Below are 134,969 nucleotides of genomic sequence, written 5' to 3'. Positions count from 1 at the left end.
TCTCATGAAAATATTTATCACGCATCCATAAAATTATAGAATCAGGGGTTCAAGGTTTGGTGACGCTATTTAAAACATCCAGTCTCATTTTTACCTCTATATATCTGGGGTCTCATGTTATCTTTGCTATTGAAGTGTGTGTTGTCATCAAGTATTCCACTTTTATCTGTAGTGACTGCTGCAAAGAGGATCAAATGTTTGTTAGTTTAAATGTAAAAAAAAAAAAAAGCCAACAATTCCCTTGGGTTGTATTTTTCACACAGTATTTGAGCTGAAAACATTAATAATACTGTAGTTACCATGTAAAGATACTGTGGCAAGCAAAGATCTTTTTAGAAATCAGCAATTGTCATAACATTATTTGATTGGTGATAGTATTTAAGGGTTTTAAAGAATCATTAACTGTAGTTCTTTATATAGAATATGTCCTTGTTTAACCCACAATTCAAAAGATCAGCCACTTTTCACTTAATTTAATAAAAAAAAAAAATAAAAAAAAACAATGGTCCTGAAGGAACATTTTACACAACATGCATTTAAACGTAGTATAACTATAACTGACAGTGTTTCCTGTATGTGAAAAATATAGCAAGTATTTCCTAAATGATTTGTAAACCTTAAATACAAGTTTATACTCTAGCAGTTACACGGCTCATAGTGCGTTCATAAGCAACTGTGAAGAGGGAACGTTCTGACCTCCGAGTGGGAGAAATCACCTGAATGATTATCAAACGGGGAACTTTCCACTAGTTAAGTTGGAGGATTTTAAGAGCTCAGAGAAGTAGGTCTGATGTCACTCGACATGACAACATTTGTGGTGAAAGGAAGATATATACTTGCTCAGCACAAAAATACGTCACTTCATGATTAATTTAGGTTACACTAGGTGGAGCATGGTGTTGTGCTGTTAAACAATACAAATTACTGTATTGACAGACAACAAGTGGTAACAGCCTTCCAACACAGCCATTACTTTGTTGCCATTAGTTTGCTTTTTTAGACGTAATCTGTTAAAAACTAAATGTAGAAATATAGTGTACAAATATTAATGACTCCATTTTGTCCGTGTCATGATGTACATCGGTGATGGGTATTCAGACAGCAGATTTCCTGTGGGCTGCCATGTTGCCTCTTTGGTGTTGTCATGTGAACGCTCTCAACTGGGAAGTTGGAGGTTACCAAATCTGAACTTTTCCGCTTCCCAGCTGCCTGAATGCACAATTTTGGTCGCGATGGCAACTTTTAATTTAAAAACTATTAATCCGGCATCTAATCAGGGGTGTGTTATCTGTGCTAACTGCTATGAGGAAAAAGTGAAGCTGTAACTGTTGTGTAAAACCTATAATACCCTGGGCACCATTTACTGTTATTGTGGATAATTAATGACACTGATGGAAACTGCACTTCAGACCTATTGATCAATGTCTGGAGGACATTATGAATTGCTGATGCACGTTAACAGAGAGCTATGAAATAAATCAGAGCAGAGAAAACAGGTATCTGTGGTGAAAATTTGTCCAGTTTGATGTTGAGCAGAAGGGTGCTTTTAGTAATTAAAGTCAATGCCAAAATATAACCAGTCAATTTGGAAGCAATTGGGATGGAAATATTCAAAATGTGTGTTATAGCAAAGCTGAAAGCGAAGCAATTTAGTGAACAGTCCAGCAGTCAGAGTTGTATTTTGTCAGCAAAAATGACTCCAACTTCCTCCACTTCTTTCCTTGAATTAACACATCAGTATGAGGCACAAAAGCCAGTAAAAACTGCCACAATCTGATAAAAGCCATACATTCGAGTCTCATATTAGTATGGCATCATACAATGGGAAAAATCATATATATATATATATATTTTTTTTTTAAGTAGTGCATAATATAAGGCAATAAGACTATTAAAATGTCTGTTATTCAGTAAAAGAGTGCTGGTCATGTCCTGTACATGATTTTTCATTGATCCAGGACCAGCCAGCCCTAAAATGCAGTCTGCTGAACTCCGTATTGCAGGAAGCCTGTGGGTTTACTGGGTTATTGATGGTCTTAAATGTCCTGCTGTGAGGCTCTTCTCTGCAAGCAGATGCTGAGGTAACCGCTAACTGGACGCTTAGATGAACATTTGTGTGAGGCAGCCTCTGAAGCACCGTGCTGATATCATAACACCACCTGTTCTCTCCAGATCCTGAAGCAGAGCGAATCTGTCTGTCACATACTCTCTCACCTCTCTGACTCACTCACACACCTACAGTCTTCCTGCAGCCCTCCAGTTCACTCTGTACTTTTAGATGTAATGTTCTTCTGTCCATCTCTGTGTGTGTGATACTCTCTTCTACACAAAAATAAGCAAATAAATGATGATTTTGGCTGGCGTGGAAGAGGGGCACAGGACATAATACCATCCATATCATTGTTTAATCTAGGTTTCTAACAAATGATTGCTGTGGTCTCTCCTCTGAAAGGGGCAAATGACAGTTTGTTGTCTGTACTGCTTCAATAATTGGTAGCTTCTGTCGTAACACTCAGAAAAAGATATGAAGGGAGAAAAATAGCAAACACAACCCTCTCTACATCCAAAACCATACACACCAAATGACAATATTGTAGGTATAACTTTTGGTGCCTTCACAAAATATTTACACAGATATTTGATAAATAATCATCAGAAATGTGTATATACAAATATATATATATATAATTACATCATTTCAAGCCGCCTTAAAAACCAGGAAAAGACAACACTTATGCTACATTGTGATGTCACTATATCAAAAATCTGAGACAATATCTACTTTCATATGACAATATTGATTTAATATCAATCTACTGCCCAGATTATATATATATATATATATTTATTTATTTATTTTTTAAGCAAAAGGAAGTTAAAATTGTTTAAATCGTACGTGTTTATCTAGCTACCCATCTGAACTATTGTTGCAACTAAACTGCTACTACAAACAAGTTAGTCGTCTGCTGGCATTTTTGGAGTGACAAAACAGCTTCAGGCGCAGTACCACCACCCTCTGGACTGAAGCAGTTCTGACCTTGATTTGCATGTAGTTTGGGAAAAGCAACACTATATTCCAATCAGATTTGCCATCTGGCCAAGGAAGGCACATTATCGTGTCCAGGAGTGAATCAAAATGCATTAAATCTCACAAGTTTCAGGACATGAACACACACGCCAATTGACCAAATATTTGCCCGAGCGGACAAAGCGATTTCCCATTTTTGCCTCATTCCCAGACAGTCACACTAAAACTATAACAGTATAACCTATAACTTTCTAGTTAAAAACTATAGCATCTGACTTTTTGCCTGCTGGTGTGTTGTCTAGCATATTATAGTAAATTAATTGTGAACCATCTGATGAAACAAAAGTGAGAATTATCAAGCAAAAAACAAATCTGGGAATTGTTTTCTTTTTGCTTGATAATTCTACCATTACAGTTATTTTAGAGGTAAATTAAGAAGGATCATCGAGATTGTACCAGCAGTTTTGTTTAAGTGGTGGCCTCATGCATGTAGTTAACACTCATGAACCATCTACGTCTTTTAGTTTTCATGTTACATGGGATGGTGTTTCAGAGCTTATTTAGATACATTAAGAGGTTCTTTGGGATGTAGCTTTTGATCACAAAATATCTTTGACCTCCCTTAAAAGTGTTTCTGTTCTTTTATTTTCAATATAGATGACAGACGATCATCATGTTAGTTCTTAGACGGCAGGCTAAACAATAGCCTCAGACGTTCTGCTGTGTAAAATAACACATTTAAGTCTAACATTGCTGATCTCTAGCCTCATGTTGAGCCCCACTCTTTGTCTTTTCTGGCTAATGTTTTTTTTTTTTTTTGTCATTTCACTTTAAAAGCTAAGTGATGGTTGTCAGATTTACACCACTTGTATCTAGTCATTATGCACAAAGGCCTCCGAACACAAAATGTGCACTTTTAGCATTTTAAGGCAAAACCGAAGTCAAAAATGACAAGAAATGGTAAAGTTTTATTGAATTATTTTAGTTTTTATTGAATTATCAATATTGTTGTGACATACAGAATAATATTACAGAGCACCACCCTTGTTCCTGCTGATATATTCAATTGCACTGCCAAACGTAGGCTTTTTTCCTTTGTTTACTCCAGTATGACACAATCTGTTACAATGTGAATTCACACAAAAGCTCTGCTATTTTGAAATGTGTGAGTTCCAAAGTATAAGTAGCATTGTATGTGCGTATTGCTCACTGCAGCATTAAAAAAACAAAAACAGGAATGGGCTGATTGCACGGCAGAACCTTTCACTACCAGATCTAATTTTTTGTAAAGAAAGTAACATACAAAATACTAATAACGTAGGGTGTTAGGTAAAGTATTGCAGGTAAACTGTAAGTGCATTTTAAACCCAACAGCCAGAGAGGGTGCAGGTGAGATGGTTTTTGTTTAAGAGTGAAAGATTATCTTCCCCTCACACATACAGTAGGTGTCTGCATATCTGTGCTTATTTGTGTCTCTGCGTGGATGCAGCAGCGACTTGTCAGCGACAGGGCGACAGATGTGTGTGTGTGTGTGTGTGTGTGTGTGTGTGTGTGTGTGTGTGTGTGTGTGTGTGTGTGTGTGTGTGTGTGTGTGTGTGTGTGTGTGTGTGTGTGTGTGTGTGTGTGTGTGTGTGTATTTGTGGTTAAAGCAGTGCAGTGAAGTGCTAGGTGACCTTTCGGGTGGTGTAGAGGTGGCATCACTGTGACAGTGTGACAGAGCGGGCCTAAGCCTTCCTGTAATGGATGAGCACTCTCAAGGTGAACACCTCTCCTTCCTCTCTTTTTCTCTTCCCCCTTCATCCCACGTGTCCTCTTTTCCACTGAAACTTGCAGCGTGTGGCCCATCTCCTCTTGGTTGTTTTTGACCCAGTGTGCATGAGAGATTTTTTTTTCCTGTTTCTTGCTATTCTGTTATGTTTTGTATTTTTACATTGTTTCTGTAGAGCGGCTGTATGTGTCATAACAATGACAATAGCAGGTATTATCTAAAACATCTGTTAACAGATCCCAGTAAAAAGTTTGATAAAATGAAGTGATTCGCCGTTTTGAAGAGAAAAGTCTTTAGTGTAATTGATAATGAATCAATCACACAAGCAGTTTAAATATCTCCTTATGTCCCACAGAGCTTAGCCTGTCAATTGAATTTCTGTAGTGTTCCAACAGTCTAGCTGACACTGCCCTTTCAAATAGGGGATATATGATAATGATGTTGAAAAGGCACACACTAATCCCTCAGAGGGTGGTGGTGAGGCTGGAGGTTTCAAGTGGGGCGGGGTGGGGGATGTACAATCTGTTCGTGTTATTGATCTAAGCTGAGGGGACACACATGGCAGGTCACCGCAACATACTTGCATGATATTGATGGGTGGGCAAGCAGCCGGCCACCCACATTTCTGAGAAATGGACCCTGCTGTTCGTCCTTTGGAACGAGCAGCCTGTGGGAGACGCTTCCAGCATGGAGACGAGAGCTGTGACAGTGGACAGTTTTAATAAAAACTCTGATGACCAACAGCAGGTCATAGATGCTAAAAAAAAAAAAAAAATCTCAGTAAACAGACAACTTCTAAGTTTCACCCTCTTGAGTGTGTCAAAGCTCATCTGAGTGAAAAATGTTTTGCTAAGATGTTTTAGTAATTCAAGTGTGTCAAATCTAGCTCAGTAAAATCTAAGTCAGTAGCAAATACGTCTAAAGCCAAATGTAATCAGTCAGTATCTGTGCTGATGTGGTGGATTAGATCAGCATAGTTTTAACATGGTATTGTTTGTGGTGTAAAAACTGTGTATGTACTCTGACATTTCTATTAAAAGTGGGGAAAAGTGGGGAAGAAACATGAATTACACTTTTTTAAATTTCATGTTCTGAATAGTGATGAAATGTGACATGATCTTTGTGTCCAACCTGGTATCAGATCAATGTTTATTAAATACCCGTAAATCGATGAGATGATACCGTGTCAGTGTCACGTTTTGCCTCGCTTTTGCGTGAAAGTAAGGTGTCTTAGATTTAAGCACCGAAAAACAATGTGAGTTAGGGTTCGGAAAAGATCAGGGTTTAGGTTAAAATGAGCTATATTAAGTAAGCTACATGTAATTTAATTAATGCACGTGACTTAAGTTAAATATGTTGCCCTATGGAAGTACTTTACTTATGTTACTCTAAATACAAATCCATGCTGCCTTTTGCTTTGAGATGGATTCAAACACCGCACTCCCAGGTAAAAGTCCAGTACTTGCTCCATCCAACCACCCCTGAACTCCTCCTTATACTGACTGTATCACTCTTTGTATTTTGTCTCAGGACCCCCTTCTTCGTTCTCAGTCAAAGAAGCATTTACTTTTTACACATAGGCATATGTCAAAACGTGACACTGACACGCTTTGACATGATACCAGGCTGCTGTGTCCTGTGTAGTAGTTGCAGTAAAGGAAATATAAACAGAGGTACATAGGATAGAAACTAAACATTCAATACAAAGTTTAAGGGAAAACAGCAATTGAGATTAAAATTGATAATTTGGTTTTGCTTAACCTCACCAAACTGACTGATCAGAATAAAGAACTACAGACCATATGAAACCTTCGTTTATTATTAACTGTATGTGAGAAATATCTGATCTTTAAGGTCATAAAAAATGTGTCTCTCCCAATCAACCATCAAGGGATTTCCTGGAGACCAGCTAAACACATTGAGCTCAGTCCACCTCTGTGATTCAGCACAAGGTGACCATCAACCAAGCTTTAGGTCACTTTCGCTCTGCAGCTACAACCCATCACTCAGAGCTAATTGAATATGCAGCAACTCTGCCTTAATTGTCTAACGTGTTACTGTAAACAAGTTTAACGAGATTAACATTTACACGCACTGATATGAGAAATTTGTTATACATATGTGCTCCGTAGTCATTCAGTTAATTGTCAGATCATTAAACGTTAATGACACGATTAGGGCAACGCTCTAGCTGGTTCAGCACAGCGCACAAGCCCTTGCCCTGAACTGGGAAACAGCAGAGCGATTCAAAGAAGATTGCATTTGTGACAAACACTATTCCCGACTCATCCATCATGCTTGCCAAACTTAGACATTCATTATAAAGTTTGCCGATGGATGCAGCCCGTTCTGCTCGGCCATTCATTTTTTAGACCCTCTCTCTCTTCAACCCTTCCTTCCTTCTCCATCTTTTTACCTCTCACTCTCTCTTTCGCATTCTCTGTGTGTGCAGAGTTTCTCTTGTTCCTTTTCTCCTCCTGTGGACTGAAAGATGCTGAGCAGCAGTGTAACAAAGGAGGCAGTGCATTAATTAAATACAGCAATTTGCTTTCCTCTCCTTTTTGTTGTGGGGACAGCGCTGCTAAGATTGATGAGGCACTGTCTGATAAAGAAGAAGCCCACTACATCTATATCTGAGTCTGATTGTGATGGAACACCCATTAAATGGCCAGTACATATTAAGACGTCAACTTTTATATTATAAACTGTGTTGGTCTGTTTTTTTTCTTTAATTATTATTATATATATTTTTTTATTCCATTTATGAATCTACTTTCCCTCTTTTGCATGCAAGCATATTTGTTTGCCAAACAGCAATTAGGCTAATACCGGCTTTGCAAGAGCCCGAGTGTTAAATGTTACTGGAGGAAAATAAAAAGGTCGGTGAACGAAGATGAGATGGAGAAACTAGAAAGCAAACTGCAACCTCAAGGACTAAAAAATTAAACCACTGCGCTGATGCCAAAAACTGCAGTTCCTTAAATGACCACTTGAGGTTGGCTCCATAGACCCCGTGTTAAAATGTCAAACTTTACAGCACAAATAAACATGAATACAGCCTGGTACCAAATAAGTTTTTGGTCTCGACAGCTTATTTCCTCAATCATGACACATGTGCAGGAGGTGTATATTACCGTACACACAGAGACAGTCCGTAATGATGGGTTAATAGCTGTAGGACTGTAACTCTGGCTGGTTGGGGATGCAGCTGTGATTCCAGTCTTCTTTATTGAATATTATTGTGAGTGAGGTTGTGCATGGATAAGTGTGTGCGGCATGTATAAGTGTGCGGTTCTACAAGAAAGCAGAAACAAAAAGAAAACACGAGCACACAGTGGTAATAATGCGATAGAAATAGTGGGCGGGGATATGGCCAACAACGGCTGATAACTTGGCATAACTTAACTTGAAGATAAACAGCAAACCATCCACTCAGAGTCATTACAGGGCAACATCATTGTTAGCTACAGATGCCTATCATTGCACAGCACTTTAGAAATAACCGTGGCCTTCCCAGACTCTGATTAACTAATGCTTAATAAGCGTTAGCATGTGGTTAGCGTTATCATTCGGCCAGTGGACTTCATGCTCATACGGCTCAATTCTTAACTAAACATACTTAACTCACAAACACACACTATTTATCAGACAGTCACAGTGAAACTCTGGAAACTGTGTCCCGCATATAAAACCTCTCTCTCACTCACCACTGCAGCAACAACCTCAACGACAACAAGCACATACATTACAGGCAGGCCAACAACAAGGGCTCAGATCGGCAGATTCTGTCAGTCCGTAAAATGACAAATAAAGTCCTTCGATACACTGTCCATGATGCTTGTTTCAGCAACCGGGCTTCCTTCAGGCGGCCCCACCTCCACGCACCACCTCTTTTCCCATTTTTGGATTAGTCGTAGTCAGACACTGCCAAGATGGTAAAAGCAACCCATACTGAACTTCAAATCCGCTCTTCAGGAAACCTACTGGTGATGTTACCAAGGCTTGGTCCTTTATTTTTTTATATTCAGTCTATGTTAAAAATTAGACAATAAAGATAGACTGTCAGAGTGCAAAGTTTCCATCTTTAAAAATGTAAACTGTCTGCCTATTTTGTTCATTGTACCTTGCAGTTTGGTACATTTTACAATGTCTGCTGCCTTGTGCAAATGTTATTCACATGTCTATCAACTTACATTTACTGTGAACATCTGCATGATGTCCATGCATTTTAGAAATCTCACAAACATACAGTAAAAAAAACATTTAATGAAGGTCTTCATCAGCCCAGTTCACATCAATTACAACATATTATCAAATGCTTCTAATGTGACATGAATTAAACAAGACATATCAAAAGATCTCATCTTTTAAATGTTCAAACCTGACCTTGTTGCAAAATGACCGAACTGTAAATCTGACTGTAATTGAAATAGACTAGTGTGAGGAAAAAGCAAGACAGAGCAGCACAACACTAAAAGAATGATGAAGAGCAGTGCAGTGTGTGATGTTTTCCCTTTGACTGTGGGCAAATCTGAAGTTCTCACATCACAGATGATAATGAAAATACATGTAATACCGGAGAAAAAATTCTATACAATTTCAGTATGGGGTCCTGGTCAGCAGTTACATTGGATTTTAGTGTAAAAAATGATATGTACTGATGGAAAAGGTTTCAGTAGTAATGCATATTAATGATATTAAGAAGTAAAATATGGTGAAAATAATTGAATAAATGAATTGGTTGCTCATGATCACAGTTGATTGATGACTTGCTGATTATTTGCATCTTTACCTCTTTTCCAGCATCTCAACAAGTCCATGATGTAACACTTTAGCTCAACCTCAGTTATCCGAGAGCTTCAGTGAATACCTACCGCTTTCTGAGCAGCACTGTGTCTTGCCCCTTTATTCCTTCATTATGTTTCTTTTCTGTCCCACTCTCACGTCTGGCCTTCACTTGAATCCACAGCCCCTTGCCCCTTCACTCTAATTGATAGGAGCAGAGTTAGTTAAGATGTCACCTGAACACATCTGCAGCCCTCTGACTTGCCAACAGCCCACCACTGACAGCCCACACCATGCCACACATGGACTTACCGATGGTTAAATTGGTGTTGCGGGGAGGTCAGGAGTGCCCTCTGGGAACATTTGACCCTTCCTGTCACACACTCGCCGGCTTGTACACAATTTCCACACTTCAGCTGGTAACGCCAAAGCTCCACAATCCATTTACTCCCACAGCAGCTCAATTAACACGTACATCCAGTAATGCAGGTACTACGAGCTTTCAAGTATGGACATAATTACACATGCACACACTATTCACTAGCAGCATGCATTGTGATTGGTAATTGCTTCCCTAGTTCTGACCCAGCTGTCACGATCAATCGGTGCAACCAGGTGATTAGACAAGACAAGCACCGAAAGCCATTGATTAGAAACATCCATTCCATCGGATATAGATTTATGAGCCCCTTCACTGCACAATGAGTCAACCCAATGGGATTTATTGTGTAAAGGTTACAAAAGGGTAGAGAATCTTCTCCTAAAGGATTTTCATTTCTAACAGGATAGAAATGACCTTTTCAAAAAACTTTGTCAGAACACTGAGGGATGCAGCAGCTGCAAAGCATGCATCTTTAAAATTCCACAGTAAGGATTCTCTTGTTTTGACTTGGATTGTCATATACATTTTGTCTTAAATGAAAATCCGGTAATTATTCCTTCTTCTAAAGACAAATGGTCTTAGAGTTGGCAGAGGATCCTTACTTATTTACCATTCAATGTGATGAACTTAGTAATGTATCATACTCTATATACGTGTTATAAGTGTTTTACTGCAATCACAATAATAATATTACATTTAAATAATAATTTTAATCAGAGTTAAGAGTAAATGTAAGATATCTTTGTAATACCCACGTACCATACATATAAATCTGACCTATAAGGAAACAATATCTTTTAAGCATTGCCAGTCCGCGAGTAATGCTTCTCAAATAATGTATAGCAGAATTAGGTGGGATCAATATCCCACATTGTTATTGCTGCATTGAGCAAATCAATGGACTGTAATAGAATTGCTTTTGTTATGTGTGTAGATGATACTGTAGCTGGAGGTTCATTTCAGTATGTGTGTGTGTGTGTGTGTGTGAGAGAGAGCTCCCATGTGTGTACAGTATGTACAGTAAATTGAACTGATTCCAAAGAAGCTGAGTGTAGAAATAATCTAATTGTATTACTTTTTCAATTGACAGAGGACAAATTCATAAAAAACAAATGCTAGTAAGATTTTTGTGTGCCTGGTCTGAAACTTGCTAGCTTCAGGATCTATCTAAAACATTTAACCAACGTTTTTTTCAGTAAGTGAGTAAATTTGCTCAGCATGTAACATTATGCAGGAAATGGAAAAAGATCAGGCAATGAGCAGTAGATTTGATCTTATAGTTCAATGTTCTCCCAATTCCTTTATAATGCAGTCCTAAATGATTTTTCCAGCAAAAACGTGTAATACACCTCCCGGCCCACTCGAGGATATCTTGTAAGTGTCATCTTTCACCTCGCCAGAAGGTCACGTGACAAAGTACAAAGAGTGACCAAAACTGTGTCTCAAATCGCTGACTTCCTTTAGTACACTCACGTGTTGTACACTTAAATGTTAGTACACCTACTTGCGCATCGCATTGATTTTTGACAGGCTACTGTTGTCCCTAATCACACATGGCTGTTGTGCACTAACTGGAAATGACGACTGCAGTATATGACTGCATCACTCAACAACATACCTTCCATTTTACTCAGAAATAAAAGCGTTTTTGTGGCCTCTGCTAAATGCAAACAATAAACATACTGAATGCGTGTTTCTGACGGCAGTATGGTGGTATTTCGTGAAAAATAAACACTTGTGGACGTGTACAACTTAGTATAGTACCATGTTCCGCAACAGCTGCGGCTTCCTTGGCAGTTAGAAAATACATGAGGTTGGTGGTCTCTCTCTGCTACGGAGCCATAATGGCAACCGTTAACATTGAAAAGTGTCCAGCTTTTCACACTCAATTTGTGGACTATTTTAAGTATACCATCCAAGTCCTCATATTGCATTGCATTTTTCTATACTTGACAGTGTGAACGCAATTATGCGCTCTAAATATAAGATGTAATTTAAGGCACAGTGCAGTTTCAGGAAGAGGAGAAGGTTGGTTGGAAGAAACAAACACTTTCACACTTTAATCCTGGAAAGTGAAGAATGAGTTTGTGAAAAAGGAAAAGTCGACATGCAGTAAATACATGGAAGTAAATTATTTACGTCACACATTAAACTTATGTAATGTACGTTAAGTAACTTACATAATGTACATAACATTACTTAAATAAAAATACTATTTCAACTCAGATCACGTGGGCTTTTGGCGCCTAAAACTAAAGGCCCTTACTTAGTTTTCACACCAAGGCGAGGCAAAATGGCGTGATATTGGATTGATTTTTCAGGCTCATTTACAGAGTTAATAATCTCAAGGTTAAAGAGGACGTGGAGCTGAGCACCTTCAACTTACACCTTACAAACAGGGCTCTTCCAAACGTGCCTCGTGTACGCTGGAGGGTGTCACTTGTGAAAAAACTTAAATGAGACATGAAGCATTAACCTTACTCCCAAGGACAATAGGGAAAATTAAGAAAATGGAGAGTAAAAAGAGTATTATATTCCATTTTATAGTTCTGAGGGAAGGGGAGGGAGTCTAATTTATCTTGAAGATACGTGTCCCAACAATATTTCTAAGAATAAAACCTGGCCAAAGGCCTGGCCTGTTGTGCCATAGTAAACAAAAAAAGCAAGACTTAGCATCTTCTCCCCTGCTGCTCACCTGGAGATCAGCAAAAGTGCATCTCTGGAAACTTGCTGTCAGGCAGAATGGATTGTACTAAATTTCCAATAAGGTGCTTAAGAGCGATCCCTAATCATGCCTTTAATTAGAATCCCTTGGTCATTAAGGGGAGATAATTCAGTGAAAAATACCTCTGCTCTCTGTGGGAGCAGCAAAGCGGCAGACGGACGAACGGTCTGTTCTGTACACAGGCCAATTCCTCTCCTTGGTGCAGAAAATGTCACACAGGTCTAACTACGCAGGTTAAAAATTAAGTTTCAGGCTTCTGCCTTTCACAAGACATTCAGCCAAAAATATAATTATATTGTCCGGTAGAATTGCTGAGCAAGGAGACTTTCACAGATTTGACCTTTAAATAAAGCTTTAACCTTCAACCTCTGGAAGTAACAGCAATTGCCCATGTGTCGAGCACGTCCGTGTGCACATACCCGATAGTAGTGTGTATAGAAGCAGTTTGTAGCCTTCTGCGTCCATCCTGGACTACAATCGAGTCTTAATGCCAACAGCAGGGTTAAACCCCGTTACGAGATTAACTGGCAATTTATTAGTGTCTGGGCAATGGTCCTTCTCGAACATAAAATGTGCACATGTGTGTGAAAGAAAATAAACTAGGTGGAAAGAAACTGACGACTGCTGGGTAGTGGGTTATTTTGGGTTCACCCCATTTTGGCATCAGCAGCTAGGTCAAGCACAGGATCCCCGAGCTTTCAGCCCAAACAGTGTTTGAAAAGATGTTCTTATTCAAGTTTTGTTGATTGTGGTTGCTCAAAAAAGGAAACAAATCTGGAGGTAGTTGGTTTAACAGTTCTCGGATAAATAAAAGAGACCAAACAGGTAAACGCTCTCTCTCAGTCCAACAGGAGCAAAGTTGACAACTTCAAGACGGTTACATATCAGCACTGAATACAGCGGTATTTCAAAATTAATTGATAAGCCCAGCCTATTATCAACCAGCCAAAAGAGAGATGGAAACTGATAATGTGAATCCTTCTTTATGAGCCTACAACATACCGCAACACCAGCCAAAAAAAAGTACTGCCAAGCATACTGAACATGCCATTTGGAAAACAGGAAAAAGTCCTTGATATGAGATGCATTTTTGTCCACACGACCCAAATACATGCTGTAAATGCTATTGGCATGGGAACAAAAGTAAAGTCAAAAATACTTCTTACGCTGCAACATATTTTAGTAACCTGTTGTGCCAACAGCTCAGGAAGTCAGGCAACTATAGGAATCAAAACGAATCCTGTAGCGGGAGTTCCTGCGTACAGCAGCACTCAAACATTTCCGACACTCTCTAAAAAAACTACTTTTAGAGCAGTGCATTTACTACTTCCAGTCTACCGGTCTAATGTTTGGAACAATTCGGTGATACTGTGTGATCCCTCTGGTATTTTTGTATCATGGATTTTCTCTATCACTCTTGTGTCACTCATTTTTTTTTCTGCTACATTGTATGTGTTCGTATTGTTTGTGAGCGTCTGAGATTCAATTTGAGCATTGTGTGTGCGTGTATGTGGATATATAGTGGCGTTTGGTTAATAATCTCCTGACCATTTCATTACAGTAATCACGGTTGGGATCGGCGGTGGTGGCAGGATGACTTAGAGCTCAAGGCCTCGCCTCATTAACTCTCTGTGACCAACGAGCGACACCCTCGCTACAAATTGGAATTGCCTGAGCACCCCGATTCTTCTCTTCTGCACTAACTCCAGTGAAAGTAAAGATTACATCCCTTCCCCTGTAATCTTCTCGCTGACAATCATACCTGACATCATGTCCCAAATAGCCTGACTCCCTTTCTGTCACTGTTATTTGTAGGATATGTGGAGGAGACACAGTACATCTCATTAACATCCACTCATCCACTTCATTAAAAGATGTCCTTTTCCAACTCTACTATGCTTGTTATAATCTGAAAAATAAATAACATGTCTATTAGACTGCATTATAAACTGACCCCTAATCCTGTTTCACACTGTTAACCCAAAATTCACTTTTATTTTCTCTCTACTTCTCCTCATTTTATTGTTTATTATTTCATCTTCTCAAATGTCAGGTGCTAATATATTCTCGTCTTTACCGTGAATGGTCTCCTTACTCCAATAACCTGGTGACAGCGAGTTACTTTGAAAAAATAAGGATGAAAACAAACGCTCAGTTTAAATCAAAAGATCCCTAAATACACTGGGTAGCTGCTGTAGGTTGGAAATGTGGCCTTCATTGGAATGTGTTTAAACTCATTAGGCATCACTAAGTCCCGCTCGCACATCTGAAGTGAAAAGCTTTTTTGAAGCTTGAATCATGTTTAATGGAAAGTCAGAGAGACGTGGAAGAGGAGGATAGGCTACAGTAAGAGCGTCTGTCTGATCAGTCACTGTAAATTAGTTTTCCTGGATATGAAGTAAGAGTGGACATGTACTCGGTGCTTGTGCACTGTGTATATTTACTTTCCATGTGGTTTCAAATGCAAACATTTGAAAATATACAAACAGGCTGCCCAAGGCCTAAATAATGACCTGCTGTCATTTCCATGCACTCCAAGTACCCCTCTTAATCAGCCCCCACCATGTACCATCATACAATTTAATTAGCTGCTCATCAATGTTATTTTTAAAATTAAATCACAGACATCCGACCAGACTCTGATCACATCCTTGTGTTAATTTTATTTTGCATAAGAGTCGATGAATGCTCCTTCACCAACATGCTGAAATAAACATATTGGTGTAAACTCACTCAGTGCTAAAATGAGAAAAGCAGAGAGGGGGGGGGGGAATCACTTTGTAAACTGCCCCTCTTTGTAAAAAGTGTATACAAAAAGGTCATATTTTATGAAAGTCACCATCACCAGGATGCATTCCTGGAAGCATACCATGGGATGTTAGCAGGGGGCCTCTTAACCACGACAGTTCAATGTTAAATCCTGGCTCTACGTCCCTCTGTTGGAGCTAAATAACCTCCGTACTTTCCTTGTGTGTTTGACACTAATGGGAACCACACTGTGCACCACTACTCAGTGCTCTGCCTGCGTGCACTCACTGATGCTCAACCCACTGATTGGGTTGGTGACTGAGGTCATCTTTTCTGTGCTGCCCACAAGTTGTGAAGCAAAACTTCAATAGCCCGCTGGGCTAATGCAATTAGTATCCAACAACCATATCACTTACACAAGGAATGAGTGGTGCCCATAGGGAGTGAGCGTAAACAATGAGGTCTTCCCGAAGAGGGGGATGAGAAAAAAAAAGGAGGAAGGGAGAGCGCGAAGGAGAGGTGAAATGTGTACTATCAACATTGGGTAGGATGTTATCTTACACGATTTTCGTCAGTTTTGATCTCACTATCGGGCTGCTCTATCTGATGGACACTCCACGGTTATGAAGTGTTCACACTGCCAGAGATTTGACACCAGTAAAAATGTGTGTTCCTGTCACACAAGCATAACAAGCAGATAAAGATCTTAGAAATCTTACCGTTTTCCTGTTTAAGGAGAAATTATATAATTTTTTGTTGCACAAATCACTGATCACTGCATGGTATCACTGGGGCTGGATTATGTATGTATGGTTGCATGGGATACCAAAAATAAAAACTGGTGCAAATTTAAAATTATCATGCAAATTATTGGTTACGTGCATGTTCCTACAGTGCTATTTTTCCAAAAAGTTCAGTGCATCTTATGTTGGTAAAGTATTTTTTTAATATGTAGATAAAGGTTATGTTTTATTACACATGGGAAGAGTGTGTTGTTTCTTTTTTATATCCAACAGTCCTTAACAGTGTGATCATTGTTGGTGCATTACACTCTTTTTAACTATTATATGACTTCTTTTTTTTTTAAATCCAAGGTTGTTTACGGGAACTGTGACCCAAAACTTTGGCAACCTCTGCTTTAACAGCAACAGTCAGGGTGTATATTGTCCCGTCTCTGTGGTTTGACCTTCACCCTGATCACAATCAGCACCTGATGTAATTAATGAGGTGATTAATTGCTGCATTGATCCCCTGATCAATCAAAAGGCTCTCGGGTGGAAATTGGAATCCTCAGCCAAGTGTAATTACTGGGAATATTAAGGGTTTAATTGGATCTTTGGGTCAATTTTGGTGAATTTTTTTTTCTAATTTGTAGTATGTGGGAAACGTTTTGGTACAAGCTTTTGGATTAAAAGTAATGGTACCAATAATTGCTTTTAGTTCAACATGACTCGACTGCACCTTCTAAGTCATGGCTTGGAAACTAAAATCCATAATTCTAATGCACAAAAAGCTCAACTCAGCTTTATTAAACCTTTCATGCTGCCAAGTAGAGCAGTCCCCGAAACATTCAGTGGGTTAAGCACTAAGTGTTGAATTTTTTTTTTTTTTTATAACAGTACTGGCACTGATATCTTGACTTTGATAGCGGTACCAGAATAAAACTCTAATATATACAACAAAATATAAATCCATTTTAAGAAAATACATATTATTGTGCAAATCTTCAGTTTTCATGCAGTTTGGAGGGGGAGAGTGTAGACCAGGTTGTCTCTGTGGCTACAATCAACAAATGTGCCCTAAATGCTTCAATAAATAGATGGTACAATTTACCCATGTTTAAGAAGCCTAAACTTACTGCAGCGCTTGCAACTCAGACTGATATGCGGCCAAAACTTTGTTTGAAAAGACTGAAATAAATGTAATGTAAAAGTCTACGTATGGTAAACGCAGTGGCTCACTGGTGCAGATGAGATTTACCCCTGTGTAAACAGTAAAAGTCGCGTGCTTTAAAACACAAACGTATTAATGTTGATGGAATGCAGGTATTGATATTTGGTACAAATGGCAAGGAATTTTGTTAACATTAGATAGGACCAAAGCATATTCGTTTGGTGTCATAAAAGTATCGAAGTTTGGTCTTCGTCAAAACAACCCTCAGTCAAATCTCAGTTTGTCCGTTCAATTACTCCACTTTTTAAAATTATTACATGCATGCGTGTGCACAAAGCACAGCAGTATAACAGCATAACCCACCAAAAATTATAAAAAGCAGAGTCTTGTCTTAAAACTGTTCAAAATCACATATAATGAAAAAAGGCATTCATGGATTATGGACTAGTTTGCACTCATTGGCGTATCTACTTTCGGTTGTATTTATGCCACCACAGCTTTGTCAAAAAAAACTTTCCAAAGAATTGAGAAATTCTTAATACTTAGATTAATGTCATTTCTATACCTAATCTTCAACTATTACATGGAAACATCGATGCCTGTCAGAATATACAAGTCAGAGTGAAGGAAACATTGTGAAGTATAAAGTGTGTGACAGTAAAACTTGGTAAACACAGGTAGTCAAAAGAAAGGGGAAGAAGGGAAAGAGAGAAAGTCTCTTGGAGAGTGCAGTGGAGGCTTGGAGCTGAAGAAGGTGACCCTGAGATACAGGCAGAGCTGTTCATTTAGGCAGGCAGGGAACAGAGCAGTGACAGCCAGCACCAGAGTAGTGCTGGACCCCTGGAGAGAGGTACTGCAGCAGATGGAATAAGAGAATTTAGATTAAACAATCCCACACCGCACAATGTCCCCATGTTGATGCTGTTCTCTGATTGGAGGTGATGTTGGATTGTGGAACCTGAAGGAAGAAAAGGATCGAAAAGAATCCTTACAATATGCATTTTTGTAATTGAATTTATGGTAATTGACAGCTGAAAACTACAATTTAAGCTTTTTGACGATTGATTAATCTCAAAATTAATGTATAATGCTCAATTATTAGTTTAGTCACAAAGAAATCTTGATAAAGGATAAGTTTTCCATTTGCTTGTCAATAAACATAAAAATCCTTTGAGCTGGCGTACTGTTGAGCCCAAACAATAATACATTTTTGGGGGCTTTACCAATATTACAAAGTACAAAAAAATTTTATATCAATATATCAAATACTTCTCATAAGGACATATAATGGCGGCAGGATATGTTACAGTTTAACAAATAACTTTATCGTCCAAAAAGACATAAGTGCATTGAAACGGGATCTACAGTAGGAATGTAATCATTAAAAATAAGTATAAATTGAAAAAAAACAAGCAGACGTAGAAAAAGTTCTAAATGAACTCATTGCATCTTTATGTGCAATACTTTGTTTCAAAAAAAAATTCATATCAGACAACATGCAAGTCGATACCAATATATCTGCGATAGGCCAATACCAGGCCATAAAACCAGCCAACCAATAAATCAGTCAGGCTCTAATAGGAAAAAAAACTGAAAGCCTCACAGAAAAAAGGAGCTGTGTCAGTAATGATAAAAACTATTATAAAATGACTAAATTACAGAATGTAAATATATTGAATAGTTATTTTGGAAAATAAATGACAATACTTTAAATCAAAGAGTATCAAAAATGGGATCTGATATCATGAAAACTCTACAGATCATAAATTTCAGGTAGAATACTCAAGATGTAAGTTATTTCAGATGTTTCGTGCATAAGTCATTCAAGTCTTACATTGGACAAAGAGAACATGTGAAATCCAGAGTAAGAAAAAAGAGTGAGATCAGAGTGTGGACAGGGTTGGCCAAACTCATCATTACTGGGTGCTGGACTTGTAATTTTTCCAACTTGGTCTCATTCTCCGTTTCAAGGACATACTGGCTGCTGAGAGTGTGATGGCTATGTGGCTACACCAGTGATGTTCCCTCCACTGGGGTTGTCCAGCCAGCTGCCTGAGGTATTATGTCTTCTGATTACCACCCAACCACACACACTGATAAGATCCCAGGTGAAACAGGACAGGGACCAAAGTGCCAGCACTCAGCGTGTGTGCCATTTGTAAACCATGATCACCATGATTGTGCAAACATGCACGTTTGTCTGGCAAATCAAACATCTGCACACATGAATGTATTAGTGAATACTGCCTAACGTCAGCACTTAACATCTGGGTGGTTGAAAAAAAGAGGGTCAATAGAAATATATCATCACTCAAAACAAAAGTCACAAATGTGCTCATAAAGTACACCCTTGTCCTACAGCAAATGAATACACAAACATGAACACTTTATTCTTGTCCAATGTATCAAAACCAATATATTTCAAATTTGCAAATTTCATATACTTTTGGAAAATCTTTATAAATGTCTATTTAGATGTATTTTATGTTTTTATGTATAAAATATGTTTTTCATATGCTTGATAAATATGATACATTAATCTACCTCCACTGTTTAAGACAAAGACACTTCAGATTGAGATTAGTGTTCTTCTTGAATCATTTTGAGAGAAATACACTTATAGCATTACTCTGGGTGTTCAAGTGTAGCTTCATTATAATTCAGTCTACAGTGAAAAACACCAACTTTATAAGAGACATAAAGACTTGTAGCTTCGCTGATGAGTTAGCTGTACATTGGAAGTGGGATGTTTCATATGTAGCCATACTGGTAGTACTGCTATTGTTGGGTTTGTTGCAACTACCCAGGCTGCTTTATTACCACCATCTTCACACCTCCTCTTCATGACAGAGCCATTTCTCAGCAAGACACTCTCTTCTAACTAATTCATTTTCCTGAAACAGAATTTATCTTTCATTACTCTGCACATACAGAAACACAATCAGACTTTTTTTTTTTCCCCAGTGAAAATCAGGAAAAGGGCTTTTGTTGCCAGAGAATGTCTTTTTTTCTCTCCCTCTGTACTTGTGAATGTAAACTGTCTGAATATATAATGCGGCACTGACGGATGCATTAATTTTCCTAGCCACTTGTCTACTTCAATATTATACTTTTATCTGAGAGTGCCCGCTCTTCTTTTCACTTGTTACAAATTTCATCTGGGAAAAAAAATGTAAATTGGCGAATGAGAATAATGATAAACAGATGTTTATCTCTCCCTTCAGCCTGATGTTGACACAAAATTTGTGTGTCTGTCATTAAAAGATATTCTGCTTTTTTCCCCAGGGGAACGTGTCCATGATAGCTGATCTGCCGCTGACGCTGTCACACATACATATACATTTGTGCACACTAACGCAGGTAGATGGATTTTAACCTCAATTGCCTGTAGCCATCTTTTATTCATCTTTCCCCCTCACCTTTCTCTCTTCTTTCCCCTCTTCTCACAACATATTTTCCTCAACCTTCCTCTCATCTCATGAACCTCCAGAGGGTTCCTCCTGATTCATTATGTCCTGTCAACATGTATCTCCTGGGGCTCCTGAAGCCCCTCAGTGTTGGAAACGTTTGCGTTCTTGACTCTATAACCAGAAGATCTACTTTAATTTTGGTGGGCATTTTCTCTATAACAGTAAGTGAGTTTCGGTTGGATAAATAATACATTTCAATTTCAAACCTTTCCCAGGTGTTAAAATCAAAGTACATCCAATTGCCTTCTCAAGGCCCTCTTACCAGCTGCTTCGTGAAAGTATATCATCAAGTTGCTACATGAATGGTGGCTGATTCAAAATTGCACCATTGCCTTTGCCAAGAATCATTTAAGCTGTGCTGAAGGTTCAAGGTAGCCAAACACTGACTGAAACCTGCAGTGCAATATCCGAATTTGATCCATTCAGTCTAATCAAATTCAGAGAGTCTAGAAGAGCTGCAAGACTGAATTATTTTACATGTGGTGCCTGGTGATGATAGGGTTAATCTGCACTGTGTGAACTCTTTTGGCAGGGCTTGAATGTAATAAATGTTGATTTACATGTGAAATTCCCTCACTAAAGGTTTAACTAAGACACTATGTTTTAAATCTGTCACACTTATGTACAGTACATACAGTGACAATTACAAATAAATACCTTACTCAGCTTTTTGTGGGGGGTTTTTTGGGTTTTTTTCTGGTCTGCTATTAGAATCTATTGATTTTGTCAAGCCAGCATCAGTCCATTGTGTCTCAATCTCTAGTTGGTATTCACACATCTTCTCTCGAGAGAAGAGAGAGAACACATCAAGTGTGATTTATCCCGTGTTGGACAGTCAGTCAGTAAACTATACATGCTGAAGAGGATCAGGAGGTTACCAAGGGGAAGGTCAGCACTGTATAAATACTGACAGGGCACTCAAAGACATGATTAGTGGGCTAACACTGGAAGATGTGATGATGGGTCTTGCAAAAAAAATAAAAACTGCGACCCACTCTGATCTGTTTTACATCTTTTTTGTAAACAGTATCTTCCCATAATTCTCTATTTCAGAAATGTAACAATAAGGCATTAATGGTTCTTTTAATCGGGCTAAATATTAACATATCATGACTGTAGAGGCTTTCTACATTGGCTGCCACATGTCACTTCATACTCAGGTGTTGTTAATGTGGTTTCCGTGACTTATGGGTTGTTGCAAAGCAATCGGGGACCAGGTTGTTAGGATCAGACTCCTATGATCTGACCTGAGACCTTCAACTGTCATGTTGGCAGTTAAGAAAAACTAATAATACAGTGGAGGTGTCAGTATTAATGTGGTCAATGCAGTTTGACAGATAATCATCACACTATATCTAACAGATAAATGTACTGTATTGTATGACTTTTGTAGGAGATACGGTACAATGACTATATGATGGGGTTAATTCAATTACCTTGAATGTGACATTTCTGTTAATCCATTCTATTATTATACTATCAGATATATCACATTTTTATCATATTTGTATTCATTCATTACATCAGTGTTCAGTAAAGGTCAGATAATTTTCCTTAAGGCTAACTAAAATGCAAAAAGTCTGGAAAGCTTGCGGGGCAGTTGTTTTGATTGGGTTTTGGGTATCAGCACTGCATATAAAGGCAGAAAAGATATAATATTGAGTAAAAAGGCAGTCGGCCACCCAGCAATGTTTTTCTAAAAGAGCTGCCAACATTTTTTTTCCAACCAAAAGTTGGGAACCCCTGCCACATAGCAGAGTTTACTCGTCTTGTTCCTCAGTTGAGAGAAAATTAACGGCTTTAAGTTGTTTCTAGCCTGGATAATTGTTTTGGGTTATTTTTTTCAAACCCCCACTCAAGTTTTTAAACTACCATTCAACATATTTATATCCTTTTTTTTTCTTTTTTTTTTTTAATAATCTTTAAAGTGGCATCTAAACTCTGATTTGTCTCCCTTTTCCCTCCCGGCCACCCACTGTGTCCTAGCAGTCCTGTGGATGTGAAGGTCAGCCTTTCTCTCCCCACTTACTACCCTGACTGATTGTGTTACCTCTGGGGAAAAAGCCCATCACAGCTGCTAGTGTGTGTGTGTGTGTGTGTGTGTGTGTGTGTGTGTGTGTGTGTGTGTGTGTGTGTGTGTGTGTGTGTGTGTGTGTGTGTGTGTGTGTGTGTGTGTGTGTGTGTGTGTGTGTGTGTGTGTGTGTGTGTGTGTGTGTGTGGATACAGTATGCATGAATGTACCTCTGTCACTTCAATACCTGTCATAATTAAACCTGGCAGTAGTTGATATGCCCGTAAAAAGATCAAACTTGAGACGGAAGGAGCTGTCTATCTGGATGTAACCATGTTCCAGGTCATATTTAGACACGCAAGCTCACAAATTTAATGTAAATTCATGAATGGGTGCTGATACACGTGTAACATATATCTTATATATAAGTTAGTAATGAATGAATGAGTGAGTAAATCAACAGGAACATTCAAAGCCAACCAAAATATTTGTTTTTGACATTAACCTTTGATGTGAATTATTTTTTATATATATATCATCCTTTTTTTAATTATTTTTTTCTGAACTGCAAAGTTTAGAGTTGAAAACTAAACATGTCAGTGCTCATCTGTCTTCTACCGGAGATGGAAGTTGTGTTAAGCATACATCCGAGTGGTCCTTGTCGTAAATGTTGCATGACCTTGCTTGGCTGAGACACACCTCTCTGTGATTCACCTTTCACTTTACCACAATCACATTCATGTAAAAAAAAAAAATCTAAATATCAAAGAGGCACAAGGTAAAAGGTAAAAGAAAGCAATTTCACAGTGTAATATAAGAAAGAAGGCTCCTGTTAATAAATTCATACACCGTGTTACATATCAGATTTAAAAAATCAGTTTCTCGCTTGTCATTGTCAGACTTGTTACGACTTTTAGCAGTTTAAATTTCACTTTGAGTAACATGCAATTATGTGTTTCCATACAGGATTTTGGTTGGATTTGGCAGACAGCATTGGGGAGGGGGGGCGGGAGATGCGGGTAACAATTATATATTTGTTTACCTAACCTTTCCAACATCCGTTTTGTAAAGCCAGGCGTAATTCTTCTCCGACATCAAAGATGAATCAAAGTCTGTTTTACTGTGCTCTGGGTTGGACTGCTAGACAAACTACTAAAATTAGCATCCTGGCTAATTTTAATAGATACATGTAGGATGCGTTTAAAAAAAAAAATGCTGATACTTTGCTCTGATTTTCAGCAGTTTGGGGTCGAGGTTTGTTCCTTGATAACCCTGCTGTTCTCCCCTGCGTGTCTGTGTGAGTGAAACACAGAGAGCTAACAGCAGAGCAGAGAAACAGGACAGAGATTAGAGCGACTTTCAGAGATAGAAAAACGCATTAGTGACTGTCACACTAAGCTGAAACCAAACGGGTGTAGTTAAGTAAATAAATAGTCGTTACTGGACGTAGCTCCGGTTTTATGAGTGCATGCGTATTTTGTTTCTTTCAGCACCAAGACAATGTTAGGGGAAACACTGCAGTGCTAATGTTGGCCTGTTATCACTAATCTTGGACTACTGAGGCTGAAGGGAAGTTAGTCATCAGCTTTCGAGCTATCCTGTATATCGCAATGGGGTCCATGAATGTTTGTACCAAAATCACTGTCACTCAAACAAACTGACCAACCCTCATTAATGTCTGCTCCTAAATCCTAACATTCATTTGTAGAATCTGAACGACAAGTAACTACTAAACTACTTCCACCAGGTTTTCTTTGACAGTTCATCTCAGAATCTGTTCATAGAGACCTGATATATTCTCTGGAGGGTATTTGTTGATCACTGGCACCATTCTGTCACTCAGATATACAAGTGATTTACCTGAAGACAAAGACTTGAAACAGTAAAGTCCGTGCCCATCAGTCTTTCAGTCTGTCACTCTTGTGTATCTTCAAAGACCCTTATCTACAACCACCACTTAAAATACTCAGATATCCAAATGAAAAAAAAAGCTTCGCGGATATGGATGCAACAATAAACAAAAATATAAACATTACAATTTTTGCTCTCGCGCTTCATGATCAGCATCTATGACAGCCATGTTTCATTTCCTGCCAATATCCAGCAACTTCACACAGCCATCGAAGAACAGTGGACCAGCATTTCACAGGCCATAATAAACAACCTGATCCACTCTATGTGAAGGATGTGTGTCGCAATGCATAGCCTCAGGCCATTGTTTTTAAGATAAAACTGCACATTTGTGAGCGGCCATTTATTTCGACCAGTCCAAGGCGCACCTGTGCAATAATCATTCTGCCTAATCAGCGTTTTCATGTGCCAGCAACAACAACGAACTTTGAAAGAAATAAACCTTTTGTGTGCAAAGAAAAACTCTTAGATCGTTTACTGCAACTCGTGAAAAATGGGAGCGAAAACAAACGTGTTTTAAGTGTATTTGAGAAAAAAGGTAGTACAGCTGTCTTGGAACAGTGAAGCTACCTGGATCTTCTCACAGTAAACATAAAAACTGCTTAAAAATGACTTTCATCAATATTTTGTCACAACTGTGAAAAAACCTGGACTAATGGTCAGTGCGACTCCATTTGAAATTGCAGCTGCAGAACTATACTGTGCATTTCTCAACTGGACCAGTAATCATTAGTGCTTTTCAGCTGTCTTAACTTTTCACTGGTTTGAAGGACTGTGCGTTTTGCAGATAGACGTCACGGCAGTTTTCCTGAACTTTTCTCCAGAGAGTGAAAACTGCTTACGTTCTATTGATTTCTCTTTTTCTTTACCCGCCTATTCCATTCTGCAGACTCTTCACTTTTTGCTGACATCTGTATGTCCTGCATTTCCCACCAGCAGATAACAGTTATCTGCACAATTATTTGTAGCGAAGTGATGATCAATACAGCTAATATAAAATGGTTTCAGATCAGGCAGGCTGAAATCCCAAAACACATTAACATAAGTGGGTTTGAATGCAGAAACCACTAGGATGACTATTAAATGAGATGGGAGGTGACAGACATGGAAATATATTCTGAGTGTGTGGCTGGTGGCATTACCAGGAGAGGAGAGGAGAGGAGAGGAGAGGAGAGGAGAGGAGAGGAGAGGAGAGGAGAGGAGAGGAGAGGAGAGGAGAGGAGAGGAGAGGAGAGAGAGGAGAGGAGAGAGAGAGGAGAGGAGAGGAGAGGAGAGGAGAGGAGAGGAGAGGAGAGGATGACAGTAACGTGTTATACTGGTACTATTCGGATTAAGAGAACATAAAGTTTAGTAACAGAACATAACAGAAAACTGTCAAACTTACACAGAAACATGAACATAAACATAATTCGGTGCTTCACAGACAGGCACACACGACATAATAGTAGTACTCAGCCATGCATATAACACATTGTACATGCATAAAGGTTATAAAGAGAGTCATTCCTGGACACACATCCAACAAAGCTGTGAGAAAACAACAATTAATATCAAACACCACTAAGGATGAAAAAGACATCAGCTGTTGCTGAAGCTTATATTTAGAGAAGGAAATGTTCAAATAAACTTAATTGTTTAATTCATCATCTGTAATCACTTTGGTAAACAAAGAATCGTTTTAGTCATTTTTAAAAAAATTGTGAAAAAAAAACCCCGCTACATTTTCTCCATTTTAAGCGTCTTCAGTGTTATGATTTGCTGCTTTTCTGTGTTTTATATCTAGATGTTTTATAAAATGGGTTAGTCTAAAAGAGTAAAACATTTGTCACCATGGACTTAAACAATTTTTCACTGCAGTTTTTTTTTTTTTTTTTTTTACCTTTCAGAAAAAAGAACATGATTATTCCAGTTCTACAGCGCCATCATCTAGTCTGTTCTCTGCACCTCCATCACCGTCTGGTTTGGATCGGCCGCCGAACAGGACAGGAACAGACTGCAACGGACAGTGAGCAAATCATCGGTGCCGACGTGCCCTCTATTCAGGACTTATACACATCCAGAGTCAGGAAACGGGCAGGTAGCATAACTGGTAGATTAATCGCTAATGAAAAATAATAATTAATGACTTGGTTAAGTTTTACTGAAAAATATTGTAATGTATCCTCAGGAAAAAGAATCATGATAGCAGTTAGCATTTCTGCTGTATGGGCTTCGATTTTTACAAAGCATGCTCCAATTTTTTTCTTTCAAGTATTTGAGCTCGTTTCCACTTTGCAGCATGTGTAGTCCCTCCAAAACACCAAATGGAGTGACTGGTAGGCGGCAACATTCTTACTGAGAGTGTGAGAGGGAGTGAGATGATGAAAAGGGAGTGACGGCGGGAGGGGTGGGGGGGGTGAGACAGAAATAGAGTTGTTTGTGAGTTTATTTTGAGCTCCATTACCCCTATTACAGATGAGTATCTACTCTCCACCCCATTCTAAATGCTGAGGATGCAGGTGGCCCACTGAGGAAAGCACCTATCAATCTCTCCCCGGCCATCTACCTATCTGTCTGCCCATTTATTCATCAGCTCATCTGATGACAATCCACCCGGTCCGTTCCACTATTCTTCTGCCTCTCCTCCATCTTTCAGATAATCAGTCCATCAACACATCCATCTGTGCACCCATCCAGCAATTCATCTACCCATCCATTTATCTCCCCATCATTCATCCATTTGTCTATCATCTATCCATCCATCCATCCTCTCGCAACGCGCGTACACACACACACACACACACACACACACACACACACACACACACACACACACACACACACACACACACACACACACACACACACACACACACACACACACACACACACACACACACACACACACACTAGTTTCCAGCAGCGCCATCAAGACTCCAGTTCAGCTGTTTAAAGTGCCTCACATGAACAACAGGCAGTCATGTCAGACTTTCAAACAGACAAATGCAAAACAGATGAGCTTTTCAATCAATAGTCAGGGAAAGCAGCAATCGCTTAAGTGACTCAATATTTCCCAGAAAATACCAAAAAACAATTTAAAACACTTGTAGAAAACAATGTAGGGGGATTTGGAGGCATTAGTGACACAGTGGATTATCATGAGAGTCTCTTGTCACTGCATTTAATTACAAGCTCACAGATATGTCCTGTAATTGAAATGGATTTGAGCTTGTGCTTTTCTCTTGTGCCACATCCATCAGGCCAGTGGTTAGATCGGCAGAGGGAGAAACACATTTGTACTAATTTCTCTCTAAGAGCTGATGAGAAAATGAATGCCATTGTCATGTCTGCACTAGGGCTGGGCGATATATCAAGACATTTCAGAGAAATACCCGTTTCTTTTAATATAGGCTATTTACTTCAGTTTTGCAGCGCTATATTTTCAATCAAGAAGGAAATCCTGCCTTTGTATTTTCTTTTGATTACACTGTGTTAATAAAAGTGTTTGTGACATTTCACATGTAGCTTTGACTTACAAATGAATATTCAACCCTCTTCTTAGAAAATATCTAGATATATATCGTATATCGCCACTCAGCCTAAATATATCGGGATATGACTTTTGGTCCATATCGCCCAGCACTAGTCTGCGCACCAAACACAAAGCTGCCATGAGCAATTAGTAAGCTTAGCTCAGCACAAAGAAGAAACAAGGGGAAACAGGCACTCTGGCCCTGTTCAAAGTTAATGAAATCCGCCTACCAGCAGAATGTCAAAAAATTAGGGATGGGTCATGATTTTCACATTTTCAAATAGTTGTAAAAAAAAAACTTAAAGAAAACCAAAAGGAGTCTGTCTTGGCCGTAACAACACCTACAAACTGTTTTTCAACCACCATTAAACCACAAAAACAGAAGAACACATTAGTACTCGGGCCCGGTGTGGGGCGCTGTGAGATTAAATGCTACGGTGCAAACAGGAGAAAGACGTAAAGACATCTTCAGTCACCAAAAAGTGCTGTGAAGAAACTTCTTCAAAAAAATAAACCAAAACAAATTTGCAGCGAAAACTCTGCCAGGTAAGACTAGCATATCGTAATATATCATGAAGAGCCAAGCACCAGGCAGACTGTCCATCCACAGATCTACAATCAATGGCCAGCTTTGCCATCAGACAAATTAGGTTTGATGTTACACGTGCAGAGAAAACAACGACGCTCAGCTCAAAGGTAAAGACATACTTATCAGATGTGTCAACGAAGAGGGTTTTTGAAGTTTGATCCCATTCGTTGAGCCCGAGTTTACAGTGAAAAGGTCTCTAGAAGGGGAGTTCTTTGAGTAACAATTGGATAGATTCCAGTGAATGTCAAACAGTATTTTTGCTGGAAATGTATATTGTATAAAATATCAGAAAGATCTTTTAATTAGCATTGCAATTTGGCTCTAGTGTAATTTTTCACGAGAAAATGCTCTTGTTGTTTATGTAGTATCTTTTCTACAAACCGATGACTCTTTCATTATTGGTTCTTAGTTTTCATTCTCAATTCTAATATGTCATTGTTTGATGTGGAAATGATCTTTGTGCATTCAGGCCATCAAGCCAATATGCCGAATGCCAATAACCCATATTTGTGTTTTTCAACAATAAAAGATAGTTGATTTCCTCTCCCTCCTCTCCCCCTCTCCTCCTTAATTAAAATCTGCTTTAAAAGATGCGTAAAATAGGTATACGCTGGTTTAAGCAGAGACTTTTTTTCTTTCTTTTTTTTAAAGATGACGGTCCCTCGAGGTGACGAGCAGTGCAGCCGTCTGCTGGTGTCTACACACTGTCAGCTGCTGCTCAGATCAACTGGATCACAGTAATTAGTCTGGTTGTTCTTAATTTGTACACCTTGTAATTTTAGCGGTGTATCAAACTTGGAAAATAAAGTAGATCTTGAAGTGATAACACAGCTTTAATATCAGTTTTGGAAAGTCTCCACGACTTTCGTTTGTCCTCACAGCTGAGGTCAGTAACAGACACAGTACACAGCAGGCACTTCACACAGACACAAGTTGTAGAAATGTTACAGTAACAAGCAAGTCTCGATCTGAGGAGTGACTGATAAAACTGCTGCTTTTGGAGAGACAACACGCTGTAAGATGCTGCTTCTCACTAAACCACTAACACGATTATTTCCTTCCTAAACGTCACATAACGAGAACTCTCTACTCCACAAATAAATAATGTTGCTGATTCTGTGCGTCATGTCATGTTTATGTTTCACTTAAAGGTCCCATATTCTTTTTTGATGATAACGCAGGTTTAGGTGCTCTTTACTCAGTTGACGGAGAAATGCGGCCTGCCCATATTCAGCAACTGTGCTGATTGGAAAAGCTGCGTGGACTTTCACGAGTTTGTGATGTCACAAACTCACACTCGCCATACGTTCATCCTCAGCATGGCCCGCTGTCCAATCTTTTTAAGTGGAAAAAAAACATTGTCATTCAGTTGTAGAGATAGCAAGCTACAAAACTGAAGAAAACCCTCTGGTTGGCCTGGGTGTGTTTTATTCTGCAAAGGGTCAGCCAATCAGAAGAGAGGGTCACTGACCTCTTAAAGACATGGACATAAAACAGCCTGTTCTTGGTAAAAGTCCTGAGAAGCATTAGAGAAGCGATGTAAAGCTATATTGAGATGGTTTTGGTATTTAAAACCACAATAATATCTTATGGATAACAAGACTGCAATTAAAACACTGGAAAAGTGTAAAATAAGTATGTATTATGTGTTCAGTTATAGCATCCACTGTGTTTATGTTGTGTGTTATTTGGAGGTTTGGCTTTTATTAGTCTTTGTATAATTTGTTTCATAATTAATAATAATAGATTTTTTAAAAAAATAATTAAAAAAACCACTGGTTACAAAAAAAATCTGTTGTTTTGAGAAAATGTATTCAAATTGGTGATGGAAGAAAAAGAGGTGAAGGAAACTTCGAGTGAAAAGACCTTCACCTGTTTTGTAAAGCACTGCATTAAGCTGTGGCTCTGGATTACAACACCCCGGGCGTCATAAAAACAGAATATCAGATATTTGCAAGGTTTGCCATTTTAGACAATTAACGAATTATTGACTTCTTATTGATTCGTCCTCTGTTCTTTCGGTGGACCATCAGCAATTGTCTGCAAAGGCAAAGCTCCCAGACAATATTAGGAAGAGGGGAGACAAATGCAGAGGGAAGAGCTTAGCTGCACATGTCATTCTCTGACATCCCTCCAGGCCAACCATTAGCAAGCAAGAGGCAATCACCTTTTCATCAACGTTCACCGCACGGCCTCTCCCCCTCTCTCTTTTATTCATGTCTTCTTTCTTTTTAGTTGTTTTTTCAGCTTCATTTCTCATTTTCATTCTGTTATCATCACTGTTCTCCCTCTGAGCGCTTTTCTCCTTTCTTTGGTAGACTCTGGTGGTGGATACATCCATTCATCAGCCTCAGTATACGCTGATGAATGTTGATTTGAGTGAAGAATACAAACCCAGTGAGAAAGATTTTGTTTGTATGTGTGGCTACGTCAGTTGTGTGTGTGTTTAAGTGTTTGTTGATGTTCGTGTCAAATAAAGTCAACCAAAATAAAAACCCTTTAGTTTTCGCTCATTTATTGAGTTAAAGTAAAAGGTCTAAGACATCTTCTATACACACGGAAGGCTTATTTCTCTCAAATTTTGTTCATTAATTTGTTCTAAATCTGTGTTAGTGAGCACTTCACCTTTGCCAAGATAATCCATCCACCTGACATATGTGGCACATCAAGATGCTGATTAAACAGCATGATTGTTGCACAGGTGTGCCTTGGACTGGTCACAAAAAAAGGCCAATCTAAAATGTGCACTTTCATCACCAACACAATGCCACAGATGCCACAAGAGATGTGCACTTGGCTTGCAGGAATGGTCACCAGAGCTGTTGCCCGGAAACTGAATGTTTCACTACCATAAGCCATCTCAAAATTAGTTTCTGAGAATTTGGCAGGACATCCAACCCGTCTCACAACAGCAGACCACGAGTGACCACGCCACCCCAGAACCGCCGCATCCGGCTGCTTCACCTACCAGATCGTCTGAGACCGGCACCCAGACAGCTGATAAAACAGTGGGTTTCCACAACCGAAGAATTTCTGCAGACTGTCAGGAACCATCTCTGGGGAAGCTCATCTGAGTGGTCATCGTCAAGCGGTTTACTAATATGAACACTGTAAACGGAGTTACCCGTGGTGGCGGTTGAGTTCGGGTATGGCCACACATAAGCTACAGACAACGAAAACGAGGGCATTTCATTGATGGTGATGTGAATGCACAGCGATATCGGGCCGAGATCCCGAGATCCCGAGGCCCGTTGTCGTGCCGTTCCTCCGCCGCCATCATGTTGCAGCGTGATAGTGCACGGCCACGTGTTGCGAGGATCTGCGCAGAATTCCTTGAAGACGAAAACATCCCGGCTCTTGCGTGGCACAGATGTTTGGGACGCTCTGAATCAGCGGTATATGACAGCATGTTCCGTTTCCTGACAATATTCAGCAAATTTGCACAGCCTTTGAAGATGTGTGGACCAGCATTCACAGGCCACAATCAACAACCTGATCAACTCTATGCGAAGAAGATGCATCGCACTGCGCGAGGCAAATGGTGGTCACACCAGACACTGACTGGTTTTACTGCCCTCCACCCTCCCCCCAAGAAAAACATGCATATCTGACTGCAGCCAGATGTGTAATTATGCCTAATACTGTTGCATTGTAAAACTTCACATTAAAGAGCAGCCTTATATTGTGACCAGTCGATGACACACCTGCAATAATCGTGCAGTTCAATCAGCGTCTCGATGTGCCACATCTGTCAGGTGGCTGGATTAACTTCGCAAAGGTGAAATGCTCACTCACATGGATTTTAACAAATTTGTGAACATTTGAGAGAAATAAACATTTTGTACGTACAATTTAAAAAAAAAAAAAATTATGTTTTACTTCAACTTGTAAGAAACGAGATTGAAAACAAAAGTATTGCATTTACAGTTTTGTTGCATGTACATGGAGCCACCTCCATGACCAGGGTGACCTGCTACACTCAGATGTCAGCGGAGGAGACCATGGGGTCCAGCAGCGCTGTTGTTATGGGATAATGGGGGATGTATCACTCGTTTCTCTTATTACAGGTCTCCATCGCTGTCTTTCTCTCCCACATAAAATACACCTGTATCCTCTCCCTTCTCTCCCTTCGCTCTCTCTCTCTCTCTCCCTGAAAGGCTTCACTCACCAGCTTATCGGCTTAAACCAGCTCTGACAGGGCTGGCCCCGCTCACACACACCTTGTCTCGGGGGCACACCACATTATGAAACAATTACTCCCTTAATTGACAGTTAATTAATCTAAAGTCAATTTGACCTTGCAGACTAACCTTGAGACTGAGATTCGGAGTAGTCCGAGGTGAAGGGCTGATGGTGGGATGGAGGGAGAGGAAGAAGAAGCAGGGAAGGATGAAGGGAAATGATGGACTATATCGCTCCACCAGCAGAGATCACTGGCTCTATCTTCTTGTCAGAGTGAAGATAGACTGTGCTGGTGTAGGAGATGTTTCTGCGGATGTGTTGTGGCCTGTTTGTGTGCTCAACATTACACCTTATCAGGCAATTACTAGCTTCTTCTGCTGAGTTGATCATTTAGGTGTTAATTACACCTCTCATCTGAAAACTTATCAAAGACATCTTGGCTACAGTTTCTGTGTGTGTGTGTGTGTGTGTGTGTGTGTGTGTGTGTGTGTGTGTGTGTGTGTGTGTGTGTGTGTGTGTGTGTGTGTGTGTGTGTGTGTGTGTGTGTGTGTGTGTGTGTGTGTGTGTGTGTGTGTGTGTGTGTGTGCCCGTTTGCGTGGATGTATGCATGTTCTGATGTTTTTATCACTGAAAGTTAAATTACCAGAAAACGTTCTTATTCAGTTTCCTTTTTTCTTTTTTTTTTTCATTTATTTGAGGATCTAAGGTTCCAGGTTAATATGTTTGGAATCTTAGACCTACTGTAGGCAGGTTAAGATCCATTATAAACAAACAGTTCATAATGAAATACAGTACATTAGATACATATTGTTTTGGTTCACACCACATCAGTGGTGTTGATTCAGTTATATGGGCATTTCAAATTCTGTTGGTGGTGTTACTGTCACAATAGACTGTCAAATGTACCCTATTTCCATAGATGAGAGGGATCAATATTTGTACCTTTTCTCAACAGAATGAAATCCAAAACCCCCACAAAATCCAAACAAAAACTATCATAAAGGTGAGTCAGTATCAGCACCGTCAAAAATGATAAGCTTCACATAGATTGGATTGTATGCACAACTACCCGACTTAACTATATCTTACAAAATAAACGTGTAACTCAGTCAATATTACTTTAATTTACCCCGTGATGTATTTTATTGGTTAAATCGTGGTACTGTATAGGCAGAGTAAATGCTCTTGAAATACCTAAAAACATACTGCTTTTGGCCAACACAGATATGAATATGATAAAACAATAACTAGCTCTGGTTAAATCGAGTCAAGTAATATGACGATAAACATCATAAGACAAGTGATTTTACTATTCTTTTCATCTCTTCTGTCTATCTAGCTTGTTTAAGGCCATTGCAGGCAATGCTGCCAATAGCAAACTAGACTGTCTAAAAGCAAGGGTCTCCAACTCAGTTCAGATGGACTTACTTGGGTGGGCTGCCCAGGTATACTGACTGACTGAGACACAGAGTTCAGAGGACAGAAACTGTGTTCTGCGACATGCCTGCAAAACGCAGCAGAGACTCTCAAACGGAGCTGGAAAGAAACGGGCGCTTATAAATTAGGTAAATAACATAAATACAAAAATGTTTGGCAGGACCACAAACATGAAGAAACGCATACAGAAAAAAATACACGCACGTGCTGTTAAATTTAAGCTGTTGTGTTTCTAAATGTGTGTTGACCATCAATTTGTTATTGTTCGCATATGAGAAGCATATTCAACTGATTTGGCTGGAGCTCAGCTATGTGAATAAATGTTACTAAACATGAGCGTCCCTTTCATTTTGTCAAAGTAGCTCTCAGGGGGAAAAAAGGTTGATATTCGATTCACCGGATTTTTGGATATATGACTTCAATTGGAAAGTAGTTTATTCACTGAGAATAAGAAAAAGACATTCCCTATCTGGTTGTTCTATTCTATAAAATGTTCCCTTACAATATTCAAATATTGTGACATAAATTAACATAAGCTGGTAAGGGAATAGATGCTGCTGAATAAATTGTAATCACACGTGACTGCATCAAGTTGTCTGTGTCCATATCAAATATTTTAGCATAATACTGCGTTTAATGCACATCATGTCGGGCATTTCCACAACCACAACAGCAAGAGTTCACCCTGCTTCACCGAGCTTTACATCATCACAGCTGTCATATTAAAAGTTCAACTTCTTGCCACGCAACCAAACAGCAGTCAACACTCATCAAAATAATATCAGAGCCGATCTCAACACGAGGACCCCCATTTATGTTCAGCCCCTTTTTCTTCACAAATGCCTACACATTTTCTGTATCAAAGTCTGCGGCAGGCTGGATAAATTTGTCTCCACTTTGTGTTGCTCGACAAGACAGAGCTCCGACTTCATGGCCGACTGAATTTGTGTGATTAAAGAGACGACAAGCAAAACCATCTGCTTGTCACATCCATCTGTCATCGCCCAGCGTTCGCCACCAGCCGCACATCACTCAAAAACAACAGCAAGTCGGGGAGAGAAAGAGGGAAAAGGGGGGGAGGGCATACTCTACGATGCCTCAGACAGAGACAGAAAGAGAGTCGGAGGGTGTGAGTGAAAGTAAATGAGGGAAAGAGGGTGAAAAGACAGAGCGCCGGGGTGATGGAGGGAGGGGTAAATACAGCGAGAGAGAGAGAGAGAGAGAGAGGAAGAGACAGATGGAGACTTTCTACTGTTTTCTGCTGCCCGTCTATGAGCCAACCTGTGGATGTTGCCCTGTTGTGCCCACAGATGTCAAACGGGAAGTGCCCTGCCGGCTCCCACCAGCCCGAGATCGAATATCACCAGAGCCCCTCTTCCCCTTCTTATCATCCTCCCCTCTTCCCTGCTGTGTTTCTACAAAAACATTGAACGCAAGTAGGTTGCTTACTCTGGTTCATTACACCGAACGTGGGCACTTCAGTTCATTTTGAGTCAATCCCATAGACACGGGTTGAAAATGGCCCTGAACAAATGCATTAGTTAAGCCTGTTGGAATACTACAAATACTTTCGCAAATAAATTGACATATTTAACGGGTATAAATGGGCTTGAGACTACAAGGGGCAATCAAAAACTCCCGTTCCTGTTGCGCACCAATGGAGCACAGTGTAACCTTGAGTACGTATTCCAGCCCAAGGCTATGTCACTTGGGCAACATCAGCACCGGAGACGCACACCTTTTTATGAGCACAGGTACGTCCACATTTCCAATTTCACCATTTACCTGAAACTACAGCAAAGACCACACATCAAAGGAAGTGGTGGGGAGCTACGATTGTGTTGTTGCAAAAAGTTTGTGCGTCTTCTTGCACTCTGAGTGGGCGTGTCGTCGTGCCACTGCACCACAGTTCAGGTCGTTTGCACCGAGGACTTTCCCTCAGATGCCTGAGGACATCGCAGTGAAACCCAGCGTTCACAGTCTGACCCTGCGGGACAAATGAATGCGAATTTCAAAGAAAACCCACCTGGACACGCTCCTGACCCGATGGGCCTTCTTTGGTCTTGCAGTCACCTTACACCCTTCTTGAAACACAAATGTCACTACAAACCCCTTGGCACTTGGCACACCGGTATAATGCAGTAGATTTTCCGAAGCATTTTAAGGCCGATTTCCCGAGTTTGACACTAAATGTGATGCGCGCTTTCGCTCAGGTTCATGGTGAAATCGCAAATGCACACGTGGTTAAAAGAGTGCTTGTTTAAGTGACATAACTTGGGAGTTCTTACTCACAAAGGTTATATCTTCGCCCTGCAACGTGCACGTCGAGGTACTGTGCACTGTTTACACACAACAGTAACAATGTCAGAACTATTTGATCCACCCTTGTGTAAGTCACATAATGTAACATCATAGACTTTGATGTTTTTATGATGTTTGTTCTCGATAAGAAGAATAATGCCAAAGATAGGAAGACCAACATTAAAATGACTGTACACTTTTTAACAAGCCGAGTCAAGACTTTATGAATGAAGGTTAATGCCAAAGTTGTTCGAATATTTGAAAGGCTTTGAATGTCTTATTTCACTTTGTCCCTTCTTTTCATGTTTTCTTTTCCTTTGCTCACCTTTTCTCGGTTTCACTCATCCTCTCCGTCCTCTCTTCCCTCCCTCCTTACACCTCAACAATGTCCTCACATCCTCAGATAAAAACACAGTCAGCAAAGGGGCCTTTGGGAGTTTGTGGGAAGACCAATCCTCATCTTTCATCTTCCCCATCCCGGCCCTGTTCTCCCTCTCTCTCTCTCTCTCTCTCTCTCTCTCCCCGCCTCATCCCCTGTCTCTCTCCCCGCCTCATCCCCTGTATCCTCTCCTCCTCCTCCTTCTCCTTCTCCTCCTCCTCCTCCTCCTCCTCCTCCTCCTCTTTCTCCCCCAGCCACTTTCTCTCCATCTTTCTCTCCCACCGACTATCTCCGGGATTATCGATTTAGCGTAGGCTGTGATTGAGTCTCACTGGGTGTAATGCGGGCCCTAAGGTGTCTTCTGAATGGAGAGCATCATGAGTTATGGACTAACTATAGTCACTCTTCCACAACACCTGAATCACCGGCAGACATGGTATTATCCACACTCAAACACACATACACACACAAAAACTGCTTTCTCCAATGCAAAAAGAACACACACATGGATCATACAATAGTCGGTGAGACGCACACGGATGCTCTTTGTAGATAAAAAAACAACTTAATTTCAACAAAGGTATAACTGAAAGGTGTCATTTTATAACCTCTGGTTCTTTCACTTCTGCTCATTTAAATCCAGCAGTGACCTCAGACCTTTTGTTTTCTCCATTTTCTTTGCAATGCCCTCAAACTTACAACACAATCCCGCATGCTTGTCTAATTATTACATCCACGATTCAACAGCGTGAACGACAACAGAAGTGTGTGAAGTACAAATAAATCGAAAAGACAACAGACTCCCAATAAAGCCAATGGTTAAAAGAAAAAAAAAAAAATCAAAGTTTCACTCCCCATTAAAACAGAAGAAGACGCAGCAAGTGTCGGTGCTGAACCATCTTAGAATGAAATCCTGTCAGCCTTCAGTCACTTGGTTGAAGATCCGGTTTCTCTCAAAGCTCAGCAGCAGCTTTTCATGCGTGAGGCATCGGCTCGCCCACGATCGCTGAGAATCATCTTCAGTGATAAACACACAGGTGGTAAGTAACTTCCTACAAGTATATCTAGTAAAGAACTGTGCTGAAGGACAAGCTTTCCCTTTAGTACTGTCCTTTTTGTGCTACTTTATACTTCTACTCTTCAACACTTCACAGGGACACATTGTGCATTTTTCTCTCTACGTAACTTCAGTCACAGCTGACATTTCAGACCAAAGTTTCCCAAAACCCTGCAGTTTATCAGAAAAATGTCCCACTGTTAGACTTTAAAGTTCTCAACACCAACAACCGCATTTAACAGCTGTTTCAACTAAACCACAAACAATTAAAAAAAAAAAAAAAAAAAAAGTAACATATCTGTAATAGAGATATGAAAACATACATTATATAATAATATTATCCCAGGGGAGGGCGCATCATGAATACTTCGAGACTTAGCGCTTTATACTTTGCTTGAGTATTTCTAACACTACTTAAAACGTCTACTTCATTACATGTCAGAGGTAACTGTTTTACATTTTAGTCCACTACAGTTACCTTTACAATTACAGCTAGTTACTTTGAAGATTAAGATTTTACATGCATATTACATGAAATATGACACATGAATTAGTTTAAGTAGTTAAAACCAGCTCGTCCTTCACCCACTGTTAAATGTCTTTATTTATTGTTAATTGGAAATGTTGGTCTTCAGTACACAACATCTAAGATATATCTGTCCATCCTGAAAGAAGGATCCTCCCACAGTTCCTAAACCTGACATCTCTTCCTCTTTTTTAGCCATTGAAGGGTTTTCTTGAGGTGGAGTTTTTCCTTCGAGGGTGTAAGGGCAGGGGAGGGTCTATACTACGCAGACTGTAAAGTCCCTTGTGGCAAATTTCTGAAATTGCTACACTGGACTATATAAAATTGACGAGACTTAACACGTCAGTATTAATTATTCAATAGGAAGATATATTTAGCAAAATAATCACAGGCACCATTGTTCTGAATAGAGAGTACATTTAGGTCAAATGTGCTGGTAACCCTATTTTTTTTTACTTTTACCCATGTAGGATTTTGAATTCAAAACACTGGGCTGTTTCTACTTCCACAGAAAGGAAGGATATGCACACCTCTTCTCAACTGGGGAACAAGTAAAGGCATCAAACTCAGTGAATGCAGTAGAGGTGAAAACCGGCTACAGCTGACTGAGCAGGATTTGCCTCCCTTCAAATTTCCGGGACGAGATTACTGGAAAATGTTCCTTTGGTATTTCTGCGGTTCAATGTCTGAGTGCCACATAAACAGTAATCGCTGTGGAAACAGAACTTATGGTCAATTACCGCACATCCTGCTTTGAAGTACCACAGAGCCGGTGATGCACTGTGCATTCCAATACCCATACTACCATACTGTTTAGTAAGCCAGAAAAAGATTTAATATGCCCCAATACATAGTATGTGAAATGTGGTTTGCCAAAAGCACCAGGATGCCCTACGACATCCGGTCTTTTTTTTTTTTTTTTTTGCAGTATCCAGGCCAGCATGCTTCTCTGGCTGTTGTCCTGTGCAGTGGAACACTTATCACAACAACTGAGCAGCCGAGAGACTCGGTGCCGCTAATGCTCCACTCGATTGCAATTCGCAAAAGGAAAAGACGAAGAAGAGGCATTAAAAAGAAGCGTCCAAATCGCATCCTTTTCCTTTTTCCTTTAAATTTTGAGTTACGGATCGCGACAGATATAACCAAGAGGGTCAAAGTTCAAGGTGCATTTTTATGACAAATTACTATGTCCCAATTAGGTGCACATTACATGCAACAGTACATACTTTGTAATGGTAGCCGCAGTACATACTAAAATAAAAAATAAAAAATATGTAATTTGTAACGCAGCTATGATCTCTCAGTCTTTGAGTAACACAGGAACACCCCAAAATAGTACACAGTATAGTTAAGGAATGAACCACAGCAACATGGTAGAAGCACGTACCAGCTGTCATGTACCAAGGCGGCTGTGGCACATTCCTGCGGTTTATGTCCCAAAATATCAAACTTCCTGAGAAAATCAGAAAAGCATCACAGGACAATAAAACGTACACCGAGAAATTTATGCAGGAATTTGGTGTCAGTACCTCAGAACCTGCAACAAAGCTTCAGGATTTTAAAACCGGCTGTAAAGCACCACAGAAAACTGCGATAAAGTACTGTAAAGCACCACAGGGCCTGTCTACAATCCTGTAGTTCCGGTTCTCGGTCACTTGTAAAACCTCCTGGATTATCTTTTATGAATAGGGTTATTTCATCATCATCAGCATAATATATGCAGAAATCAATTTGAGTTCTTATATAATGCTTTCACTGTTGTTGTTTTTTCTTTTAAAATACAGTGCTTAGTTTTCACCAGGTTACGTGTCATGCCTTATGCTAGACTGTTTTGTTTTTTTTAAATAATATGAAATGACAACAATTTTGGGAGCACTTAAACTGTAACGAGAGGTAGAAGAAGTATTTAAATTATTTACAGAAGTAAAAGTACTATTATTGCAATGTGAAAATACACAATAAACACAACAGCTTTGGTCCTCTGATTTAGGCAATAGTCTATATCAGATTTAATAATCTGATGATGTAATCTAATGATGATTAATACAGAAGCATTCTTGTGTAAGCAGCATGTTGGAGCTAGTTTGAACTGCTTCATATCCATTTTATAAACAGGGACAACAGATAAAAGTGAGGCTTCATGAGATGATCACTGGGAGAGAAAAGAAGAAAAACAAAGTTCTGATGCACAAATCATTTTTCAGTTTTGGGGTTTTTCTACTGATCTTTAACTTTTGATGCGATGTTGGCTCATCTGAAATTTTTCTGAAATGAACCCATGTAATTAATTAGCAGTAGGTGCAGTAAAAACCGAATTGTAGTGAAAACTGAAATTCCAAAATTCAAAGCGAGTTTAAGAGGTAGCAGAAATTGAAGAAAAAAAAACAAACAGTGACAATAATACATTTGTAATGACGTGAACATTCAATCACAACACTTTGCATAAAGAAAATGGCTGCAAATTTGCCCAAATGCACCTGATGTCAGTGCTAGTATATAAACTAATGACCTGGTCTTGTTCTGGTGAAATCAATAACCGGCGCCTGAATTAGCAGGATTGATTCTGGGGGTCATTTTGACCTGACTCCGTCACGTAAAAACTTCCAGGGACACTACAAATATTATCAATGATAAGTTGGGACCCTGTGATAGGTGTGCATAATTAATTAAAAGGCAAATATTTTAGCATAAGTCAGTCGTATTCGCTGTTGTTTCCAAATGCATGTTTGCCTTTATCCGTGCATTAACCCCCCCTCCCTCACCACCACCACCTCCTCCAGCAAACTACACCTGCCCCAAAAGCAAGATGCTCATTGTGATTCGCGAATCCTATAAGGATTGGCCCCAGAGTCGGCCTCTGCTTAGCAAATAAATAATGGTAATGATGATGATCCCTCATCTTGTCACTGGGGCTCTCCCCCGGGGGCCTCGCAGTGCAGGTGGAGGGAGCCTCTCCTGGCCTAATTGGTTTCAACCCTGCAGTCTTCTCTCCAGCCTTTTCTCTTTCCTCTCCTCCCTCTCTATAGGCCTCAGGACTCACTCGGTAAACTTGTCTTTCACTTTACGTGTGTGTGTGTGTGTGTGTGTGTGTGTGTGTGTGTGTGTGTGTGTGTGTGTGTGTGTGTGTGTGTGTGTGTGTGTGTGTGATCAACATCTTTCATTTATTCTTGCACAAGCCTGAAATCACATGTATAAACCAGCCCTTTCTGTCTTTTTTGTCCCTTGCTCCCTCTCCTCACTCAGATGGATGGACAACAGTTGAAACTCACAAAAACACACACTGACATACTGTACTGTGGTAACAGGCTGCCAATATCCACTGTCTTCCCCTGTGGTGTCTGTGTGGTGCCCAGTGCCTACAACATGTTGAATTGTTTAATGGTGCCGGCCAGGAAACTGCTTTTGTCTCTATACCTGTCCGTGTCCAGTCCATAACTCTGACCTCTGCCTATAGTGAGCCTATATCTCCAGCCATCACCTACCTCATTACATTTCCACTTTAAAAAAAGACACCGATTTGTGTCTCACATGGATTGCGAAGTCATTTTGAATGCACGAGAAATGGAGATTAATAATGGTACAAATCAGATTAGGTAATTGAATTTTGGCGCCTCAGTGAAAAATGGAAAGAAATAAAAGGCGTGTTATTCTGCAACAGTTATTAAAAGAATCATGTCAGGGTTTTAATCTAACGCATCAGAGGTTCTGTTAGGAAATATGAGATTTGATACACATTCCTGATATTTCACACACACACACACACACACACACCTATGTCATAAAAACAGAGACAGACAGACAGAGAGCAATAGACTAAAAAAAAAAAAAAAAAAACGTTCTAAAAATAAACGCGGTCCCTAAAATTTGTGAGGCCCAAAATGTTGTTTTGTTGCTTTGAGGTCTAGGAAAAGAAATAGCATTAGCATTGGCCTATGGAAGAGTCTTTCTGAAACATTTCTCTAAAAATCAATACCTTCTCGCCTAGGCAAAGAGGATCTCTAATATAGTTTTATGTTATTATTTTTCCTCACACATTGCCACATTTCTCAGCGGCTGGCGGAGGGAAGATGGATTTTCTCTTCGACTGGATGGTAAATGTGATTCTGAGTGTGCTGGTTCAATGAGATGATGCAGAGCCTGCACTCTTAAAAAGGGATGCTTCACTTTCTGCACATCCATGAGTGCAGTTTGACACCTCACCGAATTATATTACTTTTTAACGCTGCATAATGCTGTTTCAACGTGTTGCAAATGACACATCACACGTTCAAGGAGGCTTCCATGATTGGTGGAAAGTAACAAGCTGTGCGTGGCCTGAAACTGCACCCTTGAGTGTGATTCTTAACACCTAAGAGAAATTTAGAAGAGACAGTTAATTGAAATCTAAACTTTAATCTAATCCTTGCACAGTTAATAAAATGTCTGTATTTGATTAAATGGGTGTAAAAGCACTCAATTACTTTGGAAAAATGGGATTTATTATGATGTTTAGAGAACAGTTGCAGCATGGTTATTTCATACCATCAGTTTATTGACATGAAAGATTATAGATTTCTTTCCTCCAACAAGGTTGGTACTCTGTATGTTTGCCTGCGCAGAGCTATGCTGCACATCAGCTTCACAGCTGCTGAGTGTGAAGACGGTTCAGTGAGAAGGTCAGCACGATTTTCTCCTTATCCAGTACAACAGTGACCTCTGTTGGGTAAAATCATCATTACATGGTAACTGATGGAATTCGGTATGCGATGTTTACTGTTTAAATACATTGGTGGGACACGCGGAAATACTGCTTTTAATCATCCATGATATCTGTTTTTTTATTGCACTACTTTATTCGCATGTTGTTGGTTTAGAAGCGATGGAAACGCTGTTTATCTGTCCCATGTAGCAGTGTATTTCTGTGTAAATCATTAGCTGAAAATCTTTTCAAGCACTTGGTATTTGAAAGTAAAAAGCTTAAATCTTCGAATGGCCAATCATTTTTCCAGTAAAGTTCAGTTTCACTTTCAATGCCTCAATTTAAGGAGCTCTTTTTCCTCATTTGGGTAAAATAACATCTTCAAAAATATGGTATTAAAAAAAAGAAGAAGCTTTTCTTTCAAACATAATCTGCATAAAACTTTGACAATGCTAAAAGTTATGTGGATAAAACAATTTCACCTCCAGCTCCAGCTCCTTTTCTTCTCTATCTCTTGACAGGTTTTCATCAGCCGAGTGAATTTTCTGTGGAAACGTGCAATTCTAAACTTCCAAACTGTTCCCGAGCTCAACAATTAACTGTCAGGCTCAACTTTTATGTGCCAGAGGTGGCATTTAAAGTTTGAACTTTTACAGTATGCTTCCATTGCAACAGCGCAAACTCAATAATCCGCAGATGAGGACCATGCAACAAAGTTTAAAGCCCCAAACAAGCCAATGAGTTGACCTTATTGATTTTAATTTCAGCAATAAATATATCTCAAAGATTTGTTTGGGGCTACAGCAGAGTTATATGCAGCTGAACTGTACGTTTGTAAATAAAGATTATTTTGAATTGAACAGATTCATTGCCACAGCTTCATGCTGTCAACCCCTCCTTGACCTCTCACTCGCATGTACTGTGTATACAAACACACACTTACACACAAATATATAAAATCGTCCAGCCACACAAATCCACAAATATTATGGCAGCCCTCCTCCATCCTGCCTGTCTGGAGTGGCAGGGTCAGGAGGTCGAGGATGACAACATGGCAGCTGCTGCGGTATCTTCCTCACAGCGACTCGGGCCAGAGCAGCATGAAGCAGAGGCCGTTTTCCAGGAGGAAGTGACCCGTGTCTGAAGGGGTGCTCTGTAGTCCAATCAGAGGACTGCTGAAGCCTGGCAGCGCTACCTGCTCGGGCCTTGCTGCTCCTTTCCTCTGACAGACAACAGAGGAAGAAGGAGGCGTGACTGCAGGCGCCTCAGCATCTGCGTCTGAACTCCAGTGAGGGAGAGGAAGCCAGACAAAACGGAGAGGCAGTGAATGAGAGAATCCATCGGATCCATATAAACACATGGTGAAAGAGCACAAAAATAAGGATTTCTTTTCTTAAAAATGATGAGAAGGCAGGACAGGTGGTGGATATGTCTAGAAGAGGAAGCCAAAATGAACTTTGTCTGTCTGGGTGTCATGTTATTCAGGCCTGTGGTCACCTCTGGAATGTCTCTTCAGACCCACAGATGCCATTCCCTGCATTCCTGATCACTGAGCTGACCCTTTACATAGCAAACCGTCCCCACGGTGTTTCCTCTGGCTTACAGAGTAAGCACTCTACTCTGCACTCAAGAGTAGAAAATAGCTCTGCATCCTTTTGAAGATGTGGAAATACCTCGGCCTCATTTGAATCCCTCATTTGTTCCCCAACATGTGAGGGAGTCAGAATGCATTCTTACCTTCACTAAGAATTACACTGATAACAAAGTGATAATTCTGCACCTTTTCAGAGATTCACTGACAATAATGTTCATCTCCATCACGAGTGTTATATGGGCAACTTGGGGAAAGAGGCAGTCATGTAGCAGCAGGATGGATGGATGGATTTTAATATTATTAAATCTGTTAAAAATGACTGCTGAGGTACCATCATACCTCTCCTGGAAGTCCTCAGTGACACCAAGTAAAACAACAAAATACACAGAAATGCTGTTTTCAAAATGTAACTTTACTCACAAATTTATGCTGCAATATGCTGTAGTTCAACAGTTACAACGCAGCAAAATAATGAGTGAAGGGAAACTTACTAAACAGATCCCCTACAGGAAGTCCTGTGGTATTAATAAAGCAGTAAAAAACTAACTCTGACTACATCAGGAATACAAAATGTGTTTTTATAATACAATTAGTAAACTGTGTGTGTTCAGTGATGTAGGAACAGAAAATCTGCATCTGTTCATTTCACATACGTAATACTCTGTTCGCCAAATTTTAGGGGGGAAATTTTATATTTTTATTCATTTTTTTTATGCGAATCAGCAGACCATGAGCACATTCATCAACGAATTATATCCTACACGCAGATTTTGTAAAGTGATATAGCAGTTTGCAAAGAAACAGAGGAAAAGTGCCCGGTATGTGTGTTTAAATCAAAATTGTTTAAATCAAAATACTTGTGAAGTGTTGTTGCTGCTTTGGACCCAGAACAAGAATGTCAGTCACAGCACAGAAAGGAGGCCAAAGGTTTGTCGAACCAGCTCCTGCTCCTCCTCAGATCTCCTGCAGCAGGTTGGTTGGGAAGAAGCCGAGCTTCCGTCCTGTACTGACCTTCAGGTGGCCGTTCACCTCCTCACCCTTCTTCACCACAACAAACAATCTTTTACATGGACATTTCTTAAATGTCGAGTAAGTGTAGTTAATCATTTCCCTGACGGGTTCCAGCACAGAAGTGTGTGGTTTTGTGTTTGTGTTATATATGATTTTTCAAAAAAAGAGACATCCACTGAGAGGAGAAATGAACATGCAATTTTATATTTGACTGCGTGCAGGGACACATTCATAAAAGTAAAACAAGTCTTAATAGCAGGCGAGAATAGAAAATGTGCATGTAAAACAACTGTCATATTTGAGCAAACAGTAAAGAAAATTCAACCCGCCCTCAGATATGAAACATCGTGTCTCTCCATAGTAAACTCAAAGTCAGGCAGAGCAACTACTGAACTGAAAGTAAAGTGTGCTCCCGCCACCCTCTTAGTAACTCCACGATACTTGTGGAGTGTGGTCCATTAGCTTTTGCATTTCCCCCCTTCAAACAGATCATGACGAATATTTGACCCACAGATTTAAGTGTCCAGCTGGTGAGATCTGAGACATCATAGGAACTTTTTCACAGTCTCAGACACCTCAAATCTGCAGAAAACTGACGGAGAAAATGCAAAAACACATTCTTTTTCAACTTTGAACTTTTAAATCTTAATTTGCAGATTTGTTAAAAGCCCTTAAGTGTCAAACTTAAACATTTACATTTCTCGGTGGTGACATAACAATGAAACAGCAATGCAGGCTGCTAAATAGTTATTATTTCTTTACGAGGAAATAGAATTTAGAGTTAGACTTCAGGATGACTTATAGTGAGGGTTAAATGTAAACAGGTGAGGGGTTAAACTGGGCTGAAGGTCAGTGAATGTTAATCATTAGTCTCTTCCTGTCAACATGAAACAGGCTTGTGTGAGTTTCTATGTTCATGTCTAATCATGGCGTTTATAGCCATCATGTCAGCCCCTATGATGACTACATTTACTTGAATAACTTCTCCATGTTCATTGAACTGAATGGTAAAAGATGAACGTGTTGTGGATTTATAGCAGTTTAACATGTGTTTTGAAACTTTGACCTCAATTAGCCAGTGTGTGTGTGCAGCAGACTAATTAAGACTTTAATAAAGCAAACAGACATTTAGAGATTTGATTTAGCAGACAATGCTTCAGGCTGGTAGATATGCAGTGTGTGTGTGTGTGTGTGTGTGTGTGTGTGTGTGTGTGTGTGTGTGTGTGTGTGTGTGTGTGTGTGTGTGTGTGTGTGTGTGTGTGTGTGTGTGTGTGTGTGTGTGTGTGTGTGTGTGTGTGTGTGTGCGTGTGTGTGTGCGTGTGTGTGTGCGTGTGTTTGTGCTCCTGTGCGTAGGCTCAACTGTCCTTACAGCTATAGAAAGATACATACAAATATTTCAAGTTCTCAGTTCTGTATTCCCGTGTGTTGGGCTTTAGGTTCGAGCAGACTGAGACTGCGTGTAAATATAGTGGAGTGATTTATAGTTTGGTTATATAATGATGTATCTGCGTATGGGAGACTGTGTACCTGTGTGTCTGTGTGCGTCTGTGTTAACCTGGTCTTTCTTCGGAGTGATTTGTCCCATCCCTCTGTTGCCAACGAAGGAGCGAGTCACCTTGCAGAGCCCCTCGCCTGCTCGCACTCGGATGATGTAGTTGGCAGGGATGAACCCCGTTCTCTCTCCGATTTTCCCCTGGTGGAATAAAAAAAAAAAAAACTTTGACAGTGAGGCAACGCAGCTTCAGGGCCTAATTTAGTTTACTTACACGGCTCAATTTAAATGCGGATGTGTTGTCCACCTTTGCTTTGAAACCTGAGAGGCTGACAAATATAGCTGGATGGATGATGAAGTGGAGACCAGTCATTATGGAAAACAGTTCGTCTGGCACGTTTTCAGAGAAACACAAAGTTGAACTACATCTCAAACTGGGGAGCGTTCAGAAAATAATACATTGTTTCCTAAAACCCGCATCTTCTCTTGAAGCAGCCTGTGGTTATAAGGAGGCGTGATTTAATAGCTACATGCTCTATTTACAACCTGATCTTTGAGGATAGTTTGTGAGAATTGCATCAACTTTTCCAAAGCCTCAACCTTTAACCACTGTCAAAAGTGGAAAACAACAGAACAGCTCTTCCACTTCCAAGCTGCAGCACTTAGTTTCAAAGCTAAAATTTGCCTAACAGCTCTATAGATATTGAAAACAAACCTCATAAGCAGCCAACTTAGTAGTTACAGCAGTTGGACAGTTTTTTTTTTCCCCCCCCAGCACATAAAACCAGCCTAATTGTTCTGGCTCAAAAAAAGATCATCATCTAATGGCAAAAATCCCAGACCTTGATAATGACCAAAATCGAATTAATTGATCCTCAAGCCATCTGGCTGTCTCTCCGTAAAATTTCATACCTTTTGGAGAGCAGACAAGGTGGAAAACATCACCTTGATCATGAACACATTGAAATATGTTGTGTTGGCAGTATTAAAAACAGAAACATGTGGGACTCACCCTCCACCATCCCTCATTGGAGTCATCTATCACTGTGATGTCACCAGCACTTAGGAACAAACAAGATACGAGTATTTCAGCAATATTCAGATATGAAATGATGATAAAAAAAAAATTAAAAAAACCACAGCCAGGAGGAAAGAGAAAGTCGTTAAGAGAAACATCGAGGGAAAGAGAAGAGGCTCACCGAACGTCCAGATCATCCTTCTCTGTGGCCTTGAAGCGATAGAGAGCCAGATAATAGTGAGCCTGACTGAACACACCGATCTTCCCCAGCTGAGGCTTTTTACTCTGAAAACAGACACACACACACACACACACACAAACTCAGCACTGACCTCAGAGTCAGCATCCTTCATAAAAGATTATTCATTCAACATTATTACAACTGATGAGCCTGTCCTCCAAAAAAAAAAAAAAAAAACTCCACGTGTTTTTTGTGCGAGCAGCTTGTTACGACTCAAAGCTGTTTTAAAGTGAAACAAACTCTCGTGGTCGTATGAATAACAACAAGCTAGTGTCCTGGAGAAGTTCAGATGACGTCGGTATAATGCGAGTTTTTACTCATTTGTCGGAAGGCGGGTTGGGTGGATGGATTTAGGCATTTACTGTTGCCCTGACAATAAAGGTTGCATAACTTTAAGGAAGTAATAACCTTAACAAATAACACGGTGTAAGTAATCATTTTAACCTAAACCATCCCCCCCCCCCCCAAACCATGTGTTTGTGCCTAAAACTAACCAGGGGCGCTAATTTAGGAAACATTTCTTTATTGGCTCGTGTTTGAGAGGAACAACCAACCTAAACGGTGCTATAAGTTGGAGGATTCATTAGCACTACTGTAATTCTCTGCATTATTATCAGTTGTCGTGACATCATTCTTCAGATTTTCAGACCTTGTCGTCGGCAGGAGCTTTGTCTCCTCCTGTGTTTGCTAGTTCACAACACAACAACAACAAAAAAAAGACACGCAAAGAGACAAGTATTCATTCGACGTGAAAATTACAGCTTCATTTTTTTTTGCATCTTTTTCATCATACTTAATAATCTGATTACATTTCTGTAGTTAATAAACAGTAAATAGAGACAGCTAACAGTGACGGATACAAGTAAGGTGACATAAACAATGGTCAGGACCAGACTTAAACTTGATGCCTTGTTATTGTGCGTCTGTTTTCTCACCTCCTTCCCCTCCTTTATCCTCCTGCTTGGGCTGGGACTCGTCTTCCTCCATCATCATCATCATCATCATCATCATCTTAGGAACAACAATACATTTATATTTCCCTTACTGAGACTTTAAGGTTAGTAAAAAAACAATGTCCAGAAATAATAAATATATATATATTAAAAGATAAAATGATACTAACGCTAACAACCAATTAGGTCTACCTAAAGTAAATCATCAAACATCAAAGTCTTCAATGAGGCTTGGATGGATAAAATGGTTCTGCATGTTAACCAGGCTGTTGCAGAAACTGAGAAGGCTTTAAAACATTCAGTGATTTTACTGGGCATACGTGGTTCCGTCCTGTACGAGTCAGAAGTCTCATTAGGGCGTCCACACGTACGCTCTTCTTGTCCCCTGAGCCTTCCTTGCGCTCCTTGTTGGCCATGATCACACCGATCCGTAGATTCTCAAACACAGGGCCGGTGCGGTTTGACTGTGCTGCCAATCAAACATCGGCACTCATTAAAACACAGAAACCACACAAACGCAGACGAGTGAGAATATATGAGCTGTTTACTGCAACGGCATTAAAGGACATGACTGACTACTACAATCTCGGACGATTGCGTTTGATTTTGTGAACCAATTTTCCTTGGGAATAGAAAGCGAGGCCTTTCATATCTGGTGATGACCCCAATTCCTGATTTACTAGTAAATAAAAAAGACACCGGCTCAAAAGACATAATTTGAGTTGAATAAAACTGAAAAATCCCACAAGCAACTTCTGATCAGCGTGAAAAAAAACTGAGAATAAAAATGAGAGTTATGTATGCTTTTTTTTTTTGCCAGTGAAAATGTTTTGTATGATGTAATTTATGAATGGAAAAACTAACCGCTAAAGTGCTGCTTAAAAGTTTGTCAACTCTCGAGAATTCAATATATTTCTGCACAAGTATGACCTTAAAAATCATCAGGTTTGCACACACTCAAGCACCACTATGTGCCTAAGCAAATCCATAACACAAAACAAAATGTCTAAGCTGCAGCTCATGCATTTTGGTTGTAAGCGGGACTCACAGAAGGGCAGCAGCTGACAGACTGTGGCATTCTGCTGACTGCTGTAGAGAGGAGAACTGTAGGCTCTTCTGAAGCCCGGAGGCTAAAGGAGCAGAGGAGTGTATACATTAAATCTAAAAAAAAAAACAAATATCTGCAGTTTATTTTAGCTCTCCGTCTCTTACAATCTTGCCGAAACACCTCTGGAACTCCACGTACGACTGACACTGGATGGTGGATGCTGGTTTTGCAGTTCTTACATCGCAGCGCGAACTTGTTGTTTACTAAAGAGAATAAACCAAATGAAGCCAAATTAGTTCCGAAAAACAGGTTTTTATAGACTGCTATTTTCATTCCGTACAAAACAAAAAGCAGGTCAACCATACGTACAAACAATCGTGCGCGCGCAGACGTGGCAGAACTTTGGTTTCTTGCAGTAGTGGTCCTTGAACTCGTGAGGTTTGTCGTTGACTGGTTTGACAGGTTCAGGAGGAGGCTCGTCTTTCTCCTCCTCCTCCTCCTCATCATAGATAGAATAGACCCGGAAGTAAGTGAGGGTGGAGGTTGAAAATCACTATAGAGAACAACAATAATGAAATCTGCAAGCAGGGATATGCGGACCCTCGCGTGCTGCACGTCGGGGATCCAGCGGGCCGCCGGCTCCCCGACGTGCAGCACGCGAGGGTCCGCATATTCCCTGCTTGCAGTTTAAAAAAAAAAAAAAATGTGCGATCTCGTTCCTTATTCTTTATAAAAAAAAATTTTTTTTTAAAAATGCCTTTTTTTTTTTTGTGTCAGCTTTAACATCTTCAAAAACTCACGAAAGTTGGCGCCTGACGCATGTGCAAACTTTCGTGAGGTTTGGAGCATCGTTTGACCTTAAACATCAACTTCCTGTGTCACGGCGAAACATCAAACTTGGCTGCATCGCCCTGGCTATACTAGATACAAACATGACCTTTTATTTGAGTTTTTGTTTTATATTAGTTTTTTTTTATTTTTTTATTTGTATTAGTTATTATTGTCGTTGACCTTTGGTTTGTTATTAGTAAGACTGCATTTGCAACGTGAACCCGAAACCGTGTGGCTTACCCTCCGTGAACCGTGTGGATTACCTTGAGCTGGGTTCACGGAGTTCACTCGAGAGCTTTCCAGTGACTGAACCGACAGTCCGGTGAACTCAACACGTAAAAGATTCTCCTCCGACTGCCGTTTTGCTATTAATGGTTCAAATTCCACCATGGCTTGTTGATGGTGATTCAACTTTTAGTGAAATTGAAAAAAGTTTTGCATACACTACACATTACAGGAAGATATTTAATATCACTGCAGACCCCCTTGAAAACACGCATATCTACTATCCAAAGAAGGTCTGCGGCAATTTTGGTCGCATTTGAATGAATAACTGTGGACGGTGGAGCTGTAGGTTGCAGTGGGTTCATTTAACCCAAACAGTCTCGGTATCCTGAACCAGCCGAAGCCCGACACACTCATCTGACAACGACTCTATTAATACTGCAGCCTGACTTGATGGAAGCTGTCTAGTCGTCACGCAAACTGCATCATATCAGCCAGAAGCAGATCCAGGAATAACGGTTTTTCAGTGTCAAGGCTACTGTGTGTAATTTTTACATATTTATTTCGCTAAAATTCAAGAATTCAGATTAGAAAGTTGCTCTGCGTGTTATTGAGAGTTTTGGGACTCTTTTGCGTGACACACAAACCACAGGTGGGACATAGTAAAGGCTTAGATCTCAAAACAGCCTTCAACAGATACTGGCAACATCCCCGACTAAATGTAACAAAGCTTGACATCGCTACCGCTGAATATACAGTCTCGTCTAACGCAGCTATGAGGATGTCGCGCACGCACATTCACAGATTTGTGCACACACCATCAGAGGGACGCCTGACAGACTAAACTGGCTCAGACTCTCAATGACTGGCGGGATTAGAGGCGTCCTGCGGCCCGTCGGGCTGTGGATTTACACTACAATAACTGTTAATACCAGGCATAGTTCGCACATTACAGCGCCATCACTCTGCAACTCTATTTAGCTGTCAGGACTCCAAAACAAACCCACCACAATGCCTCGGCTCGGACGTCAGCTTAAGGGTTGACATATTTAAACCAACTGTGACAATTATTCACCAAACAGCAGAGAAACAGGTGATGGAATCTGTCCATTTCTACTCTCATCACATATTCAAAAGTGTGAGTGGTAACGAGAGATTAGGTCGATTAATCTAATCTATAGAAGTCACTTCATCTATACTTTATTTATTTACTTACGACTTACTGGTATCTACAAATAGAGGTGGTTATATTTGTCTCTTGGCTTCCTACCTCCATGTCTTGGTTACTGTGGATAATCTACAAAACAAAAGTTTGCAATCTATTTTAAACCAAACGGCTTTTTAGTAAAGAAATATTTGATTATTTTTTACATCTGTTGTTTTTAAAATGATATTATTACATTCACCTCCTTTGTATTTGGAGAAAGGCAGAGATAGATATCTCCAAACCTGGTCATTAAAGCTGAAAAAAATACTTGATACTACAAGGGGCAGAAAATATGGTGGATTCTTTAGGGATGTGGGTGAACCTATCCTTTAAATTATTGATGTGATCTTGTTGCAGAGACAATATTATCTGATACACACTATGATTCATATAAAACATCCCGATATAAACAATGTGTCAGTCAGACGTGTATAGTCCTTGTTGTCAGTTACTTAACCTGAATAAATCAGCTTCCTGAGTATCTGGTGTATGAACAGCCCTTTGATGTGTGTGTGTGTGTGTGTGTGTGTGTGTGTGTGTGTGTGTGTGTGTGTGTGTGTGTGTGTGTGTGTGTGTGTGTGTCACATTGTGTTATGTGATGTCTCACCCTATTGTCCTCTTCTTTCACCACGTTATCAGGGAGAGGTGGGTTGTCATGAATATCCACAGAGTCCTTGTCCTCCAGCCTGTCATCGTCAGGGTAGCAAATGTCAGACTGAGCAGCAAATGTTTAACAGCCAAAGACAAACTGAGGCCTGCCTCATGTTTAGGGCTTTATGTCTTCATTTTATAATATAAAAAGAGAAGCATTGGTTTTCTATTTACATTCATTCCTTTGATTTAAAAAAAAAAAAAAAAAAAAATTAAATCATTTTCCGTATATTAAGACATTAGAGAACAAAGTCCCACAACTGGCCTCAGAAGTTACATGGATTTTTGTAATAAACATACAAACTCATTCTGAGTGAATAAGTGAACATTTGCAAACTGAACTTACGAGTCATATTGAGCCATTGGTGCCGTTTGGTGCTCGAGGTTTCCTGATATTGAGAGATTGGACCAGCAGATGGCACTATACACAGAAAACACACAAGCATCATTGCTGCAGCCACAACGTTAGGACAAGTGAAGAGAAGTGTCTCTGAAATCCCTGTTAGTGTTACAATAAAGGAACTCCTTTCTGTTTGGCCTCCGGGCAGTTTCTGAACATCCAACAACCTCCTTACAATACTCCCTTCAGCATGTGTGGCACCCACTTTAGTTATCAGTGAACAAACCTTAGGAATTATCTCCCATGATGCAGTAGACTCCGAGGTCTGTTCTGAAGATGCAACTTGATCTTAACAGAAGTTAAAAACAGGACTGACTTGTAACCTGGTACAAGATATACCGCCACAGGATTTCAGAGGGTTTCCCAGTTCTCAGGTTTCTCTGCATGTTAGAATCAATGCTAAAGACATGAAGCAGAAAACATTCAGCAATCCAACAACTAAAAGTGCTCCATAAGTTATTAGTAAACGACTAATAGAGGGTGGATGATTATTCTGGAAGCATGTTCAGGCAAAATTTGTCAACTGACCGTGTAACTTGACTTCTACTTCTTCTCAAAGAGACGTGGTTGTTGTCAGACGACTTTCGGCGGCTGGAAACTCGATGGGACTCTTCCTAGCTTTTTCTACCAGCCCTGCTGTTAAGTCCTTTACATGCTGGACTTTCCAAATGAGACTCTTAACAGGTGGGAGATTGGGATGAGTAATGCCAGCGGGACAACCCGCCCGGCTCAGCCCCGACTCTTTACGCGTGTTTACATATGTGACCTGCATACATGTGACTGTTGGGGACAGCTGAGCTCTCCAAAAGCTGAGTGGCAAGAAACTGGAGTGTTCTGCTACTGGATCCTCTCTCAAGAGTAAAGAGTTGTGTCGTAAATATTACCACGCTCATAAACTATTTGTGGACTTTATCAGATGAATTCACGGCAGTAGTTTAGAGGTACAGTGGATCTACCCTGGTTAGAAACACACAAGAGCACCAGCTGGAAAGGCGGTTGGTAGGTTTTGTTGGGGAATAACGGTTGTCTGAAACTGCCAACTCTTCAGGTCGAACTGAATTATTACTCTTAGAGACAAGAGCTTAGTTTGCCCTGATGTTCCAGGTCGTATCGCCACCGAACGAGTGCTGCCACTGATTTTGCGCTGCTCTCCTGTAAAAGTGTCAGACACACGATAGACATTTAAATGACAAAGAATATAAAATTCAATCAAGAATTCAAAGACGCTTCCCATCCAAGCTTGAAAGGATCTGCCAGGAAGAACGGGACAAACTTCCTAAATAAAAGCATGCAAAGCCTTGAGACTTACCGGAGAAGACTCCGAGCTGTTATGGCTGCTGAACGGTGGGAGGGGGGGGCTTCTAACAAGAGCTGAAAAATGGGTCTGACATTTTATTTTTGAAATGTTAACATTTCCAAAAACATGTTTTCACTTTGTCAATATGGGTTATTGAGTGCGGTTTGATGTGTGAAAATGGGTCATTTTATCAATTCAGAATAAAATCGAAACACAAAAAGTGAAGGCGTCTGAAAAATGTACCCTCATTTTGCACTGAAATATCGAGAAGTAGCAAAACAGCAGATGAATAATCTTCTGGAACGTCAGACTTCATCCTTCAGTCGGAGACTTGCAGAATCAACACCGAGCAGCGCTGAAGCTGGTGGGTGACTTACGAAGACACTTCTCCTTTCTTTTGCCATGTGTTTCTAAACATGCGCCGTTTTTGTATGAAACACGGTGGGTTCTGACTCCGTGAGGCTTCAGACTTTAGCGTCGGCCTCGGGCGATTCAAACAATAAACCACATGACGCAAAACGTGTTTTCATAGATTTTTTTTTCTCAACTTTTATATTTTTAAAAACAAACAAAAATAACAGATTAAATAAAATTTACAGTAGACATATGCAATCATTGTGCACTTTAACTACTTCTTCTGATACGTTCCGCACAGCTGTCAACGGAAAAACGCAAACACAACGGGGGCGCCGGAAGGGGTGGGGTGAGGGCGGGGGGGGGTGGGGGGGGGGGGCATGTGGGAGAGAGGAGAGGACACGAGAAGTGAGGTAGAGGGCAGTAAGGAGGAAAACAAATAAGGGGAAGAGGAGCAGGGATGAAGAGGGAAGGAGGAAAGGATAAAGAAGGGTCCAAACCTTTGTCACTCGGGGGAGGGCGGCGGGGGGGAGAGGGAGGGGGGGCGGTTGGGGGAAGAAAAAGAAAAATCACTGAATATATAGATTTCTTTTATTCCTTACATCACTTATATAAATATATTGAACCCCAAAAAACAAAAAAAGAGAAAAGAAAACTTCTGAGAAAAAAAAAAAAAAAAAACGGCGCAATACAGAAACCCACAACAGCAGTAAGGCAAACAGAAAGCAAGAGAGGAGAGAGCAGTGACAGAGTACATGAGAGGGACGGAGGAGCTGTGAAAGATCGGAGGCGGCGTGAGACGTGGCGAGAAAAGAGGCGGAGCAGCAGGGGAAAGCAAGAGAGAGTGCGCCGCTGTGTGCTATGAAATTGTATAAATATGTGGGATTAAGAGACAACTGGGAGAAGGAGAGTTGAGGAGGGGGAGAAAGCGCTGGCACAAAGAGGAGGAAGGGTTTGAGGAGGGAGGAAGGGGGGGGAGGGGGGATTGACTTAGGTCGACTGTCCAGTGTGTTTTTGTTATGTGCTACGACCCTCGTGCCTGCGCTTCCTTGTCTGTTTGAGTCTCCTGGTGTGTGTGTGTGTGTGTGTGTGTGTGTGTGTGTGTGTGTGTGTGTGTGTGTGTGTGTGTGTGTGTGTGTGTGTGTGTGTGTGTGTGTGTGTGTGTGTGTGTGTGCGTGTGTGTGTGTGTGTGTGTGTGTATGATGGCGGCACACATTCCACGGCAACAGTGAAACACATGCTCGCGTGTCTTGTGTGCTCTTCTGCTATATAAATACAAAACAAAAACAATGAGTAAAAACAACAAACAAAATCATATTTGCAACCGAACACCAGCCACTTCATGATTCACACCTTCTTCCCTTTTATACATTTGACACATTTTTTTTTCTTTTTTTTTCACAAACTTGTCAAGTTGTTTTTTTTTTAGTCGTTGTGTTTTTGAATTGTACACTAAGGGCAGTCCCCTTTAGTCCTCCTTCCTTTCCCACCAGTCCACCGAGAGTCTCTCTGTCTTGTCTTGTCTGTCTGTCTGTCTGTCTGTCTTGTTGTTTGTTTGTTTGTTTCACCTTCTTTCTGTCCTCTCCCTCTCTTTTCCTTTCACTGAGAACTGGCTCTCTCCAGCACACGCAGGTCATAGTTCTTTTTGGCGGCCCTCAGTTTGAAGAGGCTGGCCCCGCTGTTGTTCAGTTTGAAGGAAGCACTCTGGGCAGCCATGGTGCTGGGGAACACCGCCACTACCGTGTAGAGGTGAGCTGGGTCGCTGCCGTCGCACTTCACTCCTACGGCTCCCACGCCGGGCCCGGCTGTGGCTCCTGGTCCTCCTCGGCCTCCCTGGGGCTCCTTCAGCCACTGGATCTTGGCACCACACAGCGACAGCTGGTTGAAGAGCTTTTCAGCCTCTGGACGTGAAATCCCCTCCGGCAGGTCTGTTACCTCGAGTACCCGACTCACCACTGGGCGACAAGAAAAAGTCAGACACGAGTCGTTAGGCAGGCTTGATTTCCCGCGGTGTACCTTGAGACACTTGAAGCACCTGTTTCAGGGACTCACTCTGTTTGTTTATCTGTTTCAACTGAAAACCTTTCGCAGCGTGCAACATATGGGGGAATTACAGTGTGCACGGCCCTGAGGCGAGAGGCATACTCTACAGGATATCCAATTAGGGCTGCAGAACTGAACTAGAATGCACTGCAGCTAGAGTACTTACAGTGATTATTATTCAATAAAATCCAAACCAGATTGATTGTGGGGAAACAGCCGCTGCACATGCTTTGATTTCCTCTTCTATCTTGCCTTAACACTTTTACCTGAACAGCCAGGCATCTGATGAGATGCTGCTCAGATGAGAGCCTGAAATCTCCCATATGGAAATCTCATACATCTTTAAACCCACAAATTCTCAGGGTTGTTAAAAATACAAGACCCCGAGGGGGTGTGTGCAACATACCTGCAGGAAATGAAATGATAAACACTTGTGGACGTTATTGCCGGTGTGTGATGATGCATTTCCAACTTACCTACATCAGTGGTGCCGAGATCTGTTGATGCAGATTTGAGTGTTTGCTTTTTCCCTCGCGCTCCGTGTTTCATTACTCCCTGGCCCTGAACACACCACACCACATATTACGGAAGCTCATTACCACCGTGCAGGAACACAACAGGACACTAGGTGGGGGTGTAGGCAATCAGTGGGAGCAAACTGCAAATCTTTGGTAACTGGCAACATTAACTGCACATTAGTGGGCACAGGAAAGTGATGAGGTCTGATGCAGAGGGAGGACATGATGGCTCACAATGTATCACAGCTTCTGTACCTTTTAGTTACACAACATGCTGTAAAGAGATATTAAGATTTCCACACAGCCCACATTTTAGGACTGTGATGCAAGAAAGATGCGAGTGATCCCCGACTACCTTCATTCACAAAGGCAAGTTACACAGTGGTACCTATTCAGTCAGTAAGGAATTAAAAGGAAACCATTTTTTAACTTTAATAATGAGAGAACAGTTTATGCTCTTGTGTTCTTAGTCATATAAATGTCTTTCAACTTCAGAAACGCTGTTTCAGTGATGACTTCAACGATCTAAGTGAGGTTTAGCAGCAATGAGGTTTTAGTCGTGCATTTCATTTTGATTTTACAGAGTTCTTTTACAGAGGATTTTACACCAGCTGTTAAGTTAGGACTAGGCTGTTAAGACATGGCATTACTGACCTGATGGGAGGTGTAGGACGACTGGCCATGCATGAGGGGTGGAGGACACAGACTGTACTGGAGGGGCTGCCCCAACAGGGAGTAGCGACCATCACCTAAACAACGCAAATCATAAGCAAAATTCGAAATGATCAATCTTTAATCTTCAACAGACAGCTGGACTTTAGAGAGAGAAATAGACCAGATGGCCAAGAAGGCAGCATAAAAATGCGTAATAAAAAATAAACAGACAACCAAATGTTAAAAGGGACATTTAAAAGGAATTTAATAACGGCTAATGGAATCGGCCAAGATTGAGAAAACAATGTTTTGGTTATAAGAAAAACCTGCAAAGCACCCAAAGCCCATAGCAACGGCCCAGACAGCCGCATGTGGCTGACTTCTACAGGTATCGCAGACTGACGCAAGACTCTTGTTTGTGTGTGTAATCGTGCCCAGCAAACAGAGTGCCTGTTTGTCAGTGAAGGTACTGAGTGCAAATATAAGACAGAGCACAGGGATGAGGTAAGACTCATGTGATGGAATCAGGAGGTTTGTGGCACGGTGCCCACCATGTGAACCTGCTGAGGTGAAATGACTTGGTTCAGGGCCAAAAGCCACCTCACCAGGTTTAGATGGTCACTGTGGAACTGGGTGAAAGAGCGTAAACCTGACGAGGGGTTAAAACACACAGCCGGGACAGCAGGATTTCTTTATTTGCTTGCAGGTTGAAGTCATGTGGTTACTAAACTGGTTTGGGCGATGACAACATTTTGCTTCAGCGAACTGATTAGATTCGTGGAAGAGGAGTTCTCACTACAATCAGACAACGTACAACATGAATAATATCAACTTTTACAATACAGTTTCAAATGTAATATCTTAACTTGTTTGGAGGTCAAATCTACAGCAAATACTGAAATAATCTAAAATGTCAGTTATAATCCCCAAATTTCAAGAAATAAACTGCTATTATATACTTACTATTTACAGTGTCACAGTTACAAGCATACACATGCATTTCCCTCATTCTTGTCCTCTGCTGGATATCTGGAACACTTTTTTACTGCAGGACTTTGTTCATGAACTGCTGCATATGTTTATGTATTTGAACCTTCACTCGTACCTTGAGTTGGTCCTCCTGGCCGGGGAAACTGGGAAATGAGGGGTAATGGTCCCAGGCCTGGACAGACACTGCTGACGCTGCCGGAGGGAGACGGGGTGGGAGACTGAGTCGGGGAGGCCAGGGGACTCGTCAGCTGAGTACTGGCCTGTCCACGCAGAAAAAATAACATAGAAGAAAAGTGAAAAAGATTGTCCGGATTAAGCGATAACTTTTGCAGTTTATTAACATATTTGCTCCCTTTACTCTTAGAAGAAGCACGGATCTAAAGCACCTTTTAAAGTAAAACAGTATGACAGATGACCACTACGGCGCGGCAGGCTGATAGAAAAAGGACTGAATGCAGGAATGGAGGGATGTGTGAGTTGCAACCTGAATTAATGAGGTCCTTTGCATGAACAATAATACACCCCTGATCGAGGAGGCCGCCATGTGTGTACCTGAGGAGTGTTGTCAGGTTTGTAGAGCTCCCCTGGCTTGCTGGGCCTCTGCTCTATGCTGTAGTACTTGCATGGGTTCCACTGGACCAGAGGAGGATTCTGGGAAGGCTGTGGCCCATTGGGCACGCTGAGCTGCATGACCATTACCCCGGGTCCAGGAGGAGGCACTCCTGTGAGAGCACAGACAGAGCAAGTAGATAAACAGATGATTTATGAGTTTCATGGACTGAGAACAGCACGGACACGTCTCCGGTGTTCAGCCTTTCACCTGTTATAAAAGACCAAAAATAGCACAAAGGTTGCTTCAAACAAACTGAATCAAATACCAGCTTTCTTTTTTTATGAGCCATATAAACATTTAGTTCTCAGCACATTATAATGCACTTATAAGTTAACAACTATGACTAAACCTGAGGGATCCCTTAAGTTGATGCAGCTGTATAAACAAATACTGGATCACTTATTAGTATAAATTATATCTTCATATGATATGTTACAACTATTGAAAATTGGGAATCTGTGAAATGTTTTTTTTTTTTTAGTGACCTGCAGACAACCTGTAAGACAAACTGAGAAGATAAACTACATTCATAGTCCTCAATATACAATAAACTGCTGACAACATCTTTAAAAACCCCAAAACAATGCTCGGGCTTGATATCTCATTGAAAGTGGTATCTTGGAAACAGACTAAAACGTAACTTTCAGAACAAACGACTACCATACGTAGAGACTGTAGTTTGTGCTGCTGTTGAACTGCACTGGGCTGTACTGAGAGGTGTACAATATTTTGTCAACTCAATTCATATTAATGGCAGTCAGTGGTTTTAATGTTAGTGCTGATCCAAATACACTCAGTTGAAAAAGATTTGAGAATCTGCACTTTTAAAGACCAATATTTGTACATAAATTATGGATGTCACTCAAATGTCAAATACCATGATGTTCATTTTGGCAGAATAACACCCACTTGGGTAACAAAAATCAAACCACAGCTTAAAAAAAATCTAAACTAATGTTCCTCTAGCGTTACATCACTTGACATGAAGTCATACCTGAATATTGCTGCTGCAACTGTTGAGGGTTGCAGGGGGACGGCGACTGTGTAATCTGATACTGCTCTGAGCTGGGGGGCTGCAGGTAACCTACCGACGGGCTGCAGGCACAAACACAGGAAGACAAATATTACATAAAAGGTAATCCGTGCACACACAGCGAAAGATGCAAACAACACTTTCAGGTGATTATTATACAAAATTTCACCCATGTCAAATTTTTAAGGCATTTTTCCAATGTGTACCGGCCATCTGTCGGAGCATATCACATCCGCACACAATTCATCTGAAGTTTCAAGACATGTCGGTGAGAATGAGTCAGATGCCGTCAGAGAAAACACAAATTCAGTAAGACGGTAAACTGGTTTAGTCATCGCGGCACTGTGTGCTTATAATTGATTCAAAACATTATTTTTTTTTTTACAGACGGCTGGAAAAAAAAAAAAGTTTCGGTAGCTTTACCAAATCTCTTGAATGAATGTGATGAGTGTTACTTTTTGTTTCTTAATTTTTTTTCCGTTTTTTGATTGTTATGCACCACTACACCAAGGCAAGTTCTTCACAAGTAAATTGACTTAGCAATCAATCCCAGTCTGACAATTGTACCTACCTTGTGCTATTCTGCTGAGTGGGTGTGATGACACTGTAGTAGACAGGCATGGGCCCCTGGACAGACTGGCTGACTGGCACCATCACCTGCTGCTGGTACTGCTGCTGCACCACCTGCTGATTTTCATTTCCCACTGGTACCTGGAAAAGTGTTGAGGGTGAAGAGAAAACGACACCATTCAAGAAAATATAACGGTGCTTCTGCTGGACTCTTGTCGGAGCCAACAGAGATCGGAGAAAGGACAAGACTGACAGAAGGATTCACTCAAGACCTGTTTATTTTCTACACCAGTGTTTTGCATGACTTTTCCCATTTAATAAATTCAGATTGAGAAGTAGCACAAACTTCTTTGTGTGCCGTGGTGTGTTTATGTGCAGTGGGGATATGGCAGATGCTTTTGATGATGTTAAAACTGGCTCACGCATCAAACGTATCAGGAAATAATGTGCTAATTGGTACAATTTCACTGCATTTGCTTTGTTTTTTCGACATAATCCTTGATAGTGTACTTATTGCTTATATTCATGTTCATCAAGATTAACAATTAAAACAATATGTTTTCAGTGTCCTATATCTTTGACTCCTCAAGATGTTTTAACTGTGCACCAGACGGAGCTGTTTAACATGCTGAAATAAACCAAAGGTGTTTGGCTGCTGGTGGGGATCAAATTTAAGCAAACAGACAACTCTGCAATCATCAATTCATAATGTTTACTTAACAAAGACAAGAAAAGCTCTACGTATGTAGCATTTATTAATCATTCAACAGATGATTGAAAACAGTCCGTACCTGATATGATGGCATCTGTGGGTACTGGACCATTATGCTTTGCATTTGTCCTCCTATGCCTGCCCTCTGAGAATTGAGAAGTCCAGGGTTTTGAGGCTGCTGCACACCCATCATGCCCTGGTAGCTCGGCTGCTGGCTGGGCATCATTGTCTGGAGTCCTGATTAAAACACGCACAAATTGGAGAAGAACATTTGGGGAGGTTAAAGACAGAACACAGTACAACACGGGTGAAAAGGGAAGAACAGAAGATAGAGAAGACAGTACAACAGGACAGTAAACACTGAGCGAAACATTTTACAGAATACTATGTAATGAGTAATCCTTGATTACTGGTTCAAATTTAAACAACTTAAGTGATGGCAGAAAAACCCAATTGTCTCTTTACTTTTTTAGGATTATATAAAGATACTTTATTCATTCAAAATTGGTGGTTTTACAAATAAAGATCAAGTGGTTTTACACCAATTGAGAGTCAACAATCTCAATTGTGATAAAATATGTAGAAGGAAGCAAAGTATTGCAATCCAAAAGGTCTAAGTTCAGACTTCCTTTGAATATAAATCTCCACCATCATAAAACGTATATTTCAAACCTGACAGAAGTCTAAGCTTGATGCAACGTCTGACTGACCTGAGTGTTCATGAGCTATGTGGATTTGGCAGTCTTCCATTATGATCCAATGTCCATTTACGTTGTCAACAATGTCTATCCGTCACTTACAGTATATCAACCCACATTCAGCCTTCACAAAGAACAAATTAAACAGACTGAAGGACAAAGCTGCTGCTGCCTGCCAGTGTAAAGAAAAAAGCTCTATATTTGTCCAAGTGCATTTGACTTGTTTGTTAAACAACCTTAGTTGTTTAACAACCAAAGTTGTTGAAATTCAACCTTTCACCTGGTGGACTTAAAGCTCAGTATGATTTAGCAGCTTCTTTGCTGAGGGACAGCATAATATAAAGACAGGTGGACTTGATCTGTGTATTGACTTGTTCTGGATAAATGTTGGAAAGTGGCCTGAGCAGGTGAATTATTATGTTTCAACTTTTCAGAGAGGAAACTATACGTGTACATCACATTGGAAATATTATAACACAGATAAGACGATGGGTGGGAAAAGTACATATTTATATGATTTCATGAAGTGAAAAGAGGCACATGCAGCCTCGGTCACGAACACACAAAACTCAGCCTTTCTACTAATTTAAATGCACATTTACTTTTTTATTTTAATGAACAGAAAATAAACAAATAAAACAGCAATTGACATCTGTGCAAACCTCTTTCCCCCATTTTCCCTTGCAAATCATTTCAAGTTCTGAGATATATATATATATTTTTTTTTAAACAACAGTATTCTGCATAAATACAGGAGGGGAATGTTGTACGTTTTGTCTGACTTCTTGCCGGCAGTGTTGTCTCTTTATTACAATACCTAATAACAAACACAATGACACAGAAGTGGTTTTTTTTTTAAGTTATTGTCATAGTAACATGATGGTGACGATGGCGCTGCAGCTGGATTAAACTCATATGCCACATCTGTCTAAAGACACCAAAACAGTGAAGTGGTATGAGCTGTATGAACTGTATGAACAGTTTGACTACAAATGTAAATATATCAGTCTTCACTGCAGACACAAGTCAATTCAGTTAAAAGTTTTGAGCAGAAGGGCGTCCATGCGTTTACACATACAATTTCTTTTTTTCAAAAAATGCGACGTCAAGTTTTTGAAATAAAAACTAACAGTGCATTAAGATTTGAAGAAAGGCTAATTCTTCCTCGTGTCTGTATGCTCTATGAGTGGTATTTACTTATTTCCACAAAAAAAAAAAAAAACAAAAAAAAAAGTAATTTGATCAGAGATATTCAACCTTTTTCTGAGCCTTGACTGTATAAATCCATTCATCTATGCAGAACGGAGATAAGAGGTGATGACAAAACAGCACGGCAGAGCGTAACAAAATGGACTGACCTGACTGCTGTGTGGGCTGAGGCATGGGTTGAGTGCGCTGGGCAGGATAAGACACCTGGTGGGACATAGGCTGTGGCACACGGTACTGCTGGCCTGAGCTGGGATACTGACTGGGAGAGTAGTATGACACCTGTATCTGTAGAGGAACATCAACAGAAACATTTTAAAAGGACAATAAATACAGACACAGGAGAAGAGTTGTTGCTCAATTAGTTCCACCTTTTTATGTAATAGTATTGTATATGATTAATACAGATCATATATTGTATTATTTGTGCTTTATTTATTACATTAAGCTGACGCTTTTATCCAAAGCGACTTACAACACACCGATGGTACACCATCGGGAGCAATTTTAGTGTACGTAGCAGTGTCTTGCTCAAGGACACTTAGGCATGTGGACAGGAGGAGCTGGGATTGAACCGCCAACCTTCTGATTGGTGTGCAACCCATGCTACTGACTGAGCTACAGCCTCTCTCTCTTGAGAGAGAGAGAGAGGTTTTACTTGTGTTAAAAGTTGGTGTTGTATTACTCTTTAAGTCACCCTTTAACAAAATAGGGTTTAGACACCATTGTATGATTTACTATATAGATTTACTACATAGTAATAAACTATAGCATGAATTAATTTAGTTTCTGCCAAAGAATCCAATTCTCAAACCAAATTTGTACAGAAATTTAACAGTGCATATATATATATATATATATTTACGAAAACCTTTGATGCTATATATATATATATATATATAGCATCAAAGGTTTTCGTAAATATTTGACAAACTGTTAAATAGTTTGCGTTTTTTAGGCAAATTGGTGCAAATAGTTATTATTAAGCTTAATTATTATTAAGAATCCAATTCTCAAACCAAATTTGTACGCGTTTTTTAGGCAAATTGGTGCAAATAGTTGAACAAGTAATTTAGATTTTTTTTTTTTAACTTTTTTTTGCTGAAAATTGCTGTAGCCAAAACATGGCATGGCTGACACGGACTACATACGAGACAGGTGAGACTAAATGTAAAATGATGATATAAAAAGGTGATTAACTGCCGACTCCCCCTCAGTCTGTGGGTTTCCAACAACAACCAACTCCTTTTACAGTACATACAAATAGTCATGTGAACCAATGTATTGAGCTTAAGACGATGCCTGAAGAACTCAATTCTGTGCTTCTTTGTATTCAACAGTGATGCCGCAAGCAAGAGTGTAAATATCAAGTGCAACAGTAGACAGCGGCGCCAAGCGTTAAAGCTTGAACAACTTGCAGCTTATACAACTGGGCTAAATGTAGCACACAGAAATTCCAAAGGAGCCATCTAACGGGCAAAGCGAGAGGAAGTTGAAAGTGAGGAGGATCGATAGTTCATGCCTCCACCTTCATCTGCATACACGACAACTATCAGCCCATCTAGAGGCTGCAGCGGTGTCAGGATTTGCCCGTTACACTGTCGACCGCCCACACATTGAACAACACAGTGCATTTTCCATTTCCAACCGATACTGTCTGCACAAGTATAGATATCCAAAAGACAGAAAAATATAGGGAGGTGTGTAGGGTGATAAAAGGCATGAAAAGATGCTGTCTTTACAAGTCAGAGCTTGGAACTAGAAAATAAAAGTGCAGAAAATGAAAGCTGAAAAAAAAAAAAAGTCAGAAAACAAGAGATACATCAATTCAGAAATAAATATCTAAAAAAAAAAATAATAATAATTCTGCAGCGCAAAACCTTTTTTTTTTTTTTACTAATTGTAAGACTGGAAATAGTAGGCGCACATAAAGTATCTACTATTTGATAACACAAATCCCAACAGGTACATGTGGTAGAGCAACACAAAAGCACTACAATTATTGGGTGCTGTAAATTGTGCATCTGATTACTGGAAACCTGGTATTCTCTATTATTGCTGCTGTGACAAAGGCACACCTCTTATAATAGTGAGCTTTACAAGGGGTTTTACATGCAGCAACTGTCAATCTGCCATGCTGAAATATTACTGACCCCAAATTCCCCTGTTGGAAGCACAAACTATTGCCACTTTAGAAAAAAAAAAATACTCTCTTCACCTATTAAAACGCTACGAAACAGACCATCTTCTTTTATAGCTTAGCCCCAGAGCAACATTACAGGACCTAACGTCTCCCACAGGGTGTTTAATGGCCAGGTCAATTTAGTTCATCTCTCCTTAAATGAATTCTAATAACTACTTTATGGATTCAAGCAAAGGCCCGAGGGAAGGACGGAAGAGTGTGAGTGACACAGAGTGAGAGAACTCATTATTGTCACCGCCTCTGCAATTAGCAGAATGTGACAGGCTAGCTGACTGACTGAGACCGAGCTAGTGATGGTGACACATAGCACTCTGAATGAAAACTCCCTACTGGGTGAATCCTGCTACTTCAGAGTAATCACATCACAAGTTTATAGAGGAAAAATAATGTCTGACTTTTTTTACCGTTCCAAGAATTTGATCTTTTTATTTTGTGATTATTTATGACGTCCATTCATCAGGTTTTTGTTTTTTACCGGTCTGTTATTTCCTAATTATTTCCCTGGAAGTTTCCTAAAAACAATGCATTTGATACCAGTCACATGTGAGGTAGAGACAGTGTTACCACTGGCACACTTCCAATTAAAATTGCTAAGCTGCTGTGACCTGGTGTTTCAGTCAGTGCAGAGCAGGGCAGCTAAACATGCTGAAGTGTCAAATCTGTCTACAAACAAGCATGCAATTCAATATATGTGAAGAGTCAAGCAAAAGATTGAGGATTTTCCAGGGTGATTTTTTTTTTCATGCAAATTCTTACCTTTCTTGAATTTAAATGAGTATAAAATTACAGACCGAAGGTGACATGTCAGTGTTGCATTTTTTTGACTTGCATTTGAATCAGGATATGTGGGTTTCAATTTATTTTTATTTTTATTTCACTCGTGATGACACACCTTGTGATAATTTTGTGGCGAGTGGCGCACATGTGCCACAGTTGGAAACAGTGATAGACAAAGTAATTACAGTGAGTCGAGCTGGCTGCAACCAGTGGAGAGCACTAAAACAGTTTTCCCTTGTAACTGGAAAACTGTTACTCACTTGAAAACAGCATGATGTTGTTTAATCGTGATGTTTGTCATATTTTATAAAACAGAAAACACCAGAAAACAATTCTGCAGCTCTGTTGTGATGAGTATTTCTTGCTACAAAGTTTTTTCCTCTACACCTTTAGAGGGAGATGACTGAATTAGATCGTTGTTTAACACTTGTGTAATAAAATTTCCGATCATGCGGTGCTTAAAAAAAAAAAAAAAAAGACCAGCGATGAGCGTTTTGGTTCTCGACATGTAATGGAAAACCACAGTAAGATGACTCATTCAGGGTCACATGAAAGAAAACAAATAGAAATGCCATCCGTCTGTGTCAACGAGGTGCAGTGATGATCACACCGTGTACCCGTCTTTCATCAAACACCAGCTGACTCCCAGAGAAGAACAATACTTTCATTTTGACACTAATGCAAAACTGTAGTAAAAATAATGAATAAGTGGTAATACTGGGATAGTCACGGTGATGACAATTTCGTCTGTGCGGTTCACACCTAAACCTCAGACAAATAGTGTAAATGGATAAATACTGGTACTGTACATGAACAATTGTCTTTACACAGTATGTACTGACCACCAACAGTCCTGAGTTAAATGTTATTTTAGCTATAGGGGCTCAAATGTAGCGCCTCAAAGAACTTGCACAAGTCAGGACTGTTCTTCAAACTAGATTTAAAAAGGTCTCGAAGCATTAACGGAGCAAATCTTTAAATTAATAGTTTCTTGTCCTTATTTCGCTTGACACAAGTTGTTTGGATCCCTTCGATAAAAATCAGTTCTCATCGGTACATCAGACAGAAATCGATCATTTTCATTACCATTATTCTAACTGTGGAGAAAGTAAGTGTTATGCCCTAATTAGTTCTTGGGCTTATTAGACATTCGTATTGTGTTGTATGACTAGGTAAACCCATGCATCGGCAGAATATCACATTACCCTTTGCACATACCAATTAACTGTCCAGTCAAACATTTATTACAGGTGCTGCTGCAAATTCATCTTCTAATCCTTGCGTATGATTTGCTGGGAATATCTGCAACTCTAATCTTGGTACGATTTCCCAATTCTGCCAATTTCTGGTGCTCTGAAGACATTGAAACAAAGCCTAAAAAAACTTGAGAACTGGATTTAAATGCAGACATTTAGATGTTTGATGCCTTCGCCTGACATCCTGTGTTGGATGGCGTACCTGTTGAGGAGGAGGGGGCTGCATGTAGCTTTGTGGAGGGGGTGGAGCCTGCATGACAGGCTGGGATGGAGGAGGCGGTGGCGGTGGAGGATGGGGGTGTCCAGTGGCAGGCTGGTAGCCAGACGGAGGCGCCATAGGCTGACCCGTAGTAGCCATGATGTAGCTGGTCTGAGGAGGGGGATGCTGCGACAGCACTGTGGGAGGAGCCTGATACATAGGGGGAGGCTCAGGGTTCTCGCTGGAACCCTGCCGACTCAGCGTCATCTGGGTGAACTGGGGCGCTAGCTCTTCTCCCTGGGGGGGGGGATAGGAATGATGTCATTAGTGGGGTTTGATTTGCGGCTGATGTCTAAATATAAGTATTTTTGTAAATTTTGGAGCTGCAGTGAATGGCATTACTGAGAGTGATCATCAAAGCTATAACGTTACATTAGCAACTGTGTAAAAGTATTGGAGACATTAGCATTAAAGAAATAACATGTTATCTTGGAAAATACCCCTGGCTGGGCAATATATCTTTTTTTTTTTTTTTTAATATCGTTATGTGAGATAAGATATCACCTTAGATTTTGGATGTTGTAATATCGTGATACGGTTGTTGTATTTTCCTAGTTTTAAAGGCTGCGTTACAGTGAAGTGATGTCCTTTTCCGAACTTACCAGGCTGTTCTAGCTTTTCTATTATTTCCCTCCACCCACTCAGTAATTGTATCCACATTACTGAGGAGCATTTATAAAAAAAAAAAAAGATTGTGTAAACATGTTGTGAAAGCTCCGACGATCATCCCTACAATATTATTGCAATATTGATATGGAGGTATTTTGAAAAAAAAATACTGTAATATTTGATTTTACCCAAATCACCCAGCGCTGAATCCGACAATACCATTTTCATTTCTTTGCGTCGAGCACAAAAGTAATGTGACTGGAAAACTTATTTTCAAAAATATTACATAAAATACAAACATAAAGTGCTATAAAGCATAACTGTGCCACTTATCACTTAAAAAAAAAAGTAATATAAAGGTACATGTACTTCATAACAAACATCACATGCGAACACACAAGCGTTAATATCTTGGTCGGGTCAACAGACTTATTTTGCCCTGAATTCGGTCGCCCAGGCGGTGTCAGATAGGTGTGCAGCATGAGAGAAAGTTAAACTTCACTTGTTAAAGCAGCAAAGATGTAACTTCTCCAAGTTGAATAATTAACCAATGGAAATGAAAGCCGGATAAATGAGTGCACGAATTCTTAGTTGAACACAGCATTAGCTAAGTGTGAGGGTGTCAGTCTTGATGTAGGTTTTAAGAGATGAAGCTATGAGAGGTGTCAGTACCATTGTGTACTGCTGGGGAGGAGAAACTGGCAGGAGAACCTGGGGACAGGAAGGGCTGGAGTAGGAGACAGGCTGAGAGGGCTGCAGAGACGCCGGCTATACACACCAGAAAGAGGGAGGAAATAAAGAGGAAGAGTGTAGAGAAAGCAGAGCAAGGCAGTGAGAAGAAAGGCGTCAAAAGCAGACGGACAGAAGGGAATAAAGAGAAAATGAAGACGTAGGGGAAAAAATGAGGGTTAGGAGACAAAGGAAAAGTTGTTAAATGAGCAGACAGGATAGTAAAGAGAATCGCATATAGTTTCTAAACCCAATAAAACTGTGTATAGAAAATGAAATGTAATCACTACTACTCAAAGAGAGACAAGTAAGGAAATGTCCGTCATTAGACATACGGTTACAGGCTGTCAAATGTTTCATATTGTTGTACCTGCTCTTTACATGTAAACAGAACTCAGCCTTGGGCACGGCATTCAATTAATAACCCACCTTGTTAGAGGAGCAGCAACTAAAGGCGTTAAATTCAATTCTTGTTTCAATTAGATGTTCTGCGACTTCAACGCAGCTCTCCATTTTTACTGCTACGGATGCGAGTGGAGGTACTCACCTGAGCAATCATGTGGTTGCTCATGGGGTGCTGCTGTGGAGTGGGCAGCAGGGCAGTCTGAGGCTGCGGCTGGGGCTGAGGCTGCTGGGGCGGTTGAGATGGGCACGGAAGCAGGCTACGGCTGGACTGGGAGGCTGCAGGTGGGGGACACACATCAGGACTGACTAGGGGCAGGCCTAGTGACGCAGAAGAAAACATGATACATACAGGAAATAATTTTGCATATTCATCTCTAGAAAATTATGAACCCACAAAAGCTTCCCCATTCACACAAGTATTACGATCGTATGAGCTGCTTTCAGACGCGCACCACTTTCTTTTAATGTGACGGCAATCCAATGTACCCGTCTCACGTCCTCCAGTTTCCTTAAAGCAACGCTGGAACTCTCAAACGTGTCCGTATCACTTTCAACACTGTCCCCGCCTTCTAAGATCACTAATGAATATATGAAGTGAATCTTCAAGTCTTGCGCAAAAAACTGTGAAACACTGCGAATGAGCCAATTTTAAGGTGTTTAAGAGATTCTTCTCACAACAGATCGGATTCATCTATAAAAAAAACACACTTCCCCGCAGAGTGTGACCAGAGCAGAAGAGACTTTAAAATAACCTCTTGCGATAATAATTTGACCAACAGCATGACCTCCTGCAGAGTGTGACCAACAATCTGTCGAGTAGGCCTAAACATTGTCATTGGTCGCACCAGTGAGCTTGACATTTAGCAGGTGTGTCTCTGTGTACATCCGTGTTGTGTAATTCTTTTTTCCACCACTTGCATTAAGACTCTGACTGGCTCTGACTACACCCAGTACTCCTCAAGCAACATCGCAACCTTAAAAACTTACTTGTAATCCGAAACGAAGAGAGCTATTGATTGTTGTTTTTCAAGAATAATACTGCGGTGTCCGTTACAGCGGCTCCGCCACCTGCTTCCCCTGCAGGTGTTGGCACGGCCCAGCCGAGGGAGAAGTTATGTAAAGACCCTTTTTGTTTGAGTTTCTATTTATTTGAGTTTGTCAGGCACTTTAAACATCAGTCCTTTGCCACTTTGTGTAAAAAAACAACAACAACAGCCTGTGTGTGGGAACTGACAAAAAAAAAGGTAACGCCTAAAATGTGTTTATGCAGCACCAAAAGGTGAACTGGAAATGTTACGTTGCTTCTAACCTCTGAGTCGGTGCACTTGGATGAAAAAGGAAGACACATCAGTGCAACCAATTTAAGGTCTCTGCATGTATCTCCAAAGTTCATGTATCTCCAAAGTTCATTCATCTCAACTGCGTGGACGAATGAATCAAATATAGAAAAATACTTAACATACAGTATATGTGAAAAACTAATTAAGACCTAATTTAACATCATGTTATTTAATGATTGTGCACCGTCAGACATAAAACAGGTGGAAGGTTTCATTGTGAAATAACTTTATATACTTTTAGGGCTCACTGTAAGATACATTATGTTACTCTCAGTTAATTCTTTTAAACAACAGGAGTTTCTGATGATTTCTGTAATGTGTTTGGCTACCACAAACTACCATAAATTCTGAAGAAAAAGTTGAGTTAAAAGCCTTTCTTGATGTCTCTACTATAGAAACCAAATGGACTGAATCCTCTGTCATTTAGCTTAAACTTGATGGTGTCCCAGAATTCAATCACAATGAAAAAAGATAAACAATGCTATTATTATTCTGACTACTTCAGAGAGCTTGGTGTGTGAGGATGTGGCTGACATTTAGGTTCTCATTTCTGAAAGGAAAAACCTTCAAGGACCATCTTGGATTATTAATTACATTACATTTAGCTGACGCTTTTATCCAAAGTGACTTACAACACACCGATGGTACACCATTGGGAGCAACTTAGGGTTCAGTGTCTTGCTCAGGGACACTTAGGAATGTGGACAGGAGGAGCTGGGGATTGAGCCACCAACCTTCTGATTAGTGTGCGACCCACTCTACCGTCTGAGCCACAGCCTCCCCCATTAATATCTAAGAGAAACTGCTTCAGCAGGCCCATTCAGCAGTATCTTCGAAATGACACGTATCCCAAAACAATATGAGGGTACATTCACTGTGCACTTAGGAGGATAATTATCTTCTGCTCTGAAAACGTATAAAAACCTGCACATTAGCAGTCAACGCTAACAAACCCCCAGACATTTGAAACGGTTCATTATCATGGCAGAAACTGGAATCACCTTATAGCTGTTGCCTTAAATTTGTGCAGCTCAGTGCTATATATATATTTTTTTTCAATTAATAAGCTTCAGTGGCTCCAAGTCATTAAATCTATGACATTACACTTAATGTAAAAAGTAGCTTACATGACTCAAGATAATCCATTTATTTTTTGCTGTGCTTGCTTCACTTAAGTAGCAATATTTATAATGAATAGGGAAAGCTTCTGTTTCTGTTACAAGTTATCTAATGTTAGTCTTCAAGACAAACACTAGAGAGACGCAGATGCCTCTCTTCCTTTTCCTTACCAGAGCGAGAGCCTTTGCAGCTTCCCTGTGAGCCTTTGTTGCTGCCAAGGCTGTCCCCCCTGGTAAGGATGGAGATGCCAGAGAAGCTGCTGGCTTTAGTGACGGGTGGCCGGAGGGTGCGGTTGGAGCTGTCTGAGTCGGTGCTGCTCCAGGGCCGTGGCTCCAGGCACTTCATGTCACTATCGGTGCTGCTTTGACGACTGCTCGACGCCCGGCTGGAGCTCTCACGGTTCCCTCTGCGAGACGACAGAACGGGGGAGGAAGAAGAGAGCAAAAAGAGGTGAAATGACGGGGATGAAATGGGAGAACGGGTGGATGCAGAATAGCAAAAAGAGTTGAGAGGTAGCAAGTGATGGATATGTGCAAATTACAGAGATCACAATTCAAGAATAGTCACAGGAAAGAGACAAAAATGTATAAGAGCAGGATCAGGAACGTGTATAAAAATAAGATAAAAAAAAATTAAAAAAAAAAAAAGAAAGATGGGACACGTATAGGAGAATTTGAAGCAGAAAGATGTGTGGGTGGAGGCAGAAACATAAAGACGGTGAAAGACAGAGTAGGATAGAAAGGGGAGAGCAGAAGAGCAGAGTCAGGTCATCAACAACTTGGGAGGACGCACAGTTTGACGGGTTCTAGGATGGGGCATTCGACATAGATGCATATAGTCTGGTTTAGTGTAACCACGGTACAAAGTCAGGCAACATACCACCAGACGATATTACCTCCAATTTTAAACGTACGGCCACCCACACATTCACACACACAAACCCATCCACGTAAGGAAACACACATGCAGGGAGAAAAGATGCTCCAAACAACAGCAGGGTGTAAAGAGGATATCATAAGATGAGACAAACGCCCATGAATTCGCGCCACACACACACACACACACACACACACACACACACACACACACACACACACACACACACACACACACACACACACACACACACACACACACACACACACACACACCATTGAAGATTGTAGACACCATTCACATAAAATGACTTACAGAAAGAGTACTTGCAAACATACATGTCACACATTGAAATACAGATAAAACAGTAACACATGCACTTAAGATCTGTTGTATTGAAGACAAGAAAGGACAGAAACACGACACAGGTACATCTTTTAATTAATACCTGATGTACACACACAGACACACAGACAGACAGACAGACACACACACACACACACACACACACACACACACACACACACACACACACACACACACACACACACACACACACACACACACACACACACACACACACACACATTAAGAGCAGATGTACATCAACACTCAGACACACACTAGCTACAAAATAATCACTTGCTACCACTGGTTCACCACTATGGTTCTGTGAACTATATTGCTGTATACACACTCATTGTGTTGTTGTGATGCTGTCACTCTGGATAAAGGTAGCTGCTGAGAAAAATCAATGATCACACTGTAAGCGCAACCACCACTCTTTGGAAACCCCTCCATCACAAGTGAATGGTAGGGTCTGCCGTTGACATGTCAGCATTAGGAATATTATCATTCTGTTTGAACATGTTATAGTGTGCTTGTGCTTTCGCTTGGGGGGGGGGGGGGATGAATCTGAATGAAATTTAAATTAATAAAGGAAAATGTTACATAACGCTATACGTACAAAGCTTAATGTAGACAGAAAGCCTCGCAGGTGAACAGAGACCTACGACTCCGCAGTGAGGACAGCAGAGAAGAAGAAGAAGAACAGCCAAGTCAGCTGTTAGCACCTGCTTTTTTCACCCTTTAAGAGGTGGAGGTGGGTTATAAACAGAGCGTGTCCACGTGGAGAGAACACAAGTCGAATGAATTCAAAATATGTAAGACAGATTGTGGGAATCTCCATGACGAAGACAGGGATGCGGTAAGGGTTGTAAAACCCGACTAAGAGCGAGTAAGTGTTTAAAGGTGGCTGCGGCTCATAAATATTTGAGAGCGACGGTAATTAATGGAGGATCTATTTTGAGGCCTCTCTCTAAACAGCCCGTTTTATGGAAGGGTGGGTGCTCTGACATTCTCCGCACAGGCAGCTGTGCACTTGCTCGCTTCACTCTGCAGACAAAGATGAGTGCAGGATGAGCGAGAGAAAAAAGAGGAGGAGGAGGAGGGACTCTGCTGTTGATCACATGATATTCCCATCTCCACTCTCTCCTCACGACAGTGTTCCCCATCACAAACAGGGAGGATAGGCTGCTGCTGTTGTTATCTGCTTTATACTCTTTGTCTTTTTTAGGTGCTGAATTAACCGAAGAGCTTCTTGTTTTGGTTCATTTGAATTAAAACCTGTGATTTTACGGCTTTGTTAGTTTAACAGCATATATCCTGGAAAAGATGTACATCTCATACCGTATACTTGATACGAATGAGGGGCTTCGGTTATTATGTTTGTTTTTAGCTGTAGGGACAAAACTTCGATCATCCATATGAAGAGTGTAATTTCAGATTCCATGTGAAACGCAGATTACATTTCTACAAACAGCTGAAGTAAAAGTTATAAAAATGGAATTAAGAAATAGGCACCAAATAAGTGGATTGTTCAGAGGCTGGAGATGAAAAATGTGATCCTTCGAGTTACATGAGAAAAATAATTCGATAAAAAAAAAAAAAAACTTTAAAATGAAAGAAGGGCTGTGTCAAAAAATTAATCTCAAAAAAATTACATTACATTATGCACAAAACAAAAAGATTGTTTACAAACAGCAGACAAAAACACTATCTATTACTGCAGTTCACAGCTGAAACTGGTCATTTGTTGATTGATTAGAGAAATGATGAATGTCTCTCAGTTAATAAGTTCCTACTTCTAAAATGTGAATATTCACTGTAAATTGTACACAAACTGAGTAAAGCGAGTACACAAATAAGCCAAAACATAAATGACCACATGTGAATAATCCTATTATCTTGTAACGAAGGATCATTTTTGGCGTACAATACATGTTAAGTGAGATGGGAAGATTTAAAGACCTGCGTGACACTATTGTCACAGCCAGACAACTGAGTCAGGGCACGTCCCGAACAGCAACGTTTGTGAGGTGTTCCAGGTGACAGTGGTCAGTGGAGGCAAAAGCCATTTAGAGGAGACAGGATGTTTGGCGATGTGTTCAAACAACTCAGATCTGTGACGCCTCCAGTCCACAACATACAGCACTAAAAAGACCTGCTGCTAACGTCTTGGTACCACAGGGTGTCTATGGAAGTCTTATGGACTCCATGCTGTGGTGAGTTGAACCAACAGCATGTTAGGCAGGTGGTCGTAGTGTTTTTCAGTGTATCTTTGCGTTTTGATCGGTAGTTGGACAAAAAAAAAAAGGCAACACTAATATGTCAACCTGGGCTCCTGGAAATTGTGTTGAGAATTTTGCATTATTTTCTAATATTTCAGAGACCAAAAGATTGATTAATTGATAAAATAATGAGATTATTGATCAATAATTAAAATAATTCTCAGCTGCAGTCCATTTGCACTTTCCAAAAATCATGATGAGTCATTTATTCACAGTCTCATGTTTGTTTTCAGCTCAACTTCATTGTCAGTTGAGCAGCACTATTGCATGTATGCACTACTTCCATGTTTTTATGTACTACTATGCAACAGGTGACATGTTCACAGAAACTACAAGACTAAAGTCAACCACAAAAAACAAACAGGTTACTGTGAAAGCGATGCACTTACTCTATATAAAAGTGTAGTTGATGGTGGATGGATGGAAGGGTAAGTAGGTCAATCAGTTCCTAGTGAAACCACGAAGCAGCCATGCATGGGCCATGGGAAGCCCCACGGTGCAATGCTGGAATAGCCATATATCAGCCGACTACACCAAGCAGAGATAATAACCACCACAAGTCACCACTATCATCACCAAACCACTTTCAAAAATGGGCATGGCAACACACAAGTCAGTCAGCAGCACCCCAATACCTAAAGATCTGCCTCCTCTTTTGAGAGCTAGAGCAGTAGCCCTCAGTGGAAAGTCTGTTGGGGTTAACATTAGGAGAAAATGCTGGGGTTACAGGACTGCATTGGAGAACAGGAGAGGGTTTTAAGAAGGGTGAGATAAAGAGGGGTGGGAGGTAGATGTAGGCACAATGTAGAACTTTTACCCCTGAGACAAAAAATAAAACGCACACAAGGCAGAAATTTGACTGTTGAAAAGCCCACGCTTCCTCGTTCCCTCTCTCTCAGCATATTATGTCCTAATCTTTCAACCTCAATGTCCAGGGTGCTTCAGGATGGAGGCTGACTGTAGCTGCCTTATTCCTAGAAAATATTTGTTCCACTACTCTACTCTACTGCTTTCACCATAAAATATCAAAGATACAAAATTTGGAAAATTTGGATCATTTGCCAGGAGATGAATAAGTGTATATGTTATTTAATAAATGCTGTTTTTGTTCATTTTTCCTTTATAAGCAAATGTTATATAAGACGACCATTGTCAGAAAGGTCAGATTTGTACAGGAAATGAATATACAAACATTTAAACTTGCTATGTTTATGTGATAATATCAGCCTACCTTTCAAAACTCAAACCTAACAAGCAAACAGTATCAATAATGGGAGTGGAGGGAAATGTCTTATAAATTACATACACTGAAGTCTCCATGAGGATGCATCATCTTACCTGTTGTCATTGATGTATCCATTTTGAGAGGACTGTAAGAAAAAGGACACCTGCACATTATGAAAAGCATCATTCTTCCAGGGGCAACATTTCTTTGCATATCAACCTTTCAGAGGTTTTCTGGTTTGAATTCATTTTAGAGGTCTGGAACCCCTCAAGGGAGGGTGACATTCATTTATGGTTACAAGATGAATGTGAAATAAGTCTTTCTAGTCTTTGCTCATTTAATGGCAAACATTCTACCTTTTAACCTCTTAAGTACTCTAGAAACGGTTATTAATAAACCCTCTAAGAAGATAAAAATCACTTTGAATGAACTGCTTACAACTCATTTACTGCAACTGATTAGTTTGATTTATATTGAGGGGTCACAAGCAGAAAGCACTGGGAGCCACTAACTTTAAGTAAAAATTATGCTTTTTTTCTGTTCATGAGGCAACAGCTAATGTGTGTGAAATGTCTTGTAATTTAATTTAAATCTTTCCTTCCAAGTGCTTCACACCCTGTGCAGTTTCAATACTTACTTCTCGGGCAAAGATCCGGTCTCGTACCCGCTGATATTCTTCCTCTCGCTCTTCAATGGATTTGCTACGCCGCCCGTCCTGCAGTGGCACACGGATCTAATATTTGGAAAGACAGCAATAATAATTAAAAAAAACATTAATCTTAGGATTTAATGTGCTCAATCGACAAATATATTCCAAAACCGCATGTAAATACTGATGTAGTCACACTCAGTGCGACCTGCTGTAAAGGATTACAACAATAGCATGTGAGGAAGAGCAGATGTCTGCTGTCAAAACAAGACTGCAGAACGGAAACTGCGCAAAGTGAGTGTTTTGAGGGATGGAATCAGCGTGGGTGGGTTTAACGCCACAAATGTGATGGAACACAGAATCATACACAGGAATATAACAAATCTGTCCAAGCAATAGGTGCCAGAGAAGTGTCAGTGCTTCAAACAAACACTGCTGTAAGGAATACAGCAGCATGAGAAACTTGCTCTAGATATTAATAAAAAAAATGTATAATCCTTGATGTGATGATCAAACTGCTTCTGTGGTTCAAAATCTCAGGTTTCAAAACCTCAGACACTACGGTTGAACGTGTTTGCAAGAAAGGTTTCAAATTCCTTCAAAACAAATGGGAAAGTTGCTGTTGTGACTTTTATAGCTGAAATACAAAGTTGAATCATGTGTTTTGTGTTATTACCAAGTCTGACGGCACAGTGGATGGATTCAAGTTTTACTAATCAAAAAGCAGTGCTTAAGGCTCACAAGCTTTGTGGTTAGCATATATGGATAATCCCAAATTTTATGAGCACCTCTGCCAGACATTCTGTTGGTTCTTTACGCCAAAACAGTTTGCTGTTGGATCTGGCACCGCCATGGCAGCAGCAGATCCTTTAACTGCAGTAAGTTGTGAGCTGGAGCCACCAAGGATTAGACTTGTTCTAGGATATCCCAGAACACCATGCCTCCTATTTTTGGGTTAGTCCCTCCCTTGACCTCTGTCACTAGGTATTCACCACTGAAGCACCCTACAAGCCCTGCCATTTTGGAGACGCTCCAAGCCGGTTAACTTAACAGTTGTTATGAGATAATTCATGTTATTTATTTCATCTGCGACAGGTCACAATGTTTTGGCTGATGGATGAATGGGGAATCGGCGGTATTGGGGGAGATTTTATATGCCTTGCAAAGTGAAAACTAAACTGTAGGGAGATACGGCTTAAAACGGTTCTATATGCTCACCATGTTGGTGATGTTGGAAATAGAAAAGGTGGAATCGAGCCATCTCCAATTCTAATTCTAAATTCATCATGAGCGATTTAACAAAAGGAACAAAGGGGAAAATATTTTGCATAGAGGAAGCCCAACACCTTGGTCCAACCACATATGTTTTTTGGACTTAAACAAAGCCTTAAAGTGGAGCCTGAACTTCCTCCATTAGTGGGATCACTAATTGTCAGCTCTTGAAATGAATGCAGCTTCACACCCTCCTGCTAACTATAACAATGTTCAGTAAGCACTGATCAAACCCTGCATTTTCTAACGCATAACTATTAATAACAAATCTATTTAGCCTTCTCCTTTATTTGAGATAATTAAAGGGTTATTTCTGATTATTAACACATGGCTGGGCCCAGATGATGCTGTAGTGATGTTAAAGCTACTCCATCCCACTACTGCTCCCACTTCCAGTTGCCCAGATAGTCTGTGGGCCCACACTGAGTGTTTGACTGACAGCTAAGTTGCCATCAAAAATACACTTTGCCAGGTAAGAAACAGCCTTATGTCATCAAATCCTGTTAGAGAAACATCTAAGGGATCCATCTAGAAAAGCTGCTACCTGCAGCAGCAAGACCACTTTACTGAAGGACAACATTTCTAAGTGATTTAGACTTTAAATAGTTGCTTTTAAGGTCATTATGAAAGATTACATGAAGACAAGCTCGTGGCAGTTCTTTGTAGTTTAATGACTAACTCAACTGATGGTTGTAGCAATGATGGCAGTATTAGGGGGAGGAACGTGTAAGAAGAAATAGTATATGTTTAGAACAATAAGTAGGTGTTTTCAAGTATCTAGTGGTAACAACCAGCCTACCTGATTATCATCTTTGTCCATGCTAGCATCATCTCTCTTGAGGATGAATTTCTTCTGGAAGTCCATATTTCGTTCATCCTTAATGTGTTCAGAGAACCTTTGTTCTGGGCTGCAGAGGAAGTGAAACAAAAAAAAACAAAAGTAAGCTAACAGCAAAAGTAACGTGTTTAAAAGCAGTTTCACATTGAATGTGGCAAATGGTAGCAGCTCAGAATCTGAATATCAAATCTGCCCAGACTTCACAATTGGCTCTTCAAACATTCATTTGGAAAACTCTGACATTTGAACTTTTAACAGGCTTATCAGGAAAAAAAAAAAAAAATCCTCTAAACATGGACACTGACACATTGGTTACACCAAGTAAGGGCTTCCACATTTACCGTGTATGATTTTAAACTTCACCCAGAAGAGCTACCAACACTAAAATAAGAATGGATAGAGATCAATGCCCTCTATGTTAGTACAAATGGTTAATTGTGATACTTTTTTCTATAGATTTGGTCAAACTGCATGTTCGACTAGATGGTTTGTATGTCACAGTTGTTATAGATGTTAAAGAAAACTTAAACAACAACCTGTTGGCATGGAGACGGGAATGAAAAAATAAATAAATGAACCACTAGTGATGCATTTACTAGCAACATATATTTCACTCAAACGCTGTGGAATAAAACTTAAAACAGCTGGTAGATAAATTACTGACTTCCTCCTCTTTGTCTCATGTTCACACTAAGGCCCTGATTTACTAAAGGTCTGCATGTGTAAAATCACGTGAAAACTCCACAGCACCCGCAAAAAAATGTCCAAGCTGATTTCCTAACGACGTGCGGTGAGGAGTGCGTCTCTCAAATGTGCAATTTTGCACACGTCCATTTCGCGGGTTTGCCTGAGTGCATATGTAATATTGAGCATTTCTACTTGAAGGTGCAAAACACGGGGAGAGGAAATGCAAATAAATAAATTTGGCACCCGCAGCGATATTTACTTAACCTGACAGTAGAAATGGGAGAAGTGATTGCGTGTCTATTTTAGCACGACTGAAAGGTATTAATCAGGTCTGCAAATTTGGAGAGACGGCTGCTCTTATTGTGGCGAGAAAGAGACGCAGAGAAACCAACGAATTATCGTACGTTATCGTATTAACGATAATCAGAGGCTACACTCACATGCGTGTGTTGCCCGTCTTGTTGATGATGACAGCTTTGCCCGTCTGATCCACGTTGTGGTCCATCCCAAAGTAGGCAGCCACGCGGTGCAGCAGCATACGATGATAAGAAGTCATCTGGGGAAACTTCTTATACTGGTTACTGCAAGAGACGCCAATGATGAAGTTGTGAGTAGAATGTTATTTCCACACAGCATTGCAAAGAAGTGCTAAATTACTACAATCTAAGTTTTTTTTTTCTTGCTGTTAAATTCTGTCGTGTTTACTCCAATAAATAGCAAATCATTTGAGAAAATAAGGTTATGTTTCACATATGTATACCCCATAGATTTGCTTGTTAGGGTTCTATAAACACTTTTATAGATGTTTCACTGGGCTTCCTCAACCATCCCATTAAACTGTATTCCACACATTTTTTTTAAAGAACAGTGGCCAAAAGTCCAATTATGTCATTTTTGAAAAACTCCTGTAATAAAAAGAAAGATGTTGCACAAAAATTATCCTCTTCATAAAGGTTTGAATTCTAGGTGGCAAGCAGGATGCCTCACTTAATGGGGCAATTCATTGGGCTCTATTGTGTACAAGGAACTTTAGCACTTTGAGAATTACTTCAGATCATAATGTGCAAGTTTAATAACAATACATTCATTACAGGGAAACAGAGAGAAATACAGAGTCGTAGCCAAAAATAAAGTAAGCCTAAACCTGCCGCATAAGGGATAAACATGTCAACTACAACTTGACATAGGTGCATTTATGTTATTACCGCAGCAATCTATAAATAACAAGGAATCCATGCAGGAGGTCTAAATTTAAACACAAGTGAGTGTTACGAAGAACATGGCTTACTTGTCGTCGTTAATGAACTCCAGGATATCTTGTTCTAGTTTGAGCAGCATCATTCGATCCCTGGTGGGCCAAAGAGGGAAGGAGAGTCAGTGACGAGAGCACAGCATATCACCACCGTGTCATTATGACGAGATCCTTCCGAACTTTAAAAGATGAGGTTTTCCAAACTCTGCCTGCGCTTTTTAACATCTGGCTGCAATCATCTTGCCATTTTTGGGGAATACAAAACAACGTGTATCAACATCTCAAGCAGAAAAGCATGCAAAGGGTGAAGGTCAGTATTTCGGCTGCCAATTTTCCACAGCAAATGCGAGGACCGGCGATGATCGAGTGCAATTGGAAATTTACCCTCAAATGGTTCTACAAATATACTATTGATGATCTTTAGTGTTTTTCTTTAACATTGTGGTTCTTTTGGCAAATTAGATGATTCCACATCATGTCAGTGCAAGTTGCCACCAATGCATCTAAAATATTACTAAACTGCATCTCATTCTGTTTGATGGAAACTAAAAGATGAAGTGTTTGTTTAATTTGTCTGATGTAAATTATTTTCATATGTTAATTAGTCAGTAGAAAGAAAAAGAAAAAAGATAAAATATTGGATTATATTATCAAAAAATATTCAATTAATATACAAATTCAATTGATGTACTGTATTTCCATAATTTGTTTTGTTTGAACCGTATATAAACATACATGTAAATGAATAAATCTAATAATATAAACAGAGACCATTATCCCACTTCATTCACTGTTGTGTTCTTTTTTTTTATAACGACCATGTTTATCAGTGTTTTTCTCATACCTGGGATTGTTTTTCAGTGTGTTGACCAAAAACTCATGAACATCGATTCCCGTGGAGTCAGTGTATTCCTGACTGGAGTCTATCAAAAAAGAGAAAAAAAGAAATGGGCGGATGAGGCTGAGATGTGACTAAAAGGCTGAATGAATGAGTAGAGAAAGAGAATGTGGCACTTTCATAAAGGACAAGTTAGAAAGAGCAAAGTCACAATGCTGCAAAGTATATGTTCTAAAACGGCACCCTAATACAGCAGCGACGACATTCCAGGTTTCTCAGGAAGGACAAACATTGGTAGCAAATAGCATGAGACGCCAGCTCGCTGTTCTTCCTCCACATACACACACAAACACTCTCTTCAGGGGATCAATTTTCACTATTTTCCACTACTCTAGACAGTTGGGCGAGCCATTTCATCTCTGCTGCTCTCAGTCTAATGACACCTGAGGGCCTCTGCAGAGACGGAGACTGAGGTAGGTAAATGAGGAAAAAAAAAAAAAGAACAGGGAGGGGATCCCATTGTTATTAAACACACAGTAGACATCATACCAGCATGTAATAGACATGATATGACGAAACTTTTTTTCAAATTTAACCACGCAGGATTTTAAGAATGACACCAAAACCGACGTGGACACATGTTTGATTAGGTTTGATGACACCAGCTCCAAAATGCATTTAAGCACCTAATCTGCATCTTACCACGCGACAACATCTTTCGGGGAGTCTTGTCCTTCTTCTCCTTCTCTTCATTTTCATACTCGTCCTTCGAGGACTTTTCCTCTTCTTTGTCTGATGGACAGCTGATATGAAGCTGGATGATATCCTGGAAACATTACATTACTGTGAGAACAGATGTCACAATTTTAAATTCTAATGTTCTTTAGCCATTAAGAATTTCTAATCCTACTGAAAACACTGGTGTATTCAAAAAACAAACTGTAAGCTTGAGTAACTCTGGGTTATGGACTGAGGTTACTGTAAATGGATAGAGAAGAGGAAAGGTACCGAATCTGGGGGTCCATCATTGGAGAACGGACCAGAGGACTCCTCACACACTGCTAGACTCCGCACCAGCTTCAGTTTGGCATTCGACTAAAAAAAAAAAAAAGAATCACATGAATATATTATCTTCAAGGCTTGATTGTTCTAAGAGATTTAACCATTTTAAATTTAGCAAAGCACTTCTATATGTTTTTTTTTCAGATTTGATGTCCACATGAACAAATTGACTGTTTCCTGCATTAACAGATCATTGTAGTTTACAGTAAACAGCAACTCTTAAAAGAAAAACAAAAGAAAAGTCCACCTGTCCTATAAAATACAAATAATTTTATTTGTTAAACAAACCATGGCGTGTGGTTTGAAAAACAAAATTAAATCCAACTATTAAAAAATGTCCTAATCATCTTTTATAACACTCAATGCAGGCAGTTAAAGTACTGAGGTAAAACGTATTTTGTGCAATCACATCATATGTAGCTATGTGTGTAATACCAAGTGTTTTTTTTCACCTGACATTTTGATGGGAAGAGAAAATCCTCTGCCCTATATTTTAAAGGTTAGCTGTCTTTTGCTGCACCACATAAAGTTCTTTAGTAACTTTGCGTTTTCATCGCATAAACAAGAGCTTAAATATGACTCGAGCCCTTGTATGACTGTAAAGCTTACGTAAAACCCTGAATAACAACTAGTAATAGCGTTCCCTGAGGAATGGGGGAGGAGTTATGGAAGAGAGATATGGAGAACACACCAGGCTTTGAGACAACATAGCTGATAGGGACAGGTTCCCTTTGTGGATAATGTACTAAAACCAATAGCACAATGAAATGATTGAACTTTTAGAAAATATTATTACAGAGACAAAAGTAGTTTGAGCTAAACCTCTTTACAGTAAGCATGGCATGCCACACCAGAAAGCCTCTCTCAAAACGCTCTCCAAAAAAAAAACCAAAAACTGAAATGATCACGTATGAGCAAATACTGCCTTGACATCTTTATAGATGCACAGCAGGCTGGGAAACAATGTGCATATGTCTTTGGGTTATAAGCAAGGTAAAGTTAGTATAAGGGAACTACAGAATACTGTATTGGAGTAATTATTAGCATTTTCTTGCTTTAAAGTAAAATAACAGTTGCTTTAGACAATGATGTGTTTCCACAGGGTTCACAGCTCTGTACACCTATAGCTTAGGTGTAAACGATAATGCTGTTCCTCTGTACTCCACACAAATTATTTACACTGTTCATGAGTCTTTTGGCACAATGTATCTATTTATTTAGCAAACCCATATCTATTTTTCATATTTAGCTGGATATAGCATATTATTTTCATACTTTTAACCAAAAAGGTGGTCCAAAGTAGTTGAGAGTATTAGAAGTTTATTTTACACAACAAACCAGCAGGGGGGTTATTTCAAGGGGCAGGATTATGAAGTTAGGTGGGTGACTTTACAAAACCAGATATTAATCTTTCTGAGTTTGAAATAAATAAATAGATAAATCACTGACCACAAATCACTTACCTTGGCCCTTTTCCTGCCATGGCTGTGGTTAGGAGCCCGCTTCTGCAAAAATAAGGTGTTACTTCACTATTTTAATAATAAGTCGCAACATTAAAAGACACACAAGAATTTACTACCAAAGTATTAAACATGAAATAGATAAAGGAGACTCGTAATAACAGACGTTGTACTTGCTTCATTTGATTTTGTTTATAACACTTATACTGTACCAATAGATATTCAAACAATTTATTTATTGTTGACCACAAGAATCCAGTTGTCTGACACGAGGTAAACAGAAATTAGACATTCGAAAAATACTTTATTACAACTGGGCTGAATGAAAATGCTGGTTTGGCCGTTGCCAGTTTAGTACAGAGGGTGTATATTCTCTGCCTTGGTTTTATTCAATTATTCAACAAATCCATTGCAACTAAATGTAATGGTTTAATATTGTTATTAGCACTCATGTTGCCACTTCCTCCCACCTGTGCATCATGTGGGGAGCTTTCGTCAGGCTCCAGGCTCTCTCCGGTCCCTTCCTTAGTGCCCTGTGGTTGAGGGGAGGTTTTGCCTCGACTGCAGGGCTCGATAAGTGGCCCACTCTCTCCCTCCTGCTGGATGTCTGTTGTCAGGCTCACTGACATCTTCTTAAGGGAGGGGGAGAGGGTGGGAGTGGGGAGGGGGTTGGGTGGAGGACCCAGGAGTGGCTGAAAGTAAAGAGGCGAGTGATAAGAGAGGGAAATTCTGGGCTCTGACAGAAAGGCCCAAAAATGCATTACAATTAATTACCAAAGAGAAAGCAGACACAGACAGCTTATTTGTGGGAGTATTTTAACACCGTCTACCTGTAGGTGGTACCAGATCTGTGCTGGACTCTGTACAGTGAGTCGTGAGAGGAACCACACACAGAAAGATGAGGGGAGCCCACTAAGGTGCTGTACTGGGCCGGGCTGCAGCAGGGGGCGAAGCGCAATCCATAGCAAGCCTTAGCCTTGGGGTGGGGCTGTGGGGAAACAACACAGTAGAAAAAAAATGACCAAACTGTATTCAAAATAACAAATTTACTGAAATAAAGTATTGTTTTCTACAGAATAAAAAATAATCCTCTCATCCTTTTTGTTTTACTACATGTTCAGAATAAGATACATCATATTGGGGGAGGGGGAGAGACAAAAAGTCCAGTTTGATACATTACCATGAGGGTTGGTAAAGGGAATGTGAACGGAATCGGGATCTCAATTTAAAAAAAAGCATACCCAGTAAGATTGTTTTCTCACTCTGACTTATATATATATATATATATATATATATATATGCTAAGGTGTTTTACTGGAAGCGAGAACTCTTTCCTTTAATTCATAAACATGTACTGCTCTAAAGATCTGTTAATAACAAACCTGCTCCAGAGAACAAATCTTTAGTAGGACAATATCAAGAAAAACATGCACATGTGAGAAAAAAAAATATATATATATATATATTTACAGCGATCAGGTGAACTGAAGAGGCAGCAGTTAGCCAGCCAGACAAGGAGGAGGGGCACACCAGCAGGCTAGCCACCACCTCAGCGGTCCTCTGGGGCCTTTTCTCTCTCTCTCTCTTCTCTCCCTCTGGCTTAGTGGAGCAGCATGGTGTGTCCTACAGTCAGGAGCCCTGGACACGGAGAGCGGAAGAGGAAGACACGGATGACGTCATGTTTCACACACTGAGTGACTCATCGCTGCTGCTGCCGCCGCCGCTGCTGCTAATTCTAGCAGGGAGGGAAATAAAGCAGCAGAAAGCTCAGAGCCTACATGCACACTGGTTTCAAAAATGAGACGCTAAGCGCTACATTGTTCGTTATTGGACTTTGTCATTTCTAAAAGTGCACATTTCCAGTGTCTCTTCTCATATCTTTATTCATGAGAAATGTGGGGGGGGTTTTTTTTTTTACCCCTAAAACTTATCATCGTAGAAAGATATCAGACATGCATCATCTGGTAAAGCAAAGTGCACTGAAAATTACTGCCCATTTCAACGGTGGTGCAAACAACAGTTACACTTTTTTTTTTACTGAAGAACTGTTAAGAACTCGACAGTCAGGTATATCCCCGGACTTTGGGTATTGACACGCTTGCCAACTTTTTCACTTCTCATTCGTTTTTTTGCACAAAGAATCACTAAAATAAGCCAACAAGGAGAAGCATCATATTGGCAGTTCACGATACAATGCAGACCGAGAACTGGATCATAAGCACCATTTGACTGAGCTACTCTGTGTCAACATATTCACTTTAGTTCGACACACATAATACATGAATGCACTGGCTATTTCAATCCCCTCTTTCCATGGCAAGTTCCTTTAATCTAACTTCAATCAGTCACAAAAACAGGTTATATGTGGGCTGATCTTCACCAACAGAAATAAATTACATCAATTACTATAACGATCTTGCCCCTATTTACTTCCACTAATTTAACATCGATAAACCCATTTTTCTATCACAACAAATTCTGTTTAGATTTAGAATGTGAACATTTACAGATAATTGTTCAAATTCACCAACAACTCAATAGTAAATCGGTTTTTGTGTCTGAAATCGACCAGGCACTTTTATATTTTACCAGCCTTTGGTAATTTCCCTCTATGCTGCTTTCGGATGCGATTCTGGTGTCGTGCAAACATGCAGGAACGCAGCTACCAGTGAACAGAAATCCATCGGTCCTACAAGTCTGTATTCTCTGTCAACAGCAACACAAGTTGTGACCTTATTGAGATGAATAAAAAAAGAATGCATAAAATCCTGCATGCATAAATGCATGTAAAATTGAAATAAAATGCAATTAGCACAAATTCAGGCATCACAAGTGCTATTGCCGGTTAAGGTCGACCGATTGCGGATTTTAAATTGTGACAGTTTAAAACAGAAAACAGCCAATAAACGATTATTTGGGCCAGTAAAATCTTTAAGGATTTTTTTTGACGGTCCACAGGCTGACCGGGATTTGTCCCGGTGTGCCAGGTAGCCAGTATACTACTGATCTCAAGTGCATGATGACATTACTTGGCCTTTTGTATAGATCCTCCATTGCAAAACGCTGTCAGCGTCGGAGGCTGTGTAGCCATTGACAACTATCGGAGCCCAGTCCCTAAATAAGGATCATTTGTAAAACGTCCTATCTGCACTGATTAATCGGCTAAACCAATTAATTGGTTGACCTCCAATTGTCAGTATGCGTGCATGGGTGCGTGTCATCCATGCATGTCCCTGTCTGTGCCGCTGTGCTGTGCTGTAGAATAGATGAGATGAGTGAAAAACCGAGGCAGGGATTCCCAGCCTGGGAAAGACCCAGGCAATGCAACAGCAACAGCAAATGCGTCATCGGCAGCAGCATCAGCAGCATTACACTGCATCACTGACCAGGACACCCACATGACCCAACCCCACTCTGCTTACACAAATCCACCATACAGCAGCACAAAATACAGCCACACTGCAATGTAGGCCTGACTCAGTCATTTTAAAATAATCTCCTTCTGCTTGTTCACACACATACAGTGTATTCTTGCACAAAAGGAGTGAATGGTTTTGGATTAGAGAGAAAAGAAAACAATTCATTTTAAGAGGCAATGTCAGATCTCTTGGCTGAGCGGAGTCTCCTGCTTAATGGTAGGGAGGGGCTGCAGAAAATAAAATAGGAATCAGAGCCAGTAATAAGGTGCTTATGAATAGACAAGCTTTACCTATTCTCTCCTTCTCCAGCCATTCCTCTCATACGTTTCCTCAGCTCTCTCATCAACACTCCCCCCAGCTTCCCTTAACAACCACATGCCAGCCCACTAGGTTGCCAAGGAGATGGTAACGTCATTCTCAACTGCTGCCATTTGTGCTGAGCGAATACCAGTGAGATGGGATGGGAGAAGAATGATATTAAAAATAAATACATGGATTGCTGTGTGCACATACAGAGCGAAACGGAAAGACAGAAGCAAAGAGAACAGGGCCATGGTGAAAACAATAGCTACGAGACCAGGACATGCTGCTGCCGATGTTACAATTTCTTCTCAGTTAAGAAGATCTTAAGACTGCGATATAACAATGTGGGTTCTTAATTAGCCAGGTAATGGGATATCAAATAGAGAAAGTCTAATTAGTGCTGCTGAACTGATAAAACCTCTCAGATGAGTAGTGATGCCTCTTCAAACACTATCTTCATTTGCCTTTGACCCGCCAATACTTGAAAACCCCCCCATTTACCTTTTTAAAAATGACTGATTGTCTAAGGGCTTGGCTTAGTTTTTAGGAGGCATGTGCAATCACGGCGGAAATCAAATGCGTTTGAAGTCATCCCCCCCCCCCAAAAAAAAAAGAAGCAAGAAATTAAATGAAAAACAAAGTGCATTGCCTCGTCCCACTCACACAGGTGGTGAATTACAACGTGATGTGGTTGTTCTTGGAGAACGCAGACACCCCCATCTGACTTTAGAAAGGTGCGACCAAAGGTGTGACCATTATATCGGACCACTCGACTTTCAATTCAGACAAGACCATAAAACCTGCCTGAAACCTTGAATTTCAAGACAAGACAGTTCAAGTTATCTGTTCTTATATCACCTGATAAATTGTCACTGCAACAGAAATGATTACCAGAACATTCAATAACCCATAATCCCAGAAATTAGGGTGAATATTGCTGAATTGTTCATGAGAATCAACAAAAACAATCAATCCAAGTGCTGAGCAGACCAGATGAGGAAAAACAATCGACAAGGGTCGAACATAAAGTTCCTGATCTGGTTTACGATTTGGATCTGAATGTTTCTGGTACAGCAAAGAAAACCTATTGGCCATAATTGTTACTGCAACAATTTAGGTACTCAAATACTGGCATGAAAAATGCACCATTGTGAGACTCTGACCTTTATACTCCCAATTATAAAGTAAATATCAAAAAGTGCACAATATTCATAATTCCCTTATAAATCAACCGTGAAGCCAGCAGTGCACTTTTAGCTTTAAAAAACTAAACATAGTATTGCTGCCTTTCTCTCTTTAAGTCAACACTAACGACGCAGCCATTTTGTTTTAATAAACTTTATTGGAACTATCACTGGACAAAAGGGCTTTGGTTCAGCTGTGCTCAGTAGGAGCTCAACGGGGGTCGGTTGACTGACGTGTACAGTAGCAGAGAAGTTAAGAGGTTCTGTCCTTAAAAGGAAAAGAAAAACTGTGTTATGTAAGATTGTGATAACGGAAGAATACCAACAACAACAACAACAACAACAAAAAATCAATCAGTATCTCCTCTTTCATAGCTGATCCTACAAGCATGTAGTTTAGCTGATAGAAAGAACACAACCAAAACGTTCCAGGTCCAAATCGTGCTCGAGAGCTTCGGCTCCAGGAGCGAAAGTGCACAGACATTAATGGACTTCAGTTCTCTATCTGTCACAGGGTGAAAACAGAAGTCTCATACGGAACCAAACTACCTGAACTACACCCCTGGAATTTACTACTAGACATCTTGCTTTATTGTTGCTGGAAAATCACCTTGATGGTTAACCAATTCAACAGAGCAGTATGTCCCATGTTGCAATCGTACTGTGGTACTTAACCCCAAATACTATTAGTGCAGCTATAGTTTTAACTCAAATGAACAAAATAACATCCTTATTCCTAGGAAGTGGTAACTCGCAGTGCAGACTCAACAACTACAATACCAGCAGCAGTACTGCTCTCAGCCTGTTGTGTCCCAGTTCAGTCAGTGTGTTGGTGGTCCTGGTGCTGACATCTCTCTGTCTGCATCATCACTTGTGGCTGCAGATATGCAGCCGGGCAGCTGATTCACACAGGACTTGGGCCAGTTACATCATAGCAAATGAGTTAGTCTCATAGCTGGCCTCATAAAACCTCAAACGGACTGGTACAATACAACAGGACGCTTTCATCAGGCATTTCAAACCCGTTGAAGTCCTAAGTATTCAAATAAAAAAAAATGATGACAGATGGGTTTTTATTCCTGATTGTTTTTACAAAAAGCTCACACTGAAGTAACCTGTAAAATCCACCACTTTTGTTGCCAATGCACAAACTTAATTTCAGCCCGAGATGCCACTAGTTGCTCGTTTCAGAAGTAAAATTTTTTTTTTTCATATCAGCTTGCTTTATATTGCAACTCTCCAAAAATCAGCATGCATCCTTCTCAACGAATTATCACTGAGCAAGATGACCAATCAAATGGCATTACCGACAACCACGCCTACATTTCAGTCATGCGTGTTCTTTCAACTTTTAGGCAACATCACAGCTGTTGGTGTCAATGTGAATTTATCTGCGCCAAGTTATTGTACAATGTGAAAATATGAAACGAAAAACAATCGCATCAATCCTCATCAGTTGTAATCACGCAGTGCAAGAGCGCATGAACAGACTCTCAGACTTGCATGGGCCCTCCTGATGACAGGCGACCAGCTGAGACACACAGGCCACTCACTGCCCTGCCCACTGGGTCAGGTTACCACATCGGAAACCGCGAATGGAAGGGAGCCCCGAGTGAGATGAGCATCTGTGTGAGTGAGTGGGCCAGTGAGGGAAAGAGACAGATAGAGCTACCGGCCTGGTCGACGCAGTGTGTATAAGTGTGTGTGTGTGTGTGTGTGTGTGTGTGTTAAGGCAGACAAACTATATAGGACCACTTCGGTCAGTGGGCTTGCCCGACTACATATTTCATGAAGGTATGAGCTCACTGTCAAATTTAGCTGCCCCAGGTCAAGCCGGGTCAGGGTCTCTGCAATAGTTAGCAGTGGGGGCAAGCCAGAGAAATGGGAGGAATTCTACTGCAGGGCAGATGGTAAGAGCAGAGAGAGAAGATATCAAGCCTTAATGGCTGTTTAATTAGCAGACATAATCAGACAGTAAAACAAAATCCACAGGTTGAGGGTTTGATTATAAAACCACGGGACATTTGGCCAAATGTTATCCTCCACACAAAATGTATTTATTAGTGGATCCAAAGAAAAACAAATGTAAAAACAATCCCACTAATTGATTAATCATCTTAAGTATTTTTTTTTTATTTTTTTTTATATAAAATTATTATATGTATCCATTTCAGATTGTTCCGTGTGGGTAACTCATAATTATAAACTGAATGCCACTGCATTACATTACATTTAGCTGACGCTTTTATCCAAAGCGACTTGCAACACACCGATGGTACACCATCGAGAGCAATTTTTTTAGGGTTCAGTGTCTTGCTCAAGGACACTTAGGCATGTGGACAGGAGGAGCTGGGATTGAACCACCAACATTCCGATTAGTGTGCAACCCGCTCCAGCAACTGAGCTTCAGCCTCCCATTGCTTATTTTTTGTTTTTTAAACATTTGTTGATGCATCATCACCTGTCATTCACCTCAGGATGACAACATGGACTGAAGACACTTTACAGATTAATCAGCTGACCAAGAATCATTAAGATTAAATCATAGTTGACAATATAAATAAGCATAAGTTCAACAGTTAAAAGAAATGTACAAATCAGCACAGACAGAGTACAGATAGATGAATATACATGAATACATCTATTCCGTCTTGTCCAGGTACATTTTCAGTGAAGGCAGCATAGGTGCAGGTGGAAAGAGAATAACTACTTGCGTTCATATATATATTCCTACAAATCTGTGTGGGTAAAAGCTGCTACTATGATCAATTATTTATTTCATTCATGACATTATTTCAAATTTCATAAATGGAGAAGCGTGCATAGCAAACATGCCTCTCCATTTTCTCTGCAGAGGCTGAATGAAAGATGAAGGTGAATGGAGGCGCAGAACGCTGCAAACAGGAGCGGGCGAGCGAGCACGTACAAACCCACAGACAGCAGTGGGAGAGACACACACAGGCAGCTCGACCCAATTCAGCGCCTCTATATTCAGCTGCACACCTCGCCCATTTGACGTCAGAGAGGACCCATTTCACAAAAGGCAGCAAGGTTATGTCTTCACGGAGCGGAGGCTGATGTATGTAGTATTGGCAGTTTGTGCAAGCTCAGGGCCGGCACATATTACATATCAGCCTCCCTTGCGGTGTGTGCGCACCAGTGCTCGTCTGTGTCAGAGAGGATTCCCCTTTGCGTTGGTTGTACAATTTCACACAGGGAGGGGACGGGGGGGACGGCAAAACACACGGGACTCTAGAGCAACAGACGAGGCACATTTGTGCTTAAAAACAACAGTAAAAATATGCATAGATCCATCATTACACAAAACTCCCGGATATTGTTTTATGCTACGAGCTAAATAAAAAGGGATTAAGCTGACTGTATGGCTTAGAAAAGGAGAAGGGAACTTCGATGACGAACATCCTGGAGCCACATAACAGGAAGATGAGGAGAACATAAATGGTCAGATGCAGCGGAAGACGGGGTTTCTCTTCTTCCATCCATGTCTTTCTGTCCTTCTCCCTGACACCCCCTTTCATTTCTCTCAGCGCGATGAGGATACCCCTTCCTACCTTCCACCTCCTCCACGTCAACCCCTCCCATCAAGATCTCTCTCCATCCACCCACTACTAAATATTAGCTCTCTCTCCCTCTCTTTTTCTTGCTCTTTTAACGTGTCTTCTTAAATTGTCAGGCCTGCTGCTGACGCCATCCTCCTCCACTCAGCCAGCCCACTCAGTCCTGTGGGACGAGCTATGACTCATTCTCTCCCTCCTTCCCTCCTCTACCTCCCTATTTACCTACCTACCTGCCTTTCTGTAGCTCTCTCTCTCTCTGTGTGTTGCCCTCGGTAGATATAACGTATGTATAGTTCTATGCCGCATGTGGAGGATCATGCAGAAGGTGCACGGAGAGATGGAAGCCCGAAGACTAAAATCACAATGAGAAAGTGGGTGATGGGAGAGAAAATACGTTGGCAAAGTAAACAAGAGTCTATCTTCTGCATAATGAACGAATAGCAGAGGCGAGAGAAGGGATCCTGAGCTTGGCTGCATTGTTGATGACGGAAAGAGTGCAGGAATGTGGGTGACGGAGAGAAATATTTAGTTTTTTGTGGCTCAAAATCAAACAAGTAAATAAGACTTATCAAATAATCACTTTTATTATCATTCATGTGATTGATTATTCTTTTTATTATTATTATTATTATTATTATTATTAATGAGTTAAGAAAAGGCAAAAATAATCAGGAAAAATGTATAATATAAATAAAATTGAATTGAATTGACAAGACCACATTTAAACATGTGCCAAACTTTGCACAGACAAGTGGAGGCAGAAACAAATCGAATGTGTGAACGACTGCAGTACTAGAAAATGCTTCTAAGGAACAACTGAGGAGAGAAAACGAGTCACAACCATGAAAACCGTTTTAAAGGAAAGAAAGGAAGGAAAGAAATTTGTCTGATCCAACTGCTGAAAGAATGATTGGCTTTGCACCAAATTATAGATCATGTTCTGTTGTTGGAAACTTTCAAAATAAAATAAAAAATGTGATAATCAAGAAAGTTTTTGGTGTAGCGACAGCATTGCACTACAACTGATCAATGACCAATGTAATGTCCAGAAGCCTGCTCAGCCTACAAGACATCCCGATGTACTGTATATTAATTGGGAGCTTTTAAGGAGCATGATAATAACACCACCAGAGCACATTCCATGATGTCAACTCACAAAACACACAATGCCAGAATGATAATTAACACGCCCAATTCAAACTTTGTGCAAATAACGTTACTCTGACAGGTTAAAGCCTTTGATTAGAAAATAGGATATTAATCTATATTAATTCTTGGGTTCTAGAATGCAATAATAGCAAAAGAATACTGCATTTATGGAAACATGGGAAGACAGAGCTGCTGAAATAAGAAAATGTTCAAATAAAAGTGCCACATGAAAACAAAATTTTAGCTTTAGAGCTGAGGCAGCTCCCAGACAGACAAGAAACTCCAAGAAAACCAATCAAATGTCTGCAAAGCAAAGAACTTAAACAAACACGGACATTTTAGAATCGCAATACTAAACCATCAGCTAACTGTACTAAAAGAAAGTCTGCCAGTCAAAATAGTGGATATCTCAATCATTAAACCTTCTGGACAGTCGGAAACATGATTCAAAATAATGACATTACTTCGCTGTCCAATAAATGGATATTGTGTATCGTGGGCTGTGTGGTTATCTTGTCTCACCGTAAGAAGATTAGTGAAAGATTCTGCCGCTACACTTGAGCTGCTGATGTAAAATGAACAACCGTGTCAAAATGAAATTGGGTGGCAGCTCCCGAACTCATTATAAACCTTATGTAATTCTTCAGCTTCTTTTAGTGAGAAGCAGGGAGCAGTGGAAGCGGGTGGACGAGAGATAGGGGAGAGAAAAGAGGAGCGAAAGATGGAGGAGCGAGGGGTGGCTAGTGAGACAGGAAGAGAGGAAAAACTTCTCAATGATGAAACAATCTGCACCGTTAAGCGATTGGACCAGACCTCCACCAATGGGAGGACCAGCTCCATGGCAACAGGCTCTGTCACCAAGAGAAAAGAAGCCATATCCCTCAACACCCCCATATTTTTCTCTCCTTTTCTCTCTCACGACCCCCCTCCTTTCCCCAATTACAAGGCCCAGTGTATTTATCATTGGGTCCTCACGTAAAGACAAATAAAACAGTGCACACACAAAGACACACAGACACACAGAGCAACATCATGGGTTACTTACAGGCTGAGCAACACAGCTCAATTGCACAGACACAACAAACAAACACATGCGATCCATCAAGGCTTGCAGATGTACACACAGACTTAACGGGGCTTACGAAGTGATCAGAATGTGAGTCATTCACACACACAGTTATTTAAATGTGCAGATGGCGATGACTTCCCTGACACGCTGTCTGACTGCAGACTGCTGTTGCACACCGTCCTGGTGAGTGCTGGAACTATCTATCAGATCTGGTGGAGCTGAACCTTGAACTGAACAGATTGAGCTCAGACGCAAGAACAGACCTCCAGAAGAAGTAAGTAGGCCCCAGCAGAGAGAAACTGCCCTTTACTCACAGATATATGTATATGTGCACAATGTGAAGTCAGCATACATCAGAGTTTACTAAACTAGCTTCATGAGCTAGAGCTAGCTGACATTTGGTGGTAAACCACTGGACACTTGTCTTAACATCTGAAGTTAACCCCTCAAATTTGACTTTCCATGCAGAAAGATAAAGTCTCCCAGAACCAGTGCGACATCCTTAAGCACACTCCAATTGTATTTTGTTTGCCACAAAATGACAGACAAATACTGCTCGGCACACAGCCTCTCCAGGAATGGCTGTCGAGTGGGAAAAACATGACAATGATGTCGTAAAAAAAAAAGAGAGAGAGAGCTCAGAATAACTAAAACTATATAATGAAGCTTCAGTACGTGAATTGTATTCCAATCCGGGCACAGATAACTCATATCTATGAGTAAAGGGAATTACTAAAGTGTGCCGTCTGATCCACGTACAGGTATTAACTAATTTGTTGTGCCGGCTGTGTATTTGTAAGTGTTTGACTTGTGGACGCACTCCAAAACCTGATGGGCACAGCAGCATTTAGAGCTTGCTGGATCTTGTTTCCACTCCATTTCAATTCACTATTCCAAAGAGGTGCATGCCAATTCTGCGGACTTGAAGTGGCAGGTCTGTGCAATAAGTGAAATAACATCTGTATGAACAGCAAAGTAAACACGACCATTAACCAATTGCAAAGGGTTCGTCGTGCCTGAATCGGAGGTTTAGTGGTGTTTGAAAGCAGTGAGAAAGATTGAGTTGATCACAGCATCTTAGTACCTGCTGCAGAACCTTGAAATCATTTTTCTGGTTCTGTATAAACAGTCTCTATATATATATATATATATATATATGTCATATGCTCTACTGAAAACTGTTTAAACCCAAAAGAAAATTTGTCATTATCCCAAGTATTGCAAGTATGATTTTATTGGTAAACAGTGAAAGGAGTAACACGAATCTGGAGGAAGATAAAAGACAACAGCGTTGCTGGCAAGTTTGTCATCAGTATGTCCGCCCTGTTACACGATGCATAAAACTTAGTAGGGAAATACAAACCTTTGGTTGCAAAACTGATGTAAATTTCCCAAAACTAAAGCTATAAAAATGTGCAGTCAATCCGAATGCAGATGCTTCTGTGGGACAGTATCAAGAAAAGATGTATGTATTTTGTGTTTTGTAATAGTTATATGTAATTTTCCATCAACATGAACACGAACAGGAACTTGCAACACTACCAGCAGCAGTTTTACTGAGCTAAAGTAGAAGTTCGTTTTTAACTTTTACCAATTTATGAGACACCTCGGTGTGGATATTCCCCACCTAATAAAGCCTTGATGCTCTAATTGCTTTAAAAATATATATATATATATATTTATTTTTTGGAGATCTTGACACTTATAAGCTGAGCTTTGTCAGAGTAAAGTTCACACGCAGACAGCGATCAGCTAATGAGTAAATGACTGCTGGATTTGATGGCACTTAACATTAACAGAGAGACTATACTGATAAGTTATTGTGAGCTTCCCATTACTACATGCATTGTGAGTTTTGATGGTAGACTTAGCAAATAAAAAGTGGTGAGAAGCTTATTACTGTGTGCAGAAAAAAAAAAAACCTTAGTTGTGTATTACTGCATCAGAGTCCATTGAGCCAAAGATGTTCCTCAAGTGCTCATCAGTTGTCATGTTTCTTTTTGTTTTGTTTTTCTTTTTAATAGTCGTTCCCAGTAGGACATCCATCACACTTGGCTCTTCCACAGCATGTGTGTCAGTCATGGGAACTGATTGAGCCGGTGGGAAGTTCACAACTAGTGTGGATAATCACTTTGTCAACATAGGTTCTAAACTGACATTTCTGCTGTAAAAGCATACCTTTGAGTTTGAAGTTTCAGAATTTTGTTTATCAATCGGTTTTCATCAGACCAGCAATTAGACTTTGTATTTTTTTTATGTCGTTTTGAAGATGTTGTCAGTGTTTGCCATGTACACACACAAATGTTCATACAGAAATGTAAAAGAAACACAAAATAATACTTCTTGTCTTGATACTAACCCACAAAAGCATCTGTATTTTAGATAGACTGCACATTTTATATAGACATATTTTTTGGAAAGTTGACCTCAGTTTTGCAATCAAATGGATGCATTTCCTGACTGAGGACATTTAAAGTATTCCTGTAATGACTTTTGTGCATCACATAACAGGGCAGACATACTGATGACAAACTTGCCAGAAACTGTGTCGTCCCTTCAGATTCCTTTCACTGTTTATCAATAAAACTGTACTAACTTTACCTCGGATGACCTTTGAACAGTTTTCAATAGAGCCTGATCGACTGGATTGTTCAGTTTGGCAATGTGAATAATCCAAACTAGACTTTATGTCCTCCCTTTAGCAGTGTCTGTACCAACACAACCACACCTTGCATTATGTTGTAACAGTTATTTTTTTTTATTTTTTTTTTTTTTTTTGGGGGGGGGGGCAGAACAACAAGCTACTGCCAGGCTTTATCTCTGAATATGTTAAATAATGCACTGATTAAAAACTGGATGTATCCAAATGGTGACCAATGTCCTCTATGGTCTACACAACACTTCCTTTTGCCACAACCGCACTTAATGACAGCTGGTATTCTGGGCTGCCATGCCACAACAGTGATGGAGGCTTAAGTGCTGTCAGCCAGCCAGCCTAACCCAGAAGTCAGGCATCCAGCCATGAACCCTGCCAGGCTGTCTCTGGTGGACCAGTGCAAAGCGTGGTCTTTTACAATGTGTCTTGTGCACTCCAGAATAGCCAGCAGGAAGGCAACATTGCCAGTCATTCAGACATCCATCCAGCCAACCTCAAGCTAACTAACACTCAGCTCAGTGTAACACTAAGTGACCCCCTTCAACTCCCCTTCCATGTTTCTTCTCTGCCCCTTCATTCCTCAGGCACCAAGCCCACTAAATATTGCCCCTTCAAATCCCATAAGCCACGGTACCACAGGTCAGGGTCTGAAACCCAGACACACACCCAAACATGATCTCTCTATCACACACCAGTACAGATCTGTAGCATCCATTAATCCAGAGAGCACGAGAGGCAGAAACAAATGCAACCATACCAGTAAGTCAGCACAAACGGATAGAAAATGGCCTCTGTCCTTTATGCATTATCATTACAACAGGCATCGGACGACTGCAATGTTCCAACAATGACGACACTGTGCTGAAATAGAAAAAAAATAGGGGTATGATGATGACAGGCCTGCTGTCGGCTGTACGGGTTGTGGATACAGAATGACAAGCATAGTATGTATGCGCTTCGACAGACGTATGAGCTCAATTTAGCAGGGCTATTATACTATATCTGAATACAGCTGTGCAGATCCTAAGCTGTACTTGACATGTTTAAAACAAACTATTTGTGTTTGAAATTTGATGGCATTGTTAAATTCATAGATGATTTTGTTCCATTCTTACCCATTTCATTTGTGAGTGTGTGTGTGTGTGTGTGTGTGGCACTCGCAACACTGCAGCCACAGCACAAATTAGGAGGCCGTGTTAATTAGAGAAACTGCACACGGCAGCTAGTCACTAGATCACGTAGCTGACCTGACAGCGGTGGCGGGTCAGCGTTGCGCTGTGCGATGCCATCTGTTTACCTATAAAAGCCAACCACTCCCAATACTTCGGCTTGCCTAAAGATAGCAATTTATCTGTTCCCCACCTCCTGCCAGTTTTTCTTGCCTCTCTGTCCCTCAAACTCCCCATCCGTCATGGCAACTTTCTAAATATGTCAGAAACAACCGCTCCTAAACTTCTGTTTAAATGTAGTGTGATTGAAAAGGTGATCTATGGGCTTTAGAGGCTTCTAGCTGACACCTTTTGCCTTCTCTCAGTTGCTCCATTTGTCCGTCTCTCGAGAAACTTTACCAAGTGGGTGCGTTTTGTTTTTTTAACCCCGTTTACACCTGGTATCATCAGTCTGTCCTCATCTGTCCCAAGAGGCCAGCTTTATGCCGTCTGTTCACACCTGGCATTTCATGCGTCTCCACATACTTCTCGAGTGGCCACTTGTGATCAGATCTCATATCTCTGCTCTATATGCAAATGAGCACAGCGTCACGAGTATATACAAGTAAATAACCACAGAAACGCGAAACGAAACAGGAGGAGAGGAGTTTAAGAAACAGGCATTTATAAAAAAAAAAAAAAAGAAATCTTTGCTCAATGAAGCCTCATTTTAATCTACAATGTAGGCTATTTCACATTTGTAAATGTTTAAACACAGTTCAGTGAGTTTGTAGGCTAATTCACAACCTTCACTGTGAGGACCGGGTCAGCTCGGGTCATATTAAATAATTGTTCCATTGCGTTAAACACCGCTGCTGTGGATAAAAAAAAAAAAAAATTAAAAACTGCACCAGGGTCGGACGCTCTCTCACAGCTGTGGGTCTGATGTGTGTTGGAAAAAACCACAAGATAAACTAAAATAAAAAAAGATAAGCCCAGAGGAGGCTTTGGTGAAACAGAAACATCCCTTCTGCTTTCTGTACAGTTCAGCTGCACTTGGAACAATCATGGTGGAGATTCTTTTCAGGAAACAAAAAATCTAAAAATCACAGCACGTAGCGATCTTCAGGTTAAAGATTGAATGGAGAAAAAACTAACATGCCGTCACGTAACGGTAACCTGTGGAAGCGCCAGGTCAGATACGAACACAGGAACGTGTCAAAGAGAGCTGGATTAATGTTTGTTACTTCAGAGGACGTCAGCTGAGCAGGCCGTCTTCCAATAAGGCCCGGAGCGCATTGAGGAGGGCGCATTGAGGGCGCATTGCGTACACACCGCTTAACAAATGTGGCCACATGCGTCCCAGACCGACTCCGAATGTGGCCTGAGCAGACTGGACTTAATGCGTCCTCGGCTCGTTCACACCCGTACTTTTAGGTGAAAACTTGTGCTGTTCAAGCCATGGGGGATCTTGATGCCAGGTGTGTGCGAGGTCTTTGAGTATGAGGCTGATACAAGGTTGGACTGGCCCAATTTGCACCACACTGTCATTAGCCTTTATTATGTCAGCCCTAAAGAGAGTACTTTTCTCTATATTTTATTGTTACAAAAATTGCAATTCAGAGATGAATGAACACTTACCCCTGCAAACTACTTTTATTAAACCTCTGCTTTGCATCCACAACAACTATTTGCATTACCTAATCTAAACATGTTGTTGTTCTGGGTTTTGTACCCTCATGGTTGAAATGCACTTATTGTAAGTCGCTTTGGATAAAAGCGTCAGCTAAATGAAATGTAATGTTATGTTATGTAAACATACATTAACACCATTAAAAAGTGACAATGGAACCAGAGGCAGCAGAAAGTTCAAATGCGGAGGGAGGTATAATAGTAAGAGACTATGGAACCAGAGGGGAAAGAAAGGATATAATGTGGGGCTGCCTTAATGACATTATTGTTTTTATTTGATTTATTAATCTAAACAAAAAGTTTGTTTTTTGGGGGGGGAAAGCAGCAGAAAAGAAAGTGTGAACCTTCTGACTTTAAGGCAATTACAGCAGAAAGTTACGCCGGGGTTTGCTATTGATTTTTTACCTCCCTTCTTCTCCCTTTTGAGCTTCCTCTCTTTTATACTCTGTCTTTTTCCCACGCATTGGCAATTAGTATGGAGGAGTGGGGGTATAGGAGCACCAACTACCTGGGGAACAGAACTCCAAAGTCACAAACAAACAAACAACAGAAGCATTGGTCATACCCACAAAGTGGGAAGCACACAGACACAATGGCTTAATGCAAGAGGATGGACTTCTTTATGTTGGTCAAAGCTAAGCTATAGTCACTTCCCCTGTCCCTTTGTTGTCTCGCTCAAGAAAGGGTCTAACACAGGGGTGTCAAATATACGGCCCGCGGGCCGGATCCGGCCCGCCAGGGAGTCTAGCTCGGCCCGCCGGATGACTTTGCTAAGTGTGAAAATTACAGAAAGACATAAATTGCATTTCTATGAGAATATGGAGGTTTATGAGTACAAACGTTTTGTAATTTTCTTTTCTTTTTTTTTTTTAATCGATCCAGTAATTGCTTCAAAAACAGCGTAAATGCGATGTCTGCTCCGGAGGCAGCAGCGCTCGCTTTGTCAAACGCGTCACAAAGCGAGGGAATCTGCAGAGGAGAGCCCAGGCAGACAAACAGTGGGCTGATGTCTGAGTTTTTGCTCTTTTTGTTTCTAGTTTATTAAATAGGGTTTATCATCCAAAAACCTTCACCAATGATTTAAACAAAGATAAATATTTTCATTATATATGCGTTATTATGATAACGCATACATACAAAGCAGATGATTTTACTGGTCTGGCCCACTTAAGATCAAAGTGGGCAGTATGTGGGCCCCTTAACTAAAATGAGTTTGACACCCCTGATTTAACATGTTGACCAACAGACCGCTGGAGGAAAACAACATTAGCTTGAGCAACCCGACACCAAATCGGCGGCCTATCGAATTTGAGGGATGCGGAAGTGGATGTCTGTCTTTTGTATTTCTAACTGACAATTGTGTCGAATCATGGTATGATCATCGTTTTATAAATACCAAGCTAGTTGAATTAAGGTGCATCACATAGGACACTGATGCATGTTGGTTTATTTTAATGCAGAAAGACACGCACGCACGCACGGAAAGAGGCAGACATTATATAAACAGGCCATGAGTAAAAGAAGCACAAACGGATCTGGGCCAAGTGAACAAAAAAATAATAAAAGGAAGTGATGATGATGAGGATTGTGAGCCTGATTTTGCAATGCTGCAATGATCAGAACAGTGAAGGAGAGGGAAAAGCCAGGTCTTCTAAACCTGAAACAAAGCTCAGGCCATGAGGATGGCGTGCTATTTATAGTGACCGATTTTTTTTTTTTTTTTTTTTTTTTTTATTAAAGAGGGCTCTGTTGTTGTGCTTTCTCTCACGCATGTGCTGCCTCTCTCCCACCTCCTCTGTATTCCCTCGGTTCCCTCACATCATGCTCCACAAATAAAGGTGGAATACACAGACATATGGAGGGATAAAATGCTCATTGCATTTTGAGATCAAAGGAGTTTTCTAATTATTTAAGATGCACCCATTAACAGTCACAATCAAAAACCCATTACTGCACCTTTAAGTCAAGATGGTCAGTGAGGATCAACTTCAGGGTCTCTGAATCCAGGACTTCCCACATGCCTTATGTAAGCCAATAGGTTGTCCTTTTTCACTGCACCTCTCCATCGCTCCCTCTTCAGTATGACAGTGTTGCAGAGAGTAACGCCTACTTCTCAGTGACTCTCCACCCCCACCAGGCCACCTCCACCCTCCGCCCTCCACCCTCCTCCTTCCTCCTTCCTCCCTCCTCCCCTCCTCCCACACAGGGACAGTGGAAGGGAATTCCTCATTACCTCAGCGTTTGCCTCACTAAACAGGCTTTGCGTGTGCCTGTGCATACATATATGAACATTACCGGACCACATGGCACAAACAACATCCAAGTCACCACACATGAAAGCATCGTACAGCGTGTAATGTGTAAAATACATCTATGCAAAACCAATCTGTCTTTGCCACATTGATACAATGAACTGCACTTACACAAGTAGAAACTGCATGCACGGTATATGAAACTAGATTTCTGTGAACCACATTATATGATTTCTGCACCGTTACTGAGGCATAATTAAAGAAATTGCTTTGGGAACTTTACAAAGCGCAACAATGAAATGTGCCATGATAAGTGGTAATTATAACAACCGTAAAGGCTGAACGTTGAACCAAATCTACAGCTAACGAAGCTACTTTCACCGACAAATTATGAACACCCGGTGACAAAGACACACAGACACACACATGCACCGCACATCCTTACTGTATTTGGAGTTCAGCTCTGGGGATCTCCAGCCAATCCAAATCAGGAGTCTCGCAGATTTAAATCAGAATTAAAAAGAAGCTCTGGCATTATTTTATCTTGATAAAGATTATAAATGAATGAACTCCATTTGCTTCAGCGTGCATACAGCAGACTTCAGGAGTGTTTAGGTCTGTCACTCTCTTCAGCTCATTCAACTGTCTTCGTCTTCAAGCTTGCCATGTTGCCTTCCTGTCTGTAGGTACTAGCAGCTCCGTTTTCTTAATGAGTTTCATGAAAATGGTCCCAAAAAAAAGTCTACTTTGACTGCCCCCTTTCTTTTTCTGAATGAAGCGCAAGCTCAACAGTGAAACAGAATATCTCGCTTGCTTGCTTGCTGGCTCCCTCTCTCTCCACCACTCTTATGCTATCAGGCGCAGAGTTTGCACCGCTCCCTTCTCCTCCAACCCTCCCTTTTGTGTAGATTCTCTCTCTCCCTCTTACATATCTTGTTTGCTCTCTGCCTCTGTGAAACAATATAATTGCAATGACAGCCAAACCAAGGCGCGTTAGAAGCCCAGCTGTTTAAAGGGCTGCTTGAATCAGCTAATATGTCACTTGATGCAACAGCAGGACTCTATAATAAAAGCTTACAATAAATAGACTTATTTTCCACTTAAAGGTTTGGTACTTTCTTTTCTCCCCCTAAAAGGACGTCGTTTACATCTGCTGGCAGGCAGAAGAAACAGTCCGCGCTCACATTAGTCCCCATTCATCACTTACCATTTTACGGAAATATCTGAAGTCATTATCTGTAGCCTGTGTCTGGACAAACTGAACAAGCAGAAAAGTACTGACAGCTGCTGGTGAAACCGAGCACTGCTGCAATGATCCAAATAAAAATATAAGGAGGGGGATTTGGAGGGGAAGATAGTGGAGGGAAATAATGAAACTACCTCATTAGCAAGGAAAAACCTTAATCCCACAAGACAATATATTTGCATGTTCTCCCTGCAGCCCACTAACTGCAGCTCAAAGATGCAGTGGGAAAGAGGCAGTCAAAAGTTCAGAATCAAAAGGACACACAAGCAGTCAAATTTTGCGTAAGGTGTCACCGATGTCTGTCTTAAAGATAGATGAGTTGACAGTATGTGACCAGGCTTCATTGTGAACAGATGTGTGGCCAAGTTTGAGGGCGTTTCAGCTTCAAGTTTGATTAAATTGCAGTGATCGGGCTCGTCTCTCATAGCTCAGTCTGAAGTAGTGAATATTTTGGCTGTAATTGTAACCAAAAAGATCAATTAACAGTTTCAACATTCAACAGCACAATAACCAAGAAAAGTGCAAGGTAACGAGAACAACGGTAAAAAATTAGGGATGTTCGCGCATTAAGTCAACTGCGTACGAACTGCATTAAACCAGCTGGGACTGTTATTTTCAAGGTGCTCCTCAGGCCAGGACTCTGCAAAACGACAACACTGTCCCATTTTCCAGCACTGACACGGGTCAAGGCTAGTGTACAATAACTTTTGCTTTTGTGTCAGCTACAGTATTGTAGCGGACTGTGCGTGTACAACCAATGAGGTAAAGGGTAGAAACAGTAGATCTTAACTCAAGCTTAGAATTCACTTTCAAAAGGTCACAAAGGTGCCCCTGGCAAATTTGTAAGCAATGTCCCTGTTTCCTACAGTTATAGTACTCAACATTAAACCATAGATTTGAGATATACTGGTTGTCCAGTCAGCATCGTGGCTTGTCCAGTCCTTTCCCAATTTTAGAGTAACGTATATAGTGTTTTAAGTCCATTATAGCCCGAGTATTACAATTGGTGAGATGCATTTAGCCTACTGAAATGCATATTACAACATACACTCACCAGTTCCAGAATTCACTGAAGTCTCACTTCAATTTTTCTTTCTCAAAACCCTGTTTTCATGGGCTGGGGCATAATACAAATACTAGAAAGTCCAGCATGCTAATCATCCAATGTTTACTTCCAAGGGGACTACTCTGTTTTAAAGTACTAGAATTTGAGGCAGGAAAAAAAAAGGGCCTGCACGGTGATAAAGCCACTTTGGTTACTCTGAGGTATTCCATAATGTCACTTAGATTTTACTTTTAATAATAAGCAAGGCTCTGAGATATATATATATATGAGCTTATATATCATATATATATATGATCAGGCTTATATCAATAGTCTATGCTTTGTATGTTCTTTGAATATACAGTAGATTACACTACAACTGTATACATTAAGGGGAGCCATTGGGGCTCAATGGTTAGCACGGTCACTTCACCATGAACTTTGCGGACAAAATAAGCACACAGAGAAAATACATGGGCGGATGTTTAGCATAGAACTTGCTTTCCATCCTTACTTTGCTTTGTTAGGATGAAAACCTAACCAGTGACTCTGCAATCCTCGCATGGCCGTGGAAAAACGCTTGTCTCAGGTTGACCACATGGCTGGGATAAAAGGGATGGCTGGCATGCACTATTGCCACGTAATTGCTTAAAACAAGTGAAGCCGTTTCTTCTGCACTTGAGCAGCCAGGTAGCTTCTTTCACAGGGAGGTAAAAGAGGGGCGTAGAAGGTAGGAAGGAGAAAGGGGACGAGCTGAACAAGGATCAGTGGCCAAAGATACCACAAATAGAGCATTTGTGAGCACAATACCCAAACAACATGCTGCAGTTCCTGCATAAAGCGTACAGCTGACATTAAGCTATTAGGACACACTAGGAAAACCGTTATTATTTACACTGCAAACATACAAACAATCCAAAACAGGCCTTTACTAAAACCAACAAAACGTGGACATAAGCAGCTTATTTCTGACTTATGGTTCTGCATGGATTGATTGAGGCTTATTATGAGCCAATTTTTTTTTTTTTTTTTTTTTTTTTTTAATAACTAAAGCTACACATCCCTTCAGCTAAGAGATACTTATTTGAAAAGTGTTTTATAATTTCCCTAAAAAAACTAACAGACACTTTTTTCCAATCTGTGCTTGGATCCTATGATTCAACATTCCAACATGTGATAACCTTTTCCCTTTTCTTTCCCTTTGAACTATCATGGGAAAACCCTCCAGCTTTGCAGCAATGACTGTGAAGTCAGTCAGGCCGATGAACCCAATCTGAGTACAGACTTACAGCCATGCAACCAGTCACCTCCCTTCTGCTCTGATCAATATTTTACATTAAAGCAAGCAATGAAGGATGGATATGGAAAAAGAAGATTGACAAACACTGAAAGGGGAAGACATAATGAGAAAAATAGCATAAAAAAAAAACAGAACACAAAAAAATGGTGGGGGGGGGCAAATAAAGATGAAGAAAAGGGGAGAGAGAAACAGAAGCAGGAGCGGTTAAGAGAAGAGACGGATAGGAGCAGCAGCAACAGCACCACGCTTGGTGCTCTGGCAGAGATCTATAAATAGCTCTTCAAATCTCTCTAGAAAAAGCCACTCTTTTACTTATGCTGCTGCAAACAGAGATTCAGAGACAGAAGCAGATATGGATACCTTGCTGACAAATAAACAGAGATCACATCTTATTAGATAACAACTGCCCATTACAATTACATCAGTCCATAAAATAGAATATTACGAACACTTTTACAATGTCCACTTTGGCTTGTATAAATATTTGATTGCAGGAAGTGAATACAGGAAAAGCAAGTAACCACATGTTCTAATAGTGTAAGGAAAAAGAACCGTTTGTCGTCATGCATCCTGCAAACCAAAATCAGCACACTTATGTAATCTATTTAGCAAATACTTGCACTTTTCCACCATAAATGTGTTTCTTATTGTAATGTAAACCAATACAACAATTTACTGACACCTCACAATTTGATAAGTAATGCAGAATGCCTTAAGATGCATAAAGATCCACGAGCTGCAGGGTATAAGGGGGGGAAATATGTTGACAGGGAGGCAGGATACTCCATCTCTCTCATGGTGGCCCTAGCAACAGCAGACTGTTGATTCAGTGACTCACCTCCACCAGTTCTTACTATGGATAAGACTTTTTCTTAATGATACTGCCTTTGCACCAGCAACTGAACTCAGCATTGCTTCTCCATAGTACACAAATTAAGAGAAAACATGGGGGTGATGCAAAAAATAAATAAAAGTATACCAATTCTTTCAACCACAAACTGCAGATGTAAAGCCATAAACTGTTGTTGATCTCACTCAGTCTACAAAGGAAGCAACAAAATGTGATATTTTCATGACAGTGTGAACATCAAATGTGACTTTGTTGGCAGCCCCTGGCAGCCACTTGCCAAGTCTCAACATCACATGACTGGGAAATGGCAATTGATATGGAAATTTTTTTGTTTTCAGACACACATGCCATTTTCCCAGAGCAGATGTTTGGATTACAGCTCCAATAGTCGCTGTGCTCTGATTCCAACTTTTTTTGTTGTTTTACTACAACAGTCTCACCTTCTGTTTTCATCCTGAGAATACAAAAAGTAGAGGTAAAGCCAAGCCACACAGAGCAATTTCATTTCTGATTCACCTCAATCAATTAAGGAAGAGTCACACCATAAATGAGCCACAGCCTAAAATGAATAGTATTACATTAGTTTGTAAACTTGAAACGCCGTAATGCAACGACTACACCTTGAGCAGCGCTGTAAAAGTACGTGTAAACCAATTTCTAAAATCAGATAACCAAGCTTTAGTCTCACAACCCACAAACTAAACAAACTCACGCTGGATTTGGTATCACATGTTCACGTTTGTTTGCAGTAGTTTCTGACCAACAGTGGGGACACATACACGCAAGGATGCAAATGCATAAATAGCACCTCGTTGCCACCATCCGATATGTGCTTTAATCGGACGGACAACATGTTAAACACGGACAACATGTTAAACACGGCCATCTCGTGTCCGGCGTGGAGAACGCGGACTTTAAAGATGGTGCTTAACGATACCTGACTTAAATCATCGATTCATTTTTTTTTTTTTTTTTTTTTTTTTTTTTTAACTTATCTCAGGTGATCTTCGCGGTTCATCTTACCGTCGTGCTCGGCCGTGTGGACGATCCCTCTCCGTTGTTTTCTGTAAAGGAGAGCAAAATGCAGCGCGGAGTCAGAAGTCGTGGCTTGCGCGTTGCAGTTGACTGAAAATATTAGCTTGCCCACACGCTAACAATAGCTAGCTCACGGTATTAGCTCGCTTCCTCCGGCGAGTATAATTAGCCACCTAGCTCCCGTTAGCTGCGCGCTAGCTAGCCTTTTCTTTTTTTTTTTTCTGTGTACATTAGCTATCCCCCCACAAAAAAAAACAAAAAACTAACCCTTATTTTTTTTTTTTTTTTTTTTTTTTTTAACACGGCAAACTCGTTCACCAACAAAGTATCGACTGTTTATTAGTGAGGCTGAACCTCGGTCCGGTTTGCTAGCTTTCCGAATGACTTACCAGTGCTAGTTTAATGGTGCGCTGCGACCCCGACTGTCAAAATAGCGCCGCGTGAGGGGGAAGCGGCGTGAACGTTAGCGATAAGACAGCACGCGCTGCTGGAGCGCGAGGCAGTCGAATCGGTTACACCGCTAAACCACAACAACAATAACAACAACAACAACAACAAAAAGGGGGGGGGGGAGCAAAGAATAAAAGGACATAAATTAAAGAAAAAAATAAACAAAACGCTATTCCCCCTTCTCGGCTCCGGCTTGCGAGTGTCAGCGTCACTTTTTTTTTTTTTTTTTTTTTTTTTTTTTTTTTCTCCTCTCCTCTCTTACCGACAGTTTACGTCAGCGGCGTACTTTCACAGTCGCAGCAGGGAGACGTTCAGGGGACAGTAAACTTGTTCATATTTGTTGCCACGAAACGTAGTGCGATCTGTGTTGGTTTATTAACGCGTGCGTTTTAAGATTTAAGATGTCGTTTTTGACAGCTGTCGCGGTTTGTTGTAAATCAATGGCGAGCGAAGCGTGTTGTCATTCTGCAACTGTTGAACTGCACGTTTGCGGAAAATCTCCCACGTATCAGACCTAATCAATCTGATTTAAAAAAAAAAAAATACGTTATCGAAATGTAAGCAACATTATTTACATTAACATCGGCTGTCTAAAACCGAAAAGAGTTTTGACGTGACTTTTTGTAACTTTCCTCGTGAGATGACGTAGCCTGGATTAATAGCCAGCTGTGGAGTGAAATACATGTCTTTCTTTACTTTTATTTTACACACTTGTATGTGACACATTATTCACAGATATCAATCAGTACGTGAAGTGAAGTTAGTTGTAGTTCCAACAATTTCCCACATGTCGGCAGGCAAATACTCCTGTTGTGTTAGTGCCTCTCCTACTCAAGGCACGCAGCAAAGCAGAGCTACATGTTCACGATGGGTACTGATTACCTGTAACGCTAAAGAAATTGGGTTTGATTATCCATACTGCTTGTATCATATGAGTCAGTGAGGGGTACACACTCAAAACGTGTCCTGTTTTAGGACAATGCTGTGAAAACATGACCAGGTACGTGTCTATTAGTTTATTTTGAATTTTGATTTTATTTTGAAATTCATTCTTTTTCCTCTGTGCATACGATTCTTTATCCAATAGTTTATATTGTAAAGTAGTAAGCCATATTAGAAACGTGTTCCCCACTTTAAAATGTTTTAGGCTTGTAGTGTGCAGGTCCACTGTTGAAATGATTTGTTACAATAGCTTTCTTGAAATCCTTTAGATTAAGGGTCTGTTACCGTAAACCAGTATATAGCCTATATTAGGTAGCCTACGAAAGTCAGTGTAGGCCTATATGTTAGACACAGGCTATATGATACAGTTACAGTTTAACAATAGACTTGATTAAAAGCTCTGCAATCTCGTTCTGGGTCGGGTTTTTATTTTATGAATACAAATGAGTGTGAGGATCCAGACAGACCATCAACAGCATGTTTCTTTTTGTCGTGTTTTTTTTTTTTTTTTTTTTTTAATCTTCTTTACATGAGTAATTATTTTGCTGCGAGATATTATCCTACCTTGAAAGAAACATGACGGGACGTGTTTCAAATACCGCGCTAAGCTCTCCGCCTCATAGCTTCGAGCGCATTTGCACAATTTGCACCAGGCTACCATTCAATTGTTCGATGGCTTCGAGTCTTTTCTATTCTGTAACTGGGTTAAAGGGCACAGAAATTCAAACTTTGATCGGCAAGAGTGGTGACAGTATGCGTATCCTTCGACCTGGAGAGGGCAACGTGGCAGGGAAAATACCTGTTGAGATAAATGCGCGACCTGATTGTACGGGTTTCTTGAAATGTCTCCAAGCCTGTCACTTTACGCAGTTATTAATATGAAGCTGCGTGTGAGATCTTGTACCCGCAGTGTCACTGACAGAAGTTTTATGGAATCCGCGTGTTGACTGAGTCAGTAACTTACGTGTGAGCGCGTGTGAAGTGTGTGTTGTGTGAGTGTCTGTGTTGATAAAAGGACATAGATGCTCTGCCAGTAATTTCCCGGATGCGCTCATTGGTGCATCCTTCCAACGTGTCACCAGTTTTGGTGGATTACCCCAGATATCTTCACCATCAAGAGAGTGAAACACCACTTCGTTTTCTCAACTCCTGTCATCACGGTGTCCAGCTGCCTGCGAGGAATTTTGACAACATTTGGGAAACTGTTGATTTCCAAAGAACAACTCAGGAGAAAGGATTTGAAGATTTTTATTTCTTGTCTGCGCACTCAAGAGTGCAAAAAAAAGAAGCATTTATTTACTTCAAGGATGACGCCGTCTTCGTTATTTTCAGCGTTTCTTGTTTTGGCACCGTTGCTGTTACAGGGTCTGTGGGTCAGTGGCTCCCCGGGCTGCGCGTCCTGTGGCTTGCCGGCAATGGAGAGAGACGCAGAGGAAAGGCTGATGATAGAAATCGCAAAGCAGCAACTTTTGGACAAGCTGCACCTGAAAGAGAGACCAAACATCACTCAAACTGTGCCCCGGGTAGCGCTTCTCACTGCCCTGCGCAAACTGCACTCGGGGCGCGTCAGACAGGATGGCACCCTTGAACTAGAAAACAATATACCAACCAAAGATCAAGGCTATGAAATAGTGAGCTTTGCAGATATAAGTAAGTTTGGTATTCACCTTTTATATTGTAAAGCTGTTATTCTCTTTGTGAACTTTACAAGGACACGTGTTCGTGCGTAAAATACGCACATTAGTCAAACTTTCCTTGTGACTTGTTAGTTTAGGTTATGGTACTGTTCCACAAAATATAGCAAAAGTAGATCTCAAAATCCACCATGAATTACTTTAAGAAACGTAAACTAAGTCTTTTGGAGCGCCCCTCACAGTCCCTCCACTTGAACATCACTGAAGATTTGTGGGTAGATTTTTAACATGATATGTGTGCAAGATAGCTTCTGGGAAGAGAAGTGAGTATGCATATCTAAATACAGAACAGAAAGGCTCCTATGTGGCTACAAAAAGTATTTGCAGGCTGTGATATCTGCCAAAGAGGGAGTAAAAAGTAACTGTGTATTAACATTTGAAGAAAAGCTCACTTTCTATAATCTTGCAGGGTTTGTCTTTACTTATTTTCACTTAAAGAAAAAGAAAAAAGTTATTTGCCCAAACTTTTGCATACCACTGTAGTATATCTCCACGTCTTGTTTTGAGCTAATGGTAAAGGTCAACCATACTACAGTGATATGGTAAAATACTTGAAATGGGTGAAAGAAGAAAGTCTCTAAATTGTTCAAACTATTAACAGTCTGTGTTGTTTTTAAATTGTCACTGTCTAATAGATAAGAGAGGGAGCGGTGACGAGGCCAGCCTAAGCCTTACCTTCCAGTTTCTACAGGAACGTAGCCAAAGTATCCAGGTCCTCCAGTCCTCCCTGTGGATCTATGCCCGCTCCTCTGAGGACCCTCACCGGGACTCCCGTCTCCTTGCCCGGGTCTTCCTCTCTGCAGATGGTGGGACATCCGCTTCTAATCGCACTCTGGTGATAGAAAAGATGCTGGAGGTCCAGGAGAGTAATTGGCACACTTTCCCCATCACCCGCACCCTGCAGGCCTTCTTGGACGGGAGCCAAAACCGGCTGAGGCTGGAGGTCAGCTGCGAAGAAGATGGAAAGAACCTTTGCTCTGCTGAAAACCCCAACCAGCCCTTCATGGTGGCCCAGGTGCGTCTCCGTGACGACCACTCCAAACGAGTACTCAGGAAGCGCTCGTTGCATTGTGGTGACGAAGTAACAGTGTGCTGCAAGAGAGACTTCTATATCAAGTTCAAGGATATCCAGTGGGATGAGTGGATCATTGCACCTGAAGGCTACCATATGAACTACTGCATGGGTCAGTGCCCCCAACATCTGTCTGGATCTCCGGGCATAGCATCCTCCTTCCATGCCACTGTCTTCAGCCAGCTCAAAGTCAACGGCATTAACACAGCTACAACTTCATGTTGCATTCCCACCGAGCGCCGACCGCTCTCCATGGTCTACTTCAACTCCCAGCACAGCATTGTCAAAACGGACGTCCCCGACATGATAGTGGAGTCCTGTGGATGCACATAAGGGACATAGTATGGAAGACATCATTTAGTTATTGGATTTGTTTAGTCTGTGTTGTAGACAGACAAACTCACAGAAACACAAATGGAAAGTGGACATTTATATTACTTTTCCACTCAAGGCTACAAGATACAAAAAAAGATACATTCTTGGGAATATACTTTAAATACGACATGTTTAGTTTAAATAGTCTTTTCCAAAAAGAATAGATTTTTAAATAATCTACTTATGATGTTACCTGTGCTTTTTCTAAAAATAAGAGACAACAAGTTTGTTTTGTCCTAAAGCTGACAGAAAGTTGGAAAGTGTTTATTTTATACGAAAATTTCAAAATTAAGATTATATTAGGGAACTTCTAGACACAAACAAAAAGAGAATATTAAAGGCTGTACAGTTTATTTATTATACAGTCAGGCATAATTTCATGATTAAAAACTACAATACTAAACCACTAGAATTTAAAAATTATATTTAAGAAATCATACAATACAATACCATTTTAAAGTATTGTAATTTGCAGTTTGTAAAAAAACAAAACAGGTTGTAGATCAAAATTCCACTTTTCCGTTTCAAAGACTGAAACACATTTCAGTGCCTGGAAGTAAGTGAACCTAAACAACCTTGAATGGAGTCACAGTTCTTCATCCATATGTCAGAGGCATCAATTAAAGAGGATGGAAACAAAGTAACCCTGACAAACAGTAACTCAACAAATAATTGGGCCAGGGTTGGCTATATTAAGAAATTATGATACTGTAAACCGCTCATTGTAGTGTAAAGCAATTTGCTTTTTTTTGTTTTAATGATTTAGTTCTTTAAATAATGCTGCTGGAATTCAGTTCTGGAGATGCAGTAAAATGTTTTACGGATCTCGGGTAAATGTGAGCAGAACTGACACTACTATGTTACATGTTATAGCCACAGTATCCACATACAATATCTAAAAACATTTATATTTACATTGCAAATCTGCACCTTTTCTTGATCTACATAAATGTTGCCATTTTAAACCAAAGGGTTTGAAAAAGTGAAAGAGATCCTTGATTTAAAGTGTGCCTTCTTTTTTAATTTGTGATGACAAGTGCAACTTGGAGATGCATTATTGTTTTGACAGAAAGAAATCTAAATACCAAAGAGGATCAGTTTATACTTGACTTTCAGTTTAAACTAGAGCCTGACTGATGCTGGATTTTTAACAGCTGATAAAATTGGCCAACTGACAAAACAGTCATGCCCTTTTAAGCTTTTCACCTCTTTCCATTGTTGACTTTCAGTGTATTGTTATGTGGACGCGTGACACAATATGTACAATGATTTATATGACCTAATCGTTCAACAAACCTGTTGATTGTGCAGTGAAGCTGCGATGAGAAGCGGTTGTTATTACAGCACAACAAAACACTGGACTGAATTGTTTTACGCAGGTGAAATTTGCCCTGAGCTCTGTTTAACCCTCGTGTTGTCCTTGGGTCAAAACACTGGGTTCTGGGTTGCAGCTGTGTTCACCCAAGTTCTATTTTATTTCTATATTTTTATATTTTTTGGGATCATTGGTCATCATTTTTTAAAGAAACCCTCACAGCCTCCTTGTCACCAATGAGCCCAAAAAATATGAAAATAAAATAGAACTTGGTTGACCACAGCTGCAGGTCATTTTGATCCAAGGACAACATGAGGGTTAAGTGCAGCCGATGCTGCACACAGTTTAAATATGTTTAATCAGCATCTGCACTGTATTATTTACACAAGTCGGTTGATCAGTTGGGTAACTTTGGCTCTGACAGCATATGAACCCAAGGTCATTTCTCAGCGGTGTGAGCAAACATTTAGCTATTGCTTCAGTGTCAGGTAATGTGAAGGTCTGTGGGGTAGGTGGGTCAGTGAGCATGTTCTGCTGCACGTTGACCTTTATGGCTCTCAAAGTCTGGAGTTTTCAGGGGTGATATAAAATTAGAAGCAATTCCAGATAAAGGTAATGCAGCTGTGTCTGTTATCTCTGGAAACATCTTCCTTGTAGCCCAAAAGTTCAGTTTATGGTTTACAGTTCTATAAATTATAATTCGAACTTTGTTTTGAAAGAAATTGCATAGTTGTATTGTATAATTGTACAGCAGGACACCCATACTGTAGAATCACCAAGTGAAGTCTATTTAAAAATGCCAGCATGCATGCTGAAATCACTTGATTTGATCCAAAAATGTCCAACGATGCAACACATACCAGAAATTGAGGAGCTTCTCACAGCTGGGTAAAATCAAAACAGTAATGCAGCTCACAAGACAGAAGAGCACAGTGATACATTCTTAGTAAATATCCATTCAAGATTCAGTTTTTCAATTTTAAACTTGGGAGCAGTGTTAGTAAGTCTGTCAGCACATGCCTTGGTCATTTTGTGTTACTAAAAATGAGTTGAGACCTAGGCCTTGGTTACTTCTTGCCTACATTTACACTAACCTGTTTAAAAGTCCAATGGTTTGTCCTAACTGTGTTGGTAAACTGTATGTCTTCAGCACCTGGATTGTACTGACATGATACAAAGGAAACATGCTCATGCAGCACGTAGAGGCATTTTGCCCAAAGAGTATGAACAAGATGTCTTTATATATTTGTCCAAACAGCCCACAAACAATTTTCACCTCTTTGTTGCCTCTAAAATCTTTACTTGCTTTACTCAAATCTATGTAAAACACTTTTAATGCTGGAGTCTATTGCATGTTTTAACTTGTAATCTACATTGGAAGCACTTCCTGTCCCAGGACCCAATGTGACAATGAGGTGCCAATGTAACATAAGCACTTTATCACCCTACTGTATTTTTAGAGCAAGCGTTGCTTGACAGGTCTATTACTGTACTTATAACTCAGGTGAGCACAACATGAAATGTAAACAGGCCAACAGAAAGCAAATGTCAATCAGCTTATCTTCTTAAGGTCTAGTTGTGTTTTAGATGCATGGTATTGAATGTACTTGTGGAGCATACAGATGATGCAGGAATTTATGTATACTGTAACGTGTAGGTGAATATGGAGCCAAGATTTGAATTCTGTTTCAATTCAAAGCTTTAATTATTGTCTTTATTTTTATATCATACTATATTTTATGTATAATGAATGATTTGTAATAACGATAATGTCAAAAATGTTATAATGTGCTGAAATGATTTGATTACAGTTAAAGTATATTTTAATAAATATATTTCAAGATGACCTTGTTATTCCATTATATCTTATTCTATATGTTCAAATCATTCAAGCTCTCCATGTTTTCAGTTTACTTTTCAGTTTAAGTGGAAACATGAGTATCAGTTAACAAACTATTTGGTATTCATCTCCAGTCTATTGCTCCTGTCCTTCTTCCTTTTCTCACCCATCTTATTAACACTTCTCTGTCAACTGGCTGCTTCCTGAACTCTCTGAAGGAGGCGAGAGTGAACCCTCTCCTGAAGAAACCCACCCTCAACCCAGCTAAAGTAAACAACTACAGACCCGTCTCTCTTCTTCCGTTTCTTTCCAAAACTCTCGAACGAGCTATCTTCAATCAACTCTCCTCCTATCTTCACCATAATAATCTTCTTGACCCTCACCAGTCTGGTTTCAAGGCAGGCCACTCAACAGAGACGGCCCTCCTTGCTGTCTCTGAGCAGCTCCACACTGCTAGAGCAGCCTCTCTCTCCTCTGTCCTGATCCTTCTTGACCTTCCTGCTGCATTTGACACAGTGAACCACCAGATCCTTCTTTCCTCCCTTCAGGACCTCGGTGTCTCAGGCTCTGCTCTCTCCCTTTTCTCATCCTACCTCAACGACCGCACCTACCGGGTAACTTGGAGAGGATCTGTGTCTGAACCTAGTCCTCTCACTACTGGTGTCCCTCAAGGCTCCGTCCTGGGTCCCCTCCTCTTCTCTCTGTACACCAACTCTCTCGGCTCTGTCATTCACTCGCATGGCTTTTCCTACCACAGCTACAGTATGCTGATGATACCCAACTGATCCTCTCTTTTCCCCAATCTGAAACGCAGGTAGCAGCACGAATCTCTGCCTGTCTGACTGACATCTCTCAGTGGATGTCCTCACACCACCTGAAAATCAACCTCGACAAGACCAAACTGCTCTTCCTTCCAGGGAAAGACTCTCCCACCCTCGACCTGACTACTACCTTGGACAACTCTGTTATCCCCGACCCTGACTGCTAAGAACCTCGGCGTGACACTCGACAGTCAACTCTCTCTTACTGCCAACATCACTGCAACAACACGTTCCTGTAGATACATGCTGCACAACATCAGGAGAATACGTCCTCTTCTCACTCAGAAGGCGGCGCAGGTTCCGGTCCAGGTTCTGGTCCAGGCTTTGGTTATCTCACGTCTGGACTACTGTAACTCCTTCCTGGCAGGTCTACCTGTTAGTGCCATCCGACCTCTGCAGCTCGTCCAGAATGCCGCAGCTCGACTGGTCTTTAACCTCCCGAAATACACTCACACTACTCTGCTCCTCCGCTCCCTTCCCTGGTTACCAGTAGCTGCCCGCATCTGTTTCAAAACATTGGTACTTGCGTACCGTGCTACGAACAGATCGGGTCCAGTGTACATCCAGGACATGGTCCAACCCGACATCCCAGCCCGCTCACTCCGCTCTGCTTCTACCAATCGGCTTGTTGCTCCCTCACTGCGAGCTAAACACTCTACAAAATCACGACTGTTTGCTGTCCTGGCTCCTAAATGGTGGAATGAGCTCCCCACCGACATCAGGACAGCAGAAACTATGTACATCTTCCACCGCAAACTAAAAACACACCTCTTCAGACTTTACCTTGAATAGTAGAACTTTAGTAGCGCTTAAAATGACACTTAATGATAGAACTTTGTAGTTTGGCTTTCTTGAAGAAATTGTATTTTCTTGATTCTTGTTGTTCTGGGTTTTGTACCCCCATGGTTGAAATGCACTTATTGTAAGCCGCTTTGGATAAAAGCATCAGCTAAATGAAATGTAATGTAAAAATGTAATATGTGAAAACATGATCATGAAATTCCTCAGTTTTAGCCAACGTGGGGAACGAGGTATCTGCCATGTAATCACATTGCCTCTGAGGCAAAGGGTGTGTTTGCTCATACAAACATTGGAAGTGGCTTTATGGACTGTCTGTGTTTGGTGTGCAAACAATTGTCCCATTCCCCTGGTGTGCAATCATTTTCACATCACTCATTTGCATTTGGGATCGATCACCATCTAAAGATGAGAAAATATGATAGAAATAAATATTCCGTTTTAAAGGAAACAATAAAGCACTTTTGGAGAGCCTATAGACTTCAAAAAGGCACAGAACTGGAGAGAATGTGTGTCCTGCTATTTTCATTGGAGCAGCACACAAACACAAATTATTTTGGTGCACCACAATTATAAGCTGCCTATAAATTGCAATAATCCATGTACTTTAAGAAACAATGTATCATAACATAATGTCGCGTCGCGTCAACATTTCCCAACTCTACCTGCCTGTACAGCCAAAAGCGGTGCTGATGTTACACCATCAAAAATGGACTATAATCAGTGTCTGAGGTCTCGCACTAAACATGTTTTTTTTAGACTAGACAAGTTGTTTATACATATTCCTGTCCCGGTTACTGGTTTCAAATGTTAACCTCATCAATACAAACTTAGCCATTACATGCTGAAGTCCAGGAGAGTTATTCTGCTTACACTTTAAAAACTAAAACTACCATCTACTAAAAAGTTTTTACATTAAAAAATATTGAGTCAATTTCAAACCAGTGAAATCTATTAAATGTACTTAAAAATTTGAGTAAATGTTCATAAAAAATTCTAATGGCTACATCTAGTAGTGACATAAAAATGTAAATGATTCTAAATAAACTAATTTCGTACCATGACATTAAAAACTGAGTAGATGTAATTAAAATCCTTAAGGTAGTAGGGTAAATAGCATTATAATAGGAAAATATATATTTATCAAAACAAATGGGCTACATTTACTTAATATTGTTTATAAGGATTTTATTTTTTGTGTCAATTTACAGAAACAAATAGGCCACATTTGCTTATATTTTATACTGTATTTACTTAATTACTCCAGTAATTCACTGTAAGGTTCACTGTAACATTTTTATTTCACTTTTATTTCGCACTGCTGAAATCATAAAACAGACAAACAGGTTATCACCAAGTATCAAGGATGACAAGCTACAATGCATTTTATGAAAATATCATGTTCAGTGTCACATGAAACTGCCCTTCACTGGAAAGTTGACATGATTAAAATCTCACTTCTTTTAAATTTTCTTGGAGAATTCTCAATACTTCTACTCAAATGTTTGAGCAAACCTGAACCTTCTCAGCAAACACAACAAATATTAACAGAACTATGACTACTGGCTACTGGAGAGATATCCATCTTTAAAGACTTGGATCTGAATATTTTTCAGTTCATTATATCAGCTCACTATGAAAGTATGAGGTGACAATGTACAATAGCAGTCTTTTTTGGCATAAATGAAAATTTCAATTTACAGTAGATTATGAAAGTTGTGAAAGAGGTACATGAAAATGTCCACGTTGTAACATCGGTGGGTTTAATTAAACTCTGTATGGAGCTGAACAATGAACAGTGACACAGTGGAACTCTTACCTCTGATGTTCACTTTGGCAGTGAAACATTGTGAGTACCAGAGACTGAACAGCAGTTCCTTAAGTAATTTTTCAGTCTCTGAACTTTGGGTTCCAGGTTTCCAGGTTCCAGTTCAAGCTGTACATTTTGAAATACCTCAAAAATATATTTGAACTTCTTGGGGTACCTCAGATCCAAAGCATTGGTTAGTCCAGAAGATAGCAGCACGTTCTGCTCAGATCTCCACGACTGTTGAGAACTGTGATACCCTCAATCAGGACCCTGACATCAGCAGGTTCAGTGGCTGACCCATCTTTCTTTCACATTAGGTATTTCTTCATCATCTCCTCTGCCAGCTCATCTTGTGTGTTGAAATGTGCATCAGCAGCATCCTGCAGACATTGTAAAGATAACTGGTAAGAGCAGAAACTCCTAAGGGAGGCGGAAGGAATAACAGAGGTTTGCAACTGAATAATCCATTAATATCTTAAATTAGTGATTGCAATAAACTTAAACAAAGGATAGAACAATGAATGAGACTGGCAGAATTATAAATAAGGGCATGTGTAAAATGTCAGGACCTGAAGGAGACAACTCATTTATGCCCGATGTCACTCTTCTGCGTCCCTTTTGATGAAGCCACAAATGTGCAGAACTTGAACTGCAATTCCACAAACTGCCACCTAAAAAAGGGAGGATATTATGAGTTATTATCAGAGTTTGTGCTACAAACAGCAATGCCTTCACTGAGTCCAAAAAGACATGAAACACAATAGGTGAAATTGACCTCCTCTCCTCTCCCTGAGGGGTAATGGCGCTGAGAAAGAGATTAATAAATAAAAACATAAATTACGAGGATGATTGACTATTGGCTTTACCTGTGGCATACCCTTCCCGTCATGAGTGAAGTTTGGCAAGGATGAATAACACAGACAGCAGTCACTATCAGCCACTGAGAGTGTCACTACAATATGATTAACTTGTCCACCTTAAGTGTCAGTCCACCTTAAGTGAGGCTGGTCCAGTTCGGCTAACTCATTGTTTTTAACTGTGGCTAAAACCTTCACTGTAATAGCAGGAGGGAATTTGACTATCTTTGTAGTTTTAACGGTTATTTATTGGCAAAAAAAATCTAAACTGTCCACACACTGCACCGCTACTTTCATACTCTACTCAATTTAGATAGATTAGATTAGATTCGATTAGACTTTATTAATCCCACAGTGGGGAAATTTACTCGTCACAGCAGCATAGAGAAGACAAAAAAAAAAGTGCACACAATATGAACAAATTTACAAATCCTTATGAGATTTAGGAAATAAGGTAGATAAAAAAAAGAATTATTTTGGAAAAAATTACAAATTAAATAAGAGCAATGAATAAAAATACACACACACAGGTTGTCTTCAACCTTCACACACACACACACGCGCTCTAGCGCTTGGACGCTCTTGTTATCCACTTTTGCGTGTGCTCTCACGGCTCAGGCTGATGTACAACACGGCTACAACAGTATGTTGGACATTAAATCCTAAGAAGCTGTATATATGCAAATACAGGTTGACTATATGATTACCACATGCAAGCTGGTGACTTCAGAATCAGAAAGGTGTATTCCAACGGCTCTTCAGCTTGGTGCTGCGTTGCTCCCTCTTGTGGCAGCGAGGAGAACATTTCCCGTGAGCACAATTTGAATTGAATCCGCCCTTTTTGTAACGACAGATACCGGTGATACTTATTCAGTTGTTGTTTAAAACGATAAATATTATTTTAGAATCAGGAATCATTGTAGTTTTTAAAATTGATCAGTATAATTAACCCTTGCTCAAACATTTTGATTAAAATTTACAAAACATTTTGAAAATATTTTACAAATGTACTATTCAGAAATTCTTGTGACATGATTTAACCCTTCTATTTTTGTGATATATACTAGGCCTCTGAATTGTTTTTTAGAGTGTAGTGAAGGCACCACTTACTCTCAGCAATACTAAAAACAAGGAGAAAAGCTCATAGACTTAATTGCTAGATAAAATCCCGAGTGGTTACCATGAAACAAGTAAGCTACCGTAACTGCTAACAAATACTTGCAGAGTAACTCTGAAACTAAAAATACTGCTTTGTGGTCGTATGCCTCTGCAAACCATTCAAGTTGCAGTTTACATCCATGTCTGTATAGACTCATATGATATGTAGTGAAGACTTTGAATGAATTTGACCAATATAGCCGATTCTGATAAAGCATAAAGTTGTAGCCATGATGGAAGACAATATTTCCAATATGGATGTTGATGCAAAAAGGCTACAAATTAAATTTATTTGACCTTTAAACACCAATTTCTAATCAGTTTTGTGTTTGTTTTAGTTTTTTTAGTTCAAGTGAACATTTGTGCCAAATTTGAAGAAATTTCATCAAGGATGAGATATCGCATTCAGGAGAATTGAACGGATGGACGGACAACACAAAAGCATAAGGCCTCCGACCACAGCTGTCGCCAGAGCAGAGGCATGAAAAGAACTGTGGAGCAGATAATAAGTTACTTCAGAGCTTATTGCTATGCACTCTAACAGCGGCCACCTCCTAAAATGTACACAGTTTAGTAAATTATGGCAGACCATTTACACAACGTAGCAAGTATTTGGACTGGCAATGAAGACTTTGAAGGAAGAAGCCCCTGAACTGGCACAATAAAACTCTTCAAAATGGTAAAATATTGCAATACAATACTAAATACTAAAAGGAGGTAGATGGAATTAAGTTTGTGGAGCAAAATGCATTAAAAAAAAAACGAATGAAAATTTCAGCCTCAACCTCAAAGTATTCTTTCCACAAACATTGATGCCTGTGGATTATCTAGAGTAACGAGGACATTGTATCTGGAAATTGACATTGATATATTAAACACAAAAGAGGGAGCGATATAACCTCTTGTGAATTTGGGTGACCACAGATGTTTTAGCAGCAGATTCCTTGAAACTGTGGTCAAACAAAACCAAAACAATCTGTCTAAAAGTATATATAACTATATTTTTTTTTACATTTTGGTTGAACTGACAACTAATGCAATTTATGGTTTGCGCTTTTGCGATCTTGCAGTTTGATCTGGTCAGATTTCCAGATACTGGTCAGTGGGTAAACGCATCTTTGCAGGTGTGAAATCTTTACAATTTCTTAAGATATTGAGAAATGATGACATGGTATCACAACAGTTTTTGGGATGGGCAGAATTGTATGAAATCTGATCAACAACAAGTCAATAAATAGTTGAATGATGGCGTGACAGAGCACTTATAGCCGACATAGACAAGAAAAAAGGCCAGTTCGTTTCTGTTCGGTAAGGAACATGAGTAAAAGCTGCGTGTGTGGCTGCATGTCTGATGGTTTTAGAGAATGGGCATGAGGACAGTTTGATGTTAACATTTGAGCAGGTGAGTAGTCTTTGACAACAGGAAGTATGTGCATTGGCTCTGCTCATGGAAAATATCTGACCTACTCTGAGAAAAATATAGAGCCTACTGACTCACTAATATACTAACACACTGACCCAAAGACCCAGTGTTTGCCGTGTGCCACTAAAATCCTAATCCTTCACTCACAATCCCACAAATCCTCTAGGGAGAGTTAAATGTCAGTCTGACTCGTCCTTTGCAGTGACATGACAGGACAGGAAGAAACTGCTCTCACCCTACTCTCTCCTTTCCCACAGGAGTCTTCAGGTAAACAGTAAACAACAGCGTTGTGCTGAGAGTTCACGTCAGAGCACAGACAGCTACATCTAGCAATGATCCAATCATGCTATTATATGCTGTATCTCTTTATGATCAATGATTTGTACAAACCACATGTACGCATGTTGCAAAAATGTTTGAAAAGTGAGTTTAGCTCTGATTGTAAAAGTACCATCACACTTTCTGTCGACTCAAATCAAATCCCAAAGCAGAGGACAGAACAATCATTCAATTTAGCAATATAAGAAGTAGGCTGGGCTACTGAGTGAACTGGTACAATGGATATATGTGTACTCAAACAAATGTGAAGTACACATATATCCATATTCACTAATACGGATTTAAGGGCAATATCAAAATTTTACTCAAATCGAGGTTGTAGGAATACAATTCATAGAAGGACAGAATATGAGGCATATGATGATAAAATATATTGTATAACTTCTTACATATGTATTTACATAATTAGAGTACATTTAAGTGTCACAATATGTTTTGTCACCTGAAAATACAAATTGTAAACTTAAAGCTGCTTATATCCTGAAGGCCATTCTAAAGAACCTAGACCTGCAATGTTGTCTGCATACTTGCACTGATCTACCAGCACTTCAAATAACTTTTAAATCCACAGGATGATCCTGTTATGTCAGACCCAGTTACCTGTTAAATCTCTATGTTACATCAGAATCGCGCTGTCACAGATCCTCAGTGGGATCTTGGAGCTTTAGTTTTAACATGGTGTCCAATGTAAAAAGAGGTCATTTAATCTCAACGGTCAACCCTGGGTTACTTAGGTTGAAAAGACGAAAATGTCAACATGGTATTGGTATCAATACTTGTAATAATATAAATATATTCTATACACTGTCACATCTACAAATTACATTAACAAATGGGGATTGTAGCCTGTCATAGACCTGTCAAATCAAATCAAATAATGGAGCATTTGTGCCCATTGTGACAAATTCAACAATGCTGAAAAAAAAGATTAACTTCACATGGCAAAATATCTTGTGTTTTTAGACAACAACTGATAAATCTATCAGCACTGTTGCTGCTCGCTAACTAAAGAAAGAAAACAGATGTACATTAACTGGTGTTAATTCTTTAACATCAAATAATGCTAAATCCCAGAAACATTATTTTGTAATAATATGATTATCATGTTATTACCGGTATTTTCCGCTCTTATAAAATGTGTAGTATGTAAGAGGACCTCCAAACAATTGACAGTACATTTGGTTGAAATGAATACTGCCAATTTTTTAAAATTCACCATCACAACACAAAACCTCTCAGATTTTGCCACTTGGTGGCGTTGTTTAAGTAATGAGCCTTATTTTCTACAAAGAAAAATCCAATTAAATTGACTCCTACTTTAAAGTGATTATGCTATTTACTATTCACGTTTACCTCCAAGAATTCAAAATTCCAAGTTGTCAACTTGAGACCACTAAAACAAGTGTTTGAGTAAAGGGGCTAGGGACTCCAAATAAAAACGATGTAGTTAATTTGTACTAGTACCCACCTTGTACAACATAACTGGAATTTTCTTTTTAAATCTTGGGGTGCCAGAATAATCAACACATAATATCAGGAAAAATAATTGTCTGTGGTATCATAAATGCCGAATGTAGCACAGTTTTCAGACTATCACCAAAAACAGGGATGGAAATAGTAATAGTAAATGTTGTCTGCTGTTATGGATATTTACAGTTTGGTCAGCAGAGGGCACTAGACTTATTGTTTGCATGTAGCTGGAGATTTAAAGCTATGGCTCTGGACTTGAAGTTATGCATGGCATCTATATCATCTCTTCAAACTGTGTTCTAACTGAGTGAGACAGAAAAGAAACACAACCTCCTGTACTAACAGTTTATTAACACTGTGAATAGATCCACAGTCTGTGCTGTTGCAAAACTAGCCTATGACGCCCACACTTGCTGAAATGTTTGTGCTGCTAGCTTTCTTGTTGGTTACACTGCAGTAGAACATATACACACTGTAAGAGTCTTGAGACTGGGCATTCCAAAATGGGGCTTTCTATTCAATTCTGTTGACTAGCGATTAGGCAGTAGCGCTTGACTTCCAAGCCTCTGCTTCTTGCTAAAAAAACAAATTGGACTATGACACACGTAAGATCTAAATAGTCTCGCAGGGATACTTGTTGTCTGGAGTTTACACAGGGCTTTTAAAATGGTTGGAGCAGGTCAAAGATGCCGGACTGCCATAAAACCTGCACACATGTGATTTATGAAACTGAAAAACGTAGGCTTAAGAATAAAGTTCACTAAAACAGGACTTTTGCCTTGTCATAAAAGGTCCCAAAACAATAAGCCTCCAAACCTCTCTCCAACTTAACGAAATGTTGAATAGTAGGATTCTCTTTCTAAGCCCTGAGGCAAGTCAGTGTTGGCACCTGAAGCGCTTGTCTAAACATATCATAACATGCATGTTTATTTGCCTAGCAACAGTATCGATGCAATATTTTGTACGTGCCATTCAGGGACAGGTTTATGCCACTTGTATTTATCACTACTTACCTGATAACTGTACTTCTGACTGCAAGCGAACACCCAGTTTCAAGAGATGTTCCCACACTGTAGACTGTCTCTGGCATCATCTGAATTTGAAATAATATAAGATATGTTTGTAATAACAAACTTAACAGGGATGTCAATAAAAAGTAACAGATTTAAAGCTCAGTTACCAAAGCAATACATGGGAGCCAATTTTAAAAGGACACTACCTAAAAAAAAGGTGCCCAAACAGTAGGGTATGCCTGATGACTTGAACTGACATACCAATGGGAAACCATTGTGCTATGAGCATAGTGCTAATTTTTTTTTGCAGTGCTCCCTCCTTATTTGCTCTTTGCAACTTGAGTATATGGTCACAAATAACACTGTAAAGTTAGCAATAAAGCACATTAGAACAAGCAAAAACTGCAGCATTGTCTTTGATTGTGTCTTGTGTTTTTTAAGGTGTAGCAAGTATGAATTTCAGGCATGAAGATTTACATACAAGCAGAAGTTGGGCATCAGATGCTGGTACTTGTGACACCATAACTTACACCTTGAACGATTTGATTGACATACATACTGTACCTTGCTTGATTCCTCTCCAAACTGTAAGAGGCATCAACTTGTATTGTGAATATCTAAACGGGATTGGAGGTACAGGCAGATTGAACCTGGGATGATGGCTCCTAGACATCCATCAATGGTTTCCTGATTCCGTTTGAGGCTCTGTAACAGCTGAAACAAGAAAGACATAAACATGTATTTTAAAAAGACATATTGCACTTGCCCAACAACCCAGAGGAATGGCTTGGTCCAACAGAGGCATGGCAATGATAGAATGTCATGCCTGAGGCATCCCAGGGACACTGGCCTTCTTCTGGGAGCCAGAATTCACCTATACCTGGTCTGAATAAATTTACATCCCAAATTGTTCCAAAGCCTGCATCCTCAAATTTCCCCAATCTCATATCTTTGCCATTATGTGTTTGAGTTGGCTGGGGTGAATCTGGGCACTGCAAAAGTCAGGTAAGTCTACCAGGGATCAGCCTGACTGAGCCAGCTACTTGGGAACACATAAGTCCACAATCCTTATGGGAGTGAAACATTGCAGGTCAAGGCTTGTCTTGAGTGGGCCCACGTTATGTTGGAGAACCCAAATGGTGTTGTGCACCAAATTCTTTCCCTCAGATGCCTGAGAACATCACAGTAGAACTCTGTGTTGACAGGCTGACCCAGAGGGATGAATTCATGCTGCATAGCAAACGTTAAAAAACCCATCTAGTTCCAACACTGACCTGAGGTACCTTCTTCGGTCTTTGACAGTGGCATTCTGCCCCTCTTAAAGTGTGAATGCCACTGTCAAAACACCTCCCCTGGCTGATTGCTACTTGTGTTCTCCAATATGACAATGCGCCCACTTACAGTGCCACTAGTCACAAAAACATATATAGCTCAGATACTAATAATGATCAAGCAACATAAATTGTAATACTTACACACAAAGGTTATAACTTCCCCCTGCTCTGTGCCTATCAATATGCTGTGCAGTCTCCGATTTTTTTAATTCTCCAATATGATGCAGTGGCTGGAGCCTCTAAACTATGTAAATAAAACTGATTAAACATGCTGTATTAGTTATACGCTATTAATACTTTTGTACACATACTACATAACACCAGATTTTTTTTTTGGCCACTTGGGGGCAGAAAAAATGAGCAGTTTACAACAAATTTTCATATTGTCACCTTTTAGGTTGGCATGAACTCAGCGAACGTTTTGCTGAATTGCTTTTTTACAAGTCCGGCATCAACATAACATTAGCATTTATTTTAATCGTCTCTGGTTGCCTAGAAAATGTACGTAAGTCCCGTCTCCTTTCAACCTTGTGTTGGTCCCCACCAGCTTCAAGGATTTGGCTCTTTAGCTGATTAAAGCTCTACTTTGTTTCCCAGCTACCGTAGTTGCTAAAGTTGTTTGTGTGCTGTTTGGCGCTAGATAGGTTTAGAGTACATGACATTTCACCAAAAAAAACAACAACACTGCAATCAATGATGATGAGAGCAGTATAAGTGAGTGAAAACATTAAGTTAAGGCATTATTAATTTTCACAGAGCTGAGTGGAATTTGTTACTGTAACTGTACTTGTGACTGTAAAATGTTAAACATCAGGGGTCAGGACATAAAAACTGTAACCCAAAGAGTGATCCACTTGGAAAGCACACTTATTTTCAGGACCATTTTCTAGACTGGCCAGATACAACTGTGGCCATTTATTAAAATTGAGAAACTGAAAAATGGGACAGTCCAAGAAATTCACTGTAGTGGAAACTTTGTGTTGATCTCAGGCTATTTATCTCAATATCTCTGGACCAGGTCTATGTGTGGGAAGGGTCGTGTGGGAGGTCAGTCACAATAAATTTCTGGTATTGACATTAGGGGGAGCCAAAGTCAGCTAGGTTTCTACTGTACACACACAGTGGCATCAAAATAAATTGTGAAAAAGAATGAGAAAATCCTGCTTGTTTTAAAACAAACTATACAAATATTCCATGACATTGAGATTTTCAGTTAGAATTAGAAATATTTCCATTGGATTATTCTGTTATTAAAACCTGGTGTCTTTAAAAGCAGGTGGGTTGTGAGGAAGTGTTTCAATGAGGACAGGGGCTTCTGGACCAAAATAGTCCCTGATCCAGTAGGAGCTTGCATCAGCACAGATCAGGGAATTAATGTCACAGTCCTCGCTGTTCCACCTTAACCCTCACTCAGGTCTTACCACACACAATTTCCTGTGTGGACCTAATTCTGTCAAAGACAACTAAACAGAATCTATCCAATCAGGTTATTGGATAGATAACCAATAGATAGATACATCGAATATGACAGATGTAACAGCTATTATATTAACACATTAAATGTTGAAACGGAGACATTTTATTGTTTTATGAAAAATATAGGATAATTTTTTATTTGATGCCAGCAAAACATCTCAAAACGGGGGCAACAAACTTTCTTTAGCTTTCAGGAGGCAGTAAATAATAAAGTTAAATTAAAAATTGTTATTCAATTAAATTTAGCAACCAACACAACACAGTTGGCACTTCATGTTATGTGCAGCTTCCTACAAAACTGTGGAACGATCTCACATTTTAGTGTGTATAGATCACAAGTACTCATCAGTGCCACCAAACAGTTCTTACTGATTAATGACAGTGAAAAGTCATGTGATAACATGCTTCAGTCTTGTTTGAAGAGAAAAATAGCAGAGAAAGAGTATCTGACTTGCAGCTCTAAGTCCTCATGGTCACTTGAACTGAATGGCTGAGGTGAAAGCTCTCGCTCTGCCATCTGGTGCTCTAAGCCCTCTATTAGCTTTAGAGGGAGACATCTGTAACTTTTAGTTCTGTCCCATTCACCTTTCCTTTCCAAGCTTCTTTGAGAGGAAAGGTTAATGAAAGACAAGCTCTTATGCAAACACAGCAACATAACTTTAATGTTATTTTGTCGAGAAGTTTTTCTAAATTTGCTGTTATAAGTAACAATAGATTAATTATGTATCTATGTATAAATAAGTACAATGTGAAACGAGATGCTGGTACTAATGAATTCACCTAAAATTATCACCCAACTCTGGAGCTCTCCTCATCTCTATGCAGATTTTTGGTCTCTTGCATCATTCAATGTGCTGTTATTGCACATGTCAAACCCATTTTTGGGTTGTGTTTTTTAATTTAATTGTAGTAGATACAAAAGTGGATATAAGAGACCACATAAACCCATATTTAATGGAAAATAGGCTGAAGACAACATATTAAATGTTGAAATGGAGAAATTTTATTGTTTTATGAAAAATATAGGCAAATTTTGTATTTGATGCCAGCAAAACGTCTCAAAAAAGTTGGGACGGGGCAACAAAAGACTGGAAAAGTTGTGTAACGCAGCAGTAAAAATGGTGAGAGGTTCATCACTCGGTGAAAGACTGTGTGGGAAAATGGTGCAACAATCTAAGATTAATGTTCCTCCATGTAAAATTGCAAACAATTTCATCATCTATGATACCTAATATCATGAAAAGATTCAGAGAATATGGACAAATCTCTATGCAGTTCACAGGAAAAAGGCTGAAAAGCAATATTGGATGGTCATGCTATTCAGCCCCTCAGGCGGCACTGCATTAAAAACAGACAATTCTGTAGTGTAAATCATTATCTGGGCTGAGAAAAACTTCGAAAACCCTCACTGCATCTACAAATGCAGGTTAAAACTCTACAATGCAAAGAAGACACCATATAAATATGATCCAGAAACACTGCTGCCTTCTATGAGCCCAAACTCATTTAAGATGGAATGATGTGAAGTTGAAAACTGTCCTGTTGTCTGATGAATCAAAATTTGAGATTCTTTTTTGGAAATCATGGACATTGCATCCTCTGGGCTAAAGAGGAGAGGGATCATCCAGCTTGTTATCAGCGCTCAGTTAAAAAGCCAATTTAACTAGGCATGGGTAGCTCGCACATCTGGGAAGGAACCATGAATGCTAAACAATATATACAGATTTTGGAGCAACATATGCTGCCACCCAGACAACATCTCTTTCAGGGAAGGCCTTGTTTATTTCAGCAAAACAATGCCAAACCACATTCTGCCCGTATTTCAATGGCATTGCTCTCTCATAAAGGAGTCCCGGGGCTAAACTGGTGACAGGTCTGTAGTCCAGACCTGTGGGAAAAAAAATTGGCACATTATGAAATGAAAAATACGACAAAGGAGACCCCAACTGCTGAGCATCTGAAATCCTATATCAGGCAAGAAGTAGACAACATTTCAGCTCCAAAACTCCAGCAACTGGTCTCAACAGTCCCCAAACATTTACAGTGTTGTAAAAAGAATTGATGCAAAACTTTTTTGAGACGTGTTGCTGGCATCAAATTCAAAATGAGCATATATTTTTCATAAAACAACATTTTTCAATTTCAACATTTGATGTTGTCTTGGTCTACTTTCAATTAAATATGGGTTTACAAGATTTGCAAATCATTGCATTCTTTGTTATTTACATTTCACACAGCGTCCCAACTTTTTCGGAAATTGTGTTGTATGATACCATTTCTTTGATCTTAGATACTATACATGTGCAAATATACCTTTTTGAGTCGCAATATAGACTTACAATATAAAATAATAGACATGAATATTTAAAACACACGCTGTATCTTACCCTAACTACAAATATCATCCTCTGTATGTTTATAGCTCTCTAGCAGTGAAGACTGTATACAGAATTGTACAGATTTGATTGTGTTTTGGTTAGTCATTTTACAGCTGGTATAATGGCGCCCTCTGGTGGCCGTGACTCCAACTAAGAGCAAATTTACTTTTTTGAATTGTATGTATGGAGAAGCAAACATATTATTTTCATTTTATTATTATTTTCCCTGTAAATTAGAATATACTGTTAATAAATGTATTTATAGAATTTATACATGAGAATATATATAATCTCTAGTTTTAGGCCTATTTCACAAGGATACACATATCACATTGGTTAAATATGCTGTATTTAGTTATGCTTATTTTGTCCCAGCTGCATGTGTTCTGGTAATAACAACAAATAAAATTTTATTTAACAAACTGCTGACTTAATTTCACACAAGAAAATATACCACACACATGACAAAACAGAAATGGCTGTCCATTATACAACTTAAACTACTGCATATTCATATTATTATATAATATAAATATGGAACATGTTTTCTTTGTTATCGAGGCTCAACTGTGTCAGTTCACAAATATCAAGTTTTTGTATTTTTTTATTTGTCAATCTAATCATAATTACAATTTTTTTTAAATACAAACCTGCATAAAGTTATTGAACTATTGAAATTTCCAGTTTTAAAAACATTATAGCTCTGTTGTGTCTAATTCGTCATTAAACGATCAAATAAAAAAAATGCAAATAGAAAAATGGCCTCATTCAGTCTTTTTCTTGTTTAAATTGCCTTACAGTCCACTGCCTTACATAATCCATTCAAAACAGTACTATGGATTACAATGACGGTTGACTGGCCACCAAGTAGTACTACCATCAGTTAATGCTGTTAAATGTTTAATGCCTATTCCACGTACACTTCCCACTCTCAGCTGCTCAGTCATAGAGCTGCCTCAGTAGTAAAACACCAACTAGCGTTTGACAAAAGAAAATCTTATTTCCAAAATTCAAAAATAATCAAAATCATTTGTATTATATTATCTCCTGGTGATTAAACAGAGAGTGCAGCAAGTCTATTACAACAAAAGCGAAAGGATACAAGTGAGAGAAAATCTGGGTTTTTTGGGAAATTGCAGAAAACAAAGCTGTGCCTTTAAAATCAAGTATCGAGTATTATTATTAAACAATTTTTTTTAATTTTTTTTTAATTTTTTTTTTATAACTGCTGTACACGGAGTAACAATGTTAACTTCAAGTTCAGGATTTCCTTTTTATACATGTAATTTATAAATAAACACTTGTTCATCCTTTGTCAGACAAATATACAATTTGTAATGCTCAGTAAAAACTAATTCCAATAAAATAAAGTCACACACTACTCACTTCTATTATGGTGATTAGCTACCTGTATTTTCAAATTTGGGGGAATTTTCATTCTGCGCTCGGTTTGAGATTACATAAAAAAAAACAGAAATATTGGATATAAACGTGTCTGTCATTGTAGAATTGTATTTCTTTAATTGTCTTATTGGTGCAAAACTCAAATGTATTTCTGGCAAATTGAATACATCTTATTAAATACACGTAGATGTGTGATCAGGCATGCAAAATTTCATCACTCACAGCTGCATATTATTCACAAATCAATTTAACAAATACATTTTAGAAATAGTATATAAGTGAATGTGGTAGCACACTGCTATAATCCAATGGAACTGCTACTGTTTTACAGCACAGGCAACACAAACATGCTGCAAATATAACACGTACCTCCAAATGCAATACATGTAAAATACTTACATGCATTGCAAAAACTGTTGTACTACATGCACCGAGCAATAGATCCCTTGATAAAGTAAAATAAATCATCTGTGCAGCGCCTACCTCTTCACCCTGCAGTGACTATATGTGTACAGAACTAACCTGCTCCTACTCTGCTGTTGGTCATCCTCTGCAGTCATCCTCTCTCCTGTGGTCAAGGGACTTGTGCAGGGAGAGGCGCACCCTTATATGTAGTACCTGCAGAGCTGCAGTAGTGTCAGTCCAAGACCCCGAGCCAATGAGAAGAAAACATGTGCAAAGGACCATCTGCAATGGAAAAACAAATCCTGTAAAAGATTTGGTGGATTTTGCTGCATGGCGTCCAGGTGCCCCGAGTCTTAGTGGCAGATGCTTTCTCTTCCTCTCACTTGGCTCACGTGCACATTTCTCTGTATCCTCCAGTGACCTTAAATACTAAAACCTGGATG

At 40.0% G+C, this 134,969-nt stretch overlaps 2 protein-coding genes and 1 pseudogene across 11 annotated transcripts; 1 reads left to right on the top strand and 2 right to left on the bottom strand.

The window, feature by feature from the left end:
• Positions 1-45,821: 45,821 nt before the first annotated feature.
• Positions 45,822-54,740, bottom strand: LOC138616350 (SH3 and cysteine-rich domain-containing protein 3-like; annotated as a pseudogene).
• Positions 54,741-55,870: 1,130 nt separating this feature from the next.
• Positions 55,871-110,812, bottom strand: LOC138616566 (R3H domain-containing protein 2). Of its 10 annotated transcripts, none has more exons than XM_069690964.1 (27): positions 110,141-110,812; positions 87,697-87,864; positions 87,057-87,214; positions 86,697-86,918; positions 86,230-86,271; positions 84,713-84,799; positions 84,407-84,530; positions 83,711-83,789; positions 82,903-82,962; positions 82,055-82,195; positions 80,889-80,997; positions 78,806-78,901; positions 78,282-78,331; positions 77,579-77,632; positions 73,608-73,843; positions 71,121-71,296; positions 70,517-70,612; positions 69,179-69,472; positions 64,893-65,028; positions 62,916-63,073; positions 62,126-62,265; positions 61,516-61,616; positions 60,461-60,630; positions 60,024-60,168; positions 58,919-59,013; positions 58,223-58,307; positions 55,871-57,658 (listed from the first exon to the last, which is right to left on the bottom strand). In XM_069690964.1, the coding sequence occupies exons 4-27, from the start codon at positions 86,853-86,855 to the stop codon at positions 57,303-57,305; spliced, it is 3,189 nt and encodes a 1,062-aa protein (XP_069547065.1). In that variant the 5' UTR covers positions 86,856-86,918; positions 87,057-87,214; positions 87,697-87,864; positions 110,141-110,812; the 3' UTR covers positions 55,871-57,302. The 10 variants fall into 10 exon arrangements, with proteins under 10 accessions (XP_069547065.1, XP_069547068.1, XP_069547067.1 ...); XM_069690967.1 differs by having other exon boundaries at positions 71,121-71,254; XM_069690966.1 differs by having other exon boundaries at positions 78,282-78,313.
• A 1,942-nt stretch (positions 110,813-112,754) lies between these two features.
• On the top strand, positions 112,755-114,895 carry LOC138616565 (inhibin beta B chain). The gene is made up of 2 exons (XM_069690963.1): positions 112,755-113,194; positions 113,874-114,895. The coding sequence occupies exons 1-2, from the start codon at positions 112,852-112,854 to the stop codon at positions 114,641-114,643; spliced, it is 1,113 nt and encodes a 370-aa protein (XP_069547064.1). The 5' UTR covers positions 112,755-112,851; the 3' UTR covers positions 114,644-114,895.
• Positions 114,896-134,969: the final 20,074 nt, after the last annotated feature.

Source organism: Brachyistius frenatus, unplaced genomic scaffold (assembly GCF_029030835.1).
Source record: "Brachyistius frenatus isolate BFR_SWC_R1_liver_20210118 unplaced genomic scaffold, ASM2903083v1 Contig_10, whole genome shotgun sequence".
Taxonomy (NCBI): domain Eukaryota; kingdom Metazoa; phylum Chordata; class Actinopteri; family Embiotocidae; genus Brachyistius; species Brachyistius frenatus.
The sequence above is the reverse complement of the archived record's forward strand: the minus strand, read 5'-3'. Positions and strand labels throughout refer to the sequence as shown.

Excerpts from the sequence above, each read along its gene's own strand:
- LOC138616566 (XM_069690964.1), bottom strand. The coding sequence starts at position 86,855 with ATGTCAGTGAGCCTGACAACAGACATCCAGCAGGAGGGAGAGAGTGGG. Across the intron at positions 78,332-78,805 it reads ACCGGATCTTTGCCCGAGAA|GTGTCCTTTTTCTTACAGTC; the intron begins GTAAGTATTGAA and ends CATAATGTGCAG. Across the intron at positions 58,308-58,918 it reads CGTCCTACACCTCCCATCAG|GGCCAGGGAGTAATGAAACA; the intron begins GTCAGTAATGCC and ends TGGTGTGTTCAG.
- LOC138616565 (XM_069690963.1), top strand. The coding sequence starts at position 112,852 with ATGACGCCGTCTTCGTTATTTTCAGCGTTTCTTGTTTTGGCACCGTTG. Across the intron at positions 113,195-113,873 it reads AGTGAGCTTTGCAGATATAA|ATAAGAGAGGGAGCGGTGAC; the intron begins GTAAGTTTGGTA and ends ACTGTCTAATAG.